General features: G+C 35.4%; 4 protein-coding genes across 18 annotated transcripts; 2 read left to right on the plus strand and 2 right to left on the minus strand.

The window, feature by feature from the left end:
- Nucleotides 1-1,328: 1,328 nt before the first annotated feature.
- Nucleotides 1,329-46,894, plus strand: LOC134854085 (uncharacterized). 15 transcript variants are annotated; one of them, XM_063870159.1, is made up of 22 exons: nt 1,329-1,666; nt 1,902-1,984; nt 2,697-2,727; nt 4,685-4,804; nt 7,689-7,808; nt 7,976-8,173; nt 9,679-9,765; nt 11,907-11,962; nt 12,061-12,087; nt 13,712-13,738; nt 19,807-19,833; nt 21,474-21,500; nt 27,252-27,284; nt 29,655-29,684; nt 29,771-29,800; nt 29,888-29,917; nt 32,996-33,028; nt 34,574-34,609; nt 36,701-36,739; nt 38,210-38,245; nt 38,538-38,670; nt 46,638-46,894. In XM_063870159.1, the coding sequence occupies exons 1-22, from the start codon at nt 1,612-1,614 to the stop codon at nt 46,703-46,705; spliced, it is 1,326 nt and encodes a 441-aa protein (XP_063726229.1). In that variant the 5' UTR covers nt 1,329-1,611; the 3' UTR covers nt 46,706-46,894. The 15 variants fall into 15 exon arrangements, with proteins under 15 accessions (XP_063726229.1, XP_063726230.1, XP_063726235.1 ...); XM_063870160.1 differs by lacking the exon at nt 13,712-13,738 and adding an exon at nt 16,703-16,729; XM_063870165.1 differs by lacking the exon at nt 34,574-34,609 and having other exon boundaries at nt 1,330-1,666.
- Nucleotides 46,895-63,853: 16,959 nt separating this feature from the next.
- Nucleotides 63,854-80,690, plus strand: LOC134854836 (outer dense fiber protein 2-like). Its single transcript, XM_063871194.1, has 5 exons — nt 63,854-64,444; nt 65,248-65,341; nt 70,123-70,286; nt 77,400-77,492; nt 80,295-80,690. Exons 1-5 carry the CDS (start codon nt 64,346-64,348, stop codon nt 80,688-80,690), a joined length of 846 nt encoding a protein of 281 aa, XP_063727264.1. The 5' UTR covers nt 63,854-64,345.
- Nucleotides 80,691-91,480: 10,790 nt separating this feature from the next.
- Nucleotides 91,481-93,966, minus strand: LOC134854837 (uncharacterized). The gene is made up of 3 exons (XM_063871195.1): nt 93,476-93,966; nt 92,315-93,095; nt 91,481-91,984 (listed from the first exon to the last, which is right to left on the minus strand). Exons 1-3 carry the CDS (start codon nt 93,964-93,966, stop codon nt 91,481-91,483), a joined length of 1,776 nt encoding a protein of 591 aa, XP_063727265.1.
- Nucleotides 93,967-99,150: 5,184 nt separating this feature from the next.
- On the minus strand, nt 99,151-134,943 carry LOC134854902 (low-density lipoprotein receptor-related protein 4-like). The gene is made up of 8 exons (XM_063871267.1): nt 134,089-134,943; nt 117,858-118,520; nt 112,845-113,312; nt 108,413-111,286; nt 106,668-107,855; nt 105,669-105,875; nt 101,075-101,469; nt 99,151-100,650 (listed from the first exon to the last, which is right to left on the minus strand). Exons 1-8 carry the CDS (start codon nt 134,537-134,539, stop codon nt 99,814-99,816), a joined length of 7,083 nt encoding a protein of 2,360 aa, XP_063727337.1. The 5' UTR covers nt 134,540-134,943; the 3' UTR covers nt 99,151-99,813.
- Between the last annotated feature and the right edge of the window lie 9,236 nt (nt 134,944-144,179).

Consider the following 144,179-nt stretch of genomic DNA (forward strand, 5'->3'; position numbering starts at 1 on the left):
AAATTTACTGCATTGAGAACTTGGAAGATAAATAATCGTTGCAGTTTGCGTCCTTTCATGATAAAGATGAAAGGATAAGTTGTTCTGGTTTTGACTTGGTGTTTGCCGTATCATTTGAAGTAATGGAGTAGACGTTTTGAGACGTGAGACATAATTATTAGGTTTTCTATACTATCTTACATTTAGCAGTATATTTTGAAACTTATTTTTATTTTGAATTTGCTAAGTCTATGTTTGTTAAAAGGTCTTGTTCGAGACTACTGGTCGCACCAGATGAGTTCATGTCCGGGGTGGCTCACTCATAGAGTAATTTCAGATAAGGTACACCGTCTGTTCGTCACGCTATCCTAATTTCGGCCGGATAGGTTCGTGCAAATTCTTAGTCTAATACCAAGCTTACTCTTATATCTCCTAGTCTCAATAGATCTAGTGTATGCTGGCATTTGCAAGTTAGATTGCTGGAACTATTTTGAAGGAGAATAACTGTATTCTAAATTATATTTGTTTTGTTCTGTTGCTGAAACTATGAATAGTTTCAGCGTTACAAATATTTGTAAGTGTTAGTTAGGGATCATGATTGGTTAGTTAGAAATACTTAGTTTTTATATTTATACTTTTATCTATAATATAATTGGATATAAATACTAGTTTTAAACTGGTTCCACTTTGAATGATCGTTCATCAAAAAACATGGAATATATTAGGAGTGAAAACTCAAACCTCATTGAAGACACAAACTTCGAAAGCCAGAGCAAAAGCTCAGGTATATTTAGCCTTCCAATAGCCTTAAATTTTTCTTTTTTACTAAATTTGGAGCTCCATAACTCTTCCACGCCCCAATGGTATCATAAAATGAAAATTTTCCTGACATTATTTTTCATAAAATCATCTTAGATTTATGTAGGAAGTGCTTAAAAAAACTCAACTTCTAAAAGTTAAAACAGCAGTATCGGAAAAACTTTTGTGGCGAGGTCTTCTGAAATAAAAGTAATGCTGAGTCAGTAACTAAGTTACTCATGAAATTTCATTGATGTTTTGCATTATGTTTTGAAAACGGGGAAAATGTCTAAGCTTATGATTTTTTATTCAATACTTTTCCCTGCGAAAGTGTTGTAAATAACAAATTTCAGTTTTTTCAACCTGTAAAAAATAAGCCACCAAATGGCTTAATATAATTGTAATTGGCGTTGAAATTATTAATAAATGACAGAGCGCTTGTTTTATTGCTTCGGGGAATTTTAACTGCACCGTGTCAATAAAAGTTAATAATCTAGTACTTTTTGCCCAATTTTCAAGTCTAATTCTTCCTCATGGGAGCTCTAACTAATAAAAAACAATAAACACCAATTGATATTAAGTGGCACTGTTTATAAAGTTCAACTGTGCGCAAATTTGGTTACTTTTAATATAACTGCAGATGGTATTTTTGAATCATAATTTCAAATTTCATCGTAAAACTACAAATTCAGCCATAAACACCCAGCAAATTGTTGATTGCTGTTGGCTTTTTTTCTGCAACATCAAAACTGTTTAAAAAGTTTTGCTCTTGCAAATTTTGGGCGGTCACCGCAATACTTGACATCCTTTCGGGAGCAAACTTTTGATTTAATAATGAACAAAAAACAAGTTTTACTTCTTTGCATTGCAAATTTACTACTAATATCACGTAAGTTTCTCTTCTGAAGGTTCAAATTAACTTTTTATCTTTTGAGTACAATAAATGGAAGGAGTTAAAACCATAATCACATTGACTTTTTTGATGACAAATTAGCTTTGATATTCGAGGAAATATGAGTTCAAGATAAAATTCAAAAGCAAGATCTTTTATAATTGATAGTTTTGAAATTTGATAGAAAAAAGTGTAATAGCAACCTTAGGAAGATATTTCTGTGTCAATTCAGGAGTCGGATGTTGGGAGACGGCCATGAATCCCCGACAGAAGATGAGTGGACATTATGGTTCAAACTACATGATCGGAAAGAGGGTGTGTCCGTCAATCATTTTATATTGTAAAGTTCTCGAAAGTGGCTAAGATATCAACTATTTTGCAATTATCAATACTTTTTTCATCGAGTTGCTGCAGAAAACTGCATTAAAAGTAATCAATTAAAACAATTTGACTTGAATAAGTTATGATCCTAAACTAAATTTGGTCGGTGAAAACTCATATAGTATAGCATCTTTTACGTATATATTTTGTAATGTGCGGTCTGTATTTAGACAGCCGCGTATTCCTACTCGCCAGTAAGCAGACAAATACTGAATTAACCAATCAGAATCGAGACAAAGAAGAAACTAAAAAATAATAATTACTTTTTTTCAGAAGTTTGCTTTCTCATCTTGATTCTGATTGGTTAAAACAATATTTGTCTGCTTCCTGACCATAGGAATACGCGGTTGTTAAAATACATCTACGTAGTCATATTTTAGGATGTACCATTATGTATAATTTGCGGTAAATAACCAACAAATATACACAAAAATAGTGTAAAGACAAAAATAGTGACCAGCAACACCTCGACCAGTTATTGCGAAAATTGAGCACTGATAGCCGCGCAAATGAGAGTTTGAACTGATTGAAAACTCAAAATTATTTGTATTAGTACATAACATAATTATGCGTAAAAGATGTTATGTGCAATTGAGTGTTTCAAATCTGGTAGTTTTTTTTAAATATAGTTGTTTTTGTGTTTTAGAGTACTACCAACTTGAAGAAAAGATGGGGACGTAAGTTATGTTTTATTTAAAATACCCTGCCTTGTAGAATTATGCTTGCGACTATTAAAAAAAGATGGAAAGTCATCACAAAACAAAACAACGGTAGCTGCTTACTGTGCAAGCAGCACAGAATGTTCCTTTCATAGTCTTAAAAAACACAAATAAGTTTTTTTCTAGGACTTAGGCAAATTCAACAGTCATAATAAAATAAGCAAATTTGGAAACAATTTTTGTAGAAAATGAATGCAAAAACGAAAAAAAAACGTTAAAACATTTTAAAAAAATCAAATTTTGTCAACAAATTTTTTGCTTTTGAAAAAAATATATAATTTTTTTTATTTCCAAAATGATGCTAACAAACTCAAAAAATAACTTCACTTGAGTAAAACTAAGTTTTCAAGGCTTCAATAAAGCATATATAGGCTATTTTAAGCCTGGTCGATCACCTTATTCTCTCGAAGTTAGACCAAAAACCAAAAATTTAAAACAGGTTTTTCTCGTCAGTGAGAATTTTTTTTCCAAAAGTTTTAATGTCGTTAGAATCACAACTGAAGGGGCTTGAATATGATATATCACTTTACACTTTCCGATGAATAATTGTGGTACCTGATTATTTGGGATACAAAAAAAACAAAAGAGAAAAAACTAAAACACACCTGAATACAAAGTTCTTCCCCACTTTCAATGATCGGAACAATCGATCGACCTCGATGGAGAAGATTCTTAGGTCACCAACCGCCTGCCGAAAGGTCGTCGTTGGGTCAAAGACTACTATGAATTGTACTTTTCGCTTGAGTGCAAGCCAATTGTTCACAAAAACGTGCGGATCTCTTTAACTATATTTCCTTCGGGTACCTAGTAACAAACATCCTCCTAATAATATATAAATCATCGGTTAAGCACAAGAGAATTTTAAACCTAGCAACGAATTTCTTCCTACTCCAAAAGTGGGAATATAGTAACAGAGATCCGAATGCGCTTATAAGTCTTTACCAGGGCGGTAAAAATGGTTTTCCGTAAGTTGTGAACTAACAACGCGTTTGTTTATAACGTACAAGTACTACTGCACAAAGTGAGAACCAAGTTAGTCAAGCATTAGCAGGAGTACAACCAACGTCTTGGAGTTCTCTTCTAAACTTTTTTTTTTGACATGCAGTATATTAACCAATAGCCAACAGCGCTGTGACCAAAAGTGGTACAGGAGCTTGGTGTACCAGTTTGGTGGTTGTTATACAGTATTAGTAGTGCTTGGATGAATAATTTCAAGTTGAAAATATAAAACAAATTTTTTGGTGTCTTTTCACGCATAGTCAGATAGCAGGAAAAAAACAGTTTTTTTTGCTCTTCTGGCTTTTTATGTTGACGCCATTCGTTTGTTAGATGAAAACATCAATTCAAACGAACTACGTGATTTTTGATTTTCCATTTTATGCGTTGACTATGCTAACTAGTTTTTGAAGCATAAATTTAGTTTTTTTTTCTCTTTTCCATCAAACAATTCGGGACTGCTTTTTTCCACAGTTTTTTCGGTTATGATTCTGATTTAAAAAAATAATTGTTAGAAAAATATTTTCGATACTTTTCTTCATCACTCTCCCGCAAACCAAAAAAAAACTACAACAAAAAAGTAGGCGGCGAGGCAAGGTTAAAGCTACCTGTTTTAAAATGTTTTTCGAATTAATGGCAAAGTTATGATGCAAAATTTTGAAATAATGGCAAAGAAATAATCGATAGCTAAGTTGATAAAAGATTATAGCAACACGCGCACTACATGGCTGTTTAAGCACTATAATTTTTTGATGCATATCGTTGGAGGTTTCATATATTATGTCACCCCCGGATTCCCTCGTCAAAATTCTAACTGATGATGAGACCGCATATTGCTCGAGGTTGCAGACATTTAAAGTGATATTTTGAGATAATATATCACAATACTACAAATATCATATTTTAATATTCTGTTCAGTTTCCGATCTGACGGATTCTGTTTCTGGAGCTGCGTCTAATGTCGTGGATACTGTATCTGACGTCTCGTCTGACACCCTGGATAAGGCCACCGACCTCAAGGACACAGTTGTCGAACAAGGTTAGAAAACTGTTTGAAATTACCACAAATAATTGAATTTTAAAAGAAAAGAAGCCGGCTATTTCTGCTGAAACTTTAGACAAACGGTGCGAATAAAAAACTGCATTTAAGGCAAAATCGCTACGTTTCATAACAAATTGTTAAGAACAAAGTCTTATTGTTCCGAATTTTGATACGAAAGTAACGGAATATTTGTGCTCGGCGTGTTTTTTTTCTTCAGAGAAAATTCGACTTTTAAATAGCCATTTTTGACGAAATTTCTACATGTCATTTAAAAATTATATTGTTGTCCTGAGCTTAAATTTGAAAAGATTTTTCACCTGTGATCATTTTTCGTAAAAATCTGGGGGTTTAAAGATTGCCATTTTGGCAAATTTGTGATATATTTTGCGATATTAACGCGTAAGCGGAGCTTTAATCCGTCTTAGAAATTAGTCCAAATTGGTTGAAAGAAACTTATTTGCCATAATTGATTTGTTACAAGGAGCGAAATCTATTCTTTTGTACTTTATATGACGTGTGGGGGTTTTCATTTCATTTTATTACATTTAATTTTTTTAACGTTATTACTGCTCCATAAACCTTAAAAGGCAGTCGAAACATTCAGGGCTTCGCCCTGATACGAGCAGTTTTGTTAGTAACTAGTAATCGTTTATCGTGTAGAACAATTAATAAATCTGAATCTTTTCAGCGCTTTCACCAATTTCAGCTCGAAAAAATTACAACTAACTTTCTTGTAGAAAAAAAAAGAATAAAACTTTAAGCTAATATACTGCTTATATAAAGGTAAGCCAAATCGAACGCGGCGTTGTAAAAAAATTGCTATCCCCGAATATTGCAAAACACAAAAGTCTTCAGGTGGATTTGAATGAGTCGTCAACAATTAAAGAAAATTTCCTACATGATTCTGTTTACGTTCTTCATTTTGAAGCGAAGAAACTACCCTACTATAATTTTGTAAAAATCTAATAAGAGTAAAAAAACTGGCCGAAGTATAAGCCATTTGAAAATGCACGGAAAATATAAGCCAGCCAAAACTTTATGTCTAATCAATTAAACTTGCATGACTTTTGTAACTGTTACATAATTGTTACATATCTATGTTATAACACTTAAGTATATTCTGCTGATTGATACTTCGGCTGGCTTATAATTTGGCTGATTTAAATACCAGCAAATTTTATATTGGCCCCATTTTCAAGACTATGACACAATCGTGCCCTGGCTATCATGTTTTTATTCGAGTTCTCAGTTATCTAGAAACTTAAAAAGACAGACAAAACCACGAGGCCATAAAAGCAATCCTTTGTTCAATGCACTTTATTATAAAAACTAATTAAGATTTATTGTTATATGATAATGATTTTTAAAACTAATGAAATTAAATATATAAGGGATGGGACTTATCAATAAAGACTATATTTTTCCTTCAACTAGCCTTTTTGAGTGAGAAAAACATGTAAATGCAATCCAAACATTTTCAAATACCTTGATCAATAACCATGATATTAATGTTATGATACCGAGTGCTAGAAATTTCTTGTTTAAAGAGACTGAACATCAATTTCGAAAGCAATCAATGAATTACATCAAGGTTAGCAAGGAATTTTTTGGCAAGCAATAAGAAAAATTTGCTGATGAAGGAACCAAATTAGTTTTCCTCAATCAAAAACTCCATGCTAACCATGATGAAACTTCAACACTATTTTCAAAATTGTTGTTCACACGCAGGTTCCGTGAATGATAATAGATTATAATCGATTTTCGTGGTCAAAAATGTTGGTAATTATAATCAAGTCTAAATATACTTTGGGACCACACAATCGATAATAATCCTTATTTTTTACAGAAACAAAATCGATTATAATCATTCCTTTTAAAATCCATTTTTCTGCATTATTCACAGCCATCTGGATTTCCAAACGTAATCACATTTAGTTAAATTTTGCAAAACCAAGTTTTTGCACCTACCCCCCCCCCCATATCCCTTCTACCAACCTCACCTACGCCACCCCATATACCCCCTCGCCCCCACCTAACCCCCCATTTCCCCCACGTCCCTAATTATATTCTACATTTTTTTATTCTATAATCGCCTATTATTCCATTATAATCGATTATTTTAGAATTTTATGGAGACGGACCATGAAAATCCATTATAATCGATTATAATCGATGAAAAATCATTGCGGGCAGTCTTTTTACACCAAACATCCCCCGTAATCTTCACCATGCAGTTATTAAAATGCAGGTATGGGCAAAAGTTTGTTACAATAATTGCATATTGATTAACTATCGTGCTTGTTTGAACAGACCGATAAATTATCAGAGATCACGCAATAATCATTTGATGCTCGCTCGCTATCGTTATAAGCTAAAACAGGGTGATTGATTGTATATCAGGGCGAAGCTAATTTTCGTAAATTGTAGTTGATAAACTGAAAAAAAATAAAAAAAAATAAAAACTCAAACCTGCTTTTATTTTTGCTAGACTAATTGTCCAATAAACGTTGTATATGAAAAGTTATGATAGATTTTACCTATTTTTTTAATGAGTTTGTAGCTTAAAAAAATCATAATATTAATGATATATGCGATTCTCAGAAGATCTATCCAGCTTGTATAAGTATAGTCCATTTCTCTTGTTTCTTCTGATTCCACACTGGAATTTATTTGTTGAGAGAAGACAGTTTCTTTTCGCAATTGAAGGCCGCTTTTGAGTCTAGAACTTTTATGGTACCACTGTTATACCTGAAATTGTTGACCTGAAGCTACAGCCTAAGTGAGAGCTCGGCGTGGCAGGGGATCGAACTCTCGGTCTGACAATCTGAAAGCGAAGGCTTTGACCGCTATAGTTGGTGTCTCCAATTTAATTTTTTTTCAGGTCAGGATGTGGGAGAGTCTATTCAGGACGCGGCCGGTGACCTGCCCCTCCCCTCTTCCCCCTCCGAGGTCAAGGACATCGCACAGGGTCTCGAACTCTCAGATGTAATGATACTCGCAGGTAGGAATAAACCCAATCCTCGTGAACTGATATTTCATTTTATACAGTTTCGTCGATGATGTTTTTTCATCATTCTTGACTTTAAGGTTTTTTCTGCTATGTGAAACCTCCGATTACTTGAATGCTTTAAGTTTCCGCCTAAATATCTAACGGTGACCTTATTTCAGATGACCTTGGCCTCCCTTCGGATCTAGACTCTGTCCTCTCTCTGGCTGAGAAACTAGGCGTGGAAGTGACAGATGATGACATCATGAATCTGATCGCGGAGGTTGAGATGTCTGACCTTGAGGAAGTGTTGAAGGAGATCCCGGTGGAAGATTTGGTCGCTTTAGCCGGAGGAGTGGCCTCTCAGGTGCCACAATCTGGTAAGAGCATACAGCGCTACGCCCATAGTCGGGTGAGCTCACGCAGTGCTAGATAAAAGAGCCGAAGGCCCAAAAAGTCGAAAATAAGATTACCAGTCCAGCAATCCGAAAATTATTAATGTAATGCAACGTAACAACAGCTTGTCACTGTTGCTATGCAATTATTGTTACGCAATTATGAATGTCTTTTTCAGGGCAAAAAAGAGCATATTCCGACTGTTTTTTAAATATCTTTGATGTTGTCCAATAAAAAAATAATTGAAACTACAATTTATGAGATATTGAATTTTTTGTTTTCCCGCCCCAACTCAGCAGCGAATACCAACAAAATAATAATAATTGAGTCCTGTAGGGAATTATTGGTCCCAAAAATTTGATTCAATTCAGTTTAGGTTAATTTTGAATGCAAAATAACTCACTGCGCTGAAACAATTTGCGCTTACACGCATTTGTTATATATAATTTCTTAAAAACTGAACAAATTTTTTAAAAAAAATCTGAACAAAAAAATTATGCACGCAGCTTCCAAACTTCTGAGCTATCAACCTATGATGGAATTGTAAAGAACTCTCTTGGTTGTGGCGTCTAATAGATAATCAGGGCTCCATTCTGGAGAGGGAGCCTCAAAGACGGCTACCACTTACTAGTGAGGAGCACAATGCCTTATATAAATCACTCGGTTTCAATTTTCGATATAATCGTTCATTTTTACGCCAAGATATCGCGCTGAATCTGAAGTTTTTTTTTCAATTATACAAAAAAACAAGACTGCTCGTATCAGGTCGAAGCCTTGAATGTTCCGACAACCTTTTAAGGTTTATGGAGCAGTAATAACATAAATGCATAGAATTAAATGTAATAAAATAATATGAAAATTTTTTTTTCTTAAACTTCGAAGATTTTTTCTCTTTTCTTTCACACACCATAAAAAGTACAATATAATAGTTTTCGTTCCTTGTAACAAATCAATTATGGCAAATAAGCTTCCTTCAACCAATTTGGAACGATTTCTAAGACAGATTAAATCTCCGCTTACGCGTTAATAGCGCGAATTATATCGCGCGTTAATTGTCCCAATTGGCCACAATGGCAATCTTTAGGCCCCATAATATTACGAAAATGATCACTGGTGAAATATATTTTCAAATTTAAGCTCAGGGCAACAATAGTTTTTGAGTGATAAAAAATTCCGTCAAAAATGGCATGTTAAGAAGTCGAAAGTTGTCTGAAGAAAAAAAAACCCAACCCAAGCAAAAATATTCCACTACTTTCGTTACGAAAGTCGGAACAAAAACTTGCTAACTAGACATCAACTGTTTCTATATAAATGTTAAGCTAGGGCACAACAGCGGATTTCTGTGAAGAGATGACCAGCTCTTTTGTTGATCCATTCCCTTGTCGTTAAATCGTCTCACGACCAAGAGTTGAACAGCTCGAGTATTGGTCCTTTGAAACAGTTCGAACCTTTAATGAGTTATTCATGACAAATTTGTTGTCTTTTCCAGGTGGTGGAGGCTCCTCTGAGTCTGCTGTCGTATCAATAGAGATCATGGACAAACTCACAGCGGCTCGCATGATGATCGACAACATCGGTTAGACTTTTTCACCTTTCTTAATGGTCCTATGCAGCGATATTTTCCGAGTCAAGATTTTTCACCTAATTTGAAGCAAGATTTGAGCAATTTGAGCGTTTTTTTAGACTATTGCGCTCAAAATGTTGCTTTATAATGAGCGTTTTGAGCGGTTTTGAGCGATTATCAAAAAAAACGCTCAAAAACCGCGCAAGATTTGAGCGGTTTATCTACAAAAACCGCTTTGGCGAACAAATTCAAGAAATGAGCGGTTTTTGAGCGGTTTTGAGCAGTGTATCTAAAAAAACCGCTCAAAAACCGCGCAAGATTTGAACGGTTTTTGAGCGTTTTTTCTAGATAAACTGCTCAAAAACCGTTGAAATCTTGCGCGGTTTTTGATCGGTTTATCTGATAAAAACAGCGCAAGAACCGTTCAAATCTTGCGCGATTTTCAAAAGGTGTTTTTAAACCGTTCCAATCTTTCGCGGTTTTTGAGAGGTGTTTTCAGATAAACCGCTCAAAACTGCTCAAACTGCTCAAATCTTGCTTCAAATAAGGCGAAAAACCTCATGAAACGAGCGGGTTTTGACTGGTTTTTGAAAGCAAGATTTGAACGGTTTGAGCGGTTTTCCAAAAAAACCGCTCAAACCGTTCAAATCTTGAGCGGTTTTAGAGCGAGATCTCGACCCGCGTCCACATTTGATGCTATGCAGAAAAGTTTCACATTTAGTGCTATGCAGAGAAATTTCATATTTAATGCCACCCGGGTTGATCTCCATAGACCAAAAATGCTAATCAAACAGTTCTATAATTTAAGTCTATGAAAAAACATTAGTCATACAAATTTCATATAATTTGTTAAAATGGTGTCCTCGAAATTTCAACAAACTTTCTTCTCGTTTTCACTTAAAAGTTGGTGTATCGTACAAAAAAAGGAAAGCTTTTTGTCAAATTTCTCTGAATATATTTTTTTCAAAAATGTGAAAATTGTCTATGTTTTTTGCATGGCATGTTTTTGCATGCTTTGATCAAAGTCTGATAATTTAAAAACTCCAAATTTTAAAAAAAAATCATCCCTGAAAGTTTTTGCTAAAGTTTAAAAATTTGATGCTCTCAGTATATGATTTGTGAAGAGCACGTTTGCACAATTCAGGTCCTTTCCAATACCTTGTAAGTGCCAGACGATCAACTCTTTGGTGACTCTAGTTTTGAGTAAACCATGGTTTTAGTCATTTGTGTTTGGTAAAAAGTACGTTCCAAAAATTTTCAGAAATCAATTTTAAAAAATCAATTTTTTTTGATTTGTAATAAATGCGAGTCATACAATCTCCATATATGAAAAACCATACTCATAGAATTTTCATGCAATTTTTGTTTTTTATGGATTTGCATCAAAAATGTATGATTAGGATTTTTCCATATATGAAAATTGTATGCTTAGCGTTTTTGGTCAACCCGTGTATGAAGAAAAATTTGATGCTATGCAAAGCTCTGCAGAGAAGTATCACATTTGGTCTGTCTAAAATGGGATGTTAAAATTAGAATTTTTGCAGACCGCTGCATTATCCAAATAGCTATTCATTATTGTACAATGTCACTTTTCAAGCAGAAATTCTGCTAAAAGCATTATGTATAATAGCTACCTTTCCTTCTTGTCACGTCTGGTTTCTCTCAAAGTTTTCTAAAAGGTCTTTCCTTGGTGCTATTTTTTGATCTATTTTTGGATCTTCCCGCTCTCAAAAAAGGCGAATTTTGTTACGTAGGTTAAGTTAGGCGAATTTCCGACCAATCAGAATGCAGCAAAAATCGAATTCTGGATAAAAGCTCTAGTGCTAAATTATTGTAATTATTAGAGTTATTAGAGGGGTGGAGATTCTTTAGTAGGTACTGCAGTGGGAGTTTTTTAAGTAGATCTTTGTTTTTTTCTCCCAGGCCAACTTTGGTAACTAGACTGGAGATGAAGGAGAGAGTTTGTTGAAACGTTTTGTACAAAATGTTTTTAGCTAAATTTTTTCTTGAAAGTCTCAAATTTTTGAATACTGAACAACTTTTAGAGCATAATTTTACCATTTTAGCTTATTCTGTACAGCTACTTATAGTTTTTTTTAAAATACAGCAAAATGATTCCTTACTTTTTGACTGAACTACCAAAAATGTTTCAGAATCGTGTAAGCTGCAAGATGAAGCACCCAAAGAGGAGGAGAATTCTGTTAAAAGGGTGAGTTAGTCATACTTCTTGAAAAAAATATATTATGTTGTGCTATCAAAATTCTAATCAAGTTGTTATTGCAATTTGTTCTAAATGCACAAATGCAGCTTCAACCTATAATGGCTGGAAAAAGAGTGAGCAATTTTAGTGTATATATTGTGAAATAGTTAGAAACTTTAGGGAAATTTAGAGATTTCCTTTTTGTATGCAACTTGCGCTTTTCCCTCTGTAGTTTTACTCGGAAATTGAAGATTGGTTGCTGAAGATATTCAAAAACTTCGACTAAAATTTTTTTCTGAATACAGTGAATCAACGTCAAAATTTCAGTGAGCTGGTTAATTTTTGTATCAAAAACTGAAAAAATTCAGACTCGTTTTTCTCGACACTGAGACTATTTTTTTGGGAATCCATTTTGCGGTCAATAGCTTTTCATTATGATAGAGAGTAATACACACTTGACTCCTATTTCGTTTACCTGAGTTACCTACAATTTTCAGCTAAAGTTAACAAAGACCTTTTCTTGGATGCATCATAGTGTATCCACAACATACCACAGATGGTATAAAAGTGAAGATTAGTTTGGTAAATCAAGTGGATACCTGCCTCCTAAATTTTTCATGCCGCTCAGAACTTGTTTTTGTTGATAAAATCGAAATTTACTGGATACACACACAATCAAAAACTTTAATTTTTTCGCTCTATCCTTACATAATCTTGAAATTTTTTTCTTTCTAAGAAATGGAGCGGACTGGTTGTTGAACCATTGTTTTATCATTTTACCAAACTATGGTTTCAGAATTTTCACTTAAATTTGTTTTTTAAGCAAACGGAACGCAGGGAACTCCAGTTTCAAGTCATGCAAATAAATGTCTCTTAATACCTGTTTTTAAGCACATTTGGCATTGGCCTACGGTGATTGTCTCATTATCAAAAAACGCGGGTTCAAATCATTGGGAACACTCCAATTTTTTCAACAATTTTTTCAAAAGAGCGATTTTGCGTTACAATTATTTTAAGTTAATGCTAATTTTTCGCGCATCTTACGAAAAGAAAAATCTTTATACAGATTTGTGTATGCGGGTCAGAACATCTTCAGACAAAGTGTGGTATCCAAAAATACTTTTCGTTTTCTCATTTCGGTTTTTCCTTTTGTTCTGAGCAGTCTCAAAAAGTGCGAAAAGTTTGGCCCAAGGTATTTTTTAACGTATTTTCATAGGTATATTGAAGCCACTTCCTAGATAAAATAGTGTAAAATCTTATTAAACTTTTTCCGCAGTGACTAGGGTTAGTACTAATCATAAATTGTTTCCAAGTGAAGTCATCACACGTACAGAATTAGAAATGAAGATTTTTAAAATGAAATATAACACAGAAGCGCTTCAGTGATAAAAAACGGGTCTGATTTTTTTTCCATTTCTTAGGTTAATTTATTAGGCTGAATGACAAGAAATAACTTTATTCAGTCATGGTTGAAGAAATAAACGCCCAGCCCAGTCTAACTCCATATTGATTTTTAGCTTTGAAATTGTCGTCTCATTGCACGTAATTACTTAATTCATCCCTCTGCTTATCCATCAAAACACTCAAAAATTGCTAAAAAAAACTTGATTTAACTTGTTTTTTCATTTGCTTTTTATATTTCTTTTGCATTTTTTGGAGTTTCCCTTTATCCGTTTTTATTTTTCACCCAACAAAAAGAAATCCAGAGGGTGATATTCTAAGAATTCAAAAGATGTTGATTTTAACCTTTTTTAATAGCCTAAACCTATCATGGCGGGAAAACGTGTGAGTTTAGATTAATGCATATGCTCCATTTGTTGCGGCCAAAATAAGTGAACCCCTTGTGTCCGATTGATGTTTAGAAGAAATATAATAGTTCAATGAAATGAATTATTTGATTTAAAATAAGTGTAATAGATTGAGTTATCATAAACTTTGAGTAATTCCTCAGAACATTGACGCAAATAGTCATGACACCCAAAAATTAAACAGATTTGAAAATAGATCTAATCATTTTGTAGCCCCTAATAGATCAAGGGATGGTATCTTGCAAGATCTTTTAAAGAGAAGACTAAGCATCTCTTTAAAACATCTTCCATTATTCTTGCAAAATCTTGTGGGATAACCTCCTTTAAAGCTAATCATTTTATAAGCAAGATCTTTTAACATATGATTTTTGTGAGAAAAAAAGTCTACACGCGAAGACCGATAGCGTTTGGGTTTGGCGTTTTTGTTGGAAGTAGTGGTAACATTTAAATAACATGTAGTGGCAACATAAAAATTAAACAAAAAGAAAAGAAAAAATTGCTAAATTATAACTGCATAAAAAATGAACATTATTGTTCATGGTTTTTATGAAAACATAACATAAAAAATATCTCAAGCTTATTGACTCAATTAATCAAAATTGAGACATAAAAAACGAAAAGTTGAAATTCAATCACAGGAGATGAAAATTAGATGAATTATTTGAAAAACAATCAAAAAATATGTTTTCGAATCGTTATCTCGAAATGCATAAATTACAACCAGATCCTGAAACTTCTGACATTGCAAAAGCGGAAAAATGAGCAGATAAATGAAAATTTTTCAAACATGGTCAACATATTGTTTTAATAACTTAAATGCAGAATTTTTTGCGACCGTATTGGAATAGCAATTCGACTGCAGTCACAAAAAGTGCTGAAATTAAGTTTGAATAAAAAAACTAGATTGACCAAGTTTTAAAAACGTTCAGGTCATCTTCAACATCTTGAAAGATAACTTACTTTAAAAAAATTCACAAAAAAAATATTTTGATCGTCAGAAATTCATCATGAAGATCCATGTATCTCCATGATGTTTTTCTGGCGCTCAAAATAAATATTTGTGAAAATTTTTCATACAGAATATTTTGCAAGATTTTGAGAGAATCTTGCAAGATAACCTCACTCTCGCAAGATCTTGCAAAATGACCTCCACCTTGCAAGATCTGGTACGATAGCCTTCATTTGCAAGAACTTTACAAGATCTTGTAAGGAAACCTACCTTGATTAACAAGGGCACTGTAATTTTTTTCGGCTCTACAAATTTGTACATGATTTATATATCCCGGGTTGACCAAAACTTCTTTCATACAATTTCCATATATGAGAAACTTCTTGTCATACAATTTCATACGTACAGAAAATTGTATGAAAACTCTATGACAAGCATTTTTCCATATATGAAAATTGTATGATAGGTGTTTTCCCATAAACCAAAAATTTTGATTTTTTCTTTCTAAATTTATTTTCTGAAAAGACCTTGGTTACTCAAAGCACCAAAGGTTGGACGGTCTTGCATTTACAATGCATAGAAAACGACCTGAATTTGGCTGTCTTTCACAATTGATATAACAAAAGTAACAAACTTTTATTTTTTGGCAAAATTTTTTAATAATGATTATATTAAATTTGTGAATTTTCAAATTATCATACAATGATCAGGGCGTACATTAACACCCCATACAAAAGAAAGAGGAATTTTCAGCGTTTTTGAAAAAAAAAATAAGTGAAAAGAAAATAAAAGCCAATTTTATCGTATCCAGGACTACGTTATGCACACAAAATATTAAATTTTGCATGCAAAATTTTTTTTTCGAAAAATGTTTGTTTGCGTACGAAAATCGATTTGCGGTTGAAAAAAAAAACAAAAAAATTTTTGGGCCAAATTTTCAAAATTACTTAAAAAAAATTTTTTGTGTCGCCATCAAAAAAATGCCAGTCATACAATTTCTATATATGGGAATTGTATGATAAGCATTTTTTTCAAAAAACGGAAACCTCAGTTTTTTATCACCAAGAAAGAGGAATTTTCAGCGTTTTTGAAAAAAAAAATTAAGTGAAAAGAAAATAAAAGCCAATTTTATCGTATCCAGGACTACGTTATGCACACAAAATATTAAATTTTGCATGCAAATTTTTTTTTTCGAAAAATGTTTGTTTGCGTACGAAAATCGATTTGCGGTTGAAAAAAAAAAAATTTTGGGCCAAATTTTCAAAATTACTTGAAAAATTTTTTGTGTCGCCATCAAAAAAATGCCAGTCATACAATTTCCATATATGGGAATTGTATGATAAGCATTTTTTTCAAAAAACGGAAACCTCAGTTGTTTATCACCAGATTGTTTTATTAGAATCAAACAGCCACAGAAATAAGTTTATACCAGTTTTCAACCAGTTTTAGAAATTGTATGAAAATTGTATGACAAGCATTTTCCCACACACTTGATGTATGGAATTGTATGATAAGCATTTTCGGTGTACGGAGGTCAACCCGGGATGATAATAAAAAATTAGTACACAATGAACGATTTTGTACAATGTTATCAAACTGATCATAATGAATAAATTTTTACAATGATATAATACTGATCAAATAGCTTTTTGTTCCTCTATTCTTGTCTGTTGTTTGATAGGGAAGCTATATGCAAGGCAAGCGTAATTTCTTGCTTAAATTTCCAATGTAGTTTTTTGGTATTATTAGGATAATTGGCCGCAAACTCCCCTTTCCTCTTGCAATAACAGCACATACAATTAGTACTAAATCAGCGTTCATTTATTTTAACAAGTTAGTATGTGTTTGAACAAGGTGGTTTTTTTCTTATCGATATCTTTTTGATTGAAAATTGCCAATGATCTCTGAAAATTCTGAAAACAATTGTTATTGAAATCCAGAGGGTGATATTCTAAGAATTCAAAAGATGTTGATTTTAACCTTTTTTAATAGCCTAAACCTATCATGGCGGGAAAACGTGTGAGTTTAGATTAATGCATATGCTCCATTTGTTGCGGCCAAAATAAGTGAACCCCTTGTGTCCGATTGATGTTTAGAAGAAATATAATAGTTCAATGAAATGAATTATTTGATTTAAAATAAGTGTAATAGATTGAGTTATCATAAACTTTGAGTAATTCCTCAGAACATTGACGCAAATAGTCATGACACCCAAAAATTAAACAGATTTGAAAATAGATCTAATCATTTTGTAGCCCCTAATAGATCAAGGGATGGTATCTTGCAAGATCTTTTAAAGAGAAGACTAAGCATCTCTTTAAAACATCTTCCATTATTCTTGCAAAATCTTGTGGGATAACCTCCTTTAAAGCTAATCATTTTATAAGCAAGATCTTTTAACATATGATTTTTGTGAGAAAAAAAGTCTACACGCGAAGACCGATAGCGTTTGGGTTTGGCGTTTTTGTTGGAAGTAGTGGTAACATTTAAATAACATGTAGTGGCAACATAAAAATTAAACAAAAAGAAAAGAAAAAATTGCTAAATTATAACTGCATAAAAAATGAACATTATTGTTCATGGTTTTTATGAAAACATAACATAAAAAATATCTCAAGCTTATTGACTCAATTAATCAAAATTGAGACATAAAAAACGAAAAGTTGAAATTCAATCACAGGAGATGAAAATTAGATGAATTATTTGAAAAACAATCAAAAAATATGTTTTCGAATCGTTATCTCGAAATGCATAAATTACAACCAGATCCTGAAACTTCTGACATTGCAAAAGCGGAAAAATGAGCAGATAAATGAAAATTTTTCAAACATGGTCAACATATTGTTTTAATAACTTAAATGCAGAATTTTTTGCGACCGTATTGGAATAGCAATTCGACTGCAGTCACAAAAAGTGCTGAAATTAAGTTTGAATAAAAAAACTAGATTGACCAAGTTTTAAAAACGTTCAGGTCATCTTCAACATCTTGAAAGATAACTTACTTTAAAAAAATTCACAAAAAAAATATTTTGATCGTCAGAAATTCATCATGAAGATCCATGTATCTCCATGATGTTTTTCTGGCGCTCAAAATAAATATTTGTGAAAATTTTTCATACAGAATATTTTGCAAGATTTTGAGAGAATCTTGCAAGATAACCTCACTCTCGCAAGATCTTGCAAAATGACCTCCACCTTGCAAGATCTGGTACGATAGCCTTCATTTGCAAGAACTTTACAAGATCTTGTAAGGAAACCTACCTTGATTAACAAGGGCACTGTAATTTTTTTCGGCTCTACAAATTTGTACATGATTTATATATCCCGGGTTGACCAAAACTTCTTTCATACAATTTCCATATATGAGAAACTTCTTGTCATACAATTTCATACGTACAGAAAATTGTATGAAAACTCTATGACAAGCATTTTTCCATATATGAAAATTGTATGATAGGTGTTTTCCCATAAACCAAAAATTTTGATTTTTTCTTTCTAAATTTATTTTCTGAAAAGACCTTGGTTACTCAAAGCACCAAAGGTTGGACGGTCTTGCATTTACAATGCATAGAAAACGACCTGAATTTGGCTGTCTTTCACAATTGATATAACAAAAGTAACAAACTTTTATTTTTTGGCAAAATTTTTTAATAATGATTATATTAAATTTGTGAATTTTCAAATTATCATACAATGATCAGGGCGTACATTAACACCCCATACAAAAGAAAGAGGAATTTTCAGCGTTTTTGAAAAAAAAAATAAGTGAAAAGAAAATAAAAGCCAATTTTATCGTATCCAGGACTACGTTATGCACACAAAATATTAAATTTTGCATGCAAAATTTTTTTTTCGAAAAATGTTTGTTTGCGTACGAAAATCGATTTGCGGTTGAAAAAAAAAACAAAAAAATTTTTGGGCCAAATTTTCAAAATTACTTAAAAAAAATTTTTTGTGTCGCCATCAAAAAAATGCCAGTCATACAATTTCTATATATGGGAATTGTATGATAAGCATTTTTTTCAAAAAACGGAAACCTCAGTTTTTTATCACCAAGAAAGAGGAATTTTCAGCGTTTTTGAAAAAAAAAATTAAGTGAAAAGAAAATAAAAGCCAATTTTATCGTATCCAGGACTACGTTATGCACACAAAATATTAAATTTTGCATGCAAATTTTTTTTTTCGAAAAATGTTTGTTTGCGTACGAAAATCGATTTGCGGTTGAAAAAAAAAAATTTTGGGCCAAATTTTCAAAATTACTTGAAAAATTTTTTGTGTCGCCATCAAAAAAATGCCAGTCATACAATTTCCATATATGGGAATTGTATGATAAGCATTTTTTTCAAAAAACGGAAACCTCAGTTGTTTATCACCAGATTGTTTTATTAGAATCAAACAGCCACAGAAATAAGTTTATACCAGTTTTCAACCAGTTTTAGAAATTGTATGAAAATTGTATGACAAGCATTTTCCCACACACTTGATGTATGGAATTGTATGATAAGCATTTTCGGTGTACGGAGGTCAACCCGGGATGATAATAAAAAATTAGTACACAATGAACGATTTTGTACAATGTTATCAAACTGATCATAATGAATAAATTTTTACAATGATATAATACTGATCAAATAGCTTTTTGTTCCTCTATTCTTGTCTGTTGTTTGATAGGGAAGCTATATGCAAGGCAAGCGTAATTTCTTGCTTAAATTTCCAATGTAGTTTTTTGGTATTATTAGGATAATTGGCCGCAAACTCCCCTTTCCTCTTGCAATAACAGCACATACAATTAGTACTAAATCAGCGTTCATTTATTTTAACAAGTTAGTATGTGTTTGAACAAGGTGGTTTTTTTCTTATCGATATCTTTTTGATTGAAAATTGCCAATGATCTCTGAAAATTCTGAAAACAATTGTTATTCAACTAAACACTTTCAACAAAGACTGCGCTCATTTACGTATTTGACTCGATTAGGGACAATAATTGGCTGCAACGGGAAGAAACAACAATAAAAAAATTACAGAAAATTGAAAAACTAAACCATGGGTTTTTCAAACATAAAAACAAAATTGAGCCCGAAATTTTTGAATCATAGATTAAACCTGTCATGGCTGGCAAACGCGTAAGTATATTTCTTGGAAATACAAACTTGATGTTGTTTTTCAATTTGATATAGTGTTGTAAAAAAAATGCGGCTCATTGATAGTTGAATGGTTTATTAATAGACTGCTAGTTACTTGTTTAGTTTATGTGGTTAGTTGTAAAAATCAGTCCAATATTTGATGATAATTTAAAAAAATTTTGACAAACAGAGTATAATTTTTTTTGTGCCAAAATTTTGATCGAAGTATTTTAGAAAATGTAATTTAAACTTATTTAACAACAATCACGGGATATAGAACTTGCAATTTTTAGTTAGAGATTTTTGATTGAAAGTTTGACATGTGATAGATGAAACGATTTATCAGAGAATAGCAGATAAAAAGCGTGAAAAATGTGGTCGCTTAGGTAGGTGCTCTCAGATTCGAAAAAACTTTAAACACTATTAGCAAATTGAAACTTTTGATTTAACAGTATTCATTAAAAAGCTAAAGATCATATAGGCCCTCATATAGGTTTCCCTTCATTTGAAAAACTCAAAAACTTGTTACGTTTCTAGACAGAAATTGGCTGAAAATTCAAAAATTTTCTGAAAAAACAGCAAAAAGCAGAAAAACGGAAATAGTTTTGAAGTTTTTTGAAACTTTTTCAAGTAAGAAGTAACATATCTGAAGGCCTAGCTTAGATCCTTAACTTTCCAATAATTATATTTATGTCCAAAGTGGTTTTGCTTTTAATGGAAATTTTTTGGCTCTGAGAATAACTCTCAGACACCTTGTACTTGAATGGCCAAGCGAAACCTTTAAAACAACTTTTTACGGTTTTGTATCTGGCTTTATCCTAAAAACAAAAAAAAGTTTCAATTATCACATATCAAAACTTCAACCATGAAGCTCTAATAGTTGTAGAAAATTGGTAGAAGCGTGAAAAACTTTTTGTTCATTTCATTGGTTGAAAACCAAAAGTTGCAGCCTTTATAACTCGTGACTGCTTATCAAACACCTGAGACCTTTGAGACTTTACTTGAATTAAACTTATAGGAAATTTATATTCTGAAATTTCATGGCTTAATTCTGAAACAACTAGACTCAATTTAATAAATTTTTCTAAGTTTTGATTACAGAAATTAAATGATAGCCATTTGATGAAATTGCAAACTAAACTCTTAGAAATTGCACTTTCTTTGTTAAGAAAAAACTGTTATATAAACAAAAAGAGTCATTTAAAAATTAATTTTGTCGTTTTGCCTCAGAAGAGCTTTACCAATCGAATAGTTTTGACAACTTTTTGTACAAAAAAAAACATCGAACGAAATGCCTTGAGCTCAAAATAGCTAAAAGCACAGAATTTCCTCCAAAAGTTAACTTCCAAAAAATACTTAATTCAGATAATTTTGTTATATCTGTTTGTAACACTGTAAACTCCAAAATGTTTTTTTTTTCGCATTAACTTCAATAGGCCTTAAAAATAGTCCAAATTTTCAAGATTATGCCCGATGTTAACATTATTCTTAATTATTTTGCCAATTTCTGTATATTTCATGTTAGGAGAACTGGAAGGAGAACATTTTCATAATATATATAATTTGACAAATTCCAAGATTTCCACATTATTATGTTGCTTTATAACTTTGGCACAATTTTAAAATGATTTTTCATGCAGCTCTATCCCATTATGGCGGGCAAGCGAGTAAGTGTTAATGTGACACTCAAATTTATTGGAATACATTTTTGTTCCGACTGTCGATTATTGTTCCGACTTTCAAAGAAAACGGAACATTTATGCTCGGTGTGGTTTTTTTTATTCAGTCATTTTTTGCCGATCGAAAGTAGTTTTCGGCAAAAGGTTTTTTTACGTTATTGAAGATATCGACTTCCTGAGTTCAAATCTAAAAAAAACATCTTACCTCCAATTATTTTTTGTAAAGTTCTGGGGGTTTGAAAATTGCCAAAGTGGCCATGTTCTGGACTAAATTATGCGCGTTTTGAAGAATTTTTTCGTATTGTTCAGAGTGTAACGCGATTTTTAATTATGCGCGGCCATTTATCCCGCACAACAAAATCGTTCTAAACTGAATTGAGGTTAGCTAATCAGATTGGTCGTATTTATTTCGTCCGACACAGCATTTGACAGATTGATTTTGTCCAAAATTTATAGGTTGTCACTATTTTCTTTTCTGTGAAATAGGGGACAGTCGGAACATTCAGGGCTCTGCCCTGATATACGAGCAGTCTTGTATGTGTTTCATATACAGCCCAGTTTCGACTTTCAATTTTTACACAAGTTTTTCAAGTCAAGGAAGTTAAAGGGGTTCAAACCACACAGGGACCACACAGGAAATCATCATGCGCATAAAATTTTCAATCTTCTATAAGCGGCGGAGTAATCCAGCTCAAAATTTATACAAAATTGAGTTGAATCCGACTATTTAATATAAAAAGATTGTTATTAGATGCGAATTTTAGATGAAGCAGGCTATTTTTCTCCTATATGTGTGTTACAGATTCAAAGTGTTTTGAACTTTACATTGATTATGATGGAATTTTGAAAAAAAAGTTACTTTTGAATTTTTTTTGAACCTCTTATAAAATATTCAACCAAAAATTACTTAAGACAGCATACCGGGCAACCGGAAAACTTAGACGCCTGAACTGAAACAAAAAATTTTGTTGTACCAATTTTCGAAAAAGTGCTGAATAATTCTTCGTGGAAGGGTTTTTTGTATGACTCAGTCAAATTATGAAAATCGAAAAAAAAATTTACCAAAAAATGCATGTTCAATGGAAAAATTGACTCCCTGATTCAAAAGTTCAAATTTCAGAAGATATTCTACTTTCAACAATTTTGCTTTAAATTTCTGGGAGCTTGAAAATTGCCAATTTTATCCTGTTTTGGACTAATTTATGCGCCCTATGAAGGATTTATTTATATGCTAAAAGCGTAAAGCGAATCATTTATTGGTAGCAATATTTTATCTGGCATTTGAAATGTTTCCAAAATGAGGCAATTTAATTGGTCACATCAATTTTGAAATGCTGAAATTTTTATTATCGGGGTTTCGTTTTGTCTAAATTTATGGTTTTTCAATGTTTTGTACGAACAACTACTCAATACAGATTAGGAGGCGGTCGGAACATTCAAGGTTTTGTCTTTATACAAGAGCAGTCTTGTTAATTTATGTGCTGATTTAATTACTCTGGAAAAAAGTAAAATTTCTTGATTTAATGCATGGTTTTATTGAATTTGGTTGACGTTTCATTGAATTTGGTTGATAAAAGTCGCAAAATAATTTTGAAAAAAAAAATCTATTTGAATAGTCAAAACTTGAGCATTTTGTTTTTCAAATAACCAACCAAAAACTTAATATGAAGGTAGGTTTTTTCCGGCTTTTTCCTATATTAAAAAATACATATAAGTATTAACTCACTGTTTTCTAGAATTAATTCTCAAAAACAGAATCCATCTACTCTTAGCAATGTGGCTCTCTGCAGTAGTATAATTTTATTTAGAGTTCGACATTTTTTCTGCAAAAATTAACTCCTTTATTCAAATATATTAATTTAAAAAAACTGTGGTTTTGGCGATTCGTGGAGAATCTATGAAAAGCTATGCAGCCTGTCTGCTGTCACATCATAGTCAGCTTCTATTATTTTCCCCACATTGAAATTTGAGTTTTTTATTGAGCGAAGCCGTTTTTTATAATTTAAGGTGGTTTGTTTTGTTTCGAGAACTTTCAGGTAGTACCATTATTGTCGCCGAAATCAGTCAGGTTGTTAAATGCATCAATTTCTTAACCTAAAAACGCCAACTAATATTTTGACCAATATCAGGTGGCGGGCAAAAATATTAGATGTGTTTCTGACTTGTACCTTGACATGTTTCCTCGTGATTGGGGAAGGGGGCTGAATTTTTTAAAAAAAGTTTACAGTATGTGGTTTAAAGACTCAACCTTATTATAATCGAAATAGCTATAGAAGCGAGCCCATAAATTTTTTAAAATATTTGTCTTTTTTGTCTCACTTGCAGCAAGAGTACTCAGAAGTTATGACATATTTAATGCATTTTAAATCTTGCAGAAGAATTGAAATAACTAAAAATCGCTATTTTTTGATATATTGCTGGTTTTTTGTCGAATGAAATTTTTGATTGTTTGTTTTTCAGATTTTTTGTAATTTTTTATTTGAAGTTTTTTGTAAGGAAAATAATTACTAATTTCAGTTGTATCGTTTTAGCTGCAACCAAACATTGTCACAGATATTCATTGCCACTGTAGCAATATAAGTTTCATCATTGTCACGTGTCAGTTCGTCCTACCCTGTTGGCCTTTCATTTGCCTTTCATCACTACCTTCCATTTCAAGTTCTATCCAAATTAAACGTTTTAGTACAAAATATTACTATTAAAAGCTCGACTGTGGTTGATGAATCTCATCTAGTTTGCTTCAATTCTCAAAGAAAGTGACAAAAATTAAATTTATAATAGTTTTTGGGTGATTCAGTCAACTCTTGCTTTTTAACTAAACTTTTTGTTGAGTACAACTTTGTGAGCATCTGAGAGATTGTAAAGAACTCAAACGTAAAAATTTTTACCAGTGATCCTTTTTTCGTAAGAATATGGGGTTTGGAAATTTGCTGTTTTGGCCTTTAGGGATATTAACCCCGCGGTATATTGCTTTCTTTAAACACGCCTAACCAGTGGGTTGAATCGTTCATAATTTACTTAAAATAAATATTCGAAGAATGTCTGAAAAAACATCTTTGGATTACATATTGTGTGGGATGCTGAAATGAAGAAACATGGAACAAAAATTTCATCTTTTTTTTCTAATCAATTTTTCGACCAAAGCTTTAAAATTGGACCTAAAATCCCGTCAAAGCATTCAGGGCTCCATCCGGATTCAGGAGCTGTATTCTTTGCTTTTCTGCTCAACGCGCAGGTTGATCTTAATTTTTTCTATTTGTTTCAGCAATTGATAAATGGCGAATTAGTCAAAAGCTGGTCTCAAGTAAGCTGATAATTGGCAATTTCAGTCCAATTAAAATAAATGCATTTCAGTTAGCTCACAGAAAAGAAAGCAGAAACTATTTTGAGAGGTTGACAAAACAGCATCTAGATTACAACTTCAAAAAATTACAACTTCCAGAGAGCATTAAAAAAACTTGATAATAATTTAATACATTTCGTCGTGTTACAATTCCAAAATGTTAGCTATCAATTGGCTGAAACGATCATAGCATAGTCAATGTTTTTGCGATTGAAAAACATTGACTATGCTATGATGAAACACGACCAAAATATCAATTTTGTGCAGCATTGCAAAGATGTGGATGCTTTGTACACATACCTCCGCTCCGCTTAAAATTGGCCTTGGAGGTATAGCTCCAGTTAATCAGTATTTGTCAAAATTTTCAGCCACTCCAACATGCAGTAATAGTTGGCTAAAACTCAATCAAACGTGTCTAAGTCGATTTTTACCATTTTATCTTTATCTTGTCTGACGTTTCCAGCTGTTTCAAAGTTCCGTGCCGTGAAATACTTTTGCAATGATTGGCTAGTGGTAGATACTGATTTGCATTCTGTAACCTTGCTTTTTTTTCTGCACAGAATCATGAGCGAATAAAAATGTATTACGCTTTTTGACAATTCTAATTGAATGAAAATAGTGCTCAATCTTTCAAAGAAAGGTGTAAATATTATCATTGGGGCAGTTTTTTATTCAGTAGAATTTCGGGGATCGAAGTGATATACAAGCAATTGTGTTTCATGTTGTATCCCCTCGATCATGAGAACAGCCCCATTCTCACTGATTCAATTAGCCACTTAAATGTAGACATGACTGCTCATATCAGCGCGAAGCCCTGAATGTTCCGACTGCCTTGTAAGGTTTATGGAGCAGTAATTACATAAATATCATTAACATATTAAATGTAATAAAAAAATGAATTTTTTTTTAATTTGAATTTTTTTCTATGAAAATCATCCTCCACTTGCCATATAAATTACAAAAGAATAGAATTCGCTCCTTGTAACAAATTAATTATGGCCAAATAAGCTTCTTTCAACCGATTTGGAATGATTTCTAAGACGGATTAAACCTCCACTTACGCATTAATAGCGCGAAATATATCGCGCGTTAATTGTCCCAAATTGGCCAAAATGGCAACCCTTAAACCCCCATAACTTTACAAAAAATGATCACAGGTGATATATCTTTTCAAATTGAAGCTCAGGACAACAATACCTAATATATTTTAACTATAATATATTTTAACTCCGTCAAAAATGGCTAGGTAAAAAGTCAAAATTTGTCTGAAGATAAAAAAACCCACCCCGAGCACAAAACTTATCGAAAGTCGGAACATTAAGTTATCTAGAGCCTTGGTCTACTAATTTACCAACAAATGTGATGATAGTGCAATAAACGACGTAGCAATTAACCAAGATTCAACCAACCAACCAAAATTTTGAGATTTTTTCAAACTTATAGGACCAAAATATGATACCTCTACGTTATTGAATTTGAAGAAGAGCAGGCTCTTTTTCCTCCTTCACCTACTAGATGCTCCATTTTTTTGTTTCTTACGTGTTTTAATGGTTATGAATTTAATTATGGAAGACAATTAACGTTCATAATTGTTACTTTGTTCACCACGCCAAGCCTCATTGCATAATGAAAGTTTTGAAACAAATTTTAAAAAACAAACTCAAAAATGGGGTGGGGGAGAGCAAAAAATTTTTCGAAGTGAATGACCTAACTAAAGAACTGTTCAAATCTTTGAAAGCAATCAATTGAAAACTTTAATGAACGAATAACTCAAATAAAGCTCCTTCTCCAGTGACATTTTTGTAGATAATTCCCAGTGATTGTTTTTTTTAAGCTCCATGATTACAGGCTTGTGCATAAACTAGAGTTATGGAATCCCCAGCATGAGAGACGTAGAGGCACTCCAGCATGCGGCAATTATTGTCAAAAAATCACACAATTGTGTCTATGTCATATTCTGCTATTTCATCTTTATGTTGTAATACGTTACCATTTATTTCGGTGAAATAATTAAGCATCGATTGGCTACTAGTAGAGATTTTTTATTTCGTAAGTTTGCTTTCTTTTTTTGTGCAAAGTCTTGAGCAAAGAGGTATTTATTATTTTTTTTGGCAATTCTGACTGATTGATTTTTTTGTTCCGTCTTTCGAGGAAATGCAGAACATTTATGGATGTGGCAATTTTTTTAATCGGTTGATTTTGAGGATTGATATGATAGTTTTCAATTTCAATATTTACAGTCCGTTTACTCCCGTGCTACTAAAAACAAATTTGGAAAAACTACAAAAGTTTGAAGTTGTGAAAAAAAAAATTGAAATATAAAACTTGAGCGTTAATATTTGCCTCGAGTTGACATGTCAAATGAAGTTTCTCAGATAGTTATTTGTATGTTTCAGATGGGCGGACTTCTAAATCGCATGAGCAAGAAGGTATGTAATCGAATTAGACTTGCAAAGATTATGACTTGTAAGCTTATTTTTTATTAAAATCACTGCCGACATTGTATCTGTGGCGCTAGCTGAAACTGTTGTGGGGCTTGCTAACATTGTGTTGGTGGGGCACTTGATGGTCTTTGGAACTTTTTCCACCTAGGAATAAGTCACGCAAGCTTACGTTTTATTTTGTCTGAAAAATTGTGGCGAAATTCTTAAAAAATGTTAATATTTATGCGCGAAATTTTTCTCTGCCATACGAGCAGTCTTTTTTCAATTTTTATCCCCTCAATCATGAGAACAGCCTTCGTTCTCACCTCTTCAATTATCCACTTGAATATGTACAAAACATCTAGAGCTGTCACCTACTAGTTCACCAAAAACTGTGACGCTAGTGCAATAAACTATGCTTCAACTGGGGACCGATCGTTTAGCAAACAAATCTTTTAGCATAAAAAGTGAAAATTGAGTTTTTTAGCAGAATAACCTGATAAAGTGATGGATGATTGATTGACAGACTCAAAAAAACGCTCAGCCTGGGGCCAAGTGTCCCCAATTAAAACAATTATTTCACGCCTTGTCATCAAACTATCAACTTCAAAAAGACAAGTCTAAAACGGGCAAAATAAAAATTTACAGTCTTAATAGCACTCGTTTTGAATTGAAGCGCAGCGGGGTAAGTGGTCGCACCGCTGCAACTAATTGAAAATGAACCAAAATGGGACAATCAACCGGAACTTGAGCAATTTTTCAATTTTTGGAAACAAATTAACCTCCACTAAAAAGATTTACAAGAATCTTCTCCATTTTACCCTGTTTTTCAAATCTTATATGTTTATAACTGTTTTACATGTTATTATGTCTAAACGCTTAATGTCACAAGGTAATTCAATAAAAAATCCTTTGAAAGAGTTTTTAGGTTGACTTGAAAGTAGAAGGAGGCGAGTGGAAAAGGGACAAAATACAACAAATTTTTCAAATTGAGTAAGCTTTCAAAAAAAATGTCAAAATGCTAGAAAGCGCTATCTATTAAAAACTGCTAAATTTTCCAGATAACTCCCAAAAAGTCTTGTTTAAGTTCCATAATTGCATTTATCTGCGATAACCAAAAATATGAAATTGCTATCATATAAAAAGTTCTTTCTAATGCTTCAAATTTTTGTGAAAATTATATAATTTTTGGCTTATAGCTACATCGGCTTTTTGTTACAGCGGCTTTTTTCACGCACACCCATAAATTGATTTTTTGTCAAAACTTTGCTGCCATAGAGACCCAGAAAACTTTTGAAGGCCGCTTACTTCAGCACTACCAATTACAAAAATTTACCAATATACCTGAACTTTCAGTTGTAATTGAAAGTTGCAAAGATGTGGACGCTTTGTACACATACCTCCGCTCCGCTTAAAATTGGCCTTGGAGGTATAGCTCGAGTTAATCAGTATTTGTCAAAATTTTCAGCCACTCCAACATGCAGTAATAATTGGCTAAAACTCAATCAAACGTGTCTAAGTCGATTTTTACCATTTTATCTTTATCTTGTCTGACGTTTCCAGCTATTTCAAAGTTCCGTGCCGTGAAATACTTTTGCAATGATTGGCTAGTGGTAGATACTGATTTGCATTCTGTAACCTTGCTTTTTTTTCTGCACAGAATCATGAGCGAATAAAAATGTATTACGCTTTTTGACAATTCTAACTGAATGAAAATAGTGTTCAATCTTTCAAAGAAAGGTGTAAAGTTTATCATTGGGGCAGTTTTTTATTCAGTAGAATTACGGGGGGGGGGGGATTGCTCAATTAATTGTTATTTTGAAAGATTATTTATTACCAATTTTATGCTCTGGATAGCTTTTTAAAGTAGTTCTGGGAATGGAAAAAATAGTTTCTGGCCAAAAAAAAAAAATTCATGAAAATGTCGTCGAGCTCAAATGTGAGAAAAAAAAATTCTGCAATCATTTTTGTGTTTTAAAAATTGCTAATTGGGTTTGGAAATTGGCATTTTGGTTGTTTTCTGGACTAACTTTAGCGTTCTTGGAAGATTTTATCTATGATGCTGAAACACGACTTTAGCAGAGTCTTTAATTCTGTAGTCTCTTCTTTCAACCATGAAAAAATTTCCGCTCGAAAGTTTATAAATGATTGATTAATTTGATTTCAGGGCGAGCTATAAGCAGTAGTCATATCATGTCACCTTGAAAAGAAAAGTTAAAACTTTTTTTGATCACTTTTTCACTTTGAGTCGGTAATTCTGTGCTATTTACACAGCAACTGACTTTTTCTCACAGATAAGAGTCGCATTTACAATTTTGGAACACTTTTTGGTAAATAAAATACAGTATAACAAATATCAAACCAATTTTGTTTCAGAGCGGCGGTCTATTGAAGTACTTCAAGCGGGTGAATATAATTTAAACGTTTTTACTTTGGGAAGTTTTATGTGGGAAGTTTTAAGATTAATGACAAAAAAACTGTTTTCATTTTAGACCGGCGGTTTATTGCATTTCATGAAGCGGGTAAATAATTATTCGAATGCTTATATTTTTGGAAGCCGTTTTGTAATCATTACAATTATGACTGAGAACCACTTGTTTTTGTTTCAGAGCGGCGGTCTGTTAAATTATTTCAAGAGGGTAAGTTTTACTTTTGTGTATTAATTTCATGGTGAGTCTTCCTGGAAATGTGAAAGATAATTAAGCTCCCAAATAACTTTTAATTGACCAAATTGTGTTGCTCCTCAACGCATTGATTGGTATCTCAACTGGAACCAAATCAAAAGAGTTTTCATTCACTCAAAACCCTTCATTTGGCATTTCTCATGACCTGGTTGTCTCGAGTTATTCTGAACTCCATTATTTTTGGCAGTTGAATTATTTTTGAATGTTGAAATTTGGCTGGATTTTGAAAATCAATTGAGCAAGCTACATCCCCCCCCCCCCCCCCGTTTCTCTTCCCAAGAAAAAACGGTAAAACGCTACAAAAGATATTTACGAATGCAGACAGATGGTTGATGTTTTCAGAGCACGCAATCATACTGAAGTTTGTTTTATCTGAGTGTCGAGAACACTTTTGAACGAGAAAATAAGAAGTCACAAAGAAACATTATTGAAGTAACAAATTGAAGTAACAAAAAGCAAATTTTTGTTTGTGCGGGTAAACAAGTTAACCGGGTTGGCACTCTAAATTTTGTTCTGACTTTCGTAACGAAACTAAGGGAATATTTGTGCTCGGGTGGGTTTTTTTCTTCGGACAAATTTCGACTTTTTAAAAAAACATTTTTGACTGAAGAATTTATATCATTCAAAAAGTATTGTTACCTTGAGCTGAAATTTGAAAAATTATTTCACCTCTGCTCGTTTTTTGTAAAGTCATGTTGGCCAATTTGGGACAATTAGCGCGCGTTATATTTCGAGCTATTAACGCGTAAGCGAAGATTTAATCCGACTTAGAAATCGTTCCAAATTCGTTGACGGAAGCTTATTTGTATAACTGATTTGTTACTAGGAGCGAAGTTTATCACTTTGTACTTTATATGGCGTGTGGAGGAATGATTTTCACAAATATTTTATTTTTATTATATTAAATTTTTTCATGTCATTACTGCTTCATTGACCTTCAAAGGCAGTCGGGACATTCAGGGCGTCGCCTTGGGCTGAAATTTGAAAAATTATTTCACCTCTGCTCGTTTTTTGTAAAGTCATGTTGGCCAATTTGGGACAATTAGCGCGCGTTATATTTCGAGCTATTAACGCGTAAGCGAAGATTTAATCCGACTTAGAAATCGTTCCAAATTCGTTGACGGAAGCTTATTTGTATAACTGATTTGTTACTAGGAGCGAAGTTTATCACTTTGTACTTTATATGGCGTGTGGAGGAATGATTTTCACAAATATTTTATTTTTATTATATTAAATTTTTTCATGTCATTACTGCTTCATTGACCTTCAAAGGCAGTCGGGACATTCAGGGCGTCGCCTTGGTACGAGCAGTATTGTTTAACTTTTCTCTACAGTAACTTAAAAGTGTACAAAATCAATAATGTTCATTTTTTGAATTTCTTTTAAGACAAAACGAAATTGGCCTTAAATGCATCAGTTTTGGTGATTATTTTTCACTCTGTAAGTAATTTTTGTGCTTTGGCATTGTGAATTGGCCAAAAATCTGGCTCATGATGCGATAACATTAAAACGATTTACCAGTGGTTATGAACATTCCTCAAGTACCTATTGAGCTATCTTCCCCCCCCCCCACTCGAGAATGGGGGTTGGGTGGAGATAGATAGCTCAATTGATTCAATTTTGGTCTTGCTTGTAGGTGGAATCCCTCATACGCGAAGGTCCAATTGCGCGAAAATAAAAATCAGCCAATCAGATTTCAGAAATCTAAAATTTGGAAAGAGAGTAAACATTTCCGGGGACTGAATATTGATGTTGGCCGAATATAAAAACGGCAGAAATATGCAACTTTTTCAAATTGTCACTGACTGTCGCCGAATTGGAAAAAAATTTATATTTCAAGGGTTTTGTTATAAAAGAAGCAAAAAATTGCTTCATTTAACTGAATGGCAATTGGTTCTTTTTAAAAATTGACTTTCGGTCGCGACGGTCAAAAAGTTAGCCGCGACGGTCGAAAAATTATTCGCGGTGGTCGAAAAAGTACTGTAGTACCCAAAAAATGTGCCGGCTATCTATCTCAATTTTTAAAGACCAGTAATTTGAATATAATTGAGCACAACAACCAATTTTTCCTACCTTTTATTCAGTTAATTTAAAAAACTATCACTATTGGTTTTAAAAAGTCATGCACCAGCCACTAAATGGCTAAGCCAAAAAGTTCTTCCAATTTTTCTTTTAGAGCCATGATATCAAACGTTCTTTCAGAACTTCGAGATGAGAAAAAAAAAGCAGGCAACGACGCATAGAAACGCTAGCAATATTTTATGCTATTATATTTATATGCTATTTTATTTATCTGCTATTTTATTTATCTGCTATTTTTACAGTCCCCACGTTTCAGTATATTGGATACATACGACAGAAATACGCTACAACAGGAGTAGCCAGCAGATAAAAATCCAACGAAAATCATATAAAATTCATATAATTTTTTTTCTTTGTTCCCTAATTTGTGCGTGGTGTGATGAGAGGAAAGACGAAAACTTTTAGATAACTTCAATAAACTTTCCAAGAAAGAGCCAACTGAAGCTTCAAAATATGGCGTTCTTCAAGTAAAACGAATTTTTCCACAATTTTTTTATTATAAAACCTACTTGCATGCTTGAATCGTTCGAAATTGAAGTAAAAAGTGAAATTTTCAAACCAGTTTTCATAGCACTGAGAAAAAAATTTGATATTCTTATTAACGACTGAAAGAACCTCCATATATTATATATCTTTTTTCTTAATTAATTGTGATATCTGAATTTGCTAGGAAAAAAGTATAAACGACTTGGCTAAAAGACACCTGAAGAAGTCAGTGGTCGAAACAACTCACTGTATTAGGATACAAAACGAATAGGTTTCAAATTTAAATTTTATGAATTTTAAAAAACTGTGTTGATTAAACATAAGCCATGTGAGTTATCATTGCTTGTTTTAGAGCGGAGGTCTATAATTGTTTTAAGCGGGCATTTAATAAATTGTTTATTTTTTTAAAAGTCGGTTTATGAAAAATTATTAACGATTGCAATCACCTAACTAATTTTGTTTTAGAGCGGTGGTCTATTAAACCATTTCAACAAAAGGGTAAATATCAATTTCGCGTATTATATTTGTTATTTCAATGATAATAAATGACTTGCAGAGCTGTGAAAGCAACTAAGTTCCCAAATTACACCAAGTTCATCAAATTTTGTACTGTGATATAATAAAGAATATTCATTGGAGTTGATAAATGCTGTCTGATGGTCAACAAATACAAGAAAAACAACTCTTTTTAATTTTTTGAGGGATGTTCGTTTTTACGCTACTTACTACGAATTTTCACATCACTTCATTGTCATTTTTTCAGGTTTACAAAAGTGTTAAGTTTTTTCTATTTCTATAAGCATTTTCCAAAAGGACTTAAAGTTGCATGATTTTCTACAACACTTCGTGGCACTTTTCGGGTGAAAAAAAAAGATTTTTGGTTCTGTTATACGACCCCAACTGATCTGTTAGATTTTTGAAAAATATATTCAAATGCTTGAATCTGGTTGGCCGATACTAAAATGGTGCGAATAAAAATCTTAAGTGTAATTTCAATTAAAATTTATTACTTATTCGAATCAGACTAAAAACAAAACATACAAAATTTGAAATTTGAATCGCGTTTTTCGCAACTTTTTTTTGCAAATTGGGTTAATTTTGGAGAAAAAGTGAAAAAAAAGTTTTATACAATTTTAACAAAATTAAAATAGTGCAATTTATTTTGCAAAACTCAGACTCAAAATTTTAACCTAAAATTGGTAGATTTAAGCCCTTTAGATCAATTAAAAATAATGCCACAAGTACCTGGTCAACAAATTAGACCAAATTTCAAGTAGTTTTAGAAAAATATACTTTCAAAATTTTTGCGCAAAACGGTTGAAAAATGTCTGCAAACTTAGAATGAATTAAAATGAAATTGAAAATAAAACTAGTTTGAAATAGTGTGGAAATTGGAGAGTAAATAAACCAGCCGAAGCTTGAACCAACCGAAAATGCGCGGAGTATATACACCAGCCAAGAATTTGAATCATATGAATGAATTTGCATAACTGTTGTAACTTTTACATGATTGCTACATAACTATTTCATAACACTTACGTATTCTCGGCTCGTTGATACTTCGGCTGGTCTGTATACTACCACAAATTCACTTTCATGAAAAAAGGATGAAAGATTTTTTCGGCCGTTTAACTTAAATCAGCAATGTAACTCGTTTAAAGCGTGTTGTTTGCTCAATAAACGTTTTGGTGAGTTTGCTTCGAACCGCCAAAAATATTTCGAAATTTTTTTGCGGCCTGTAACAAAAAATAGCCTGCAGACAACAAAAGATGAAAAACGCATATGCATATAATTTATCGTTCATTGAGAAAAAATCAGGCAGAAACGTATTTCAAAACTGAAGTCTGTTTCAAAGTGTTTGTATACAACAGGTAAGACAAGTAACAATTTTTCAATTTAAACCCAATATTTCCGATGTTCTAAAATGGTAGTTTTAAAATGGTAGCTATAACTATTATATTTTTCCAGATGCGATATTTGAAGGTGGCATGTTAATAAAGGAAACAAATAAAAATTGGGCCAAGTTTTTTACTTATCTTTTAGAGCGGTGGCCTGTTACACTTCATGTCACGCAAAAGGGTACGTCCAAAACTCCATTTGTTCAACTCATTAGGTTGAGTTAAAACTAAAAAAATTTTGAAGAGGGCGGCCGATTTTTAAATGCATTTAGACATTTTTGGAAGGTTTCGCTAACAACATTGAAAAATTACGTCTTTTCGGCGGTGCTCCTGAAAAACAGAGTCGACAGGCATAAGCGCCTTTAGGAAAAACGTAGTTGTAGTCAGCTAAAAATGGATTTTTTAACATAGGGTTGACCGTTTCTGGGGGAAAATGCCATTTGTGTTTTTTAGAATGTTTGGACCAAAAACTGGTTTGCGTAGTGTGTTAAAAAGGGCATTTTGGTTTTAAAAGGACTTTTGTAAAATAATATCAAGCGCAAAACATTAATTTCAGTGAAGAGCAAGGCAACTCTCCGACTTGACACACCTCTGACTCGGAACCTTAATTGAATACAAACACGCTTCATACAAATAACGCTTCTTGATTTCCCGTATTTTGAATAGCATGTATACTGAACTTTTCAGTTTTCTAGCCCTAAACAACTACAAGGAGTATTTCCAAAAAAAACGTTTCCACAAAAACTTATCCAAGCAAACGTTGGAGCTATTCTGCCCAACACCTGGCGTTATCTACAAAACATATACAAAGTTTTCCAAAAAAGCAGTCTCCAAGCTAAGTCAAATAAAAAGAAGCTTAAAACGTTTTTGGCAATTGGTTTTAAGCTTTCTCATTTATCAGTGTAATCTTTGATTAACATTTGAACTCTGTGAATTCTCTCTCCCAATGATAAAACTTTTGTTGGCTGCAGTCATCAAATTTTCGAAGATATAACATTGACAAAAAGCACTCACAGAGTGTTTTTTGAAGTGTCGGTTTTGACAGTGATTCTTGATCGAACTTAAATGATCAAATGCAATATGGTAGAAAACAAACAACCAAACAATTTTTTTTTCTGGATGAAATTGTTGAAATACAGCTTTTATGAAAAATTCCTTATATTTTGTATACAACTTCAAATTTTACAGCAGATACAGTCAATTGTATAAATGAAAAATAGCTGAAATTAAATATCCGAACCTGAAAATTGATCAAGCTGAAAAATTGTATATTGTAGCGCTACATACTCGTTTTGGTAAAAGACTTTTGTAAGCAGCAAAATTAAAATTAAATCCGTGAGATGAGAAGAAAAAGATATCAGACAGACCTTTAGAAACCTTGGAAGGTCTGGCAATAGCAGAATTTTTCCTTTATGTTTAAATAATTGCTCACCAGATATAAAAACTCTTTTTTATCCGCACCTAAGTAATTTTGAAGCCTTAAAAATTGTAAGAAATGTAGGATCAACATTACAATCTCCCCCCTAATTGACCTACCATGCAATTCTCTCCCCAAGCATGAAAGAAAGCATGTATGATTTCTGAAAATTAACTTTTTATTGAAATATGCCTTTCATATAAAAGCACGAATAAAAATGGTTTTTGCATTTTTAAAGCGGACTTGCATTTGTTTTAATTTTTTTAAAATGATACCGTCATTTTGAACGAATCTAGGCTAAACTCAAAGTTACTTTATGAAAAACTCATATTTCCCCCTAAATTGATTTTGGGGGATTGTACGGTTAATCCGAAATGTGTTTGCATCCCTTTTAGTTTTTAAAGGTTCAATACTACTCAGAAACTCTAAGAACGAGCTTCTAATTTGCCAAAGCCTATTCCAGGTTGTACATGGTTTCTATAGGTCTGTCTAACATCTTTGCCGTGTCAAGATCTTGAGTTTCATTTTTTTTTCCTGCCAAGTTCTTTCCACAAAGCGAATGTGAAAGACTAAAATATTCCATTTGTCAGCTTGCTCTATTTGTTTCAGATATTCGTTTTCAGCTACTCAATATTTTACATTGAGATTTAAATTAAACTAAAATTGAAATTTGAAGTTTTGTACAAAACGGAAGGAACGTTTTCCAAAAAATCTGTCTTCCAACTGAATTAACCAAAAATGAGGCTTAGAAAAGCTTTTAAAAAAATTATTTGAAACAATCGAAAAATCATACTGATCCGCCGTTTGAACGCTATCAGATTTCTATTCATTCCTTATAATTTGGTCACTTTTTAGGTAAGTGGAAATTTCTACGAAATCATGTCAAACAACCAGGTAAAACATTGTTTCTTTAAAGTTTAAGTTACAAACATTTGTGAAAGTGGAAAACAGCTATGGCTTAAGGTAGCTTTTATCGGTCGTTTTACATGCCTCAAATACTCTCACAGGAAATCATCAATTTTCGTTTCCAGAAAGACTGATTAAAATACTTTGGTTCTCCAAAATTTTTACGGCAGGGCATTTTCGGTAGTTTCACTAACTGACTCATTTTTAAATTGACAAATGCCTGACAAAACTTCAGCTTTTTATGGCCAATTTTTAAAGCTGTCTGATTTCTACAAGGTCTCAAAAAATCCTTAAAAAAACAAATTTAAATAAAATTATGATTTCTTAGAAGGTTTTTATCTATTTTTCCACTTTCTTTCATCGATTATTGTAGTCATAGCTTTTTGAGTTACAAAAACAGCAACCGCCCGGCGCACAGATAAGGCAACCACCGACAATTTATTCAGATTCAAATACATTCAGTTCAGCCAAAAAATCTCAGACAAATCAGTCAAAAATTAAAGGGCACAATGTTTTATTGTTATGCAACAATTAGTATGACATGTTTATATTAAAGGTACAAAATTGGTCATAAAGGTACCGGTAATTGGTCTTGCTGTAGTTCTTCGCATTTTCCACGAGTTTCTCGTTGACAATTAAATATTCGAGTATTACATGTCGAATAATGTAACTGACCATCAGTCTCTCTATTTTGATCTCGGGTATTTTTAGTCTGCATTAAAACGTGTTATGAGCTTGGATAGAGATGGTTACTGTGTCGACACGAACTTATTGAAGCTTTCATTCCATGCCTCCATTGCTCTATTTGTGCGAGATTCACTACTGAGCTCGTTCCAATTAATAACGTTCCAATCCGCAATGTCGATTTTCGCTTTGATGCGTCTGCTTCCTCGACAGGCACCAATACCAGACAATCTTTCAACACTTCAGCTAAAAAAAAAATTGACCTTAAAAAATTTTAATTTCGGCTCTATTTTTATGGTTTTGATCAATATTTGAAAATTGTATAAGTTTTTGTCGAGTTTGATTTTTTATTCTACGGCTACTATGAGTTACTGTTGGTTTTATTAAAATGAATTGTTTTATGTGCATTTGAAAAAAAAATCTCATAAGCCGTCTAATTTTTTGAAGCATCTAAAGGCTTTGATGTTTTGCCGCAATTTTTGCTCGCCCGTTTAAAAACGTTGAATTTGTCCAAAAAATCTGACCAAATTGTTTCACTGATTTTGGCTGATTTGTCTTAATTTGAAAATAGTTGAACTGTCTGTGACCGAATACGCAACCGCCCATGTTAACCACTCGACTAACTTTTTTAAATAAAAGTTAAACGCCGTTTTTGAGAAAAAAGGATAAACTGAATGTTACATACACAATTCAAAAACAGAGTAACATACATTTTATTCATTGTATTTTGATTATATTTCCAAATGGGAGCTTATTTCTAGTTCTGACTTTTAGGCAAACGTGAAACCTGGTAGCTTAGTTGGTAAACGCGTAAGTATAGAAGAACAAATATATCATCAAATGTATTTTTCAGATTAAGAGAAAACTGAAAAAGATTTGAAAACAGGGTTTTGGGAAATTTCTGATCAAATAATTGCATGTTAGGTTTGTTGAGGGTTTCTGTTTCGGAAATAATCTGTTAATTGAGTGCATATTAATTGTTTAGCGTGAATGAATCATCTTTCCTTGCTAGTTATAAAACATACGTAGAAAAAAAGAAAAAAATTAAATAACCGTTGACTTAATAAATAAAGTAGGAAATGAACAGGTATGTTGTTTGCAGGACGCTGAAGTTGTTCCGTCGTCTACCGGAATCAGCCAGGGAGAGCTAGCCAAAATAATCGAGTCAGGGGCTAAACTGGCAACTGACGCCGTGCCAGATCATCAGGCACTCATGCCGTCTACAGGATCCACTGGTACGTCCCACTCATTATGCTAATCAGATCAGGTGGGGTGGGGGGGGGGGTAGACTCAGAGAGGTTGAGGGGGGGGGGGGGGGGTAGACTCAGAGAGGTTGAGGGGGGGGGGACGCGTATTGCTTTGTTACTATTTCAAGATATCCATTTTTGACTGACCGGCCCAAAAATTTGTCCAAAAACACTTTAGGCACTGATGTATACTTATTTTGAGGGGGGAGCGCTCGCCTAAAAAAGCGCAATTTTTTGGTCAAATTTTTCCAAAAAGTGCTTAAAAACGCCTGTTTGGCCTGTTTTTTTTTCTTAATTCCGGCGCAGAAATATGGTCAAAATATTCTCTTTATACTGACTTGGGAATGTTCACTCACAAAATCAATTTAGTCGACCTTGTCATACCGCTACTGCAGTAGCAGTATTTATTATACGTATGTACAGCCAACCTCTGGTGTTAAATCATTATTTTATGGTACGCTCAAGGTCATACATAAGTGATGACACTGAGACTAAGTGAGAGATCAGAGTACTTAACAATGATCTATCTCTCAGTACATAAGAAAACAAAGAAAAGAGAAAATCTAAATTCAATATTCAGAATACAGTATTGAATTCCAACTTGTTTTCAATTCGATATCGCAACGCATATCACATGGCGCAGCCAGCAGGATTCGCAGCTCAAGACAACAGAACGGATATGGGAATCCCGGTATTTTGGGCATCAGCGAATCTAGACCCTCCGTAGCAATTTAAAATCTGGTTCGAACAATTTCTCATGGCGGTTACGGTCAAAGAAAATGTGAACCCAGAGATTATTTTGGAAGAACCAAAAGACATATTAGAGGAACCACCACCACGCCCGGAAACGCCCAGGGATGGGGAGAACGAAGATGCGAGGAACGCCAGAATTCTTAGAGATAAACTAGCTAGAGACAGAGTAGCATTGGAGAACGAAGAGAAAAGAACAAGAGGCCCACGAGTCGGACACAATGTCTTCTACAACGAAGTACAAAAGAAATTGGTGTCACGACTATTTCTATCTTTGGGCACTGAGGGAAAGAAAAGATTCCTACAAAAGAATCCGCACGCAGAAATATCGAAAATGACGTTCAGAGAAGTAACAGAGTTGGCAGAAGTCTCGTTTCAAAAAGTGAAATGTGTAACATACGAGAGATACAAGTTATTTACGAGAATGCAAGAACCTGGAGAATCTCTGGAATCATTCCACGCAGCGTTAACTGCTCAAGCAGCCCGATCAGAACTAGGAACATTGGAAAATGAAATAGTGCGAGACTTGTTCATCTCGAAGATGAAGAACATGACATTACAGGACACGTTGACATTCGAAACCCTGGATCCAGAGGAAGTTCTAAAAAGGGCTATAAAATTCGAACATAGCAAGTTAACCACAATGGCATTTCAAAAGACTAATGCTGCGGCGGCAGGAGGATCAAGTAGCAATTACACATCGGGTGTAAGAATAAAACAGGAACCTGTAATGGCAGTTCGAAATTTGGGGGGGAAAACCAAAACTCCAAATAGAAGAGAAAATAATAACAGACAGAATAATAACAAAAATCAAAACACGAAAACAAAACCATGTAATAGATGTGGAAGGACGTTTGAACAATGACACCTAAAAAATTGTCCAGCGATGGGAAAGGACTGTAAAAACTGTGGTAAACCAAATCATTTCGCTAAAATGTGCAGATCACAACAAGTAAGTGAAGTTGCGGAAGATTCGGAAGAATCGATAGTGGAATGCGACCAGATCAGTGAAGGTGTTGGGTCTTGTAGTGAATTTGAAGTCATGTTGATACAAACTCAACAACCGGAAAATGAACGAGTTTCAAAATATGTGAAAGATCGAATAAATGATATGAGAAAAGAAACAAACGGCAAAGTGGTTAGAGTTCAGAAAATAGACTCTATTCGAGATCCAACATTGAACCGCGTAAAGTCACTAAAGGCTATGGTACGAATAGATAACCAGATTATTCAGCTAACAGTGGATACTGGTAGCCCTGTTTCATTTCTTAACTGGGCAACGACGAAAGAAATCATGGAAAAATCAAATAAAGTGAGATTCATACCGTCTGACAAATTGAACTTACAAACAAAATTTGTGGACTACAACAAACAACCGATCAGTATCCTGGGAGCCCTAAAAACCAATCTGAGGTCAGCGGGCTGGGAAGTTAAGGGCGCAACCTTTCTGGTATCAGAGCGAAAAACTAGATGCATCATGGGATTAGACTTGCAAGGACAAGTGGGAATAGTGACTACACAAAGAACAGCGCCAAAAGAACTCACCAGGTTTGACGTGCTCATGTGCGAGCAGTCGGAAGGTTGGAAAGAAATATTTTTAAATAAATTTAAGAACTTATTCGAAAGGCAAGGCATTTCTAAAAACCACATCGTCAGTTCAAAATTCAAATACCCACTATGTCCGATACAAGAAAAGGGGAGAAGAATCCCAATTCATATACAAGATAAAGTCGAAAAAGAAATCGAGAAGTTATTGACAGAAGGTCATATAACAAAACTTGATAAGTGTACAAGTGATTGCTTTATCGCCCCGATTGTGATAACAGTAAAGAAGGACGACTCAATAAAATTGGCAATGGACGCGAAACCAATCAATAGACAATTGTTCAAAAACAAATACCAAATGCCAAATGTAGATGAACTTATTGATGGGGTAAGCCAGATTGTAACTGAAAACAAAAAGGGTACGCTATATTTTTCGGTGTTAGATTTGAAATATGCGTACAGTCAACTAAAATTAGCTGCGGATACAGCTAGGCAATGCAACTTTAACATTGTGGGCGGAAAAGCAACCGGAACTTACAGATTCTTGACAGGACTCTACGGACTAGCAGATATGCCAGCTGAATTTCAAAAGGCTATGGATAGAACCATCAATCACGCTAAAAACACGTTCTGTTTTCTGGATGACATACTTATTGTGTCAAAGGGAAGTGAAATCGAACATGCCAATCTAGTGGAAGCAGTATTAAAGAAATTGGATGCGGAAAACTTGGCACTGAAACTATCAAAATGTGAATTTTTCAAACAAGAAGTGAATTGGTTGGGTCATCATCTCTCAGAAGAAGGGGTTAGACCGAAGATCACTAAAACGGAAGCGGTAGTAAACTTGAACCCGCCCAAATGACAACTAAGGTCATTTCTAGGAAGTATAAATCATTTAGCTAAATTTATACCTAACGTAGCAAGTCTGACAGAAAAATTAAGACCACTTCTTAAAGAAGAAAATCAAAAGAAAAAGTTAAAAAACATGAAACTACCGGTGAAAAAATTCGAGTGGGGGGATGTTCACACAGAAGCATTTAATGCTATAAAAGGAGCTGTGGCGAATATTACGAAAGTGCATTATTACGATGCAAATCGTGAAACACGAGTTAAATGCGATGCTAGCCATGATGGACTAGGGTCCACTTTAGAACAACAAAATGATGAAGGGTTGTGGGTCTCAATTTCGTTCGCATCCCGATACCTAAATGCGCAAGAAAAAAAATATTCAACAAATGAGTTGGAATTATTGGCAGTTGTTTGGGCAGTAGATAGATATAAACACTACCTTCTGGGGAAACCATTTACCATCGCAACTGACCATAAAGCGCTTACAACAGCACTGGATGTTAATCAATCGAACAAGACCTACCAATCACGCCTAACCCGGTGGGTTGACCGGTTACTGCCGTATCAGTTCAACATAGTTCACATTCCGGGGAGGGACATGGGCATAGTTGATTATTTATCGCGTGATCCTTTCAATGATCCCTGGCCCGAATCAGAATTAGACGAAAAGTTTGTAGTAGCAACAATAAACTCTTTTCATGAAGCGTTCGACTGCTGGAACAGTAGGCTTAAAGATTCAAGGTCGCTCAACCGGAACGAAAACGTTCTAGAATGTTCTAGAAGGAATGTTAGGAAACAGTCATCAAGTAATGGTTGCTATAGCAACCAAAACGGTCAAAACCGAACAAAGCTCGACCGGAACGAGAGAAAACAGTTTCCACGACTCCAAAAACAGCTGAACACAACAGTTCAACAGAAACAAATCACTCTTTTGTCAAATCAACCCAGCAAACAGTCAGTCTTAAATAATTGCAAAACGAAAAAACGACCAGTACCGAAAAAAAATAGAAAAAACAGACTCAAGAATCGAGATGTCAGAAAATGCAAACAGAACATACGACTGGTGGTCCAGCCCACCACAAGATTGGCGGAACGAGGAGCGTGAAGAAAGCCTAATGGACCCAAATGGGAACCGATCATTTTCCACCAATAACGAACTCTCGGGAGAGGAGGAGATCACAGAGACAGTACAACGTACGAGAAAAATTATACGAGGAGGCAGAAAAAATAGGGACAGCTCAGACAGCGAAACACGTCAAGCACAACGAGTAAAATGGTCACTGGAACCGGAACAACAACGAATAGCGGACCAAAGACTGCTCTCATTCTGGCAGCTAATAGGCGGAGAAAACAATGTTCAGGAAAATCGAGAACTGGTGGCCGATACTCAAGAAGTCAGGGACAATTTGGAAGACGAATCAAGTCCAACATCGTCAAAACCGATCGCATCGACAGAACGAAAACTCAGTGAGGTGAATGTATTAGAAGTCGACCTTACAACCACAGAAGAGGCGGAGAGTGAGGAGGAAGTATGCTCAATTCAACCGCCAAAGGGTCTAGGAAAATCAAGACTGCAAAAGCAGCAACAAGTAGAGATTCTGGACAACCTCGCAAAACTGTTCGACAAAAACTTACTAGCAGAACTGACCACAGAAGACACGTGGATGGACCGCCTCAGGAGAGTGGTAGAGAGAAGGGACAAACAAGGATTCGAATTGATGGGACCCTATACAAATCCGTTGTGGTCGCAGATGGCAGTTCAGGACGACTGCATCTTAGTCAATAATCGGCTAGCGGTACCAGTTCAACTACGACAAGCTGTCCTCAAACGAATACATCGGGGACACCCAGGACAGGAAGCGATGTTGGGAGCAGCGCAATATCTGTGGTGGCCACACATGAATAAGGACATCGTGAATTTGGCAGAGGAGTGCCGTAGTTGTACCAGATATGGTAAGAATGTTAAATACCTTATTTCGAAAAATTCGTCAAAACCACTGCCACTGCTCACGCAGCCGGGACAGGAGGTACAACTAGACTACGCGGGGCCTATAGAAAATCAGAAAGGAAAAAAAATCTATCTTTTAGTAGCTATTGATCGATTCTCAAAATTTCCATCAGTGAAGGTTACAAAATCCACAAGTGGAAAGAGCACAGCAAAATTCTTGAGATCATATATCGACACACATGGAGTCCCTGAATCAATTCGCTCGGATCAATTTTCAGGCTTTAAGGGAAAAACTCTAAAAAAATTTTGTTCGGAACTTAATATCGAACAAAAATTCTGTCCGGTGGGGGATCACAGAGGTTGTGGGTTGGTTGAACGTACAATTCAAACAATAAAAAGAAGACTGGGAGTGATGATGCTCGATGAAAATAATAAATCAATCAAATTATGTCTCAGTATTATAATGCGAGATTTACGATGGAACAAGCAGAAAACAATTCAAGTATCCCCGTTCCAAGCACATTTCGGCAGACTACCAAAAACAGAATTTAAAATTGTGAGGGATAGGTTTTTAAATAATTCTGATTCTTTAGACAAACAACACTTGGAACGCTCAGCACTGACTGCGTCTCAAATGAAACGGAGGATTGATCAGTCGAGAGAGAATCTCAAGATAGTGCGCAAGGGACAACTGAGCAGGGATACAAGCCCACTGCACAAGCAGCAGATAACATCGGACAGAGACAAAGAAAGAGCCAAAGCCCTAAAGGAATTGTTGGAGGCAAATGCCCGATGGAACTACGAAAGAAGGGATGCAGCTAAAAATGACATCAGGAAATTAGTGGACGAGACAGGTCAACTCAATCCCGATCTTCGAAAAGAAATGATTTACTCTTGGGAAAAAGGATTCGTGGAAGATAAAGTAGAAAACCAATGCAAGTCACCACCCAAGACAATACTTAGAAAGGACCCTCTAAGGAAAAGCGGACAAGCCCTAACCAGACCATTAAAGGGGAAAATAGCTTCAGAAACGGAATCAACAATTAAGACATCGGCCGGTTCGATCTATAGAAAATCGGACATAGCTCAATCAAAAACCGTACTTACACAAGAAAAACAGAGAAGCACAAGTAAAAGTCCATCGTCGGAACCTACAAGAAAGTTCAAGCGAGTCAGTTCTCCAGAACTACTAGAGGAACTGGAATCGGAGGATGAACTCCAAGGAGAAATGGAAATTGCAAATGAAATGAACCCAACAGAGCGCTTTCAGAAGAGCCAAACAATAGTCACTTCTAAGGACACAGAAGCCGGGGGAGGACTGAATCTTGCAATAAAAAGAGCTAAACCAAACCTGGCGGGACCAAAATCAGCAGAGGAAACAAACACGAATAAGCCGGAAAAGAGCGGAAAAGAGAAGAAAAGCCGAAGCAAGCAACAACAGGGAACCAACGCAAACCAAACTGCGACTGCAGTCAACTCGGAACAAGAGCAAGCAATATCTAAGCCGGATTCGGTCACAGCAGATACCAAAATCCAGTCGAGCTCTACGCCGAAAATCAAACAGCGTCCGAAACTGAAGGGCATTGACGCGCACACCCCTTTGGAAGATATAGTGGAGACGTTTCACAATAGAAATTTGGCACCGTCTGACTGGGAGAAGTACGCGGACCAACTGTTAAAAAGAGGGGTGCAGCGAGTTGCGGATGAACTTAGAGAAAATCCTCAAAAAGGCTCAGAATTGGATACAAACTTCGAACCACCACAAGGATTCTCGGACGAATCAAGTGCGGAAGAGTCAGGTGTTCGACGAAGTTCTAGACAAACAAAGAACAAAGAACCCAAACGATTCGGAGATCCGATAAAACATTCAATAAAAGAAATATCCGAAAATCTTACAGGAAGAGGTCTTTTAAAGGAGGCACTTAAAGAATACAGAAACCAACTGAGAGATTTCAAAGATCGGGACGATAGACCCTTGGAGTCAAAAGTGCGACGACTCGAAAGACATTTATTTATGCGAAAATTCGGATATGCTACTTTAGATGAAGGAGTAGATTGGAACCCGAGTTGGGAAATTGAGCTGGAGGAAAACTGAAATTTACATAATCCATCTAAAAGACTTTCTTCAGAACTGAGTAAATTGAACTCTTTTAAATAAATTATCCTACTGATGTTGTATAATTTATTTCTTTCACCGAGGGGGGTGTGTCATACCGCTACTGCAGTAGCAGTATTTATTATACGTATGTACAGCCAACCTCTGGTGTTAAATCATTATTTTATGGTACGCTCAAGGTCATACATAAGTGATGACACTGAGACTAAGTGAGAGATCAGAGTACTTAACAATGATCTATCTCTCAGTACATAAGAAAACAAAGAAAAGAGAAAATCTAAATTCAATATTCAGAATACAGTATTGAATTCCAACTTGTTTTCAATTCGATATCGCAACGCATATCACAGACCTAAAAAAGGGTCGACAAAAGTTTCGAAAATTTTTTGAAAACCCCTTCCCCCCACAAGAAAAACTTTGATTCGCCCCCCGATGCTAATAGTTTCAATATATGACCTAAATCCGTTATGCCGAAAAAATTTAGTCTCTTATTCGTGTACGAAATCTAATAGTTTTTCTAAGAGAAATCTAATAGAAATCTAATCAGCGTAGTCATTAACTAATAGAATATTGTTCTTAAAAATATGGTTCATCTGAAATTGATGGCAACAGTTTGTCATCATAACTAAAAGTTAAATATTAGTTAATGACAAATTGTCGCAATCAGTTTGTCAGTAACTTTAGTTTTACGCAAAACTGTGAAACTAAAACGCAAAATGGCCGAAAAAATCTTGTTGCGGGTTTTAGCTAGCCTCTACACGATTCTGGAAGGGGTGAATGACTTGATTGCGAGATTGGATCAAATTTCAACTTGAAGATGCAACAAACACCTATTGTCTCACCAACTGCAATCGACTCAGTTGAAAAATAACATCAAAAAGCGGTGACTTGCTTCTTGATGTGTACATGAAGAATGAATAAATTGTATTATCAAATTAAGGGACTTATTTCAAATCTGGGATTATAATTAAATATCGCTTGATTTAATTAAAGGATTGCACATATTTTTTTATATTTTGAAGCAAAACATATACTCTATTGCTTTTCTCGCGCCACTAATTGCTTAAAAATTTTTGGTTCTCAGCTGTTTAAAAAAACGGTGAACTTATTGATCTGACGGATCTACTTAAAAATCTCCCCCTATTGTATCGGCTAAAGAATCTCGACCCCTGTAAAAAAAAACAGTAAATTCGCACTAGAGTGTTGTTTGTAATATCGAGTTTTGCTGCATTCTGATCGGTCGAAAATTCGCTGCAAGTAATCTACTTAACAATCTCCCCCCACCTTTCTTGAAAAGGGGGGGGGAGATTGTTAAGTAGATCCGATCTGACTTTCGAAGCTAGTAGTGAAGTTATTCTTGAATTATTATTTTTTGATTAATTAGATCAATTTAATTTGCCCTCAAAGTTGATTTATGAACAACCAGTATTTCACCCCCCTAAATAAATAAGGGGGGAGGGGTTTGTACATCCGAGTCACATTAATTTGGAATTTTTTATAGACCGAGTTTACCTTTTTAAATATATCATATAAAAGTCATTGATGCTCTTAGCTAAAATTTGAAAAGAAAATCAAATATAAATGAGGTATTGAAAATCGCCCAATCGGTCCATTTGGGAAAATAAATCCGCGTAGTTGTTCCGACCATTTAAAAATGGGGACAATTTTTGTATTTGAATGTTTTAGTTTTTTCTTTTTTTCTTTTTTCTCCACACAAAATCAGCTACCACAAATAATCATTGGAGAGAGTTGGTTGATATATCATATTAAAGCCCTTGCATTCGTGATTCAAACGACATTTAAAAAACTCAAAATAATCCAGTGTCGTGAAAAACCGCTTTGAATTTTTCGATTTTTCGTCTTAATTCAAGCGAATAAAGCGAGCGAGCAGGCATACAATAGCTTAATTCAATGCGTAATAACTTAGCTTTACTCGAGTAACGTTAGATTTTTTGAAGTAATTTAGCGCCTTTTTTGAAACAAAAACATCAGAAAGCAAAAACTACAAAAAAATTTGAAAACAATTAATTTTTTTTGATTTTTTTTTTCGTTTTTCTAGACATTTTTCTTGAAAAATAGTTTTTCAATTTGTTTATTTTACTTTGACTCTCAGATATGCCGAAAATTTTCAAGCTTATTTATTTAGCAACGACAAAAAAAAAACGCGAATTTGAAAAAAATATATAAGAATTTAGTCTGCTGAACGTTCAGTGCTACTTGCACAGTAGCCGGCTATCCCTACTTTTCTGAAATTTTGTTTAAACGCAGAAAAAAATACTGCTACCTAATCCGGCTCGAAAAAAAGTCCTTGTTCATTCAGGGTATGGCTTTTTCACAATAATGCGCTAATAGATCTGAAATATATCGTTTTGCAAATTTAACTTACCTGCGAGGAAAATTTTTGAAAATAGTAAACGATCTATATTTTTTGAAAACAATCAGTAATTTCGAAGCAAATTGTTCTTGAAGCACCTGAAAATACACTAGAGACTTCAAGAATTTGCCCTGGTATGACCATTTAAATTATCATAGGATATCAAGCGTGGCATCTTGTTAAAGCCCTAACAGCCATTATTTGCAGCCTAAAAATGTATCGAAATTAGTCTCCATGTTGAACAATGCGTAACTTCAAGACAGATTTTCGAAAGGTTTTAATTTTCCCAGTTATACAAAAATGGCTTCTACACAAAACCACAATTGAACCTATGATAATTTCGTCAGGTTTTTCAAAATTAGTTGATATCAACGAATCCTGCGCCATTTGTTTTTCAAATTCAAAGTGGTCCGAGCAATATCATCAAACAGTTCCTCAGCAAAAACTTTCGAAAATCAATTTTCTGCTGACATTTATTTAAATTTTTTTCAGGCTATTTTTTAATATCACAGAAAAACTGCATGAAGCTTCGAAAAGTGGTTTGTCCGGATCAATGAAATACATTCATTCAAACAAAAGATTTAATTGTAACCATCAGAATTACTTGTTCATTTCACTTGCTCAAAAAAGCACACTGCATATTAGCTATTCTTTGACACTGCAAACAACTTATGGAAGTTTTTGAGATCGAAGTATATATATCTCAATTGAAAATATTTTTTCATGATAAAGCAATTAACACACTCCGAGGATTATTTAAGGCACTTGGTTTTGCATGCAAAGAAGTATGAAAAACTAAAACTACTGGAAACAGTTAATAAACCCTTGCGGTTATCGGTGGATTCGTTATTTTAGATTGAGTTTTGGTAAACAATTTGATCAATTTTTTTCCAATAAAAACGTTGTTTAACATTTTGGGTTGCGCTATTTAATAATGTTGTTCCGACAAATTACAGAAATGGGAAAAACTATGGCACAGGATCTGTGGGTTTTATCTAATATTAAAAAACTTAAAAAATTATCATAAGCTATCAAGCGTAGTATCGTGTAAAAACCTGAACAGTCATAGTTTGCAGATTGAAAAACCTATCGAAAATTTTCTCAATGTTTAAAAAAGCTTAACTTGCTTTTTAACATTTTAAACATCATCACATTTAAATCTCTGGTCAAATCTTTCAATTTAGTCTGAAAACAAGCATGTCTCAACACTTAGAAAAATTGTTCAATTTTTTAGAAAGCAAATAACAGCTTCTGCCAACGTCGAGACACTTTTTTCAAAAACTTTTGAGTTCCAATTTTATGAATAATGGGCCTTCTACACAATTTGACTTATTAAAAATTTGTCACGTTTTCAAAATTAGCTAAAAACAGCGAATCCTTCGCCAATTTTTTTTTCATTTCGGGAAGTTGTGGCAACGATATGGCAACTTATTTTGTTTTTATTGGTTTTAGGGACCTTCTCTTGGTTGTGCTCACTTTTTCAAAAATTGACTGATCTATTGTGAAAATCTTAAAAAATTTTTGTTCAAAATAACTTATATCTCTTTTTTCAAGGTCAAAGTTTTTTTGCGAAGTATACGTTATAAAGTACCAAAAGTTTTTTAAACCGAAACAAAGGTTGAAGGATTTCTACAATTACTTTTTTTTCTGATCTATATATATATATATATATATATATATATATATATATATATATATATATATATTCTGCGTGATTGACTTCTGAAGGATCAATCATAATTTTTCCAAACTGGTTCGAAATATAAGTTCATTTTCTATTTAGAAACTGAATCGACAAATTTTCTAATTAAGCCAAATATTTAAAAATGATATACAAAAATAACTATTTCTAGTTTTTGTAGCTTAGAATTGGTTTCAATACAATGTTATACAGAATCAAAAAAGAGTATGTACAGATTTGTACACGTTTTAATTCGGAAAAATAAATGAGTTGAACAAAACTTAACTTCGTTTTGGCATGAAACACAGCATCAGCTAAATTTATCAATGTTTCAGCGCTGAGAACCACAAAATTTGTCAGACAAAAACCAGCTGCGTTTAATCAATGACAAGACTTGTTGGCACATTCTGTTCATTCTCATTTTTACAGTTTCTGTGAAATTGGTTTGTCTGATGAAACTAATTATTCTCTTTCATGCTGTGGGAGCCTACATAGGTCTCTAAGTTTTTTGGAGATTTCCTTTAAATCAAAGTATTATGGTACAAGTATCACTTCGAGTTAGTGTAGCTGAATGCATAATGCTGATGGAAGTGTTGTCTTCAGCAGAACCTTTTCGAAAAACCATTGAGAATTCAAATTTTTCATCACTAAAACTTGCTTTTCGGGTACAGAGTTTGGAAGTTTATTTCTCTACCTTTTATGCATCAGCAATGATTTTTGCTACTTGATTAAAAAATGCAGCTTTTAATCGTTGAGAGTGATCGCTGTTTTTTCAATTTTTTAATGCTAATTTTTAGTCTTGACTCAAAACAGGGTTGTAGTGAGGCAAAAAAATGGCGAATGGGCATTTCAGGACTCAACAATTGAGTCCCAAAAGGACTTCGTGATTTTTTACTGTGGGACACGAGAGAAGGCGCAAACCTATTCAAAATTAAACTTTGCCAGGAGAAGAGCACTAAACGTTTTTACTGAAACCATTGAAACAAAAGGAATTGCTATTGAAAAAATGATAGAGTTGCGAAAACGATCTCAAGGAACGGTCGGTAAATTCTTTCTCAATTGGAACGTTTCATGGTTTTTTTGCTTATCACTTGTTTAAATTCTCAATACTTTGAAGTTTTCGAATCGGCAATTAAAGACCAAAAACTTAAACTCCAAACCAACAGTATTGAAAACAAAAGTAGCTATCCTTTCCGTAAGGAAACCTTTCTTAAAACGTTATCCCTCCTGGAAGATAAATAATGAAACTATTTCTTTTATATTTTTCGGACTAATTGAAAGCTTATGAAAAAAAAATATTTTAAAGAGAGATTTCAGCATTTTTTTTTTGCTTAGCACTTGGGAAACCTTTGAAGACCTTATTTACATTTCCTCTGAGCGTCTCACACGGTTTCGTGCCAAAAGATCTCCAAAAAAGGAGATTTTTAGAGGGTTGTACGAAAAGTAAAATTGAAAATTTGATATTGTACAAAACGAAAAAATAAACGATAAAAAGCTCAAGAACGAGGTAGTTTGACTCACCTAAGAATCACTATGTGTTATTTGACACAATGTAGTTTTTCAAAGATTATCTAGCTTATAGTTTTTCAGCTTTTTGAAATAAAACATGCCCCTATAGTTGACCGGGGATGGGTACAAGTGTGTTATATCCAACATTCATAGTCAAATTTGCTTATGATGACAAAAAAGATATTGTTTCTATAAATATTAAGAACTTAAGAAACTTAAACACATTTCCAAGACTGAGTTTCTTCATTTTCAGCACAGAAAATAATCATGGATTTTTTGATGCTTTAAAATTATCATATGTGAAGTGACAAGTTTGCAATAATTTTAATCGTTAGAGAAAAAAACAAACTGAGAAAACGTACTATTGCGAAGTGGTTTTGAAAATTTGTTGTGTTTTATAAATTTTTCGAATTAAAAACTTTTTTGTGGACCCTTTGATATTTGTTGGTTGGTTCAAATTAGGTAAACGATGAGTACTACCTGCAATTTTGCCGAAAGACAAAAAAGTTTTTGAGAGAGAACTTGTGATCTCCACGCCGGAGAAACAAATACAAAAATTCAATTAAAAATTTTGTGGGCGCGGACACTGCAGAGGCTTACAGCAGATTCCATTAGTTGAGGATTTTCCAAACTGACTAAAAAAATTGATTTAAATTTTTAGAAAAATTCATATCATTTGACCTTTTTTCTGTTATTCAATTTGAAATAAAACCACACCCAAAAAATAGTGCGTTTTAATTAAAAATAATTGAACACTACGTGAAGTAAAACTACTATTTTGAAAAGAAGAACATTGAATAAATCGCGACTTTTGTGTTGTTTCCAAAAAAACGAATCGCTGTTTTCGAACCATACAATTAAAATAATTGTAATCTTCTCTTCATTGCCCGCTGATAAAATCAAATTTAAGAAAAGAAATCAATATCCCTTTTTATGAAAACTTTTTAATTTGAAAGTTAAATCTTTGTTAAACTACAAAAAAAACTAAAAACTTTTTTTCTCTTAAATAACGCAAGGAGACTAAACAATTCGAAAAGGGAAAAGGTGCTTCAACCTGATAAAAATCAGTTTTTTCTTAAATACATTAGGTTGATTAAATGGAAAATTGTCATGGTGCCTGTAATTACCGGAACAATTTGAGCCATTTTATCCAAACGTTTCATCACTAGAGAAAAAGAAAGACCAGCTACAGCTTCATATGAGATCATTAAAGTTAGAAGCAATGATTGTCGAAAACAAAATTCTGAATAAAAACAGCCTCCAACAAAACCTGCATCAGCCTGCTAAACTATAAAAATTGTAAATATGTTTAAATGAAATTGCAGCATATAAAAAGAAGCGAATATCACAGGTTGGTAGCAAAAACAAATTTGAATCAACAGTTGATTTAGAGAGCGATATGAGAGTAGTAAATTAATTTCTTAATATATGAAAGTTAACCGCGTGTTGAGATCTGATCTCGTGATATCACATCGAACGATTTTAAAAACATTATGCGGTATTCAATCAAGTTATTAGTTTGAGCTGAAAATTGAAAATTTTTTTCTCGTAAAAAAATAGAATAAATGATTTATAAAAACCTACATTAGTCGGGAGGATCCTCAATCTTCTGTCTGTTCTGTCTCACATAAAAAAATTAGTGAAACTGAGCCCTAAAGTTGTTTCTTTGTCTTCAAGTTTTATTTTTGTTTCATGTTCCATTCCTTTGTTCCTCAAGAAAAAATCTCACCCAAATAGAGAGTAAATGGTCCCATTTCCTTGTTGAATACAAGATTTGTTTCCAAAAAATTCTTTAGCTCAACCTCTAGTAAGTTTTGAGACTACTTCACCATTTACAATCTTTGTCACATGAAGATATTAAATTACAGCATGCACCTGCTATCCAAACTACAATATCGTCATTTTTTTCTAAAGTCAATAGCTTCTCTGAACTAGACATTTTTAACCTCAGCCGTCTTGGTCTGAAGAAAGACCCACTGTTCCACGTTCATTTCATGAAAACAATTCAATCTATTTGCTATCAGCAAGTATATAACGACCCATTAATGAAAAATAAGCCTGTGTGTTTTCATCTAAGTCTAATCGAGAACTCACAAGTCTTCTTACCAAAAAAAGATCACCGTCGTAGCAAAACTAAAATTGCTTCACAGACTTATGTTTTTTTTTATAAACAGAAATTTTGGAGCCTTTTTTGTGTGACGTCTGTTCTTTAAATAAAGTTCGAGTTTCAATTTTGCAGCGACGAAGATCGAGTTTAGCTCTTGCAGCTTTTTATGTTTATACAAGATCACATCAAACGATTTTTTCACTTTGAACTATCAAAAACATCTATCCATCTGTTTTTCTCACGTCATGTCTATCTCTTCTCGCTATCAGCTTTCCTTGTGACTCTAGGATGCTTTGTGATGACTGAATTATTTCAATGCACTGTCGCTCTTGCTTATTTTCTCCTCCTTTTGCTCTGCTGTCTATCTGTCATTTCATTTTTTTCTCTGCGACTTTTTTCCTCGATGGTCTGTCTTTTATGTGATTTTATCTCTGCGACTAATTCACAGAAAGCTCTCACAAATTTTTTTAGGCCTGTCATTTTTGATTTCTGACACTCAGTCAGGCAACTGTGCTTATAACCTGAAATTGTAAGTTACTCAATCATGTTCCTGATTTGAATCAGAAGTGGGATGTGACGTCTCCTTAAACTCAGAGGTTTTTTTCTGAAACTTAGCAACGAATAAGCTTTTTAAAATATAATTGTGCGTTTTTCTTACGCAGATTCAGGCAGATTTATGCAAAATAAGGAACGTTTTAGAAAACAAAAACCAGGAAAATTAACTTTATAACAATGTTCGCGGCAGCACAACAGAAAAAAAAACAAATCAACTATGAATATTTTCATTTTTTTAAAATGATTTATTGTAATCATAAGCCATTTTGCTCCAACCGAAACTAAAGCCAATCAAAAATAGAAAGAAAATTTCGATTACATAACAAACTAATTTTATGGTTGGAAGCAAAAAAACGAGTTGGTTATTTAAATTGAATCAAGAAACAAAATTCTTGAAACAGATTATCTAGAAACTGAAAAAGTTGTTTGGATTGATTTTTACAAATAAAAACCAATTAATCAAAGTAAGTCTAAAAGCGATGCAGAAACGGAACACTATTCAGTGAACTATTGGATAAATGCAGCAAATCAGCGAACCTAGTCAAGAAAATAAATAAAAGCTGAACAAACTCCTTGCATGCAAAGGGTATCAGTTTAACGACAAAGTTTGAAACGTATCAAAGTTTGAAACACATCAAAAACTTTTTCTCCAATTTTTTTTGTAAGCAACCAAAAAAAAATTGATTTCTTTTGGCAAGTTTCCCACAAAATAAATTTTTCAATTTCTTTCTAGCTTGAAATTAAAAGACTTATTCAAAAGAATAAAAAACGGAAAGAGACATCGTTATCGTCAGAAAAAATTGACAACAAATTCTTTTTAAAATGTTTTTTTGTCTTACCTCAACCTCATTAGACCCAATTCATAAGACTTGAAGTCACCAGATAACTGAACAAAAGATTGAGCCAAAAGCTAATTCAAACGCACATTATTTTGTTATTGGACAAAAAAGTTTGACTAAAAATTAGTTCAAGTTAACGCTGATTTGGTCAACATTCCTACTTTGGTTAATGGAAGATTTTTTAGAAGGCAAGGAAAAGAATCCGAGCAAAACATATATGAGATAATAAGCATCAGGAAAACGTTCATTCTTTGATCCTTGAAGCGCTTTTGCAATAAGCTGAAAACTGCGAACAACGAAATCCCAATCTACATTCTCAAATAACAATCAAAAACTGAAACTACTATCTGTGGAATTTCTCAGGGTTCAATCAATCAACCACCCCTGTGCAAACAAATCATCAATAATCTACATAATGTTACAAACTCGGTGAAAGCATATTCATTCCTTGGTGATTTAGTGGCAAATCAATAGCTTTCAAACTAGAAAAATACTATATCGTTTTAACAAAATATAAAATGCATTCATTAAAAAGGAATTTGATTTTAAAGAAAAACCTGAACAAAATTTTTGAAAAGAGGAACTGATGTTGATTAGGAAAATTGAACAATCACATGGACGCAAAATTGAATTTCAATACTGATTTTCAGTGGCCTTTTGTATAAAAAACGAAAACTTTGTGAAATACTTTGCGGAACATCTGAAGAAACCTGATTAACACTTTTTTAAAACCTGATCATAATCCGTTAATTTTTGAATGTGGGTTTAAGCTGGACGGAACAGCCAATAATAAGGTTCCGCTCCGAAAACAAGATTTGAAACCACATCAAGTTCAACAAATTGTCCTGAAAATACGGAATTTTCAGTCTGTAACCTCTTGTCTTGTCTTGAAAACTTCAGGGTATGTTCAGTGAAGTAATCGCAAATCTACGACCTTTTCAAAAGACTAGTTAGGCTTTCAATCAAAGATTTGAATTCCTTAATGATGCATTTTGGTTTCAAAGGTTGAAAGTTTGAAACAAGAAAGAGTTTGAAGAATTACAGAAATGAGTAATTTAGTAATTTCACAAGCAAAAAAAATTAAATAGAATAGAGTAAAAAATTGTTTAATTCATGCATTTTTTTGCAATTTTTCCGAATACAGTCAAGAATCCAAATGATAGGTCTTGTGATGAGGCGACATTTAGTACCTCATTTGTTATATTGCCTTTTGCAGCCATGCTGCAGATTTTTATACCAGTCCGCTCAAGGTCACTGGTTTGGCCTGTCTGAGTGACACACTGTGTGTGATTCACTCTTATGTTCTTTTCATCGCTTGTTACATGTAAACTTTATTCAACACTTTTGTTAAATTTATTTCTATTAGTCAGAGCCTGACAAACTAAATCTAAATAACCAAGAATCTAAACAACCAATCTAACAATTCACAATTACGAACAACCTAGTTTTGTCCTCTAAATCTCGGCAAATGTCATGGCGCAGCCAGCAGTTCCTGTGAACGAAGACAGGACTGACCTGTTGGGTATTCCTCCGTTTTGGGCAAAACCTTCGATTAACCCGCCTTTTCTTTGGGAATCTTGGATTGGACAATTCTTCCTGGCAGTGGGGTTGAAAGATAATCTGAACCCGCAGGATGTCTTAATAGAACCCGTGGAGGTTATAGACGAACCACCTCCAAAAGCTGAGACTGTAGGTGCAACGGAAACCGCTGCGGAGACCGATGCACGTCTCCTCAGAGATCAGGCAGCGATTCGTCGTGTTAATGACTTCAATACCGAGCGCAGAAGGAAAGGCCCTAGAATAGGCCTAAACTGGTTTTATCATGAAGCAGAAGCCCGTCTGAAGTCACGGCTGTTTTTCGCTCTAGGAAACGAAGGAAAAAGACGCTTCGCGGATTCTTACCCGCATACGGACATTAGTGTTACCTCGTTTCGGGATTTTCACCAGGCTTGCGAAGTACTATTCAAGATAGAACGCGATTTTACTGTCGAGCGCATTAAACTGTACAATAACACCTTTATGTTGGAAAATGATACTTTTTCTTCATTTTACGCTCGTCTCAAGGCTCAAATTGCCTTGTGTAATTGGCCACGTGCTCAAGAGAGGGATACTCTGAAAGATCTTTTCATAGGACGAATTCGTGATGTGGATGTTCAACAGCAATTGATTAAAGCAAAAGCAAACTTAGAGGATACATTTCAACTCGCCCTGGAGTGTGAAAAGGGAGCTAGCACGTCGGCCCAGTTCCAAAAACTACTCCCGCATAACCAGGTTACCGGCATCAAGGTAAAACAAGAGCCCACTTTCTCGATACAGTCATCTAGAGGAAAGCGGAATACTCCTCAGAACAACTATAATCGACAAAACACACAAAGTAACAAAAGCAACAAAGCATGCTATTTCTGTGGCAATCCTTTTAGCCTGGAACACAGAAAGTCGTGTCCCGCTCGAGAGGTTACATGCAATCTTTGCAAAAAACGAGGTCACTTTGCCAAATGTTGTAATTCATCAAGACGGCGTGTCAATTTGGTCGATGATAGTGAGGCAGTGACAGACCCCTCAATCGATTGCAACTTTATAGATGCAGATTATGATAGCGAACCTGAATACAGTGTATTACAGCTAGAAAGTGCTGTTCAGATAGATAGCATTGAGCTCCTCAGATCAAACAAGGGAAAACCAAGAAGTCTTAGTATCCAACTGCGTACGGGATTGAGTTTTTTCTATTCAACTATCGACACTGGAAGTCCGGTCTCATTTATTAATAAACGTACTTGCGATTTAATATTACAACGCAACCCGTCTTTCCAATTTCGAGATGTGGCACGGTACCCCGTAGACACTCTTTATGTCGATTACAATAAAAAACCGATTCGCCTCCTTGGCTCAGTTTGTCTCCCGATCTCGTCTAGTGGTTGGAAAGTGGAAGAGGCTTGTTTCCTTGTTTCTGAGAACCGAACAAGAAATCTGCTGGGTCTAGATCTGCAAGACCAACTGGGTGTAGTGACCACCCAACTGAGGGCCGAACACGTACAGCAACTTGAAGTTCAGAGCCAAGATCCTATCTCTGATTATTGGAGTTCGTTCTTCGCCAAAAAATACGCGCATGTGTTTAATCGATTAGGAAGATCAAAGAACCACAAAGTGTTTACAAATTTCAAGTATCCTTTGGTACCGCGTCAAGTGAAGGGACGTAAAGTCCCAATTCACATCCAGGATAGAGTCGCTCAAGAGATCAAACAACTGGTAAAACAAGGTCACATTGAGAAATTGGATAAATGTACAACCGATTATTTCATAGCACCCATCGTACTAACCGCCAAGAAGGATGGCTCGATAAAACTCGCCTTAAACGCTAAACCGATGAACGCGCAAATCTGGAAGAATAAATACCAGATGCCAAATATTCACGAACTTGTTGATTCGGTGGCCCAAATAATCACTAAAGACGTACCTGGCACCGTCTGGTTCACCTCGTTAGACTTGAAATATGCCTTCAGTCAGCTGCCGTTGTCATCATTTACCAGCAGTCACTGTAATTTCAATATTTTGTGTGGAGATGCTACGGGGACTTATCGACTTAAGACAGGGTTCTATGGGTTGACTGACATGCCGACTGAGTTTCAAAAGGCGATGGATTGTACCTTGCACGGATTAGAAGGTGTAATCTGTTACTTGGACGACATCCTAGTAGTCACGAAGGGAGATGTCCAAGATCACAATAAGTTGGTCGAGAGATTGATGCAGCGACTCGACGCAGAAGGCTGGGCATTGAAATTCAGTAAGTGCGAGTTCTCAGTAAACCAGCTAACTTGGTTAGGTTACGTTATAAATGAGCACGGGTACTCTCCGAAATTTTCAAAGATTGATGCGGTCCGATCACTGAAACCCCCCAAAACTTTAAAGCAGCTCCGCTCGTTTATGGGGACGTTAAATCATTTGCAACGATTCCTACCTGACCTACACACCTATACCGTTCATTTTCGAGAATCTTTAAAGGCATGCAATAAACAGTCTTTCCGTTGGGGGGAGGAACAAGATAATGCCTTCAAGAGTATTATAAACCTGTTGGCTAACATTCCCAACTTATTCCATTATGATTCTTCAAAAAAGTCTCGGGTAAAATGTGACGCTAGTCATAACGGGTTAGGAGCATGTTTGGAACAGGAGATCGAGCAAGGGGTTTGGGCTCCAACTGCGTTTGCCTCACGCTTCCTAAATAATGCTGAATCAAAATATAGTACGAATGAACTTGAATTGTTGGCGATCGTTTGGGCGTGCGAACATTTTCGTACTTATTTGTTGGGAAATCGTTTTCAAGTATTAACCGACCACAAAGCCATCATTTCGGCGCTAAGCGAAAATTATAATAACAAATCCTATCAGTCGCGCCTTTCACGTTGGGCGGACCGGTTACTACCCTTTGACTTCGAAGTTATTCACGTGCCTGGGGTTACGTTAGGCATTGTGGACTACCTTTCTCGACATCCAACCTTTTCAGCTCCAGCGCCATCAATTTATGATGAACTTTTTGTTGTAAAGTCTATTGAGGCTTTTAATTCGGCCTTATCATTTATTAATACACTCAATATACTTGATTCGGCTAGTAAAATATGTTCCCAGTCGCAAGAGGTCGTTGTGCCTCAAACTCTGAAATCAAACTGTTTTCTCGACCAATCAAATCACGTTATGCAAATTCGCGCGTACGGTCTCTCACCGAGTGAGGGCGTTAAGTCATGTTGTTACGAAATTGACCAATCAGAAACCTGTATGCTAATTAATAATCGTAAACCAAATTCGCTTGTCTGGAATCATTGTCTCCGACCTGAATTATTCAAAGATAGTTGCAAATATTCCTTCTCATCTTTTTCTAACTCAAATCAATCTCTTTTATCTCACTCATCTATCAACTACAACATGAATCCATCTGATCCTACTGGTTCCCATCCTACTGCATTACCCCACTCTGCTCTTGAACATACTAACGACAAACCAATAACTCAACCAACTAACCTTACTAAATCACATCCGTCACACAGTTCTATGGAGGATCAAGCAGAACTTCTCTCTTTTGTCGAAAACTTCACCTTGAGTTCCCCTAACTTTCGTCGGCCGAGCCCGCGCCCTTCAGTAAGATCTCGTCAAGTAGGACGAATCTCTTGCCTGGACCAGGTGCGCCAACGTAATCGGACACGAGAGCGTGCGGCGAAGACCCGATTTGTGGCTGCTAGAACTGCCTCTAGAAGGGAGGGACACAACCAGCTTTTGGAAGCTATGAAGAAGTGCCGATTATCAAGACCGGGGAGAATCCAACTTGCTGATAAAGTTGGTGTGTACGCAATCAATGGTGGAAAACCCATTGTATCAAAGTCAAGGAAAGAAATTATGGGTCTACCAGGCTTATTCGACGCGGACCTTCTAGCCGAGCTCAGGGAGGAAGACCGATTTTTGGGCCCGATGAAACGAGCTATTAACAGCAAAGACGTTTCCAGTTTTAACAAACTCGGATCTTACATGGCCCAATTTTGGCCCAAGGCAGCGGTCGTCAACAACTGTGTGATAATTGACAACAAACTGGCCTTCCCAGAGGTTTTGAGACCAGCCGTCCTTGCCCGCCTTCATCGGTCGCACCCTGGCCAAGAGGCCATGATGTCAGCCTCAGAGTATATTTGGTGGCCGTTCTTGAACCGGCAGATAGTCGACACCTGCGAGAAGTGCCGCGAGTGCACACTGTATGGTAGGAACCTAAAGCCCGTTAAAACTTTTCATTCCGCACAATCTTTGCCCCAGTTGACGGGGCCAAATCAGGAGCTGCAGTTAGATTTTGCTGGTCCTATTTTGGATGATAAAGGCGTGAAAATATTCCTCTTAGTAGCTATCGATCGCTTCTCGAAATTTCCTTCTGTACTTATTACTAAAACTACTGGGGCTAAAAAGGTTACGAAATTTCTTGAATCTTATATCTGAATTCATGGGTTACCTCATTCTATCAGGACTGATCACGGCTCTGGGTTTAAAAACGACATGGTACAACAATTTTGTTCTAGTAAAGGCATCAAACATATCCTTTCTCCAGTCGGAGACCATCGAGGCTCCGGTCTCGTTGAACGTATGATACAGACTATAAAACGCAAGTTAGGCACTGAACAACTGGACCCTAATTTCGGTAATTTTAAAGAAGTAATTCATCGAATAATAGAAGATATTCATAAAAACAATCATTCTACACTTAAGAAGTCACCATTTGAAATGCACTTCGGACGTAAGCCCAATACTGAATGGTCACAAGCTTTTCTTAATATAGTTAATTCTGATTCTTCAGCACAAGGACTCGAACGCAATCTCTTAACGCCGGACCAAATTGCCAGTCAGGACTATAGTCGGGATCGTGTCAAAGTGGTGCCGAGGGGCAGTCTCAGTCCTCAGATTACTCCGCGCTTCAACCCAATGTTCTCACTAGAGGGAAACATTGCTGAGAGTGAACCGTACAAAGCGCTAGCTGATCTCGCCCGGGCGGCTAAGAACTGGACACAACAGAAGAGGAATCTCCCGCCAGATGGGGGAAAGCGGGTTCTACAGGAGCTGTCGAGTCGCCATTCGGATTTGGCCCAGTCATTAAAAACAGGCCTCTCTCGCAAAACGCTATGCTTCGCGGAAGACCGATCAGCTAATACGCCTCCAGGGGCTCCAGATACTGTTCGTCGTTTACCGACACTTCAACCCCGTCGGCATTCCAAAACAAGTAAACTAGAAAAACTCCTTTTATCCGATCCTAACCGTGTGAGAGTGTTTAGATAAATTTTAGATCGTCAGTCTGGCAAACCTCTTTTTAAGCTTGCGAAATTCAAAATTACTCGCATCACCGATCACACCTATGTTACTGACAAGGGAAAAGTTTATCGAAAAAACCATGTCTGCCTTAAGCCTAACTTCAATAATACCTTTTCAGCAACACTAGGTGGCCGTCTTCAATCTTCTGGAACGTCATCAAAAAGTGGAGGGATGAAACCTGTTACTCGCGCATCTCATCCGACGTTGCTTGAAAAACGGCCAGCTAACACGTGCCTGTCGCTACCGGCGGTGGTGGACCTTACCGTTGATTCGTCCAATGAGAGTCCTCCCGACCATCACGCTTCGCACGAAACTCGGATATCTACTCCAATGGAGAAACGAATACGATTGCATAACGAATCACTGCCTGTCACGTTTGGCAACTCATTCCTAACACCGGGCCAGTCTTCAATAGATACTAGTGTGTCTCTTCCGACCATCACTCAGCCTGTTGTCCCTACAACTCTATTTCACAGTCCTACAACTTTGGCTCCGGGTCCAAATCAGCTACCACTTGACGTCGTCGACTCCGAAAGTCCAGTTCTCCCAGGGAAGAGTGCTCAAGCAGACCCATATTCGTCGCTCCCATCTCTCTCTATCCCAGCTCAAATGGCTACGGATGATTCAGAGGGAATTCGTACTTCATCTCGAAACAAAAGGGCCCCAAAATTCTTTGGCGACCCATTACGCCACTCTGTCAAATGGGTAGAAGAAGAAAAATCGCCGGAAAATGAGGCCAACATATTGCCTACCACAAGTGCCCAACCATCGTCACAGTCACCTAAACGGCGACCTCTCATTCGGGACCGTTCGCACTTAACTGCTCCGGAGGCGCCATTCTCATCCTCGCTGGATAAAGCTCAGGACGAAAATTGATCGTAGCTAAAACTCTCTTTCAAACTTTCAACAAAACTTCGTATTTAACTATATTTTGTCACCATGCATTTTTACGGGATAGGGGTGCTATCTAATATGAATGCTTAGGGGTGCAGTTTATTGATTTAATTATTGAACAATTTTTGGCTTCTCCAAAAAATTTTCCTTTCCGCGGGGAATGTGATGAGGCGACATTTAGTACCTCATTTGTTATATTGCCTTTTGCAGCCATGCTGCAGATTTATTGTACCAGTCCGCTCAAGGTCACTGGTTTGTCCTTTCTGAGTGACACACTGTGTGTGATTCACTCTTATGTTCTTTTCATCGCTTGTTAGATGTAAACTTTATTCAACACTTTTGTTAAACCTATTTCTATTAGTCAGAGCCTGACTAACTAAATCTAAATAACCAAGAATCTAAACAACCAATCTAACAATTCACTATTACGAACAACCTAGTTTTGTCCTCTAAATCTCGGCAAATGTCAGGTCTGTACAAACATTTAACCTTTTTTTTTCTTATACCTCATAAAAAAATTTTTTTTAAAATGGTAGATCAAACTTTTTCTAAAGACGGGATATAGGGTTTTCACATCCATTAACATCTAGTTAATTACAGCTTCTTGTTATATATCGGTTTTGTTTGAAAATGTACAGTGCTGATTTAAATTAACCGGAAAAAACGCGTTAAACTTGAAACTTAAAACGCATTTTCTCAAATTGGGTTGAGTTTAGGTGAAAACTTATGAGACAAAACTTGCTTAGAATTTTAGCAGAATTAATATGGTGTAATTTGTTTTGCGAAATTCGGGTCCGATATTTTACCCCAAAAATGGGTCATTTTGGCTTTTCTTAGTTAATCAAAAATTACGCCAAAAATACCCAGTCGATCACAGACATAATTATATCAAAGTGAGCCCCTTACGTAGCTCAACAAACTTTAATAAGGGTATAATCTCCAAAATATTGTATAAGTTAATTTAGTTTTGTTTGATAGACAAAAAGGTCAAATGTCGAGCTTACAAGCATCAACTGCAGAAAACAAAAGTTTCAAAAGCTAAATTCACGCATATTACCAGTCGTGTTTTCATCGAGAAAATGGGGTTAAAATTTTAGTACAATACGTCAATAAACATTGACAAGCAGGGTTGCTAGGTCAATTCAGCCGTTGATTTGGAGCTTAAGCGTCAATCGATATTCTTTTCAAGCTTCCCTTTTCCCCCACCGGCGGGTCTCGTGGCGGGATTTTAGGCCGACCCTCGCATCTTTCCAAGATCGGATTAGGTGGTAAAGCAAAGGCAGATTACACCATTAGATGTCCATTTTCAATCGCGCGGGCGATAATCGAATTTTGCGCTCTGATTATTTACAACTGGACTCAAAATCGGATCAATTTATAGGACTGTTTTTACTTGCTCTAAAAATTCTAAAAACTGAAATGGTAGTCCTTGCTTTTTTCCGTCTCAATAAGCAAACAAAAAATCATTGAAAAAGCAATCGCATTGAATAATCGCAGTTTGCTTAATCACTGTGCGTGGTTCGTTAGTATTATAGTTTGTGAGTCTTAAGCCTTGTACCGTCTTTATCGTAGTCTGTGTTATTTCATCCTGAGTTGTGAGTTCTCGTGAGCACTGTGAGTGTGGTTAGTCGTGAGAACCATTCGATAGTTGGACAGGAGATTGCCATGAGTGGTCTTGTCAGATGTTTCAGTCTTTCGAGGGAAGAATTCAGCAGTCTGCAAGAAGAGAACAACCACTATAAAGTCAAGTTGGACCGTCTCGAGGTTAATAAGGATCTCCTTTAGCTATTTATCCCCTTGTGCAAAGGGGGGGGGGGAGCGGTGGAGATTTGTTACTAGGTGTGCAAAATTCACATATCCTTACCCGTCTTAGTAGCTCAGCATAGGAGGGGGGGGGGGGGGGGAGGGGGGTTGTGGCAATTCTTTACTAGAAACCTAAGGGTGAAATAGTTAAAGTAATCCGTTAACAATTTCGTTAATTAGAAAACTTTCGGTACCAAAATTTAACATGCGTACGCTCTTAAAATATTTTTTTTTATTTTTATTATGATCTCTTAGTTCAATAACGTTGAAAAAACGGGTGCGAATCGATTGACCAAAAACAGCCATAGTACAATTCCACACATGGAAGCTATGGAAAAATATTTTTCATACTTTTTTTATCTTAGGAAATTGGATGACTAACATTTCTCGAGAAAATCCCTAGTTAAACAAAATGGTCATGCATTTGGGCCTAAAAAACGGGCCAAAAAGCGTTTTTAGGCACTTTTTGGAAAACTTCGACCAAAAAATCGCGTTTTTTTGGACGCGCGCCTCTCCCTCAAAATTAGTATATATTGGCGCCGAAGGCACCGTTAGAAAAATTTTAAGGTCCGTCACCAAAAATGGATATCTCAAATTAGTACAAAGAGAAAACGGCAGAGGGGTCGAATCCACGATGAAAAAAGCGTCCGCACCCCCTCCCCTAAATTCGCTCCTGAAACCAAGTGAAATATCTCCTCCCTATGTTTGTTTAGGGGGGATAGTTCATTTGGTCCCAATTCTTTTCTGGAGTTTTGTTTGTTCAGGTCTGCAACAGTCATCTGCAGGCGGAATTGGGAGCTCTGAGGGGACTGGTGGACTCTGAGGACGATGCCACCAAACTCATCATCCAACAGTCAGGTAGTTACTTCGGATCAATTAACATCCTCCCCCCAAATAGACAAAGTTAAGATCTTCCACACCAGCGTTCATTTTAATTAACATCAACTTAGCGCTGCATGTAAAATGCTCTAATCTGATTGGCTGATAATTCGAACTCAGAACCAAGTTAGCATCCTCCAATCTAAAAGGATTTGGGGGGAGGATGTTAACTTGGTCCGTTACTTCTTTCCCATAAAAAAATAACTTTTCTTTTGCTAGTTCAAATGAGAAATTTTCATTCAAATAGCAAATACAGAAATCTTCTCTGCTATTTCAAATAGTGAAATCTTTTTTCCACTTTTTGCCTTCATTTCGATACATATTTTCCAATTTCGTTTAAATCAAGCAATGTTTAAACTATTGACATTATTTTTGATTTATAGAATTGGTTATACTAGATACCCGGGTTGACCAAAATGCTTATCATACAATTCTAATGCATGGGAAATTTCTTGTCATACAATTCCATACAATTCCATACGTACAGAAAATTGCATGAAATCTCTATAATAAACTATTTGACATAAATGGAAATTGTATGACTAACATTTTTGCCATAAATGAAAATTGTATGACTAAAAATTTGTCATTTATGAAAATTGTATGACAAACAGTTCTCGGAATTTTTTTTTCAAATGCGGCACAAATTACATTAAAGCCCATTTAATAAGCCGTGCAATCTCTGAACAGAGAAGAAAACCTGAAAAAAAATCTAAGATGGCAATACTGGAGGGAGAGGGGGTTTACCTCAAAAAAAATATAAAAAAACCTTTATTTTTTTTAAAGAAAAACTTTATATATGTGCGAACTATCTCCGGCAAACCTCCTGCAGTTCGGTAATCACATCGTGAATCCACTAGTTCTGACATCCACAAATGCATTTCCTCTGAAAAAGAACATTATAAGGACTACAACAAAGAGGCGAAGCTGCAGATTCGCAAACACGAGCGACAAAACAGCAAACATTCAGGAGCTTCAAAATGCACAAAAAAATCAAGCATCTAATCATTTGCATTTAATCATTTGGAATGTAAAAACATAAAGGCAACCACACTAACTTTGCATATAGTTAATTAGAACATATCTAACTTTTGCTAGTATACGAATAAAACAGCCTAACTTTTTAAAAATGCCACCAGAGTAGCACTTTCATTCGCGACTTAGGTTTGAAAAAGAATGTTCGTAGTAATTCACTCCACTTATGCTCGTTTGATTACTGTTCCTACTATAGCTATAAACAGATTACAAAGAAATTTAAGTTAAATCAAAAATTTTAGCCAATCTTTGGAGCGAGCCAGAAAGACAAAAGAAGGTTGTTTCTTAAAAAAATATATATCGTCAATCTCACTTCGAACTAAGGAACGTTTTCTCTATCAAAATTAAACTCTGCTCTTCCGAAAGCTATAAACAGATAGCAAAAAAATTATGTTAAAACAAAAAATTAAGCAATCTTAGGAGCGAGCCTGAACCCCGAAATTTTTTTTACTTAAAAAAAAAATTATATCGTCACATTTACTTTGATTTTAGAAACGTTCTATATATCAAAACTCTGCTCTGTTAATGTTACTCCGATAGCTATCAACAGTTGAAAAAATATTAAGGTAAAATTTAAAATTTGAAGCCAATCTTTGGAGCGAGCCGGAAGACCGAAAAAAGGTTGTTTTTTTTTACTTAAAAATATTGTGACTAGAAACGTTTACTTATAAACATTAAACTCTGTTGTTATTCTTCCGATAACTATAAGCAGATTGCAAAAAACAAAGAGGTAAAATAAAAAACTCAGCCAACATTTAGAGCGAGCCCGAATCCTCAAAAAATTTTAATTTTTTTAAGTAAAAAAATCATATCGTCACATTCATATTGCAGTTAGGAGCGTATTGTATATCAAATTTAAGCTCTGTTATGTTTTTGTCGATGGCAAAAAAAAACAGATTGGAAAATTAATAAGTTTTAAAAACTGGAAAAAAAAAGTTTTTTGGTTTCACTTTGTTAGTTTTTGCCACGACACCCAACAAACAAATATTGCTCAAATAAAAAATCGATGGTTTAGACGGCATTATTATTGCTAATCAATGTGATTTTTGTGAAATTTGAAAAGCATTTTGACAGATTTAAAAATTGGTAGAAATTGAAAAAAGATTGAAAAAATTGAAATGATACCCTCTCTCGGTTTCTCTCACTGCATATCAACCATATATATATTTTAAAAACATTGCAAAAACACAGATATCACGTTTGGGTATGGAATTAGAAAATGTAAAATTTGTGAGCTCAAAAGAAAAAACAATTCCAAAATTTTTATATATTTTTTTCGTTTTTCATTTTTTTTCTATGGAAAACGATTAAATTACATATTTATAGGGCTTTATCACCTATCTGCAATGCCTAATAGCGCTAAAGGGTGACAAATTCTAGAAAATGTTGCTTGCATCAAAGCATTTTTGAGAGAAAAAAATAAACGAAGTTTGTTTTTTTTGTTCTTGATTGCTTCTCCTTTACTTGGATTTGAACGGAATTGTTTTCGCATTTTGATCTCATCATTTGAAAAAAGTACTACCAATTCATTTGAAGTTTCCAAAAAGTGATTCGCAAAAAATTTCGAAAAAATTATCCCTTATGGCGAAAATGCTTGTCATACAAATTTCATAAATGGAAATTGTATGGTAAGCATTAAAAAAATTTTGAAGTCAGTTTTTTTTTCGTTACCATCCTGTTCAACTGTTCTCAAGAAGCCACTGAAAATGTTTAGTTTTTATTTTCTATTGTTTTTTGAAAATGTATGAAAATTGTATGACAAGCATTTTTTCCATACACTTGATGTATGGAATTGTATGATAATAATTGTTGTTGTATGTAATTGTATGATATGCATTTTCGGTATATGGAGGTCAACCCGGATAATGTAAATACTCCTATCTACTTACTTTCTGAAATAAAACATAATTTAGATCCTTTTGTTTGCTTTACTCACATGATTTTATTAAGAGAACGTTAAAGCCGAATATTATGAAAAAATCATTCTTATTAACGAATTCGACCTAACATTTAATCTAAGACTGCTCATTTTGACGTCGGAAATTAATTTTTAATTCAAGCTGAAAATTTTCCAGGCATTTTTTCTTTTACCTCTTCTCCGCACTTTAAAAATTATAAATACTTATAATTATATCCACTAGCATAAAGCTCGACTAGCATAAAAGTTTCAAAATTGGAAATTGTATCGATTAGCATTAAAATCGAAATACTAAGTTCAATTCGTCAAAACTAAAATCATTACTCACAATATATGGCCCCCTATAAAGTAATAATTAAACATATGCGAAGTTTTGGATCGTCTTAAAAATCCCCCTATGGTACTTACTAAAGAATCTCCACCTCATTCTGATTGGTCGGAAATTCGACCAACTGGATCTCTTCAAGTATTTTCCTCCGTAGGATGACTAGTAACGAATTACCACCCCTGTAAATATAATTCAATTGTTAAGCATATATAAAATTTGTACCCACTAACAAATCTCCCCTTTTGAAAAGTAACGGGGGATAGTTAAAAAGATCTGGCCAACTTAATTTACTTAACAATCTCCTCCCCCTTCTTGAAAGGGAGGAGGTTGTTAGATCCGATAAATTTTGTTCCTTGTAACGATCCCATCCTCCCCCCTGATGCAATAGGAGGGGATTAACTAAATCTTATCAATTTTTTCAGACTTTCACAATTTGCGCGACGATGAGTCTTCGGCTCAAGTCATTACAGATCGTGTTGTCACTGATCACGACAATAGGAAATTAATTTGATTTTTGATTGCTTAGTTTATCAAATGCTCAAACTTCAATTTCTCAGAAATGCATCTTTCAATTTAAAGGCATTGTTATTGTTTTGTATTTCTGAGAAATACTGCTATAAAATTTTGCTAGTCAATACAATTTCATGTTTTCAAACTTTTATGCTAGTCGAGCGGTCACCGATTTACATATCTCAAAATAAGAAAAAAATCCCAGCTTGGAAGAACATCAAAAAGGCCAGTTAGCTGCCTATCGAGTGGTTTCGTCATGAGCAAACAACAAAAAATACAGTTGAAATTAAATTTCCAAGTGCCAGTAAACTTTCGTTAAAAACTTGTTATCACGAATGCATAGATCTTGTGAGCGATGCAGAATTGAATTTAATTGACTGTTTTGTTTTTAGTTTTGTCTTTAGTCGTGTTTTTGTCTCCCTGGCGTAACAGAACTTAAATTTGTCTTTTAGTTTTCGGAGACTGCCTGTTTTTCGCAAAAGGAAGCAATTTCGAAGTTTCGGCTTTTATTTTTTTTAAACTTTCAATATTTCGGTTTTAGCAGCCGTTCCAAGTAACAGTACAGCATATTGACATAATGCTTGCGTGTAAATTTTGTAAATTCTTAGAACAAATGTGAACAAACTTTTTACTTAACCCGCAGGTGGGAAAAAGGAAAAGAGGCAATTACTATTTTTTGTCCGATTAAGGCGCTGAAATTCTCCAGTATGTCCCACAATTTTCATTACGAGGCCAAACTGTGCACTGGATAGGCGCACAATATTGTGTCTGTATGTTCCTGGACTCCAGAGATAAGTCTTTAAACATGCTCAAATTCTGTCGGAACGATCAAAGTAAATGAAAAAACAAGAGAAGAAGAAAGGGAGCGTCCTTTTTGCGGAATCCGCTTACAAATCACAAAATGCACAGTTTGGCTTCGTAATGTTTTTTAAAAAATTAAGTTTGCTTTATATTTTCACTCGTGTGTAGAGTTGGTGTTTGGCAAGTACCACCGGTGCATCCAGGACTTGGAGCTGATGGTGAGCAGCAGCAACGACCTCACCCGCAGTCTCTCTCAGAAGTGTCTCAAGACTCAGAGACCCAAACTGGAACTGCTCAAGCAGGAACTGTCCTCACTTCAGAATGTGGTACAGGTGGGAGAAAAACTAAGCGACTCTTTCAAATTTCCTCGTTTCCTTAAAGATGAAAACCTCTCAACATCGCTTAAAAAACAGAAATGTAAAGAATTAAAGTGGAAATTTTGGACCATTATTATTATCACGTGCAGAATAATGTTATAATGCATAGGCCAAAAGTAACCTGAAGCTTGCAGACATGGGAACAATATGGGAACAATGTAACCTCAGCTAGCCTGAAAAATGTTCTTTTATCTGGCTTATTTTAGGTTTCTTCTCCGCAAAACATTGTATTAAAATATCAAATGCTCAAATATGAATTAAAAAATCGATCAATTTTTTTTTGGAATTTTTTGGTTGGTTAAAAAAGTGAAATTTGATTTTTTGTAAGGGTAAGTATACGAAAATGACTTAGTTAAACAAATTTAGATTCATTTAAGTTCTTTTTTGCACAAAAATTTTTTCCACTCGGTTCGAATAGTTCCGCGTTATCAATTAAATACATATCATATATATTTTTTTCAAATTTGTTGATTTTTTTTTGTTTAAGTAAATCTTTGCAAAAGCACAACTTTTAATTGAAGTTAGATTTTTTAAACATAAATGCTCGTAGTTCATCCTTAGAACTAATGTTTAACACAGAGGCGAAGTTGAGTTTCGCAAAAATTGCGATGCGAAAAAACACATTGCGCTACAAATTAGTGAATGAAAAGCAAACAGAAGTCAAAAAAAAATCTGGAAAGTTTTGTTGGAAAAAAATTACTTGAAAAATAACTTGACAAAAGTTGAAAATTTACAGCTACAAAAATTTCATATTTGTATCAGATGATTTTCACAAACAGCCCTTTAAAAAGGAAATCATTTACCGAGTGGCAACAAAGGCAACAAATTTTGTGTCGAATTCTTTTGAGCCGAACACAAAACTGTTGTCATAAAAAGTTTCAATAAACTTGAAAGCTTGTACGACCCATCCAAACTGGAACAATTAATCCGAAATTAATATATGTTGCCCTCAAAATTACGCAAAATAAACAGACTAATTCGATATAGCAAAAACTGAAACAGTTTGAATATTTAAACACAAAACAAAAAAAAACGAAAAAATTATTCAATAATCTAGTTTCAGTTCTGCTAAAAACTATTTAAATTGGAACAAAACCCATGCTTTGAAATTATATAAATAAAGTCTCTACCAGATAAAAATTGGCGTTTAAAAAATGGAAAATGAAGCGATAGAAACTAGGACGAAAAATTTTTTGAAAAGATAATTACAACTTGAAACAGGCTTCAATTATTTACTAGCTAGTACTTTTATTTGAATTTTCAAGAATCTCAAAATCTCAAGAAGTGAAGACTATCTAGAATTTGTCCACAGGATCTTCACTCCTCACGTGAAGATCCTGAGGACAAAGTTGTTTACGGGAAACAAGTATAGTACCCGATTGCAATACCTTTGCATATCGAAAGGGTAAAAATTGTCAGTCGCATAAATAAAAATTTTGAATTAAATTTTCAGTAGATACTTGACGGAATAACATCATCTACTGAACGTAAGATAAGTGATATCATTTTCGTATTTAGGCCCAAACAAAAATGTTTTCACAACTTTTTCAGCATTTGATAGTTGACCAAGCCTTGATTGAACAGTGTTTTCAAAAGCCAGAAGCCCAAAACCAATTAATTGTTTTGCACGCGCTTTATTAAATCTTCGAAACACATGTTCGGAAACATTCATTCCTCTTAATATGATGCTATTAATTTTACTGACTTTGTTTTATGAAGCCTGATGTGATTATCAAATTAAAATTATTAACCATTATGCACATTCAAAATCTTGGAAGTTTTCTCAGATCCCAATTTTACTTGCAAAAACAGCAAAAAGTTACCGCTTTTACGCCCAAGTTTTTTTTGCACTTCGGCGAGCAATTAGTTAGCTTTTTTTTCTTACATAAATCATCCACAAGCGCCAAATGATTAATAAATTTTTCTGCGGTTGATTTTAGAGCAGTTTTGATTATTGTTGAACCAAGGCTTTACTATAAATTGTGGAAAACGAAAAGTAAAAAATGTGCCTGGAAAAGAATTTACACCAGAATGTGCCGTGGGCCAACAGTGTTGTGTTTTTTTTTATCGGAGGACTCAACACCTCCCAAAACTACAAAATAGCTTCATTATTTCAATACTGGTAAATTTTTACAGAAACAAATTGTGTCAGTTTTCATAGTAAGAAAAGTTAGTCACTTGTAACAAAGACTTTTCCGTACCAATAACAAGCAAACCACCATGTTTTTCGTGCAACACATGATTTTAAATTGAGCTGATATTTCAAAGGTGATTATGTTTTCTAGTAAACTGAATCATCCGAGCTTACGTTTTTTTTCATTAACTGCTGATAGCTGACAGTATACTTAAGGTTTCTTGTTCCGGTTTTCGAAGAAAGCTACAGAAAATTTGTTTTCGTTTTTTTTTCTCCAGGCAAATTTCGATTTTATGACTAGCCATTTTTTGGCAGTTTGGTCTCTATCATCTGAAAACTATTGTTGGTTAGCTCAATTTTAAATTTTTGTTTTACTTTTAACTTTTTTCATAAAGTTTCGTGGGTTTAAAGGTGGTGCCAATCGACGAGTAAACGGAAATTTGATCCCTCTTGGAAAGCTATTTGTCATATTTGCTCCTTTTTTTAAAAGCAAAAATTACATTTTTTACTCTGTATGGCGCGTGGAGGATTGATTTGAAAAAAAATCATACTTAAAAAAATATTTTTTTTTGTAATGAAAACTTCATTCATTTTTAAGCGAACAATGCTTCAAAGATCTTGAAAAGCAGTCGGCACTTTCAGGAAACTAACCATGATACGAGCAACCTTGTTTCATTTTATCATCAGCTGTATGTGTTTGAATCAAATTCGCAAAATCACAATTATTGGGAAATGTTCTTCTGTTCAATTTTTAAAAATAGAAGAAACAATTGCCAAAGCGACTTTTTGCGGCAATTTTAAACATAGAATTGACCAACTTAATATGGTTTTCAATGTATTCGTTTCCAATACTCTAATTTTTCTTAAATTTTATGTTCCTTGTCGCAAATAATATAAATGTCTCACTCAGTCATGTTTTATTGGTTGAACGTGAGAAATTGCTACAAAAACTTAAGAAAATTTTTTTTTAAATGTGTTTAAAAAATTCATCGAAATCTTATTCTTTGTTTTTATCAAAAAATCGATATTTTTTAACTTGATACATAGCAAAACTCATTAAACTTTTTGACACTAGAACCTAAAAGTAAAGATATAATAATTCATAAAAGCTCACGGGAAAAATTCTATCAATTCTACATGCAATACAAAAACACTGATTGGTCAAATTTCATTTTTAAAGCAATTTCTTCCAATATGATTTTTTCAAACTTCTCGTCTCAAATTTGAGTCATTTACGGGATTCAATTCGTTTTATTTGTTTTCAGATCAATAATTTGATGCTTTTTAAATAATGGTATTAATTTTTATGATTGGCTTGTTTTATCAAGTTGTTTTAATTGATAAGATGAATGATAAACAAATTGCACATCTGTCATCTTTTTTAATAAAAATTTTTTTGATCAATTCATAATTTTTGCCCACGCAACCTCTAAATGTTGCGCCAGAATTAGCCATTGAAAGAAACTGGGATCATTTTAAATTTTTTGCCTAAGAAATTTAAAAACCAATTCATTGCTGAGGTATCGATTTAAGTTTCAGTCAGTCAAGTTCAAAAATTCAAAAATTTTTATAGCTGTATTTTTAATACCAATTTTGAAGTTTTGGGTCGAATTAATGATAATACCATTTTTCAAGGAGCTATGACGTATGTGTTTTGAGTTCAACTCTAGTCCTGTTTTAAAACACTAACTACATGAGAAACTTGACACTCTTTTGAAATTGGGACAAAATTTTCCGCATAATTACCAAAAAATAGAAGTAAAGGCAATAAAATGAAAAAAAATTCCACCAACTGGTTAATGAAAAACAGAGCAAGAAGCAAAGCTGTAGAGCAAAGTATTATTTCATGTTTGAAATAGCCTAGCAGAATAAAACCGCTCGGGCTCGCTTTGTGAGATAATTTTAGTCATTTTTTATTGCAAATTGTTCATTGTTCCGACCTTCGAAAAAATTTCTTTTACTTGTTCAATTTTCAACTTTTTCACTAAGCATTTTTGACAAAATTTCAATTCACCAGAAAGATAATGTTTGTAAAATTATGGGTGTTTGAAAATAACTAGTTCGTCCAATTTGAGATAATTAGCACACCAAACACGCGTAAGCGGTGAATTAATGCGTTGCAAACTAAAATGGGCAAATAATTTGGTTTTATCAATAAGATACAACCTCCAAAACATCCTTTTTTAGTTAACATAAGCTTGAGAGGGTATAAATTCAACAAATAAAAGAAAAGAAACTATTAATTTTCCTATTTTCTTCCGTTGCACAAACAAAAACGTTTTATTTGTTTATAAAGAAGAATCGCAACATTCAGGAAGTTGAATTGATATAAATACGAGCAGTGTTGTTGTTTAAAGAAATGAATAAAAAACATTTGAAATAATTAATGTGATATTTCCATTTGGAGTTTCAAAGAGAGTGACCGAATATTTATGCTTAGGGCGGTTGTTTCTCATCTGACGAATTTCGACTCTACATCTTGACAAAAAATGGGTTTCATTAAAAACCATTTGAAGTATTGAGCACAAAAGTAGAAAAATATTTTATGCTAGCAGCAATATTTGCAAAAACACGCGTGTTTAAAAATGGTCAGCTTGGTCCATTTGGGATCATAATGAAAGATTTAATTCCTGAGTAACAAGTAAGCGGCAAATTAAATCCTTCCCATGTGAATCGAGGCACAAAAAAGAATTTCTAAATCCCTTATTAGACACTGAACTTTCTAGTTTGTGTTAATTCCACAACCTGTGGCTATAAAATTGAGAGAAAAGCTGAAATTGTAATGATTTCTTGCTGCAAATTTTTAAGAAAAAGACAAAATTTAATCTTTGGGGTTTGCTTTGCTCATACCTATTTCATAACTTTTTACGAATTTATTTTTACCGTCTAAAAAGTTTTGTCTTGAATTCGACTGAAACCAAAAAAACTAATTAAGATCTATTTTGTAGTTTTTGGAAGTTTAAAATTTGCTAATTTTGCCAGTTTGATTTGAACAGTGAACAATAGATTGCGTTTGTTTGAACTGAAGTACCTACAAAAAATTACACCCTCGTACCAAATGAATTATTATTTTTGGTCAAAATGGCAGTTTTTCTAAGCTGGGAATTCATTTCTGTTTAATAAATGTAACAGCTTAACAACTAGCAGTTTAGAGTTTTCCAGTATCAAAAGATTTAATTTTTCTGCACTCTGATGGAAAAAAAAATCTATTTTTTCAAATGAATCAATTTATCAATTTTCACCCTGAGTCTTTTAATTAGCAAGTAGAAAACAAAACAATGATCGCCCTTGCTTGGTTAACACTATTGCATTCACTGATATAATAAGCCCATTTCTAACAAAACCAAACTAGTGTACCTATTCGAGCAAAATTGAGAATGGCCAATTGTTTTGTCCTAGAGCTATTTGATGAATTTTTTTGATCCGCGCAGAGCTCAACAGTAGATTTGAAAAAATTTCAAAAATTTGGCGGAAATTTTTGTTTTTATAGTCGATTTGGCTGATTTGTTTACTTATTTTAAAAATGAGCCCAATATTTTCAGTTTGTGCCTGAATTTGATTGGCTAAATTTTAACTCAAAATATTCAACTTTTGATTTTGGGCGAAAAAAATTAAGACGACACAAAAAAAATTTACGTTATGAGATGCACCCCCGGTTAACCTCCATAGACCGAAAATGCTGCTCATACAATTCTATAAATTAAGTCTATTAAAAAACACTAATCATGCAAACTTTATATATTTTGCTAAAATGGTGTCATCTTTTTTCTTGCTTTGAAATAAAAGTCAGTGTATTGTCCAAAAAAAAGAAAACCTTTTTGTCAAAAAAATGCTAATGATACAATTTCTGCGCTTCTGTGTTTCAACCGCAAAACAAACTTTGTACTCGAACAAACATTTTCCAAAAAATTCCTATTTGTTTTGTATAGCATGTTTATTTATGCCTGGATCAATGTCTGATTAGTTAAAAAAATAAATTCTCAAATTGATCTTCTTGAAAAGTTTTGCCAAAATTTAAAAGTTTGACTCTTTCAGTATGTGATTTCAGTAAGACAACTAATAAACCACTCAGGTAGTTTCCAATGCCTTGCAAAGGCAAGGCGGCCAAAAGTTTGGTGACCCAGTTTTGAGTAAACCATGGTTGTGTCATTTGTGTTCGGTTACGACGACATCCCAAAATTATTAAGAAATTAATCTTTTAATAAATTAAATTTTTTGGTTTACGGAAAAATTCTAGTCATACATTTTCTATATATGAGAAATTACTAATCATGGAACTTTCATGCATTTTTCTGTACTTATGGAATTGCATGAAAAGTGTGCGATTAACCTTTTTCTATTTGTGAAAGTTGTATGACTATAATTTTTGGTGAACTCCAGCCAGCGGATTTGGGGGGGGGGGGGCAAATCCGCTGGCTGGAGTTCACCAAAAATTATAGTCATACAACTTTCACAAATAGAAAAAGGTTAGTCAAAAAAGGTCCCCCCTTTGTATTAATTTGAGATATCCATTTTTGGCTGACGGACACTAAAATTTTACTAAAGGCGCCTTTGGTGCCAATATATACTTATTTTGAGGGGGAAGCGCGCGCCGAAAAAACGCAATTTTTTGGTCAAAGTTTTCCAGAAAAAGCCTAAAAATGTCATTTTTGGCCTGTTTTTTCTAAATTTTGCCTGCCTCGCAGAGAATCTGACCAAAACAGGGTCTTTTTTTTTTGCTTTGGCAGAGCTAAAAAAAATTCAGTTTAGTCAACCTAAAAAAAATATCAACAACATTTTCGAAAATTAATTGAATATCCGCCCCTCCCTCGAGAAAATCCTAGATGGATCGCTGATGAGATGTATGAATAATAATACGCCAGCCAAATGCATATACAAATGTATGAAATAGATTTCAAAAAATTACTCAACGGGAAAAAGACTTTATGTTGTAGGAAATAACGCAATGCGTGGATACGGATGAAAGAGAGCGAGTGCTGTGTCACGAAAGAATAGATCATCTCGAGATGCAGCTACACACCAGTCAGGTAAAACACAATTATAGACTTTTTTGTCCCGACAATCTTGAGAGGTCGCAGGAAAAACGATGAGAGGGAACAATAAATTTAAGAGTGTTTTCTTCGCAAATTTAATTACAACACGAAGAGCTGGATCAACATCGAAAAATTCAGATCATATTTAAGTCCCCTCTATAATTATTCAGATTGGAATATATCATTTGAAAAAATGTGTAAAAAAAAACTTCGTTTGAACAATTCCAACTTTCAGACTAATTCTTAGTGGAGATGGGTAAAATAATCTATCAATTCGCTCACTCCCGGTCTGATATTACAACTGCTTCATTATACTTCTAAATTTTTCTATAATTAGTCGTTTGTTTTCGGGAAGCATAAAGATAAAATTTAAAATTTTTTGAAAAATGTTCAATTACATATTAGCGAAACAGATTCAAGGATACTAATACTACGTACATCATTTTGGCTATCAATCTCATTGTTTTAAGTTTTAAAAATTTAGTTGTAAATGAGCACAACAAAAGAATTGATTTTTTTTTATTCAGTTTTTTCTTTTAAAAAACATAACGAAAATGAATGAATAGTCATGCATCTGCCGCTAAATGGCCATGCCAATATGATCATCTTATTTTCTCAGATCGGCTATATGTATTGTTCGTCCGGAAGTGCAAATTTAGTAACAAAAAACGATAACACATAAGCAATGCTAGCAAAGCTTATGCTATTTGATACACCGTTTTTTAGTGCCTCACTGTCTTTATTGTACCAACTTTCGAAGAAACGGGAATATTCATGCTTGGGGTGTTTTTTTAAATCAATTTTTGGGTGATCGAAATAATAGTTTGAACAAACCAATTTTTTTTGTAAAATTCTGGGGAGTTGAAAATTGCAATTTGGCCATGTTCTGGACTAAATTATGTGCGCTTTGAAAAATTTATTCGTAATGGTGAGAGCGTAACGCGAATTATTTATGAGTGGCAAATTAACCCGCAGAACGAAATCGGTCCAAAAAAAATTGAGGCTAGCTAATCGGTCGTATTAATTTCGTACGACTGAAATTTGCGCACTTGATTTTTGATGATGTTCAAAATTTATAATCTTTCAATATTTTCTTTTCCCAAAAACTATTCGAAGTCGATTAAGGTGCAGTCGGAACATTCTCGTTTTTGCCCTCATGTTCGAGCAGTCTTGTTTTGCATTGAAAACCGGGCGAGAAAATATAATGCTGGATTTGATTAATCGACTACTGTTCACACAATTTCGATCTTTATATTTTGCACAACTATACAGGTTTATCAATTGTCTTCTTTTGAACAGCTTTACGGGTTTATCAATTGTTGCAGAAGCATTTCTGGCGGTTTTATAAACAAAAAACCTTAAGAAAACGGAAAAAATCTAAGTCATAAACAGATGAAACATATACTTTCATTGTGACAAAACTTATCTTGAGCCCAAATTGATTTACAATCTTGCTATTTTAATGAGTATACTGAATGTTTTAGCAAGTAAAAAAGCAAACTAATTTTTTGGGGTCGGATCTATGATTTTTTAAAGGGTATTTTCTCAAAATTTCCCGATCGTATTTGAAATTAGCAACTTTTTTGGAAACTTTTTGGCACTTTTTGTTAAATGTTGACCACAAAATGCGTTTTTTTTTGGCGCGCGCTCCACCTTCAAAATTAGTATATTTTAGAAAGTTGTAGGGTCAGTCAGCCAAGAATGGATATCTCAAATTAATACAAAGGGGGACCCTTTGGGCCGGCAGGGGGTCGAATCCCCGAAAAAATTCTAAAAAAAGCGTTCAAAGCAAAAAAAGCTATTTGAAAAAACGTCCATCCAGTTTCAGTATTCCAAACTAAAGTGAAATGAATATTAAACAAAAAAAAGAAATAGTTTGACGAAAACAAAACTTTTCATCGGCAAATGATCAAAGCTATGATTTTGCTTCAAACATTACGCGGCAAAACTGTGCACTGGATAGGCGAACATCTTTGTGTCCATATGTTTCTTGATTCTAGCCACAAATCTTTTAATATGTTAAAATTTTGTCGGAACAATCAAAGGAATTGAAAGAACAAAAGAAGGACAAAGGGAGCGTCATTGTTGCAGAATCCGCTTACAATTCACAAAATACACAGTTTGGCCTCGTAATGAAAAGGGTTTCATTGGAAGCAAAATCAGCAGTTAAATTTAGCTTAAAAGCAAGGTTCGGATTAATATTTGAAAGATTTTAATTGGAATCAATTTGTCTCCGAATTTCTAAGCCTTCTGGGATGACAGTATCTGGGATGTTTTTTTTCTGACTGGTTCTGACTTTTTTTTGACGCGTCGACACAATTTTTATCAGTCCGATTTTTATCAGGCTCAACTCAAACATCGAATCTGAACGCGTCAAATGACTTCCACTGAGACCTCGTCATTTTTTCTTCCTAGTAATTTTTTGTTTCTGTTTGCTGAGGAAAATTTGGAAACATCTTTTTGAAATTCATTCAAGCAGTTTTTTCAGAAGTTGACATAAAATATGTCTGGTAAATTTTCAATTTTAATGATCCAATAAAAATTTCACAGCACGGCCTTAACTCAGACACAGATTTTAAGTGATGGGAAAACTGGGAAAAATTGAGAGCTGGAAAAATTAAAAGCGCAAGTGGGCTGATTCGAGTTGCGAGCTTGCCAGTTCCGATTTTTATGAAATCAACTCGCGCGGAAGAAAGTTCACAACTGTCGCTTGTTTGCAATTTTGTTCAGTAACACAAAATTATCGCCTCTTCCTAGCATAATTGAAAAATCGTATTTTATCTGTAATTTGTTAAGGAGAAGCTGGAAGATACGAAACGAGATCTGGAACAAAAATTGAGTGAAAACGAAGCTCTGAGTTCGGAGATCGAAGAGGCTCAGAAACATCAACGAGATCTGAAAGACGAAATACGAGCCATGGAGCTCAAGTTAGAGTTACGTAATCAAGCTAAAGAACACGCGTTCAAAGTACTTAATAAGTTTCTCAAAGACGCGTTTAATTTGGTTGTCTCGGAAAAAGATGACCTTGAAAAGATTGCGAGTCGTCTGTCGGAAATCATGAACAGATTGCACAAGAGAATTCGTTCACTGCAGAATGAAGTTCGCGATGCGAGAAATGAGTCGAATTACCGAATGAACACAGTTTATGCTCAGCTTGAAAGGGATCTCATTGTCATTTATCTCTCCATTTGAAATAGAAGAAATATCGATGGTTTAAAAAAAAAACTTTCTTTTTTGCCTTCCCCTTTATATCCGCGACTGACGCTGATGATCACTTATATCATAGATGATAATAAAGTAATTTTGTTAAGGTAGTGAAGATTCTTGTTTTCTGGTAGATTTTATTTGCATCTGTCATATTTATTTATAATGCAGGAAAAACCTCCTTATCAACTAAGATTCATTTTGTTACACCATATTTAATACTAGATTTACTATTTGGTAGTCCCTGAAAAAAGCGAAAAGTGGGTCCCGAAATTTTTGATAAATTTCTAAGGACAAAATTTAACGAAAGCTCACATTGTTTTGGACGGTTTTAAGCACTAAAAAAGGTCTTCGGGGACCCCCCCAGCTAGTTTTAAGGAATCCAATTGTCATACTACGGCAGGATAATTTAAAAATAAGATCCCTTAAACAGTGTCTCATGTTCGCTGTTCACGATGCAAAAAGAACTGAACACTTCAGTTGATTACGAAGACGTCGAGCTATCTCTCAAACTAGAAGACGTGATCAACCAAGTCAAGAACATAATGCGCAATCTAGTTCCCATGACCGAGGAACGAGAGGTCACTTATGAAGAGAACGCTTTGGTTAATGCACTGCCAGGACTCATTCTGCTGATGGGACTATTGTGCGCGCTCTTCAAAAACTTCGCATTTTAAACCGATTTGTACGATTGTCGGATGTTTACAATTTTTTCCGTATTTTTTTATCCTTTTTGCAGTAATTTCAATGGTGCACTAAGATTGATCAATTCTTAAATTACTGGTCTCAAAACTACTGTTCTTTGATTTTTCTTTATACTCTTACCTTACCACAAAATTACAGCTAGGCAGACTAGACTTTACAAGAAAAACATTTCACCAAATTTTTTTAACCGAAAGCAGGGGCGGATCTAGGATTTTCTCGAGGGGGGGGGGGCGGATTTTCAAAAAAAAATTCGAAAATTTTGACGACCTTTTTTTTTTTAGGTCGACCAAATTGATTTTTCGAGCTCTCCCAAAGCAGTGTTTTCCCCTTATTTTGGCAAAATTTTCTGCGCCGCACGCAAATTTTTGAAAAAACAGTCAAAAAAGCCGTTTTTGGGCACTTTTTGATAAATTTTGACAAAAAAATCGCGTTTTTTTTGGCGCGCGCTCCCCCTCAAAGTTAGTATATATTGGCGCCAAAGGCGCCTTTAGAAAAATTTTAGGGTCGGTCGGGCAAAAATGGATTTCTGAAAAAGTATCAAAGGGGGGACCCTTTGGGTCGGTAGGGGGTCGAATCCCTGAGGGGGGGCGTTCGCCCCCCCCGCCCTTCCCCTAAATCCGCCCCTGACCGAAAGGTGACGTTTAATGACAAACAGAAGCACCTCTTTGCGTGATAACCAAACTAGCTCTACTATTTATAGACTAAAGCATAGATCTAGCATACAATTTTTATTCTGAGTTTTGCTTCTTCAGTGATGGCAGCCATTTGTTTCTTCACTACTGTTCGATAAAAGTTACTGTTCGATGAAATTTACTGTTCGATGAAATGGGAAGTTGTGGCTTTTATCCAAAATTTCCATTAGATTTGAATAACTTTTGGTCTAAATATTTTTCATAATTTCTTGAATTGCATATCGGATATTATAAACTTCGAATACATAACAGGACTGCTCGTATCAGGTCAAAACTATGCCCAACAGAACAATACCCATTCTTAGAACATTTTCTCATCTCACAACCAGAGCGCTTTTTAGACGAGTACTAAAAACTATCATTGACAATAAATTGAGCTACAACATATCGGACAAAGAAGCAGAGTTGGAAAAATCCAGAAAATTTGAAGATGCCTCCCACTATCTTGTGGACCAACCAACTGAACACGTCAATCCAGCTCCAGATCGACTCATCAACCGCTTCAAGGGTGAACATGACGACATTGTTAATGATTTCAACAAGATGATATGTGACAACAGAAGAAGAACAGTTCCTTAGCAACAGACCACGATTGTCAACCACGGTCAGCGTCGGATCACTCGACTGCAGAAACGGTACCCCAGTGCAAACATCAATAGTAAACTTAGGGGAGCGGCGATGAAGTGGTTACGTCTCCGCCTCTCAATCGAAAGGTCGGATGTACGAGGCCCACCATGATCCGTGCACGTTACTTGAGGGTGAAGCAACATTAACCAGCCCAGAAAAACAACCAAAAAATTTGCATGTAGTTCTTAAACAGGGGCACAACGGCGGTTCGCGGTGATGAGCTGTACAGCTCTTCTGTTGGTCCTTTCCCCCGTGGATAAATGGTCTTAATCTGAACTAGGACGACAAAGCAGATCAACGGAAATCATTATCAACGACTTTGTTAGACAACTCCATCCAGTTTCAAGTGGCCATCAACTCGCGAAATTGACTGTACATATAAGTTTTAACGTTCATCAGCAGTATGCTTGAAATATTTTGAACCCTTGAACCCAGAGACAACTTGAACTTAACTATCTACGTTCAAATTGATGTCAGCATACTAAAACAACGGCAGCTTCAAGGGACACAAAACATCACCAGCCAAGGCAATTGCCAGCACAATCTCATTGATTTCAACGAATGAATCATACAATTTGAATCATAGAAAGTCATGGACTACTACCCATGCAGCAGCATCTTATGACGCAGGATTCTTGTGATCACCAGCAAGACCACTCAAGACATCGATCTTCGAACGTAATCATCAAACACAATAATCAAACAATGAACAGTCTAGTACATGAAGGACCCATCGATCACAACATTTATCAGGAAATTGAATGCCAGTACCCGACCCCCGTGCCCCTTAGATGAGCATTTTGTCTGCGCCTACCAACGACAGATGCTCTACAGCAGATATCAATATCATCTAACGAAAAATACTTGACAGAGTAGCCATTCGCGAGCATAAAAGAAAACAGAAGAATAAAAAAACATAAGAAGCCGAAAAAATGGAAACTGTTGAAAAAAAACTAGTTCTACCAAAAATTGATATTTTGTATGCTTTGATAGAAGTTAATTCCAGGATAACATGCCAGGAGTTTGAAAAATAAATAAATAAGCAACGGAAACAAACTTACGAAGAGGAAATAAAGCCGGAAACTTTTGAGCAGACACAAGTTGAGCAGAACGAAACATGATTTTTAAAAAATTCTTACCAGTTTTAGATCTCAAAAATTAGTGATGTGGCAACTAAGCCGACAATCTTTGAGCAGACACCTGTTAAGCCGAAAAACAAATTGATTTTAAATTTTTTTTAAAAGATTGAAGTCCACCTCCTTGAAGCTACAAAGAACAGCACTTGCACTTGCATTGAAATTTGTTTACGAGACAAAAAAGATTTGCGATAGGGCAACTAAGCCGACGAAAATTTAGCAGAATAATGGAAATCCAAAAATTAAAAAAAAAAGTTTAAGTTTTGAGTCTCAAAAATTAGTAATGTGGTAACTAAGCCGACAATCTTTGAGCAGGCGCCTGTTAAGCCGAAAACAAATTTTTAAAAAAAATTTAAAAAGATTGAAGTACACTTCCTTGAAGCTACAAAGAACAGCACTTGCACTTGCATTGAAAATTGCTTAATGGATAAAAAATGTGTGATGTGGCAACTAAGCCGACAAAAACTTAGCAGAATAACGGAAGTCCAACAATTCAGTTTTAACCGATTTTTTTTTCAATTGCAGAAAAATTTTAAAAAAAACAAGGTCCCGCCGAGAGTCGAACCCAGACCTTAGCGTACAAAAGCAACAACTTTAACCCTAAGCCAAGTGGTTATGAACTTGAAGGTTATGAAGGTTCAAATAAAAAGCAAATGGAAGAAAATTTAAAACGTGTAAAAAAGTTGTTTACTGGAAAAAGTCGAGTTCCCGATTTCGATACAGTTGCTTTCGCAAAAGTAATAATACCAAATCTTGTCGATCAGGATATCTGCCCTCGAAACAACGCAATATATGTTCATTGTGTCATAAAAATAGGTTGAAACCGTTTAATCGAAAAATGAACTATAATAAAAACTTAGAAAAATCAGGCTTGGTAAAACGACAAGTTAAAAGCTTTCAAAAAAGTAAAAAGTTTCAACATCAAAATAAGCTTAAAGTTTGACAAAAAACCGAAAAAACAACACCAAATAATTAGAATTTCACTTGAAAGAACAAGAAGTGAAACACGGAAACTAAGTTGAAAACCACAAACCCGAAAAAAGTCAAACTTTTTTTCAAGAAAAATTTTTTGAAACAAACTTACACCGGTAAAGGACTACGAATATTTACTACCCAAATGAAAGTAGATTTATTCGAATTTTCAAGAAATTGAGTATGTTTGAAAGTGAGCATGTCTGAAATTTACTATTCCTACACTTTTGACCATTCTGTGCCTAAAGCTATTTATGGGAAAAAATGTCTTGTACCCGATTGCAATACCCTTGTTTATAGCAAGAGTAATCATCAACGGATTCTTAAGGCGACAACACTACCGATACAGGTAAAAACATTACACAGAGGCGAAGCTGCGCTTCGCAAACACTTGCGAGAACACGGCCAAAAAGCAGCTCTATCAAGTGAAATAAGAAAAAGTAGAAATAAGCCTCGAAATAGCAAAAAACTCGGCGACGTGTAAATTTCGCGTCTGTTACATACTGCAATCAAGAAAATTTGAATCTCCCGCTCTATCCACTCAGCCACGCAAGCTTAACAACCGACAAACAATAGTTACGCATAAATTAGCTACATATGCTTATAAATTGCCAAAACCATTTAGCAAAAGTGGCACCAAAAACAAATAGACTCAATTTTGCATCTAATAGTTTGGACTAAAACAAACTAAAGGCATCCACACTAAGTTTGCAAGTAGTAAATCGCAAAGCATGAAGCCACATTATGAATAAATAATGCATTTAAAAAAATAACAAGATATTTTGAGTTGGAAAGTTTCTGAATTCGAGTTTTCATGATTTTTATTTTGTTCGAAACAAATCATATTTTTTTATTAGTTGATTTGATAAAAAAATGCATCAACCGTATTAAAATTTTACTATTCGAATATAATAGTATGTTATAGAATGTTATTTAAATGCTGTAAGGTGCCCTAAAAGTGGAACCAATATTTCCGACTTAGGTTCGAAAAAAAAGAATGTTCGTACTAAAACACTAGCTTTGAAAGTGTATAAACCAGAGATCCTGGATCTCAAAACCACCATTTTTCAATGACCCTCTAAGAAATCCAACATACCGGAAATCTCAGCAAAAACGGGCCTCAAAATCACCTTTAAAACTGATACGAGGAGAAAAAAAATTGGCATAACAGCTACAACAACTGAACTAGGTCCAATCAATAGAAAAACGTCAATTGACGGAGAAAATATCGAAGTAATGGGACAAATCCAAGAGCTCCAAGACTCTTAGTTTCTTTCAACATCAATGATAAGAGCACCAACATCCGCAACGAGAAGCAACACTAGATTTGATTCAACAAAATCTTTGCTACAAATTGAGTCGTTTGGTGCAACCGCCACACAAGCGACATTAATAGCATCGCCAGTCAAAAACCCGAGTTAGGCTTTGGACAACTTATCAGTAAAAACATCAACAGGTTTTGTCAACAAACGCCTCACCTGGCTGTACAGTTGGATAGGGACATCATCAATTTTTATGCCAGGGTTAATCAAAATTTAATTTGGACCCAACAGAAGAACAAAAAACAACTGCAACCTGCAACCCAAGAAAAATATCCCCAGCAGCAAAATTGTGAACAATAATCAGCTTGGAGCCACAAACACTTTTTAGTCAATAACAATTACAATTTTTGGACACCACAGAAACTCAGAATTACAGATAAATAAACAACCACTCATAGTGAAACGCCACATGAAGCGAAAAAATGACCAACCACGAAGCATACAACACACTAAAACAAAACAAAAGCCATCAATTGAACGTCGGGACAATCTAACGCACGAAGATCTAACGCACCACACACACCAATTGCGCATCCAAACTACACCGTTTTTAAAAAAAGGCACAAAATTTTCCCAAATTCAAACTGAAAACTTCGGATTGATTCTAAAATCTGAGTTTTCTGAGAAAAATACTGATTGTCGTCAGCGATATTCTTGAACAAGAACAAGATTTCCTCTTAAAATCGAATTTTTAGTTCTACTGAACAAACTTTAATAACATTTTTTTAATAGGTCAAATTTCAAAGAAGCAAAACGATTTTTGCCCAGATTTTTCAAAAATCCACAAAAACAAGCTATGAACATTTTAAAGTGATATAATTAGCTGGTAACAGTGTAATTGCAAGTCTAAAAAACTTGCTTCATACAACTTGAGAACAGTTTCAAAAATTCTGGAGAAAAATTTTGTCTGAGCCTTTAATGTTCTGCAGCAAAAGTTGGGAAACGAAAAATCACCAATCCGACTGAATAAAACTAGTGATTCGCAAAGAGTGTAAATTATTTCATGAGTTATAGATAGAAGTCAATTGATTTTTGTTAAATGCGGTTTTAAATAAGTAAATCAGTTCAATCGTAGATTTAGTTCAAGTAGAAAGCTGAGATGTCTTTTTTAGGCTTCAAAATTCCGCCTCCCTTGAAGTGTCTTCAATTTTCAGATCGTTATTATGTCTGGATATGACTACCCATTTACAGTGTATGAGACGAAGGAGAGGAAGAGTAGGGCGGAGTCGGGTAGAGCACCACGTCTGCCTCCACATGGCGAGGTGCGAAGGTCCAGTAGGCGGGACGCTGTCGACCGGGAGGACCTGCAGGGTTTCTTCGATGCAGTTACCAGCGGAGATCTGGGTTTCACTCCGATTCCTGTAAAGTCGTTGGATGAGATCCAGTCTTCAAGGAAGGAAGCTGCAATCGTGGATAGGGCAGTTCTGCGGTTTCCGAAAGCGGAGACTGTGAGTAGCATTTATTCCATTGTATCATAGTAGTAGAGTATAGCGAGTTTGCATCAATTGTTTGTTTTGTTTTAGAAGCAACTTAGAAGTCTTAAGCGTATTAGTGACCTCAGCGTAGAAGGGTCATTGTGCACTGGCTGGGAGGTTGGAGTTAACTGTCGAGAGACTCCTATTGTGACAGCTAAGGGTGTTATTGGCGTCATGTCTGGAGGTCAGACCAGATGGCCGAAGCAGGTCTTTTCTTCTCTTCTCCAAGGTATTTTTGTAGAGTCCTCGTCCTTCCGGACTTTCCATCAAGACTTGGATGAGGAAGATGATGCTGTTTTGTGTGTTCTGGGGGGGCCGAAAGTTGTGGCTGATGACATCTGAAGTTAATCTCTCTGGTGAACTTGAGCGCCTGGCCGGTAGCAATGATTCGGAGATGGGGTTCACTGATGCTGCTAAGTATCTGAGGAACCTTGGTTCACAGCAGAAGAAACTGGTCCGATATGGTGTTCTTGAGAAGGGGAAAAGTTTGTATCTTCCATATGCGTGGTGCCATGCAGTTCTGACTCTCTGCGACAAAGAGAGGGTCTGCTGCATGTACTATGCGGAGATGCAAACTCGACTTTCCTTGGTAGCATCTGCGTGGAAGCGCTGCCAGCAACACTGCAGGGTCAACAAGCGAAGAGGACCAGATGACAGCGAATCGCATGACAGCGAATGACTGTTCAACGGTAAATATGTAAGCAATTATTCAATAAATGAACTAAATGTGACTGCACCATAAGTGAGGAGTATACAAGTGAAGTATTAACGGTACGAGTCATGAGCGAAAGTTTGTCCTAGCTGTTTTCAGACAATAATTACATTTTGGGTCATGAGGGTACAACCTCATACGAATTTTAATGCTGGGAATTTACAACATTGGGAATTTACATGAAAGTGGTCAATATGAACGATTCAGGCCATAATGCATTGCATAGGGGGTAATTTAGGTTCCTACTTTCAAAAGAGTCTTGGGGGTACTACCACTTAAAATTTGAAAACTGCACATTTTTGATATTTTTCGATTTTTAGCACTATAAAGTTCTTGTTTTAAATGAACTGCACAATGGATATGACTTGGTTGCTATACTGGTAGCTTCCGCAGCTTCGCGACTGGGCGTATGTTTTCACCAGTTGTGGTCTTCACTTTTACCACTCGAACAATCGGGTCATTTCCAGGATAAATTTCTATGATTCGTCCAGTTTTCCATTCTAGCGGTCGTTCATTGTCTTCAGCAAGTAGGACTAGGTTGCCAACTTTAAATTATGGGCCATCCGTGAACCATTTTTTCCGTATTTGTAGCGTTATGAGGTAATCCTTTTTCCAAACTTTCCAGAAATCCTTGATCATATTCTATAGTAGTCGATATCGTACATTGGTTGAAACTTGGATGTCAGCAGAGGGAAGAGTTAGCAATGATTCCCCTATCAGAAAATGAGCGGGTGTCAGCGGAGTTGGGTCGTTAGGATCACTTGACATTGGATACACTGGTCGTGAGTTTAAGACAGCTTCAATTTGATTAAGAATTGTAAGAAATTCTTCAAAACTGAGACGTTGCAGTCCAATAAGTTTTCGCATATGTCTCTTCATACTTTTTACAGCCGCTTCCCAGAGTCCTCCGAAGTGAGGAGCACGAGTAGGAATGGTGACCCATTCAGTTCCTTGGCTATTGACGAAACTAACAACTGATTTGTCCGTTCCATTTTTGTCGAGCAGTTCCTTGATTTTGATCAGATCATGTCGAGCCCCGATAAAATTCCCTTAAGATCTTCTCAGGTTTGCCACGGCGTGCAGTAAATCGTTTCAATGAAAGGACGCATGCTTCTTTGGTTAGACGAGTAACCATTTCCAAATGAATAGCTTTTGTCGCGGGACAAACAAAGACGGCAACATACATTTTTGAGACCCCTGCTTCCTTAATTTCAAAGGGACCAGCAAAGTCTATTCCACATTGAGAAAATGGTTTTGCGGGTGTTATTCTTTCTGTAGGAAGATCAACCATGAATTGAGAAGTAGGTTGCTGACTAAATCGGACACATCTCATGCATCTTCTAATGAACTGTCGAACTAGATCACGGCCTCCGATTATCCAAATTTCCTCTCTCATTGTGTTCAGTACTAATTGCCCCCCGCCATGAAAAGTATCTTCATGATATTTGCGTATAAGTAGGGATACTAAATCAGATTTTTTTGAAACGAGTATTGGAAACTTCTTGTCTGTTGGGTAGTTCGATTGTGAAAGTCTGCCTCCAACTCTTAGTAGATCGTAATCCTTGTCAAAAAACGGACTAAGATTGAGTAGTTTCGATGTTTTACTCAGCTCCCTTTTCACCTTCAGACAATTTAGCTCTGATTTGAAGTGTATTTCTTGGTCTAAACGAAGAATTAGCATTTTTGCCATGATTCTATTTTTAGGACTAAGACTATCTTCTTCAAGTTGTACATCAGATGTCCGCTTAGATCTGAGCCGCTTCCGATAGTTTGTCGATATTCTATGCTTAAGATGTTGAACAAATGATAGTACATAGCATGCGATGCGTACTGTCTTGATCCAAGTGCTGTAGTCCTTTAAACGAAAAATTCCATCCGTCATTTCTTCGTTTTGAGCATGATTTGCGAGAATAGTTCGAATTTGTTCACTTTCTGCATTAGTTTTGGCTTTGACGGTTCGTTTTTCAGGTGCTTCAACTAGAGATGGTAGTAGGTTGGGCCAGTGCCTTTCATCCTTGGTCAGCCAATCTGGTCCATTCCACCAGAGTGAGGAAGATATTAATGTGTCAGCTAATACACCACGAGAGGCTAAATCAGCTGGATTTACTGCTGTTGGCACGTGTTTCCAATCACTTCTGGGTAGGGTCTCTTGTATTTGTGAAACTCTGTTTGCAACAAAAGTGTTCCACGTTCTTGGAAGTTGAGCAAGCCATTGCAAGACAATTGTTGAATCAGTTCAGGCGTGTGAAGTTATCTTGAGATTTGTTTTCCTCAAAATTGAATGAACTGATTTAAGAAGTTTGGTAGCTAAACTTGCACCGCAGAGCTCTAATTTGGGAACAGAGATTGCTTTGACCGGAGCAACCTTTGTTTTGGAGGTCAGTAGATACGCAAAAGTTTTGCCATCATCATTGGTAATTCTTGCATAGATTGCGGCTGCATATGCTTTTTCGGAAGCATCACAGAATACGTGAAGTTGAACCTCCTTTATTGGATGTGAGCTCATAGATCTTGGTATCTGTAGTTCCAGTAGTTGAGGCAAAGTTCCGGTGAGCTCATACCATTTTTCCTTGGATTTCTGATCGACTTCAGAATCCCAATCAAAACCTTGGACCCATAGCTGTTGCATGAGACATTTGAAATTGATGATGAATGGAGCTAGCCATCCCATCGGATCAAACAATTTTGAAATTGTGGACAGAAGAGTCCTCTTTGTAAGCAGTTTCAGCTCTGGTAAGGCAGTTGAAAAATAAAAGATGTCCTTATTGGGCTTTCAACTGACTCCTAGCGCCTTGATTTTGTATTCGTCAGAGAAAAGTTCCAGCACATCCGATTTTTCGCGGAGATGTTCTGGCAATACTTCAATTATTTTAGCATTGCTTGAAGTCCATTTTCGTAGAGGGAATTCATGAGAGTTCAGCTCTTCGCATAAATCAGAGATGAGTCTTTCTGCTGCATGCTTATCATTAGCGCCACCGAGAAAGTAGTCTACATAGAAACAATTTTTAAGACTTTCTTTGATCATTGGGTTCTTAGATTGATCTGCTACTTCATTGAGGCATCTTGTTGAGTGAAAAGCTGACAAAGCTATTCCATATGTAACACGTGTCATCCTGAGATGCTTGATTTCATTCGATTTATTTGATCTCCAAAATGCGATGAAAATCCTTCGATTTGTCCTCTAGAGCAACTTGTCGGTACATTTTTGCGATATCTGCTGATAAAGCATTTGGATAGAACCTGAAGCGCATGATTATCGAGTAGAGGTCGTCTTGTACCGTGGGACTAACCATCAAAGTGTCGTTGAGTGATTGTCCGGTTGATGTTGTTGCAGATCTGTCGAAAACTACACGTAGCTTTGTGGTAGTAGAATCTTCCTTGAAAACGCAGTGATGTGGCAGATAATATACGCTATCAACTGGCTTTTCGATTTCTCCAGGCGGTATGTACTCCATATGCCCCATATCGAGAAGTTCGTCTATGAATGCGGTATAGCGATCTTTTAGTTCTGGATTCTGTTCCAGTCGTCGCTCGAGATAATTGAATCTGCGTTTTGCTTGTGCTAAATTGTCGCCAAGTTGACTATTGGGCTTGAAAGGCAGCTGCATGGTGAATCGTCCATTTTGTAGTATGGCTGTTTCCTTAAAGTGAGATTCACATCGATCTTCTTCTGTTGTTGTCTTTTTGAAATCAGGAATTTCTTCTAATTCCCAAAACTTCCTTAGACTATCGTCAATAGACACATGAAATGACTTGAAGAAGGTTGTTGGAGAACCGGGTGTTCTGCCGCTAATCATCCAACCAAATAGAGTGTCACGTGTATAACGCTTGTCTGTAAGCTTAATCTTGTCGCAGCCAGCAATGTCGTTGTAGACTTCTCAGCCTAGGATTATATCGATTTCCTTTGGTTTATCAAAGTCTGGGTCCGAGAGCTTAAGACGTGTGATATCCAAACTGTTCGGTATATTTACCCGTTCTCTGGGCAGGTAGCCAGAAAGTTTTTGAAGAGTGAAAGCTTCAATATGTAGAGATTGATTCTGAGAATCCTTTGTTTCCAGATTGACAGAACCAGCTTTCACAGTTTTTGCTCCTCCGCCAACTCGAGTTAGTTGAAGGGTCAATTTCTTGATTGGTAGCTTGAGTCGGTTAGCACAGCTGGTTGTAACGAAACTGCATTCAGATCCGCTGTCCAGTAAGGCTCGACAATTGTGATAACCGCCATTTGCAGTTTTCACCTCAATTAGTACAGTTCCCAGTATGGTAGTGGCACCGGTAGTACCCCCGTGACCCGCAAACTTATTTTCAGGTCCCGGTTGCTTGTTTGGGTCTGTATGGATGTGAAGTAACGAGTGATGACCCTTTCGACAGGTTTGGCACGTTGACTTCGACTTGCACTCATGATTTTGGTGTCCAAGGGACAGGCAATTGAAGCATAATCGCTTTGATTTGGCTTCTTGTCTTCTATTGGAAATAGACATTTCCTGAAATTTTGTGCATTGATACACGCGGTGATCACCACTGCAGCATGGGCAGATGATCGTCTTAGCAGAGTTCGTGTGGTATGTCTGTACCTTGTCATCTTTCTTAGAGTTTCCAGATTGGTCTGAATTTCCTTGACGATTTTTTCTATGAATTGAAGGTAACTGGAGGTCCTTCGTAGCTTCTAGGGCGCGAGATCGTTCCTCCAAGAACTTCTTCATCTGTTTGATTTTTGGCACGTCACTTCCCACGCAGGAAAGTTCCCATTGTCTTCTAGTTTCAGGATCTAATTTCTTGGCCAAAACGTGAACCCAGATCAAATCGCATTGATCAATTTTTAGTCCAAGTCCTGTCAATACCATAGTGTTTTCCCTGTAGGTATTGCAGCGGATGACTCATGCTTCATTGGAGTGAATTCAAAAATTGCTTCCAAGTGAGCGTGTGAGATCATCTTGTCATCAGCATATCGATACTTTAGAAGTTGCCTTGCGACTGAGTAGTTCGCGTTTGTAGTAGGCAAGTGGGATAGCAAACGAAACGGTTCATCCTTGAGGGCACCCTTTAGGTATTGCAGTTTCTGAACATCAGACAGCGATGCATTTGAGTGAACTGCTCCATCAAAGGAATCTAAGAAAGGTAGCCATTGATCATACCTTCCGCTAAATGTTGGCGAATTCAGTTTCGGCAACTTCAGGCAAGTATCTTGGTTTCGGCCAGCACCACGTTGGGAAGTGGATTTGTAGGATCCTGTTCCGCTTGCGCTGTCGTCATCTTTGACCGATTCAGTTGAATATTTTCCTCGGTCATCTAACATAGTTGTGATCATTTCCATCAAACAATCTACTTGAAGGTAGATTTTCTCAGCTTCTTCCAATTCAACTTCAAGTGCATCTTCATCATCGTTTAGAACATTTGAAATTTGCTGATTAAGCTCTTCCAGTTCCTTTTTCTTTCGTTCGCACATCGTGAGATTGGCCTTGAGAGTTCCAATTTCCTTGTAGGTTAGAGCAGATGCCTCTTTGTTGAAGATTGCTGAGACGGCATTTTCCGATCGGGTAATGACACCGATGTTAGCACTTCTTGATCGCTTCAAAGCAGGAAGAGTGAGCGTCACGTTGCTCATGTCACTAGCAGGTGATGACATTTTTAACTTTCCTCTTTGTTTCTAATCTTTGGTTCGTTCGTGAGTCGCGTTGCACCAAAAATGTTGTGCAGCAAAAGTTGGGAAACGAAAAATCACCAATCCAACTGAATAAAACTAGTGATTCGCAAAGAGTGTAAATTATTTCATGAGTTATAGATAGAAGTCAATTGATTTTTGTTAAATGCGGTTTTAAATAAGTAAATCAGTTCAATCGTAGATTTAGTTCAAGTAGAAAGCTGAGATGTCTTTTTTAGGCTTCAACATTTAAATCTCACCTCTCAAGGATTTAAAGGAAACTTACTACAGAAAAATATGCAGCAATTTGTAGAGTAATGGTCGATTGGTAAAGCGGATTTGTCAGTTCGGAATTTTGTGTTTTGTCAACAAGCGATCAATGGATAAAGAAGAATTAACAACTATGGATACATGGGAAGCACGGAACACATGCCAAAAACAAGCGCATTTTTGTATGGTCGTGAATTGATCCACAGTTCAATTAATTTTCCAAATTTCCTTTCTAACCATATCGATAATTTTTGGCAAAAGCAACCTGGATAGAAACAGCAAAAAAAATTCAAAGAGGTTTAGCCTATTCCATGAAATTTATTTCTTTTACATGTTCGCAATTAAACATATGCAGTTTTGCAGACAATTTAAAAGATTATTTAATTTTGTAGTAGTAGAGACCAGGGGCGGATCTAGGATTTTCTCGATGGGGGTGGATTTTCAAAAAAAATTCGAAAATTTTGTCGAACTTTTTTCTAGGTCGACTAAATTGACTTTCCGAGCCCTGCCAAAGCACGAAAAAGACCCTGTTTTGGTCAGATTCTCTGCACCGTAGGCAAAATTTTGAAAAAACAGGCCAAAAAAGACTTTTTTTGGAAAATGTTGACCAAAAAATTGGGTTGTTTTTTGGCGCCCCCCCCCTCAAACTTAGTATATATTGGCGCCAAAGGCAGCTTAGAAAAATTTTTGGGTACGTCACCAAAAATGGATATCTCAAAATAGTACAAAGGGTACAAACGATAGTCGAATTGCTGAGAGTAGGCGTCCGTGTGAGGTTGATATTGAGCATTCGTAATGATGGAGCCAGATTCTTATCGATCTTTAAAACAAAAGTGGAATTTTGTAGGAAACAAAACTTTTAGTAGAAAAGCCGTCAAAATTACAGCCGACAGCCGTTAACCTAAAAACCAAACAAAATTTACTGCTTTTATAGGTTTAGCGAGTGTTTTATATATTGTGAATGCAAGACCCAATTCAAGAACAAAACCGACAGAGCTTAAGTCGACAACCATTAAGCAGAAAATTTGGAATACAACACTAAGAAAACACAAAAAACAAGCAGATAGATATTAGGATGGAATCCGCTAAGTTAAAAATTTTTTCCTAATTTGAAAACCGTGATACTATCGAAAAAAAATTTAAACTACCAAATATTTCATATATTTGTGTCATTTGGTCTGAAATAAAGTTTTTTTAAACAAAAACAACATGCCAATTGAAATAACTGAACCGTAAATTTGCATCAAAACAAAAATTACCACAGGAATTTTTATTCCGTGCTCATTGACCGACTTAAAAAAAATTTGAAAAGCTTTAGAAAAAAGTTTGTTTGTAAAAGTTTTATTAAAATTTTTTGAAAAAGCAACAAAAGATTCGCAATAAAGTAATAGCTCAATTACTTTCACTGATGGCCTTCAGAAAAATAGAAGAAAGCTGAATCTTCAAAAATCAAGATTGATTGATTGAATCAAAAAATGACTGAACGGAAAAAAAACGTAAAAAAACGGACGATTGCCCAAAAAAGCAGAGAATTTTTAGTTTGAAAAAAAAAAAAAATTCCTGCTCAATTTGAACTACAAACCTTTGTGTTACTTCTACGCTAATTGCGCTAGATATTTGATTGATTTTGAAATTGTTATAACAAAATCAATTTTTTTTTTCCAAAAAATGGCAATCTTTTTCTCACTTTCAATTTTTTCAATTGTACAACGGAGGAGAGTTCAAAAGGTGATAATCTTTTATGAACTTCCTATTAAAGATCAATCTTAATAAAACCGGTAGCACAAATAGATATTAGGAAATTAGGCCGACAGAAATAACGCCGAACGACTTCAGTGTGTAAAGCTACCAAAAGTTATCGAATCTGATAAAATATTAATAGACAGCTCTTGGCGTAAACACGGGGCCAACACACTAAGCATGCTATCAATTACTTATGCGTATATCACCATTGGTTAGAAAATATACTGAAAATCATTCGAACAATCTGTGAACAAAGTCTAGTAACCGCTTGCAATACGTATGCTTATCGCAAAAATTAAGAAACATTTAACAATATGAAGTTTGACAACGTTTTGGAAAATTTTTCAAGCGTCGATACATAAGTTTGTTTTAGTTAGAATTTGATATGATTACAATTCTCAAACAAATCAAAACCTCTATAGATTGTTTCGAATTTCTAAAGCCCTGTTTTTAGATAATTTGACTCTTCAAATGCTTCTGTGAGATATTTTTTTTTGATACCCCAGCTTCGATAACTTTCGTATCTTCACTGGTGTAGAGAACAAACAGCCTTCTTTTCAACCTTAAATTTCTTTGTTTTCATCCTCTTGTCGCTCAAAGTTTTTTTAAATCGTCAGTTTGAGCAAAAGGGATGCGCAGTTGTGCGATACTTGCGATATCTCCGTTTTTGCGATAAAGCTGACCTCAATACAAAATTGAAAAATTTCGAATCGGTCAAAAAAACAGCAAGTGCTTTACTCCAACTATCGAAAAAAACTAAAATGCAAAAAATTGTCTTTCATTTTTGTCATTTCTTAAAATTAGTTTTTCAGAACAACGTAAAATTAGTTTTTCAAATCAGAAATTCAAATGTTAGGGGAAACAGGAAGAGAGCCGGAAATGAATCAAATGCACTGAACCTGGGATAGTGTAACCCTAAAGCTGGTAGTGCTTGCTCGATGAACATTGAAACGTTATGTATGCCTCAGTGTAAAATCCTACTGGTCCTTTAAAAAGACTGACTAGCATTTTACATCAAAACTACTTCTTCTGTTTTTAAGCAATTTCTCGGACTTTTTGAAGTTCGCTTAAATTAGATTTTGATATGATTACAATTCACAAGCAAATCAAAACCTGTATAGGTTGTTACGAATGTCCAAAGCCGTATTTTTAGATAAATGATTCTTCAAATGCTTCTGTGAGATAGTTGTTTTTGAAACGTAAGCTTCTTCAACTTTCGTATTTTCACTGGTGTAGAGAACAACACTCCATTATTTCAAAAATCTAAAGCCAACTTTATAGATTATTTGAAGTTCTCAAGTCTTTTCGAAGATACCCAACTAAATTTATAGAGCATGGACTTACTAAATACACTACTGCTTTAGAAAAAAAGCCAAAAAAGTTAGAAAAAGCTCGTTGAACTGACTTGTTTTTTGAAAAAAACTTCAACTTTTGAGTTTCTAAATAAAAATTATATGACCATAAAGCTTTTAATTTCAAGAACAGTTTATGATTGAACTGATATAAAATTAACTCAATTAGAGACAACTGGATCAATAGGTAAAGTTTTTAGTTCGCAAGGCGAACTGAAAAACAATTCAATTTCGAAATTAGTAGTCGATCACTCTTTGCCTGACCATTTAACTTTTGCTCGTTAGTGGAGTTTGCTCCGATAGTGGAATTTGCATTCCTTTTACAGAGAGGCGAAGCTGCACTTCGCAAACACAAGCAGAAAATTGACCAAAAACAGCTTCATAAAGTGAATTAGGAAAAATTGAAAACAGCCTCGAATTAGTATGATTTTGCTACGTATTGGCTTCGAACCTGTGACCTAAATAATAGGAATTTCACGCCCTCGAACGCTTAACAATCGACAAACATCAATCACAAATAACAGCAGCTACATATGCTAAAAAAAACTGACAATTCGATGCAACAAAAGTGGCATCAAATACAAACAGACACAGTTTTGTAAGTAATAATTTGGAATATAACAAACTGAAGGCATGCACACTAATTTTTCACTAAAATGTAAAGCATCAAGCCATATTATGTATAAATTACGCATTTCAAGAAATTGCCAGATATAATGAAATGAAAAAATTTTTAAATCGAGTTTTTATACAGAGGCGAAGCGGAGCTTCACGCCACTAGCGATACAACACGAACATAAAAAATAAGAAGTTGAAAGAATTAGGTGTACAAAAATGTTCGTAAATCTTGATAAAAAATAATTAGGGGCCCAGCTTAAGCTAGTAGTAACTTTATGCTATTTTTGGAGCTTTTTATGCTGCTGCGGTCAAAATGGGTTTCAAAAATTGGACTTTGCCTAAAAGCTTAGTTGTTTCTCTTATAACATAATTGAGACGACTGAAAATTTTTGAGAAATAGGAATCTTCCCTGAGATATCAATTTTTTAAACAAAATTTTTGAGTCACCGCCTCTGAAGGAAAAGTATCTCAAGCGGTTTTATCGATTGAACCCTTTATCTCAGATTTCAAGAGGTAGTTTCTAAGGAAAGTCAAAAATATTAAAAAACGGTCAAATGTTCACAAACTTGACTTTTCGAAATCCATAACAATTTTCTGCAAAAAAGGGATGTGACGGCGTAAGCAGAGATTATTTCCAATATCGTATTTCTCGATTGAACACTTTACCTCCGATTTAGCTGGGTAGTTTTTCGGGAAAACTAAGAATAAACGTTTCAAAAACCAAGTATTAACTTTTTGAGGACCATAAAGTTTGTGTTTAGAAAGTTGGGAAGAGTCGATTATTCAGGGCAGCTTCCCACAACTAATTGATTCGATTCAACCCAAAATATCGTATTTGGGAGAAGAGTTACTGAGAAAACAAGAAAAAAAATATTCCCCGCAAAATTTTTTTCGAAAGTTGGAGACTGTAGGGCAGGGTAAACGCAAAACTACACGAGTAAATTGACTAAGGCGATACAGCCTAGGCCAAAAATATTTATTTGAAAAAAAAATTAATAAAAAAGTCATCACGACCAATACTATAAGAGTCATCGCTACGTTCATCGAATTTTAAAAATCAGGCTTCTTTCAAACCTTACGTTTCTTCTTTTCCTCCCCTTGTCGCTTGAAACTTTAAGCTAATTCGCTTCTAATAAACAAAACATCTAACTTAACAAGATATCCTGTAGACTGCAGGTGGAAAAACTTCGGACGAAGTATTCAATTAGATTTCAAAGTGAATAGATAGATTTTTATAAAATCAAGTTTAATACAGCAAAAACACGAACATTTGGATCAAAAACTGACCAAAGGAAAGGCATAACAGCTTAGCTTTTTCAATGGGGCAAATTTATACGCTATTGAGCATACAATTGCTGCAACATCGACACAAATCAAACTCTCACGATTAGTAAAAAAGAAAAATAAAGGCGTTTTAAACAGAGTCTGATTTTTCGATACTGCGTAGAAACACATTTGAGGTATGAAACGAACTATTAATTAATTAAACTAACCTTCAATTTGAATTTTTATTTTTATTTCGAATTGCAATTTGACAATTTACTAGTTGGCCGAGGAAAGAAATACAGATAGAACTACGATTGCAAATTTTGAACGGCATGCCCTACTTACAAATGACATCAAATTACATCATTAGCTAAATTTTTCTTCTCCGCGCAAAGCACTTGAGAAACTCACTTGCAGCCCCATTTTGTAAGTTGAGTGTTCACAAAAAAATAAAAATTTTCGTTTCCAAATTGACATTAATTCTAGGGCCTTAACAGGTTTAGCAGCCTGGGCGTGTCAGATATTTAGTTTAGTGAAAATATAAGTTTTTTTAAAAAAGTTTGGACTTTTCAGTTTGAGGCAACTACGTCAGCGACGACTCTTCAGATTTCTGCTGCACCATTTTGTTTGCTGTCGTTGTATTAGTTTTGTTATTCGTGGTTTTCGACACCGATTGTTGCGAGGGACTCATGCTATTGGAAAGTTGAGACAACTGGGAATAGTGGTTAGTTGTTGTGTTAGCACCCCTTCCCACCACACCGCCTTCTTCTTTCCAATCGCATTCCATGTTGTCAGTTTTAACTGATGAAACCGAGGAGCGTGTTTTCGGCGTCGACATCATTCCCGAGTTCGAACTGGACCCCAACACATTGCCTCCCCTATGCAGCATTTCCATTCCCCCCAACGCCCCACTTCCCCGGCGGAGCGTAGCGGCGGGTGTGAGGCCTGCAGCAGCGTACGAGGGTAAAGCTTGGAATGGAATGACTTGTGCCATCATCACTAGGGGCTGCTGAGCGCTAGAGGCTAATATTGTCGGAGTTCCACTGTTGACAGTGTTGCGGCTACCCTGGCTGCTGTAACTGGCGGTGGGGGAGTGGGACACATTATGTTGCTGCTGGATCTGCTGCTGGTAGTGATTCAGCGTCGCTTTATTGAGGTTCTTGTTGGAAAGAGTCTTAGTCATATGACTTGGTGTCCAGACATACGTAGCAGTGGAACCACCAATGCTGTTACTCGCAGACTGATTTGAGTTGGAATTTTGGCCTGCGGGTCCGGTTGGAATGGAGAATTGATGAGATTGAAGTTCAATGTAGTTGTGAGGAAGCGACTGCTGCTGCTGGTGAAGAGCAAACCTTGAATTGCGTTGCAGCGAATGCGTGCTGTACCTGCGCGAGTTCTGCGGCATTACGTAATTATCCGGCTGAAAAAAAGTTAATTGACAGTTAGTTCTATAGACGACAAATCGTCAACCGAAGAACCTGACAGTCTGTAGCCCACATTGATAACAAAAAGATCGACCGACATTTACCTTTTTCATCGCCCATTTTCAGTCAGAGGTGAGAGGGGAAGGCAAAAAAAATCCACCATCCACCCCCCTTCACCACGTTACTGAGTAAAGCGTATTTTCACCCTGTCAAAAGAAGCTGTATATTTCAAAATCAAAGCGACTTAAAGGTTTATTCTGTGTATACTTTTATACTTCCCATACCTTCAACACTAACAAACGAGTTTTAAGAAGTAGCAGTAAGATTATTCATTCTCTAATTTAAAGCTCTTTTTGGGCAGGGAAAAGGATCAATCCCATTCCGTATATTTTATAATGAATGTGATCTATCTAGACTGACCGCCAGCGAGCAGTGACTTCTGCGAGGCAACGAGTGGTAGACAGTTCCGTTGAATGCGTTATGATGCACGACAGCAGTTGCCCCTGGCATGCGAGGAGTGGTTCCGGGTGGGGGCACCATGGCGATGTAGGGAGTCGAAGCTCTCAGGGTCCCCATGAGTGGAATGCGGGGGTTCACAATCGCTCCTCCGGGTGAAAAATGAGCCCCAGTCGACACTTTATGTGTGTGATGTATGTAATTGTTCTGAGCGCTAGGGTGGGGATGGTAGTGGTCTGGGGGGAGGGTTTGAGGGTAGTATTTGCGGATGCATACTATAACGGAGACTATCAACAAAATAACAATCGCAGCAGCACATACGACTATGATCAGCACCATCTGAATCTGTTCCTGGAAATCTAAACAAAAAACGGTCATATTTAAGGAATGGTTTTGTGGAAGCTCAAAAACCATCCCTTTTTTCGCCGCGCCAATCCTCCCAAAAATTAATTTTAAAAAAGCTATTTATTATCTTCTTGTCTTTTTTCATCCAATTTATTTATTGGGCATAATCCGCTATCAAATCTTTTGAAGCCAAAACATAGCCAACAGATTTTGGTAAAGAGTCAATGAACGCAAGCAGGGGCGGATCTAGGATTTTCTCGAGGGGGGTCGGATTTTCGAAAAAAAATTCGAAAATGTTGTCGACTTTTTTTAGGTTGACCAAATTGGTGTTCTGAGCTCTCCCAAAGCACTAAAAAACCCTGCTTTGGCTGAAATTTCTGCGCCGCAGGCAAAACTTTGAAAAGACGTTTTTAGGCACTTTTTGGAAAATCATTACGAGGCCACACTGTGCACTGGATAGGAGCACAATTTTGTGTCTGTATGTTCCTGGATTCCAGAGACAAGTCTTCAAATATGTTCCAAAATGTAGGTGGATTCCACAAACAAAATTTCAGTGGATTCCGCATACATATACCTGTAATGTAAATATTGTCGGCACATTTGTTTTGTTGCGGATTCCGCAACAAGCAAATATAGCTAGTTGTTCTGGATTCCGTAACTGTAAGTGGATTCCGCAAAATGTAAGTGGAATCCGCAAAATGTAAGTGGAATCCGCAAATGTAAGTGGAATCCGCAAACTGTAAGTGGATTCAGAATTTTGTTTATTACTGAACTAAAATGAATAATTAAAAGCTAGAGTATTGCAAAAAGAACATATTTAGTATATATTGACGCCCCCTCAAATTTAGTATATATTGACGCCTTCAGAAAAATTTTAGGGTTCGTCACCAAAAATGGATATCTGAAAATATAACAAAAGGGGAACATATACTTGGAAAAGTCATTGCATTTATGAATGACACTTTTTTGATAAAAATTAACCCAATTTGAGAAACTGGATTAATAGATGAAATTTTCATTTCGCTGGAAAATCTGAAAAATAAATTCCACTTTCGAAACTAGACGCGGATCAAGTTTTTTGTGACCTTTATACTTTTGCTGTTCAATAATGGAGTTAGTCCTCCTTTTAACATACGAAATGAACTGACCTTTAAAAGATATCAAAAGCAAGCCAAATCGCGAAAAATTAAATTGAGCGAGATTAAAATTTAACATTTTTCCTATACAAAAAAAATCATCTCGACCTACATAAAAATCTGAACTACATTCATCGCCTCTTAAAACCAACAAATCACCAAGACCTCTATAAGAGTATTCACTACGCTAATAAGAAACTAAGAGTCACAAAAAGCTAAAGAATATATCACATATATGACGAAGTCTATGACAAACATGTATAATTTCTTGAAAACCAATGTATGTGTTTTACAAATTTTTAAGAAGCTGAAACAAAACCCAACAGAGATAGCTGATTGCGCGCGAGGAGCACAAAATATTCTAGCAATGCTCATTTTGGCGATAAAATTTAGTAATTAAAAAAACATAAACCGAGGCGAAGCGGAGCTTCGCATCACTTGCTATAGAAAAACATATGACTACGATTACCAGCTAATGAAAAGACAGCAAGTTTAAAGAAAAAAAATCAAGCAAATCGTTTTTTTTTTGTCAAAAAAACTTATAAAAATTGCATAAAGAACAAAAAATTCCTGATACAAAAAAACCTGCACCAATAGAAAGAGCTTTCAAAATGCTAAAAAGACCCTGAACCTTTCTGCGGGACCTAAGCCGACAGAAAATTAGCAGACACGAAAATCTAGAATATTAAAAAAATTTCAGTTTCGAGAGAACCATAGGTCCCGACTGAAATCAAACTTCTGTTATCTCAAGCATGGGTTTCGTCTAAAACATGGGTGTAACCACTGCACTAAAAGCAGAGAACACTCCTTGAATTTATATTAAAAAAAAACATTCAAAATTTTTCAACACAGAGGCGAAGCTGAGCTTTGCACACTTGCGATACAAAATATGAACTTTATGAAAATCAAATGGAAAAAGATCATAAAATCGTTTTTGTCAATAAAAATTGCAACAAACGCCCAAAATATCCGGAACAAAGTTGCATGCAACATTAGAAACTCTACAAAAAGCTTTAGGAATGCTATACAGAAGCCAATTTTTTTTTAAAAAAGTCCTTTCTGCAGAACTGAGCAGACAAAAAAAGCAGACATACAATAATCTATCTGCAAAACTGAGCAGACAAAAAAAGCAGACATACAATAATCTAAATTAGCCAACCAAAATTTTCTTTTTGCAAGGAAAACAAGTTCCAATTGGAAAAGAACTCCCCGGCTTTGTCGCCTCAAGTATGGGGGGTTACAGCAACTTGTAATACAGCTGAACCATCGAGCTACGGGAATAAAGGCGACAAAAATAAATAGACGGACGATAATCCGAAAAAAAGCACAACTCTAGTTTACAAAAAAGTGCCCGGCCGAATTCGAACCGCAAATCTTTGCCATCTCAAGAAATTAATTTATCTCTGCGCCAGATGGTTGATTGCATTTGAATTTATAAATACCAAGCGTTAACAAAGCCGAAAAAACCTGAGCAGAAACCCTTCATGCCCTGAGCAGAAACCCTTGATAAAAAAGACAAAAAAAAATGAAAAAAAGAAATTTTAACAAATCGAGCTGGTTAAATTACAACCAATGTAAAAAGCAAAGTTCGATTCGGCTGGATTTCTAAAATGCTAAAAACAACTGCAGCTAAAATTTTTTACAGCTTAAATAAACGATTCTTTGATGCGGCAACTAAGCCGACAAAACCAGCAGACATAATGGGCCGAAATTTTTTTGAACTGAAACAATTCCGTTTGAAAAAAAAACTGGTCCTGATCAGATTCGAACCCAGAACCTTCGAACTTCCCAGGCGTATTTGTTACCACTACGCTAGCGTGCAAGAGATGACAATTTTCGAATTCATTATGAACTAAGGTACCACCAGTTCAATGAGTCCTGTGGACAAAGTTGTTTACGGGAGAAAAAAAGTGTAGTACCCAATTACAATACCCTTGCTATCGCAATGGTAATGAAAAATGAGAAAATAATAGCAAAAAATAGGCAAAACGTCTTGGAACTCAATAAATTGCCCAAAAACGGAATACACGGAAATGTTTTTTTAAATTCGAGTAAAAAAAAATGCCCAAAACTTTAGGCAAATTTGGTGCTGCGGTAACAAGCGGGAAAAAAAGCAGACAAACAAAAATCCGACAAAGAATTTTTTGACGCGTGGGTAATTTTCCGCTTCCAAAAAAACAGCTCCTGGCGGATTCGACCAAATGACCTTGAGTCTTTATAGACAAGCGCATTAACTCTTCTCCACATGCGCTAATTCACGTCTAAACTTTAATTTCATGTGAAGCAAAGGTAAAATGATTCAAGTGATTCTGTTGAACTAGTTGTTAACCCAAAAAAAGTATTTAATTGGGTTTGATAACACTTGCTAATCGTAAGCGTAACTAATAATTAGAAAAAATGGTTGATAATAGCACAAATAATACAAAAGTCGCAGAATAATTAGATTGGAAATAAAATTCTGAAATTTACTTGACGGCGCGCGAAGAAAACCGCAAAAGTTTTGGTCGAAAATTTTACAAAAACGGAATTTTGACCTGTTTTTTTTCTTGCCTGCAGCGCAACAATTTTCGTCAAAATATAGTCTTTTAGTGACTTGGGAGAGCTCGGAAAATCAATTTGGTCAACCTAAAAAATTTTTATTTTACTTTTGAAAAATTTTGTGAAATCCCCCATCCCTCGAGAAAATCCTAGATCCACCCCTGGATAACTTAATGTTATAAATCAAGCATATGTAATTTTCGACTAAAGCAGTAGAGCTTAACTACTGCCAGGAGCAGTTAATTTGTGCACAATTTTATCGACATTTTAGATCTATGCCGACATTGGATCTATTCCGATACCTTAGGTTGACATATTTGCAAAAACTTCTGCGCTACCGGGAATTTTCTCGAAGAAAATAGTGTTTTAGGAGGAACAGAGAACTCTTTGTAAGGTTCAGACCAAAAATCGTAATTGACTAAAAATCGCGTTTACTGATCGATCAAAATTGCATGACGTACATAAGAACTTTCTGAAAAAAAAATACTATCAACTAAAATTGAGATAGGCTATCCACTAGGGTACGCTTTTGTGCCCACCTGGTGCGTGCATGGCTGGTCCCAAAGTAGCCGGAGGTACTCTGGGCAAATCTTCAGAGGGTTCGAGGACATTGGGAGGCAGGTATGTTTCTCCAGAATGACAAAAAACCGTCAGGTTGGGACACTTGCACTTGCGTCCAGATTGCGTAGCAAGACAAACGAAACCGCAGCCTCCGTTATTCACAGCACATGGGTGTACACGTGAATCTAAACAGAGACAGATTTACGAACCACTAAGAACCTTAAAATGACCCTAAATTGTCCTGAGTAATCAGCAGTTGAATTTGTTTCCAAACCAGCAACTTCCATATGAGCTTCATGAAAGAAGACCTTAAACAGCTAGAAATAGGAACTGTATAAAAAAGTATTTGAAAAACTAATTAGCATATTTAGAGATTTCTTACAGGCTGGGTGTCATTTCGGTAGCTATAAACAGACGTTTTTGTTCCGACCATTGAAAATGAGAGGAACTTTGTATTCGGGTGTTTTAGTTTTTTTGTTTTCCACGCAAAATCAGGCAACACAAATAATCATCAAAATGGGTCAAGTTACATGTCATTTAAAAGCACTTTCAGTCCTGATTCGAACATTTTTTAAAAAAAGTTATCCCAGTGTCGAGAAAAACCGGTTTGAAGTTTCGAGTTGTAGTTTATTTTCGAGCGAGTAACGCGATCGAGTTAAGTAACGTTCGTTATATCAGAATTAGTCATTTAGATAAAAAGATTGATTTTATAAAAAAAAGTTTTGGAAGCCTCATTTAGCGCTTCCTTGGCAGTAAAATTTCTCAGAGAAAAATTTAGAAATTATTGCTCAAAAAAAGAGAAACAATTTAAGATAAGTTTTTAAGAAAAATTTTGAAAGTTTACTTTTTTTGAAGACAACTGTTGTCGATTATGCCAAAATCACTAATTTTCTACGCGTTTGTAAAATTTTCTCATCGCACCATGCTCTAAAAACCGACACTAAAATTCTGTTTTGATACGAAGTCACTTTTTGTACCTTTCATGAGGCCTGTCTGTTGGAGAGGTGATACAAATGTCAAAGCAGTAAAAGATGCAGACTGGAAATTCATCTTGCATGCATCCACAGAGGAACAGGTGGGATCGAGCGTCTCTGCAAATCCAGTTCCTCCAACAGAGCCATAGAACGAATCATTCAAAGATAACCGAGACAGCGAGGACATATTCAAGTTGGGACCTAACAACTCTTCGTAGAAATCCGAACTGCGATTATCACTCGAACTCAGTCGGTCTAACAGCGAATTCTGCGTAGGTTGAAGCATCGGGTTAAACAGCGAATTCAGATTGCATTGTTTAAGAGTGACATGGGGAGCCGAGTTTGCAGTCGAAGGCCTCAAGTCCATACAATAAGTGATGTTGCCCAAAACTGCCAAAGCCAGTGGCTTCTGGAACAGCTGGTCTAGGGTCTGGATATTATGACCCTCTAGATCGGAGAAAAACAGCTTAGATGCATCCCGCATGAGCCAGTATATATGATTGTTCTCATAGTCTATAGTCATATGATCTGGGTTTGACTTGTCGTTCCAAAAGTGGGACACCATATCGACATCCATATATGATTTGTAGATTCCGTCCGAAAGCGCTGGATGGCTCCAAAACACGAAGGACCGCCGCGGATGCACAGCAAGAGCGCCTATTCCGTTTGAAGCCTTGAAGTCTTTGAGCTTGATTGGGGGTGAATCTTTCTCCAGGCGCGATACAAACATTCCATCTATGGTCAACCAGTAAAGATTGTCCGCAATCCAGTCTACTGCCAAACCCAGTATATAACTCGGTCGATCTGGGAATTCTTGAATCACTGTCGGATTGTTTAGGTTGAAGTCAAAACGGTAGATCTTATCATTTGTGGCGACGAAGACAAACTTTTGCTTGTAGTGAAAATCAATGGCAACTGGACTGCCTATTTTGTCAGCATAATTCGCACTCTGGCATGTAAACTGTGTTACCCCTTTAGTGGGAGACTTAGTCGAGTGGTAGGGGTTCGAATTTGTCACTTCAGGAAGGAGGAGGGAGTTGGGAGTAATGATGAACTGACGTGGCTCCCCCTCGCATGTAACTCCATCCGCAGATAGCCACACTCCTGGGGGGCACAAACATCTCGGCTCTCCCGTGTATGTGGGTACACATATGTAACTGCACTGTATGTCCGCACACTGGTCGGTGATTTCTACGCAAAAAAACATCCTCGTATATTCCAAACGACAATGATTTTGCGTATTTGCGACTCATTGTTTGATGTTCGATGGAACCACCACGCATGCCAAACTAGGGGTGCGTATCAGTAAACCGATTTACGTAATAATTACATCAATTGCGGAATTAAAGATTTATAGAACAAATGTTTCCTGAGCTAGAACAGTAATTTTACAAAAGTAATAACCACGGGGTGCATTGGAAGAGATATTTTATTCCATTTTTTTTATTCAATTTTTGTTCTGAGGGAAAAACTTGTCATTTTGTAAAAAACTCAGTTTTTAGCTAATGTGATTGCGTAATTGAATCATGATTTTTCGGTTTACTGATACATCGATTTACTGACCTACACCAAACTTACAGAGCAAAAAAAAGGTTTCATTGAAAAGTGTTTTTACTGGAAAAAAAAATGTGTTTACAACACACTTGCGCAATTAGCGTAGTGCCTATATTTCATAAAAAGGTAAAAGACCAAATATCTGTAAACCAGCCATAAAGATCTAGCTTAGTTAGTCAAACAAGTCTACTTACTTTTTACATGGGAGTAAGCTGCCAGTCTAGATACTGGCTCCTCCATCTTTTCGTACATGGGACTATTTCCAAAACCAGTGATGAGTCCGTGTTTGACTATTTGGATGTTGCGATCGGTGGCTGACTCAATAAAGTATATCAGTCCGTCGAGACAAGCCATTCCCGTTTCCGATACTCTGTTTCCAATATCTTTAAAAGAGACTGTCTGATCAACTTTGGGCCACGCTCTAACTTCCGATGAGAAATACTTCACCGTATTAAGCACTTCGCCTTCATTCGTGAAAACAATCGTTTGTTTCTGCAAATCTATCGTCAAAAGTGGGCGGAAAATATTTCTCAAATCTTTGAACTCATTTGCATCAATATCGCATGTAACACAGACATCCAACAAGACACGTCTTGAATTGGGATCTCCAGACATGTCAATTTGAGTAATAACTTCATGAACATCAAAACTTTTGTTGTGAATAAATTTCGAGCTTGCAGCAACCGGGACCTGCTTTATGTCGTCCCAGAAAAGAAGTCCAAGGTTCGGATCCACGAGTAGCGATCTCGGCTCAGTAAGATTCGCGGACACCAGAGTTCTAACATATCTCGGCTCGTCACAAAATTGAACTTGGCATAGCTGAATATATCCCCAATTTGCCACAAAAAAAATCAGCTGGTGTACATGATCTAATGCAAAGGCTTTCGTACTATAAGACTTCAAAAACTTTCTCACTACTTTGCCTGTTGCAATTTCTGCCTGAATCAAGCATACATTATCAGAGTCAAAGTAGACGACGCTCCTCGATAAGGGGTCGTAGTGCCAGAGAGAAAAAGGAGCGGCCGGTTTTACTGGCGCTATTTGCGGGTATTGAACAACGCCTTCTGAATTGAAGTAAACCACTTCCATCTTCTTTCCACTCGATATCAGCAACACATCGCTCCGTCTAATAATACAACGGGTTCTGTTCTCTGGATTTGGTTCATAGCCAAATGCACAAGTGCACAGGGGTGATCTGGACCATGCAGGGTCTGAGATATTTGCAGGAGGGAGGGAACAGCTGTGTTCACATATAGGGTTCCCTTCTTCGTCAGAGCAGAAGTGGCCGCTCCTCCGAGGCCTTCCTTGGTGGAAGACAGATAGAGCTTTAATATTGCTAATGGACCGAGTCTTGCCTTCTGAGTTTGATTGGTCTTGCGCATTGGAAATTTTAATGTGGGGTTTAAAAGTTTGGCATGTTTGCTTGTCTAAGGTAGCCGAGGAGTTTGGCTGTCGTAATTTGTCAGAAGTAGAAATGTGAAAAGAGGAGAGGTTAATTGCACATTGTGTTATTGTCGACATATTTGTGGTTATTATTGAGTGATTGAAATAGTCAAATATTGCGCTAGCATCTATTCTGCCATTACAGCAAACCTTTTCTAATGAAACGCCTTGGTCCGAGCCGCTGACTAAGTCTACTATTTTTTCTCCTGTCGTAAAGAGAAAATGCTCGGGAAGCAAAGATAGGACAATTTTGGACGGTTGGTAGTCATCGCCAACCATACTTTTTGTAATTACTGTGCCCCTTCCAGATCCGTCCATTCTCGACCGCTCCAATCTAAAAGGACGTGACGAACAAGCCCAATACAGATAACCCTGTTGGAAATCTATGGCCACATAACTGGGCAGAAAGATATCGGCCCATAGTACCGTTTCAATTCGTCGGCGATTCTTAGGATCCAAATCTATCGTTGATATAGAGTGAAGTTTGACATCTGTGAAATATATCTTTTCAGTTATGTAATCAACAGCAAGGCCATACGGTTCCTCGAGGCCGTCTACTAGAACAGAATGTTCACTTCCATCGTAATTGATACTTTGAATGGATCTGGTTGAAGGGTCCGTCCAGTAGATTCTGTTTGTAACAGGGTGCCAGTCAATATCTGCCGGTCCTTCTGGGATTCTCGAATAGGCACTCGGAAAATTGGAACTCCTTTCATTGAAACTCGAAGCAGTCACTAATTTTGTAGCACTTGGCGAGTTCGCTAACGGCAGAGCAATTTTAAATATACCTTCCGAGTTCGCCGCTATCAAAAATGGGTCTATTATCAGTTCACACTCCGTATCCATCACTAACCTGTACCCTTTCGGGCAAATACACTTGTAACTTTTGTAGGTTGGGAGACATAAGTAACTACATAGCTTTTCACAATGGTTGAACTCCTCTCGAATCGGTTGCCTGGACTTGTGGAACACTTTCAGGTCCATTGAATGCGAGTTTGGAAGCGACAGGTTGATGCTGGATCCCGTCATTATCGGAGCCGGATAGCTCGGGTTCATTCTGGCACTCAACGGGTACATTTCGTATACTATTTTACTTCTAGTTTCACTTATGTAAAGTCTGTTGTTGAAAATCTCGATGCCGAACAGCTTTTGATTTGCGAACTGCAGTTCCGTTGTGAGTAGGAACATGTCAAAAAACGAGGTGTCAGCTCTTTGCGATTCAATGTCTAGCACCGCTACTATTGAAAAATGGTTGTCACAAAAATACAAGAGATCTTTAACGTAGTCATAGGCCAAAGATGTCGGCGAGAACTTCTCAAATAGATTATTTCCGGCAGCTGTCTCCGGAAGTAAGTCGGCCCATCTTGAATCAGAGCCAGAAATAAGTTCCCGTAAAGACCCTTTATCTCCATTCATTGCCAGTTGAATAATACGGCCTTTTATGAATGGTCTTTCACATACCATAAGGGCTCCTTTATTAGGTACTGCTACTATACATGTGGGATAGTTTAAGTCGGTGTAAAGAGTTTGATTTTTGATGCCATCAAGAGAAGACACTACGATTGCACCTTGAGTTGATTCAGTCCAGAAGAGTAAATTGTGGATCCAGTCTACAGCAATGCCACCTAGAATGACAAAAAAAACATAGCCAACAGAAGAAATCTACTTAAAAATCAACAAAGTCAAACCGCGAAAAACCAAATTTGAGCGTGAAAAAAAAAACGACCTATACATGAGTCTTCACTAATTCATTGACTTTTAAGTAGATAAATATATTTGAAAAAATGCATTATCAACCTTTGCATGGCAAACTATTTGTTTAGACATCATAATCAACACACATGCGAAGTGGTGCTTCACATCAATTAAAATAAGACACAGAGGCGAAGCTGAGCTTCGGAACACTTGCGACACAACACAAAAAAATCGGAAAATCAAAAATGTCGAAAAAACCAAACCTATCATAACGAATAAGGCTAGTTTTAAAAGTAAAACATGCCGAGACAATAGAATGTGCAAATAGCATCGGAAGATATTTTACCCAGCGGTAACAAAGCCGAATTACCTTGGCAGAAACCATTTAAACCGGAAAAAAATCAAAACTTCAGACTTATGAAAAGTTAATAAGTCCCATTCAACCTCAAAAAACTTAATTTGCTGATCAAATGGGGCAATATGAGACAACTAAGCCGATTTAAAATAGACCGAAACCTAGTAAACCCGAAAGAGGAACATGAAAAAAGCCAAAAAAATAATTCAAAAAATTTAAAACTAATAATTAATCCTCCCTCAACCTCAGAACACAGACAAGCACACACACACACGCACATACACACTTTTCCCGCTCGTGAGGCCGAAATAACATAGGCCGAAACCTATCAAGACGAAAAAAAAAAGAAAAACGAAAAATGAAATGTTGTCATGAAAAACTTGAACTATAATTTAAGACTTTTAGCATTTTGTGCAATCCAGAAGGGAGCATAAAAATCGTGCTTCCATTGAAACGACTCGAAATTATGTCACTAAGCCGACGAAAAAGAGGCTGAAATCATTTGAGCGGAAGAAAGTTTTAAGCGAAAAAAAACAAAAAAGAAATATATACGATCTCAGGGTTAAAAAAAATTACAAACAAACAGATGTTAAATGTTAAAAAAACTAAAACTCAAATAGGCGATTTAGTTTGCTGGTAAAAACAAAGCGGAAACTAAGCCGACAAAAATTAAACCGAAAGCCACAAGTCGAAACATCAGAAAATGCCAAAGAAACATCATTACAAAAATTTGAACTGCGAATTTATTGAAAAACACTGCTGAGGATGCACAGTGGGAGAAATAGGCCAATGAGCGCAAATAGACGCACATACTGCAGGCATGTTGTGTACTGCATGCATGCTGAAATCTGTTAACAAAGTTATCACAAGGGTAAAAAAGAATTAAGAAAATCAACATTAACAAAAATAGTGTTTAGGAACAGTAGTAATGATATGCTTCTGAATCAAAAACCGAATGAATTATGCCATTAATTATAATGAACTGTGAAACTTTCGGTGATATTAGTCTAATTCATTCAAGCGCGTATTACCAGCTTTTTACTCGTATTATATCATTTAAGAAATTCTGGCAACAATAAGGCAGTTTCGTTGAAGTTATGAACTGAAAAGTAATTAAAACCCAGGTCGCTTACCGATTATTTTGCCAATATTAATCGTCAATTCAGTCTTCATGCTGACTACATTGTATCTCACAATATTCTCTCGTGTTTCGTCTACAAAATACAGCAGTGATTTCTCAACGTGCATTGCTAAAGGAGATGAACTGCTCAAACCCTCCAAGTATGTTCTGGAATGTTCCGGATCGGGATTGGGTTTGAACAAATGATTGCCCCCAGCGAGATTCGAACCGCCGACGTTCAACTCTGTTTTCTCTGATGGTAACTTAAGTGCGGCTAGACTTCCTCCTATTGCAAATAGACGCGCTTGGTCGTATCTTGAATTGTCTTTTGCGATGCATGAGAATTTGTCAACTGTGGAAAGCGAGAACCCTGTCAAGCACGAGCACTCCTTCTCCTCCGAAACTTCCGACTCTTTTTGAGCACAAATGTGATCACAAGCTCCAACACAACTGTCTTCTTTTGCATAGTCTGTTTCGTAGCCTAGGAACAATAAACACATTAAGCTTAACTTGCCTCTATTTACTTTGATTCCTCGGCTCAAGGTAACACTCCACCTACCTAAATATACCAAATTGAGATCATGCACCGAGCTACATAATTAAGATAACATTTGCTTAATGGCGGGTGTCAAAAGCTCTACTCTGGTAAACGTAGCCAACAAACATTTGTAACAGTGTAATTGAACTCGAGGAAACAGAACAAAATTATTGAGCGGTGGTGCAGTGGTTATGTCTTCGCCTCTCAACCAAAAGGTCGGATGTACGAGGCCCATAATGATCCGCGCTCTTTGCTTGAGGATGAGGCAACTTTACCCAGTTCAAAAAAATTAATGTAATTCTTAAGCAAAGGCGCAACAGCAGTTCTCTGAAGAGCCGAACAGCTCGTATTTGGTTTTCCCTTTTCGAAGAACTGTCGTAAATGTATCGTCTGAAATTTATTACAAATCGTCTTAAATTTCACTATTTGAACCCTTCAAGTCATTTTAAACGGTTGGGATACAACATCAACATTTCTTTATATAAAAAAAATGAATTCAGGCAAATGGGTTAAAGCCATAGAAGTTCCGCATCCTACGTCTTTACATGACTCATAATCACAAAATATCTTTTGTTTTTTGTCCTTAATTAGGATGACGCGTTGAATAGATATAAGGCTAAAAAGGAGGTCACTACCGAACCATCTATGTCATAAAATAATCAAAGACTGCTCCAATTTCGCACCTGATTTCGGCTTTACAATCGCTTTACGACCGAACCAACAAACACACCTCGTTTCATCCCCCCTTTTTCGACATTATGCGTCGAAATGCAATGAGGCCTACATAACACTACCATCTGATTTTATAATGAGTAAACAACATCCGTGCTACCTGTAAATTTGTTCACACAAGGTAATTGTACTGAATCTCAGAAGAGCTAATTAGTAGGTGTACTGGTACTCAAAACGTACACGCGGCGGTATCTACGTCATTGGGTACCATATACCTGATTTAACGCTTAATGCGTCAGCGCAGTTAAGAACCTCTCACAAGCTCAAGGTTGAGATCAAGATGTGTACCAGTTATGTCTGATTGGCCGTCTAATTTAACTTTTTCACGTCTAATTCACGTTTTTTTTTTACCATTTCCAGTTTCTTAGTTCGAGAGCGTAAATTGCCTTCATTTTAGCAAATGATTTTACATCATTTCAAAAAGATATGAAAAGCCAAACCACAAAACAAATCCGATATCAAAACTGTTGTGCACAGTTAAGATTAATAACTCAGTCGTCGTCATCTAAATAGGGATTCGATTAAATTCTCTGAGATGACGAACAGCAACATTACAGCCAATAGGAAGAAAGAACACAATATTAATCACAACGGCACTCCAATGCTTTGAAATCAGCCCAAATTTTCCTACCGCAACTCTGTTTTTTTTATCAAAGAGTCAATGAACGCAAGGAAACAGAAAAACAACTGACTGGTTTTGAAAAACTTCAACTTTTGATTTTCGAAGTAGAAAAAAACTTATGAACATAAAGCTCTTTGGATTTCAAGAACAATTTATAACTGAAACTTTATCGATTAAAATAACTCAATTTGAGAAAAATGGATCGAGTGGTATAAAACTTGTATTAGCGATGGGATATTAGAAGTCGATCATGTTTTTCCAGTTCATGTCTATCATGTTTTTACTGTGACCTTAACAGTTTTGCTGTTCTATAGAGGAATTTGGCTTCATTTCTGAAAAAGGAAATGAAATGAACCTAAAAACAAATCAAATGTCAAAAATCAAACTTGAGCGTGAACAATTTTTTTCCTGAAAAAAGAAATATCATCACAACCTAATTAAGCCTTGACTACTTTCACCAATTCTTAAAAAAAAAATCAAAAAGTGGCTGAAAAAAGCAAAACTGGACAACACCCTTACAGGGCATTAGTTTTTTTTAAATAAATTTGATAATCGCACGCAGGTATTGTCCACAATGACCACCAAAATATTCGCCTTTGGTTGCATTTTCCGACATCCACCTAAAAATGACAAACTCTCAGATTGTTCCATGCGCTTTTGGCGCTAAAAAATAATACTGGATAAGAGCTGGCAAAAAACGCACTTTTTTTAAATTCGATATCTTCTAAACACTGTACTAACACCTCACTTTTGGCCGGTTTGTTTCTCGAGAAAATCACTTAGGGTCGTTAATATTTGACAAAGAGGTGAAGAGGAGCAACACTAACAACACAACACAAACATGGCATTGAAAGATAGCCGATAGTTAAAAAAACGGAAACAATTAAGTAAAAAAAAACTCGAAAATGCTACATCTCAAAAAATTCGATGCATTTGTCTCGAATGATGTTCATTTTGAGTAAAAACCAGCAATACTTGGTCACCCACCCACTGAGCCAGAACCTGAATTGTCATAAAAATTTTGAGCGATAAATTTTCCGAGCTCTAAAATTTTACACATTTAACAATTATAGAACTACAATGAATTATAGTAAATTTCGCAAAAATCAGAAAATTCAATTTTACACAGGCGACTGTTTTACACGCACCACTTAAGATACAAGAAAAACATAAAACATAGGTCGAAAAAAAATGAAAAAGGTTGAAAAACTAGCTGGACCAAAACTTTCGATTGTCTCGATTAAAGAACGCTAGGGGCCAAGCTACAACTGGAAGTACCTTTTAATAATTTTTTGTTTGAATTTGTTATACTGCTGCGGGACAAAATGATTTATTTCAAAAATTGAGCTTTGCTCTCTACTAAAATAGGTTGTTTCTCTAAAATAAGTGAGACGAGTGAAAATTTTTAGGATATTGGAAATTCCGAAGGAGGTAACATTTCTCTTAAAAACAAATAAGAAATCGCCACTTCCGCAAGAAAAGTTATCGCAACTCGTTCTTTCAATTGAACTTTTCATCTCAGATTTGATAGGGTAGTTTTTAGAAAGTTCTGAAAACTTGACCTGAAAAATGTCACGATAGTTTTCGAGTAAAGCCAAACTGTCAAACTTTCAAAACTTTATCTTATTTGAAGGCCATAACTTTTTGCTGAAAAAAATCGGGCGTAGCCATTTATAAAGGCAGGAATTCAACAACCTATTATTTCGAGAAAGCCTACAAAATTAGATTTGGCTAGTTCTCGAGAAAAGTCAAAAAATTTGAAAAAACGGCCAAACAAACAACTTTGACTCTTCTGAGGGCCATAACATTTTGTGTCAAGAAAACTTAAGCGTAGCCACGTATACAAAGGACCTTCACCTTTACAAAAGAGCCTTCGGAACAACAGGTTTATAAATGGCTACGCCTATTCCCGTTCTTTGGACCCAAAATCTCAGAAATGGGAGGGCAGTTTTCGAGAACCTGAAGTTATCTTCTTCGGAAATTTTTTTGACCGTGTTTTTTGAATTTTTGAGAAGGCGATAACTTTGAGAGGGCTTCTCAATGAAACCAAAATCTCAGCTTTAGGAGGGTAGTTTTCGAGAGCATAGCAAACAAACAGTTGGAAAATAGTCATGAACGCATGAAAAAACTTACTTGTTTTTTGATGAAACTTAAATTCCGAAATTCAAAGAAAAAAAATATGGCCTTATAGCTTTTAAATTTCAAGAACAATTTATGACTGAAACCTCTTTTTGATAGAAATTAATCTAATTTGAAAAAAAAACTGGATCAATACTTAAATTATTCATTCCGCTGTGAAATCTGTAAATTAAATTCCAAATTCGAAACTAAAAGTCGACCACGTTTTTCGTGACCTTTTAACTTTTGCAGTTCGATTGAGAAGTTAAGAAAAGAAAGGAATTGAACTGGAAAAGAAATCAAAAGTTAAACGGCGAAAAATCAAATTTGAGCGTGAACAAATCATAAAATTTTTTCATGAAAAAAATAAATATAAAAAAAATTGCCACGACGAAATCTCTTAAAAACAAAAAAAAAATCAGTGAAACTATGGGAGTATGCAGGCACAGACGGAGTAAGCGGTCTTTCGATTGATATCTTTTTTTTAAACTTTGCAAAAAGTGAAAAAACATTTCTCAAAGCGTCAAAAAATAAAATAAAAAACCCAACCGAATAACTTTCATAATACCAGTTTTTATCAAACAGGAATTCTAGGCATACATGCCGAGCAAGAAAGTTGAATTTCAATTAACAACGGAACAAAACGAATGAAGCAGAAAGAAAGCCAAAAAAATTGACATTATCGAGTGCGGAGTTAAAAAAAGAAATGAATTGAACTGAGAAAGAAATCAAAATTTAAACGGCAAAAAAGTTCCAATCACCGAAAAAATTACAAGGAAGAACACTTGCAACTACCATGATATTTGCTAACAGTACAAAAAAATCCGTTGATGTGGCAACGAAGTCTAGTTCTCGATAAATGCACACTTGCTTCGCAAGTGATACAATCCGCACCACTCCTCGAGAAAATTCTTGAATTACTCGTGATTGCAATTATCATGAAAATGTTTCTTCTCCAGTTAAAATTATGGTCCGAAAAATATTATCGATTTTCTTCTGAAACCTAATTATCTCACCTTCAGGTAAGGTGTTCAGTCTGTTAACCCCTGGACAATCATTCTCATCAGCTGCGTCCATACACTGAGGGATTCCATCACAAAGCAGGTGTCTTTCTATACACCTCATCAAACCCTTGTCATCGAAGCACTTCGAATATCCCTTTTGCTCCATACACGCCGAGGCATACAGTTCTGATGTACTGTCGCAGAACGATTTACTTTCGTGAGAAGGTAGGAACGGAAAACAGGGGTGTATACTATTACATGTCTGGAATGTACCACAGCCAAGGAAGTCTGGACTGTTTTTGACAATCGAGGAGCACAGATTCTTGACCCCTTTGCAGAGACACTGCTCCTCATCTGATCCCCCGTCGCCGCAGTCGTCCACCCCGTTGCAGCGTAGCTCCTCTGGAATGCATTTGTTTGATTGCAGACAGTGGAACCAGCCATCTGGGCACGAACAAATTGCGTCATCCTCTTCCTCTCCGTTCGGACAGTTGAAAGCACCATCACAAATGAAGAATTCTCGGATACATCCTGAGCCTTTCACGAGATGAGATAGTTTTTTCAACCCCTCTTTGCTATTTTCACCTTCATTCAAAATTCGTCTAATGTGAGACGTATCGTGGCATGGAAATTGAAACTCCGACGCTCCACACGTTGCGTTGTAGATTTCAACCGCTGAAACAGCACAACATTTCAACCCATTTCCATATTCGATTGCAATACATAGAAATTCCATTTCCATATTCGACCCATATTCAAATTCAATTCATGCGATTGAAACAAGGTCAATTTTCTAATTAGCATCTCTACTTTCCTGTTTTTTTTTTTAAACCGTCAACATGATTCAATGTTCAGAATATAAACTTAGTCACTTTAGTCCAATTTCACTGCTGAAGGGAAAGGTAATTGAAACCTAAATTCGCCTTTGCCACGCACTTTGTTTTTCACCTCACTAAAAACAGTATCAATACATATAAATTTGGGACTGTGAAACGACGAAATTGATTTGAGTTTGCATAAAAATGATTATTTGATCTCTATTTTCCGAATCAGTTCCAGGTAAAATATATATGCAATGCGCAGTAATTGGAGTCGTGATTCAAGCTCCATTTAAAAATTTCCGCGAACATTTCCACATTCGAAAAAAAACAGACTTATCAGTTTTACTACTATGAATCTACTACCTTCAGACGGCAATAGTTCAACCAACAATTGTAATTGGCATCCTAATCGCTTGAAGAAAATAGAAAAAGAAAAAAACGAGAAAAAAAAATTTTAAATCGAATTTTTTATTCCGACCGCTTCACTACTTCAACCAAAAACTTGTTGGGCAAAACTGTGGCATTATATCAAAATTTTTTTGAGCCGTGACTTGGATTGCAAAAAAATCCGAATCTCCACTGCCGAGAAAATTGGTCTGAATTTTGCCGATTTTTACACCAAATTTCACCAAATTTTGTTGAAACTCACAATTCAATTTTGATGTTATTCAATTTAATTCTAGTGCAACTTGGACGTTATTTCAACTAAAATTATCTCTCATTTTGTAGTTTTTGTACCCAATTTAACAGCACTTTACAAAAAAAAGTTTCAATTTCTGTTTAATATTTTTCTCCATTTTTGAACTTCTTTACTTAAATCATGGTGGTCGAAGCATTCTGTGCTATTTGCACAGAAACATTCTTGTTATTTTTGCAATAACAGGTGTGGTTGAAACATCCGATGCTACTTGTACAGCACGCGGCTTTTCTTTCAATTTAAATCGATCATCTAGGAATGATTTTATAAATCTCAATATTTCTGAAAAAAAAAACTGGCTATGAACCCATTAACGCGTTTCTAAAAACATCGTATAAATAAATATTAAATCATTTTCTCGGTAATGTACACAACCTAAAAGGAAGTACATCATAATTGTCTGCAGTTAGAACATGGAATTTAGTTGGGTAAAAATACCCATTTTACAAGTCCTTCTTGATTTTATCGCCGCATTGCAGTCATTTCACCCCGGGCGGAGATAGTGTTGGATTTAAACAATAAACTCAACTCAGGGAAACTGGGGAGCAGTTTCGAAAAACGAATACGATTCGGGCTATAAATAGAAAAAGTACTAAGACGAAAAACTCCTCAACCTCTTTAGCAAGACATTTTGAGTCTAACCTGCAAAATAGCTATTCAAGCCAAAAAAAAATTTTCTAGTTCCTTTTTCTCAAAAATGAGTATCTAGTTTTTTCTACTAACTGTGTGTTATGTTGAAAGCACTGCGCTAGCAGCTTACATCAACAACAAGAGCAACGATTGTAATCTTAACGGAGACAATAGTTGCGATTAAACCGGTGAAAAGGAAGCAAAGCCCTTCTTTTGCAGCAATGTTGGCTTCCATTAGTTCAATCGATAGCCCACAAAAAACCTGCCACTGCAACACAGACACAACGTCAATTCACATACTCAGATATGTCAGCATATGCATCATCACGATGACTATTAGCTGCGTCAAAAGGCTTTTCACCCCACACAAGTACCAGACATATACATATCAAAAAGCCAATTGTAGCCACAAAACTCGATAAAACAGATGCCAATTATTGTAATGACCGTTTTGGACAACCAGCTAGTAAAAAAAAGCTACACCCCGTAATAAATTTCAAAATACAACACAGAAAGAGTAAGCGCCAAAACTGCAGCTAATTCGTTGCAAGCATCAATTTTCAATTCGTTTCTCGTTTTTATCGGAGCACGAACAGCGGGTAGGAAATGAAAATTTAGAAAGAAAAGAGTTTAACCCTAACTTCATACGTCAGTTAGTTTAGAGATAACTCCGAATTAAATGGACGTCTTGGTGGGTGGTCGTCTTTTTTAATTTAAGATGAAGAGAGGCGAAATAATTGGAACGAATGTTTGAAGATCTAATCTTGGTGGTTGACACTTATCGACGCATCAGGAAAAGATGAATCGCTACCATGGGAATTGAAGATTTACTTATATTGAGAGTAGATATATACGCATATCTGCAGAGCACGCCTTAAGTACAAGCCATCTGCGCTTCTATTACCAACTTAAATCCCCAATCATTGATTGATATTGAGAGTTAATCAACTTCTGAAAAAAAACCGCAAATGAAATTTGCAGCATCAAAAAACAGCCTCGCACATTAAGGGTGAACGCCAAACTGAATGTCACTTTAAGAACCAACAGCCGGAAAAAACTGTGAGCAAAGCCCAATTAAGTACCAGTCTAATTCATTTTTCCTATGATTTCAATAATTGGTACGGTCGTAGGCTATTTAACCATTGGTAAATGAAAGAAATTGAGCTGTCTGCTAGTTTCTAAGGTGCGATCTCGACCCACGCTTTGTATCATTATTGGTGGTAAGCTTACCCTCGCGGTCAATTTATAACTTAATGCTAACAATATCCCCTCTAAGTCAGCTTACTATTACATAAGTACTAGTATAACTAACTGACATACATGCATAGGGTTACATGGTCGTTTCTTCCCTATAATTTCTAACTTTCGATCTGCAAGTGGGCTTGTCGCTTTCTAGGTACTATAACTTGGGGGGTCTTTGGATTTTGATGTCTATGTGCTAGGTTGTAATGTCTTGTCTTGTGTTGCTAATTTTGGTTTGCCTGTTTTGGCTTGCAGTCTTAAGTTAACAGATTTGATCTGCTTTGCTCGGCTTTCTTCTTTTCTGAAGTGTTTCAGCCACATTTGTCAATTTCTTAGCAGTTATTAGCAGTTGGCCTTGTATCTAATTATTAACAACAGGCTAACTGCATAATATGCCACCCACAGAACGCTAGAACAACACAGATCTGCCATGTTTTCAATCACCAACACCAAATCACCCTGAGCCTCTTCAACTATCCTAACACTCAGAAAACTTCATCAAGTTTTAAACCTAATTCATCGCATCCTGCGAAACCTATGAGAAAACATTTTTAACACGAGACAAAATGTTCAATTAACAAAAAAAAAAAAAAAAAATGCTTAGACGATCCAACCCAATAGGTGATCGCGCTACCACAGATTCAAAAAGTTTCGAACTTAAAAAGAAACCGGAAGTAAATTCGCGAAATACTTTTTTTTGAGCCTGAACAATTTTCAAGACTTTTCCTGAAAAAAAGAACGAAAAAAAAAAAGCATCGCGACCTATATAAGAGTCTGAACTGCGCTCATCGACTCTCAATAAATTTTAAATCATATTAAATTAAAAGCCATAAGAGCCTTGTGTCAATAATAGTCATAATTACGGTGAAACTCATCCATTAGGTATTTGGTGACATTTGGCTGGTCAAAACTAATAACTTCCGCCGACAACTCAATCAGAGGTCATTTCATTTCTGAAGGTCCCGACAACCAAACAGCTCAACTTGATAGCATAATTTCTGGAACTTATTAATTCCATCCATTAAAAAACCATAGCCAAAAGAGTTGGAAAAGAGTCAAGGAACTCAAGTAACAAAAAAAACGACATTCTTTTTTGTAATTTTTTGAAACTTTCGCGAATTTCGGGAACAATTTATGATTGACACCTTTTTTGATAAAATTAACCCAATTTGAAAAAAACTGGATCAACTTTCGAAACTAGAATTCGATAACGTTTTTCGTGACCTTTACACTTTTGCTGTTGAATACTGGAGTTCGCCTTCCCTTTAAGAAAAGAAAAAAAAGTCAAACCGCGAAAAATTAGTTTTGAGCATGAAAAAGATTTAAGACTTTTTTTAGAAAAAAAAGAAAAAAAACATCATCGCGACATATATAATAGTCTGAACTATGATCATCGACATATAAAAAAATCAAATCATATTAACCTTAAAGCCTGAAATTTTTCAAAATATTATCACAACACATCATTTAACATAGCCAACAGATTGGTGGAAAAGAGTCAACGAACGCAAGGACAGAAAAAAACTGACTTTTTGAAGAAAAAAAAACACTTAATTTTTCTAATTGTAAAAAATATATGGCCTTAATGCTCTTCGTATTTCACGACGAATTAACAATTGAAACTTTTTTGATACAATTAACTCAATTTGAGAAATCTGGATCAAAGGTAAATTTTTAATTCCGCTGGAAAATCTGAAAATCAAAATCCACTTTCTAACTAGAAGTCGTTCACGTTTTTCTGCCCCATTTCCACGTTTATATTTGGCAAACTTACTTTAGCCAACTTTTAGCAGATGAATTTGAACTGAACTAAAAAAAAATATATATAATTAAGAGCATTCATATGCACATTAATATGTATAAATATGTGTCTTCTTACGTTCAGTGACTTTTTGAAGTCATTTCAACAAATAAACGAAGACCGAAGAGTAGTTGGATCAACTAAACAACAACAAAATCCTTAACAAGTATAGCCGGTGTTCCGACCATATTCATAAGAACTACAAATAAAAATTCTTCAAATTAGTACATTCTTCAAATAAATGTCTTTTTTTTCTACGCTGTGATGATAAAAACATACAAACGCGTGAAAAATTAGTAAATTAAGCATAGTCAGCAACATCTGTCTTCAAAAACAAAATAAAAAAAGTTTTTTATTCTATTTTTCTAACAGTATCTTTAATTTTAAAAAAATTTCTTGCCAGGAAAACCCATAATGTAGCTTTAGCAACTAATTTCCGTCTGGAAAAACTAGCCTAAAAACCTATTTAACAGGTTATCATCACTTCATTTGGTCAAAATTAGACGAAAAACCAAATATTTTAAACCGGTTTTTCTCGGCAATGGGATTTTCTGGAAAGTTTTGAATGTCGTTAATAACGACTGAAAATGCTTTACAATGATATATCTTTCAACCTAGTCCGATGATTAATTGTCGTACCTGATTTTGCGTGGTGAAAAATTAAAACACACCCGAATACAAAGTTCCTCCCCATTTTCAATGGTCGGAACAAAAACAGATTGTAAGACACTTATTTCTAGTGATTACAAAAATATTATCTTCTGGAGCGTCAATTGCCGTGTTAAGTTAACAGAAGCGAAGAGGACCTTATAACACTTGCGATACAATTAAGACATTTCATAACAATAATTTGATAGAAAAAAAAAGAAATTGATTTTTTTTTTTGAAAAACTGAGCTGAAACAATTACTTGAAATAAGAAAAAAATATATCTAGAAAACCGTTCTACCCTTGACTCGGATAATGTTCTAAAACAGCCTTATTAAACATTGAGAATCAAAAACTGAACGGCATCAGGGCGATAAAAGTTGGGTCGACCCTCATTAAGCCGAAAAAATTGAAGTAGTCATACAAAAAAATTCAAACTATAGAAATTTAGAACTTCTTATTTTTATGACCCATCTATCTTGAAACTGGCAAAACCATAAAAACTCGACCTTTAAACTTCGCAATACAAGTTGAATAAACCGATACAACATTAGACGAACCCGTTCACCAGAAAAAAAAACTATTCAAAATCAAAATTGGTAAATTTACGAAAAAGTACAGAACAACTTTCAATTCTATTAAAATAGTAATAAAAAACCTCAAGCTTTTGAAAAAGTTCCAGATAAAAAAAATTTCATTTGAAAAAAAAAACAGAAAATCAGCCGACAGAAATAAGGACGAAAACGACATATATATTTGAAAAAGCTGACTAGTAGCTAGCTGAATGAACGTAAATTTAGTTTCAGGTACATTTTCAAGAAAATTAGCATGTCAGCTGCACGTAAAAGTCACTGCAGTAACTAATCGTATTTCTTGCAGATTTTGTATGAAAAATTGTCTACGGGGAAAAAGTCTAGTTCCCGATTAGTAGCCACACGAAAGTGAAAAAAAATCCAAAAACCTCAAAGCTTTTCACACAGCTTCGCATTATTTGCCATGCAAAATCATAATCTGTGTGAAAACATAGCCAACAGAGAATTGGAAAAAGTCAATGAACGCAAGTTCACAGAAAAAAAATACTGAACTTTCGAATTTCAAAGAATTTCACCTTTCAAACTTCAACTTTCGAATTTATGAAAAAAAATAGATGGCTTTAAAGCTATTTGAATTTTTAAAAGAGTTTACGATTGACATTTTTTTCATAAAAGTAGCCCAATTTGAGAAAACTGGATCAATAAGAAAACGTTTTATTTCGCTGGGATATCTGAAAATTAAACTCCACTTTCGAAACTAGAAGTCTATCACAATTTTTGTGACCTTCGCAATTTTGCTGCTCGATAGTGGAGTTTGCCCCTATACCTATTCAACTCAAAACTTACCATCTTCATGCATCTATGACAAAAAAATCCCAACATTTATTCACTTAATTTAACTAATTCTAAACGTCCTAAACATTTCGTTTTTCAATCTTGCAAGCCTCACAGTTTCAGGAACTTACAAAAGTATTCAACTCAAAAGCTATCTCTCCAACCAAAACAGCTTATTAGGTAATGTTTATGTCTTCCAGATAGGTATTGAGCTTCTCTTGGAATTATTTGAAACTAAGCTGTTCCTTCCAAGTCCAGCACAAAAAAAAAGATTTTTCATTCACTTCTGTTAACTGCTAATATTTTGCTAACCACCTAAATGATTAATTGAGCGAAAAATTTAAGGATATAATTAGGTTTTGGCTGCTAATTTATGTCTATGTGAGCATAGTCTGGAAATGAAATAAGATTAACATGTATCATAACATATTTGGAACAGGTAAGTCCATTTCCATGGCTCCCCCAGGGATGAGAAAGACGCAGGGGGTTGCATTAAAGTATATAAAAAAATGTTCGTGTCACAAATATCCATTCCCTCCTGATGTCCTGATGCAGTATAATATGCTTTGTTTTAATATCCCCAATACGCCTTGTATGACTACTAGAACTATTACTTTTTTTTTACCACTGTGCGAAAACAAAGACAGACCCAAGCGCCGCGCCATGATTTGTTCAGTTCAGGGCAACTCTGCATATCCTATACTCATATATCCTCCATGCAGCAGTACGTGACGGTGGTCTGAGCTATTAAAAAAAGACTGAGGATGCCTATGGTTAAGGTCTTTGCTCTTTCTGTCTTTCTATTTCACATGGTCTTTGAGAAAGAGTCTAATTTTGAGCACATAAAGAGGCATGAAAGGAAATAGTTACACTCTTTAAACAGGCAAGCACAATAAAAACACAACAGAAAATATTAATTTAGGCACACATTGCTACGAAGAACGAAAAAGAATGAAGAAAAGGCGAAAGGGAGCGAGCACATTTTAAGTAATTATGGCTGCAGACAAAGAAAAAAACATCAGTGGAGAAAATCTTGGAGTTCTATAGCTATTTACCCTCATACTTTCCAAGCCCCATCCCTAATTCCATTGCTATTCTCGCCGCCATATGGCCTGTTTTTTTTTCAGAGACGCCTCCCGCCCATTTCATTTCGAAGCACAAAGAAGATCAACTATTCTGCAGACAGTGCAAATCTCGGTAGCATCATAAAAAGGGGCCCGAACACACACAAAACCCACATGAGTGAAATGATTTCAAAAATCAAAGCTTGCTTAGAATAGGTTAATCAGTGGCATACAATGCTATCAGTAGCTGTGATGCTAAGGTAAGCGAATCGCTAGCGAAGCGTATCTTGCGGCTATTTGTTATTCACTCTCTAGACATCCAAGTCTATCCTGTCACTATCTTTGACTGTAATACCATTCAATGTTAACTGTATCGACATCTGCATAAAAAGACATCGTCATGGTCCACTACGTTAACAGCTTAACAAGGGTTAATGAGCGTATTGTGCATATAAAAGATGAAAGCATTCACATCATGGCCAGCCGTTCCATTCCTACATTGTTCTTTTAAACGGTGTTTTGCTGTCTATATTCTAGTTAGTATTGTCTCGGCTTCACGTCTCACAATAGAAGACAGCCGACATTCTTTGATCAATGAACCAATTCAGTAATTCAGTTTTATAACCAAATAGACCTTACATTCCTCCTCCTCCTCTTTCAACCTTCAACTCCCCTCGAGCCCCCCCCCCCCTCCCCTCGTCTGACAATCTTTTCACTATAATGACTGACCATTTCCTCAGTAAGACCAACAAGAGATCACGCACAATACCGCTCCTCGATTGATTGTGATCTTTATGCAAATTGAGATCATAACAAAGAGTACAACGAAAAAAAAATGGTAACTAACTTTGATCCATTTAATAATCTTGAGTTTGGCTCGCTGATACACTATTTTAAATTATTACTAGCGTGTAACGCACCTGCGGTGCTTCAAACAGATTAATATACGTGAAAACTGATATAGATATAATATGAAGAAATGAAAGGAATGCAACCGTGACAATTTGCAACCCCTGAAAGTACCCTGACAGCCTCCCACCACAGGGTTGCTAATTTCAGATTTTTACTTTCACTCAATATTCTGCTAAATATTTTCAATAAATTATAAGAAACGTCATATATCTAAAACTACAAGGATTTGAGCAGTTATACTTTGGAGCAGGGGCGGATTTACCCTCCTCAGGGATTCGATCCTCTGCCGAACCAAAGGGTCCCCCTTTGTGCTATTTTGAAATATCTATTTTTGATGGCGGATCCTAAAAACTTTCAAATCGACTTCGGCGCCAATATACACTAATTTTGAAGGGGGGAGCGTGCGCGTTCTTGGTCAAAATTTTCCAAAAATTGCCTAAAAACACCCTTTATAGCCTGTTTTTAAGTTTGCCTGCGGAGCAAAAAATTTGGCTAACACAGGGACTTTTTAGTGCTTCGGGAGAGCTCGAAAAATTAATTCGGTCGACCTAAAAAAGGGTCGACAAAAATTTCGAAAAATTTTCGAAAATCCGCCCCTCAAGAAAATCTTAGTTCCGCCCCTGCTTTGGAGGGAAGTTTCGCGCCCCTTGAGATTAACCTCACAATATCCAACTACAGGGTTGGGAAATTCAAATTTTTTAAATATAAGTTTTCTGGAAGTTTTTGAAAAAATCTCAAAAATCGTCGTATCTTTTAAACTAAAAGGATCTGTTTATTCATAATTGGAGGCTAAAATCGCAACAGCTGAGGGAACTCTGACAGCATCCCACTATTGGGTTTCTAATTTAAAAATTGACAAAAAAAACTCTGATAGCCAACAGAAAAGTCGAAAAAAAATTCATTTCCATCGCAAATTACAATTAAACTTAAACTTGCAAAAAATTCAATCGTTAAACATGCAAAAACAATACATTGAAAAAGCTCAAACATGGCGAGATAGTGAAGCTCGCATTTAAATATAAATAGATAGATAGATACACCAAAATATCAAATTAAACAAAAGATAAGGGTAGATCCGCATCGCAACTTAAATGCGGGCTTCACCTTCTAGCCATGTTTGAGCTTTTTCAATGTATTGTTTTTGCGTGTTTAACGATTGAATTTTTTGCAAGATAAATTGTATTTTCTGATGGAAATGATTTTTTTTCGACTATGTTATTTTTTTTCTATCATGTTAAAATAATTACTAAACTTCATATATTTTCTTTTTGAATTTTATTCAGGTGTCTGTTGAAAACAAAATTGCAGGTCAAAATCCTTCACTTAGTTCAAAAATCGAAATTGAGGATCGAAACTAAGGAAGTTCATATCATTAATTTCGATAAGCGATATGCTTCATCCGCTAAAGTTATTATGCAAAATACGATCTGGAAAAGGAAGTGACATATACCCTTGCACAATAGCATCCCATTCATCCTACTTCTCAATTTCACGGTTTATTAAACATTTTTTATTTCATTTTTTCTCCCTAAAATGATTTCAATTTAGCAGCCAACAGACAGTTGGAAAAGAGTCAAAGAAAGCAAGGAAACAGAAAAAATACTTACTTGTTTTATGAAAAAACTTCAACTTTCGCATTTGAAAGAAAACAAATGGATGGCCTTATAGCTATAGCTCTTTGAATTTCTGAACAGTTTGTTTGGCGTTTTTTTGATAAAATTAACCCAATTTGAGAAAAACTGGATCAATAGGTAATTTATTTATTGCGCTGGAAATCAGAAAAATAAAGCCCGTTTTTGAAACTAAAAGCCATTCACGTTTTTTGTGACCTCCTTTTCACTTTTGCCGTTCGATGAGAAGTTTGTCACCAGGACCTATAAAAAGTCTACACTACGTACATTGACTCTTTATAAACGCATTAATTTTAAAAAGAACCATGAGATCTTTACATCTATATTGCATAACATTACAGGTCGTAAAAAAAATGGTGTTAAAAATAACACGCCGATGGAATAAAATATCAAAGCTGACAGATTTTAGCCGCAGGCATTCTCCTGTTATTTCAATTCTTCCTCGGTCTTAGCTGGACATGAATATTTGATGTGTACATTCCCAGCCTAATACAACACTACACATTTACCATCACACTTTAAACAGCGGAAATCTGTGACTCCAGATAAAACGCGACAAAAAAGTAGAAACAGCGACAAAAATATAAAAAAAAGTAGAAACATATAATAAAAAAGCAGTTAAAAAATAACACGAATCCTTAGCAAACAAATCAATTTTTGAATATTTACTCAAAAATCAAACACAATCAGAAAATATTGTTGTTTGCAGGTTTGACTTCACCACATCTATCAAGAGGTCATTGCTCTAAACTGAAAACCATAATTATGTTTTTTGAAGCAGTTGCCTCCAGATTTGAACCACTTGCTTTGAAGTTACTTCGCGGCATTACTTTTAGTCAGACGCATAATCAATGTTTCATTATCATAAACAAAAATAAACATTAATTGCAAACTAAGATAGAAAAAACCTCACTCAGATACATCAGCGGGCATTCGAAAGAACCAGGGGTTCGCTTTGATACAAACAGACAATCATTATTCAAAATCAGACACCGAAATGCTCTGCATGCAGTAGCGGATTTTTTTTTGGGGGGGGGGGGGGCGGATGCCTCCGCCTTCTCAGGGATTCCACCACCTGTCGACCCAAAGGGTCTCCCCTTTGTGCTATTTTGAGATATTCATTTTTGGCGGACTGACCTTAAAATTGTATTATACTAATTTTGAGGGGGGAGCACGCGCCGAAAAAACGCGATTTTTTGGTCGAAATTTTCCAAAAGTGCCAAAAACGCCTTTTTTCAAAAATTTGCCTGGGGCGCTGAAAATTTGGTCTAATTAGGGTCTCTGTAATGGTTTGGGAGAGCTCAGAAAATCAATTTGGTCGACCTAAAAAAAAGTCCGCCCCCCTTGAGAAATTCTTAGATCCGCGCCTGTCTGCATGTGAAAGGCCTAACTCTGTATCTGTATACACCCTCGACAAAATTATTGAAAAATCATCCATCATTTCCCTCCATTTTTCCTAGCGTTGATTAGCGTCTAAAAGAGTAGTTAATTGTTGAACAGGAAATAACTGTCTGTACCAAATTTGCTTTTCCTATTTCCCTTCCTACTCCAAATTGAACTCAGAGACTATTTAATCAGTTGAACTAATTGAATAGGATGTTCACGCTCAGCAAAGTATCATCAACAAGAGTACTTTTAAAACGTTTTCACGTTCCGAAAGCGGAGAAACAAAAAACCCACTGAATATCGTGCCTAAATTCGATTCATTATATTAGAAATATTTGGCGAAAAAAGCACCATTAGACCGAAAAACAAAACAAGCAATTTCCATTGCTTGTAACTGTAAGCAATTAGTTAATTGCTTAAAAACAACAGTCTCTCAGTTGAAATTACTCGAAAAAGGTTTTCTGTACCTCGATATGTATTCAAAACTTCCTTTAAGTCAGTTTTTTTTCCAAAAAACGTAGAAGAAAGACAAATAGACAAGCGTAACCAAAATTTGTGGACGACAAACTTCGGATAACTTGATTAAGAAAATCGAATAGTTAACAGCTCTTTCAATTTCGAAAACTTTTCATGATTGACACTATTCTGAAATAAATTTTTAAGATTCATTTTTTTTTGTGCCATTTGCCCATTTTGCTATTGAAGTCGATAAGGAGTCACTCAAAAAAATGAAACACAGGCGAAGCTGGACTTTGCAAACAAGCGAAAAAAACGCAAATTGTCTTTAAAAAGGTAAAGAGAAAACATGGATGAATTTTAAAATTAAGTCTTCTACAGGTACCGAGCCTGAAGCCTGATTTTCGACTACGCGTGCCCTACACAAGGGTGCCACTGAAAGAACCGAAACACTATCCACCAATAAAGCGGAGAACACATCAAACTGCCAACACAGTGCAGCAAAACTACCACCAAAATTAGCACGGTTAAATGCAAAGTAGCTGGGAAGAAAAAGCTGATTGCAAAAAATGTTGTTTTTTTGTCTCATGATGTTCAATTTGAGAACACTTCCTGCAATACAATCGCTTATGTAAAGTATAAAATCAGAAACGTTTAGCGACAGGCCACAAAGCCAACAAAACTTGCGTTAATCCCGTTCGGCCCAAAAAATTTGTTGATATGAAAACAATGTTCCAATTCAAAGGATGCAAAAATAAAGCCACAAAGCCGATAGAACATAAAGCGAAACCATTTGGGCCGACTAAAATTTTGAAGGGAAAAACAAAAAAGAACATATACAAAATCAGGGCTAGTATTTTTTGAAAATTACAGAGTTGACCATAAACACTTGCCACAACAAAAAAATTTGTTTACAGCTGAAAAAAGTCTGTTATGTGTCAAACACGATGTGTCAAATCCGTGATGTGTCAAATGATAGGCAAAAAATTTATTAGAACAATGTTTCAAGTTGGCAGTCCCATGCGTAGTCGTTACCTCCTGGCCTAGTGTGCCGGAAAAGCCGAGAAATTTGATTTTTTTAAATTAACCAAGCTATCAAACGGGTCAGGAGATTTCATTTTGTTATTTTGACAAAGAAACTGTATTCTGTTATGATGACGCTAAATTAATTTGATAACGCTTGCTAATTACAACCGTAATTGAGAAGTACAAATTATAAAAATTGAAAAAATCCAAAAATGTCCGTTAATTTCTTGTTTATTTTTAAGTAAAAGACAAATAGAATACATCAGGTAAAAACTGCAGAAAGAAAAGTAAAAACTGTTAAAATCAGGTGAAATATATTGTGGAAGTAAATGACTGTAGTTAATTCATCTAAAAAACAGAAAAATTTAGGCCATTTGTTTCGACACTGAGAAACCTTTGGAATCCAAATCACGACTGAAAGGTATTCACTACCCTTGATCCCTATGATACTACCCTTGATCACTAAAAAAAACTTCCCTTGAATTATTCAAAATCCAAAAAAAAACACCCTATGCCATAGTTCCTAGACGACAAATCATTTTCCGAAACAACACAAAAATCGAACGCAGAGAAAGACAATTTTACCCAGCACTTGTGGAGTACTAGTTGACTGAATCAACTTTATGAACTAAAAAAAAAAACGTTTCTTTTTCATTATATATACTTTTCATTGACTTTGCATACTAACTAATTGTGGTAAAGTCAGGAGCTAGTGTTTCATTTTTTTTTGATGATCCGATAATACGAGTTTTGGGGAAAAAATTAACAATTGAGAGTGGCGTGGGTGAGATGGAGCCTTAAATACAAATTTGCGCCCTAAAGCGGTTTTTTAACTTAAAAACTGCAATATCAGCTGTCACTTTACCAAAAATAAGTTAAAATGTTCCCTTTTCTTTTATTTGAATTTCTAATGTAAATTTATTAATGAGGAGCAGTAGTGTGCGGAAAATTTTTTAGAGGGGCGGTTTTTAAAAAAACGTTTTTTTAGGTCGACCGAATTGACTTTCCGAGTTCCCCTGAAACCCTATTTGGCCCAAATTGCAGTGTTGAACGCAAATAATCAACAACGGCAGAAAAAATCAATTCCAAAATTTGAATAACAAACAAAAAAATTAAAGTTTCCGACAACGAAATGATGCCTACCAGAAAGCCAATTTTTTATTTAAAATTCGAGAAAAACTATTCTTTTCTTTACCATTACCGAAAATCGGATGCTGAAAAGTTCCTTTCGAGTTAAATATCAGCACTGTAACAGAAAGGAAACTTTTCTTTTTAGATGCATACTGATATACAAATACGAAGTTTCGCTCAACTTGCGATACAAAAAAAAAGCAGCATTGTAAGCTAGCTGAATGACATAACTACAGCTGTAAAAAAATTCATACCTTTGCCTCAATTCGAGGAAAACCGTGTCTGTACAAAACAGTCCCATACAAAAGAGTCCAATACAAAACAGTCCGGAAAAGTATGAAAATGAACTAAAAACAGTCCGATACAAAACAGCCCGAAAAACAGTCCCAAGTAATAATTGTTTTAACAAGCCGGCAAGCCGAGAATTGTCCTTTGTTCAACAAACATAATGAACAAAATAGTGACCGCCGCGTCGCGCCAACGTTTTGAGCTTGCCAACAGAGGGTAGGATTTAATACGAAATTTAGAGCCGGTTATCGCCGCGAAGCGGCGACGCGTGCACCGGCGACCTTAAACCGGACTGTTTTTTTCTCCATTACATGAACCGAGGAAAACATTTCACTAAACTTAATCACTATTGTTAATCAAGCATTCAGAAAATTTAATCGAGGAACAACTAGGTGACAGTTTTGTTTTAGATAATTTTTTTTGCAAAAAAAACAGGCCATGGCTGGATTCAAACTCAAGACCTTTGTTTTCCAAGGTATTGACATTACCGCTAGGCCAAATGCTTCAAAGAAGCCGTGAGGACATTTAATTCAAAATAAAGAAAACATCGAAATAATTCAATGTTCCGAATTGATAAAGCTTTTCAATAGCAAGCTTAAAAAATAGTATTTTTAAGATGTATTTTTAGAGGGTTTTGACCAAAAATGGCATTTAATGGCGCGCAATCCGTCTTGAATTTAGTGTATTGAAAAATTTCACAGTTGGTAAACCAAAAATGAATGTCGTAAATTGGTACCAAAGGGAGGAAAGACCCTTTGAAAAAAAATTTGTCAAACAAGAATTGAGCCAAACACCCGGCACGCTTTTTGCGTATTATTCTTCGCCGCTCTAAAATGGCAAGAAACGCTAAGTAATCAGACCATTATTTTTCGTCAGCCGGAAGCTCTTTTGAGAATGATTTGCAGGTCAAATCAAAAAACTTAAAAGCTTTCATATGATATATCTTCCGATTCAACCTGACTTATCTCAGTGGTACCTCGATCTCCGTAAAAAAACACCCGAATCCAAACAAAGTTCCTCCAGAACTTAGGTTGTCGTAACATTTACCTACTACATTGGAAAACTGTCAATAGGCCCCCTCGCGGTTACAAATCAAGGAAGCAATATTCGGTATAGAAGATTAAGTATTAGAAAGGGAACTTACGACATCCTTTTTCGTCCGACCAGTCATGAGGTCTGCAGTCTACAACTCCGTCACACACTTTCTCAGTGGGTACACACAAACAGTTCTCACACAGAAACCAGTCGGGGTCCGAACAGGGAAGACACTCCGAAGACGACGCAGCTCTAACCCCACCCCCCTTCTGGTTATAACCCACAAGTATAAATAACACTGTCAGTTGGAGTAATAATAACGATAACCAGTTCCAACAGGACTGCTTATGATGCACACGAATATTGTTCCGGATATTACTTTTAGAAGAATTAATAGCGGATCCAAAGTACCTCTGGCCCGAGAACAAACGGAGATGATTCGATGGAGGTCTAATTTTTAATTTAGTTAAAAATTTTCGTTTAGTTAAGCTGGTAAACGTGCCAAAATCGAGGTGAAAACGTTGTATGATTGCATCTATATGCTCCGAAAGCGCAGTCATGCTTTTTTTGCGTCATCTGAGCGTAAATAAATGATGAAGCATGACGTATCTTTTGCGTATTCTTTTGAGGCTCATTTTGAAGCAAGGCCTGCTATTCAAACAGATAATTTGATTCAAAGAGGGTAATTTTGAACGTGGAAAAGGGAAAATGCATATATATCTTACACATTAATATGTTACTTTTCAGTGTAGTGTTGTTCGCAAACGGACTTTAAAGGTCGAATATTGAGACTACTCTATTTTGACCTGAAACAAGCTTGTTCCGCTCAAAAGTGGCTTGTCAATTGTCGCTGCGTTGTCGGCCATCGGTGTCAAAAATCAGTTGCAACATTTCTTGACCGTAGTTTGACCGACTTTTTGCTCATATTTAATATCTGAAATTGAAAATGGTCTTTACTTCAGGTCAGGTGTATTAAACAAAAACTGAATAAACAACATGGCAAGGAAAGATTGAATGAAAGTAAGTGTGTTTGAAATGAAAACAAGCTGCTTGAATCGCTATACTGGTAGCACTTGGTTCGAGTTGGAACTGAAATTACATTTTCACTAACAGACAGACAGAAAAGAGCTGAAAGCCTGAATAGCTTTACAACCGACCAGTGGACATGATTTGAAAAATCAGGGACTGTCATTGACAAACCGACTGCCTATGGTTGAAGCATGATCTATTAACAGCTTTCAGGGGAGGCATAAATGCTTCGAAACGGTTAATTGGTTTTTATAACAAATTCAGTTTGCTGACACAAATAAATGAACAAAGCTAGGCAAGCAAATAGAGCGCAATTAAACATACACACCAGCGTGTTGTGAAGTGAACCTTTCTTTCGCAATTAACCCGAAAACGACGTCCAAAGCACCCCCACCCGAATAACAAACCACATTTTGCACCAACATCACACACGAGCGACCATTATGTTTGAGTTTGTCATGTATTGCGATTGAATGCGCAATCGAAGCCTTTGTTTAGTCTAATTAACAACATTCTTTGACGCCATTTGAGCTGCTTAGTCAAATAACCATTGCTTTTCAACTCGGCCCAGTTCACTTATCATCACTAAATTCAAAAATACGAATCCGAAAATACAAAACCTGTTGGGTTTTTACTATCACAATCAAATACACTAAACATTCAACAAAGGACAAAACACGATGTTTGTTAGAAAGCTACAAAGCATCGCTGCAGCACATTCGGTGCATTCTTTGAGCCTGAACCGAGATTTTTTCTTTTTTGAAACAAAAATTATTTCTCTGACCAAAAATTTTCCATTTGAGTATGTCCCTGCAAATGGATGGCTCAAAACTATGATAATGAACACTGAGGCAAAAAAAATGCCATAAAATGAAGAACAATCAGAACTAGTTCAACTTCATCAAGGAAAAACTGTTTTTCACGTCAAAGGAGGTTGAAATCAGCAAAATCCAAGCTGCGTAATCTATAGACATATTCCATCTCTTGAATTGATACACAATCGGTATTTAAAAAATTGCACTTTATGCAAATTAATAGCTGGTTTAAAAAATAGCCGGTGCCGCTATCTGTGCAAGTATCACAGAAGTGGCTATCACAGTTAAACGGCAAAACTTTGAAAAAAGAAACTGCTTCGTATTTAGTTTATTTTTATGAAGGCGCATAGGAAGGAAAGGATGAATTGAAGCTTCACGGTCTAATTATCAATATCTTAATTGACCTATAATGGTGATATTTTTTCTTTAATTTCAGTCATTTTAGATTTTTTTTAAATGTCGCCGGCGGCGTAGGAATTCTCGATTAGTGTACTTGAGCGGGATCTTGTTAAATATCCCCCCCCCCCCCCAAGGTACCTTGTAACGAATCTCTCCCGCACAACCCTCATAAAGAAAAAATTGAACAGTTAAGCGTATACGAATTTTGTACCTTGTTAACTATTTCCCTCCCTATTGCAATAGGAGGGGGGGGGGGGAGGGGAATGTTAACAAGATCCCTTGATTGTTACAGCAGAGCTAAGAAAATCACTTTGTCTAATTTAAAAAAATCGATACATTCACTTATCCAGGTGAACGAGTTTAAATGTTTTACCTGTTTTTTACCCAAAAATAGCCTAATCAAGATTTTTTAAATTCTCACTTAGCATACCAAGAAGAATTTTTCTGTCTATTTCTTCACATGATGCAGGCAATGATGATAAAAATAATAATACCGCATTTTGTGTAGAAAAAGTGATGAGTACAAACTTCTTTTCAAAATACCATCACGAAAAGGACGTAATCAAATGGGAATCTGAAGGTGTATGCACAGCACAAACTTCTACACACTTCAGGAAATAAACAATGGGAATTCATGTAATTTCGAACCAATAATTTTCTGATCAAAAGAGATAATGAAGTAAAAAAAAAAGATAACAGAGGTAAAATTCATAACATATATTTAAAATCAGATGAATAGTTGAATAAATAAATGATTGAAACAGATCATTTTAGAAAGAGCTTTAAAAGGAAGTTCAACAATAACTATTCAGTATGACTAAAGAAACAAAGCAGACACTTTGGCCCAATTTAACAGTCGATTCATTTCAATCATAAAGCACTAGTACCCCAATAGAAGGAATGCAAAAAGAAAACTACGATTTAGCTCATCTCTTTTAAAATTTACGCTAAAATATTTTGTAGTGAACAAAATATATACTCCAAGTCATTAGATCAATAAATTAAGGAATAGCACTAATTTGTTCATCTTCCGATAAAATGGACAGAGGCGAAGCGGCGCTTCGCACCACTTGCGATACAAAACCAAAAAGCCGCTACAAAACCAGATCTATCAAAACTAATCAGGTTAGTTTTGAAACTCAAACATGTCAAGACATGAAAATCGCATCGAAAAAAATCCCCAAGCGGTAACAAAGCCGAAAAAACCTAAGTAGAAACCCTTCAAGCCGAAAAAAATCAACGAGACTTTAGACTTAAAAAAAAGTTAACAATTCCCCCTCACCCTCAAAACACACACAAACGTATTTGAACGCGCCAAATGAAACAATATGAGGCCATCAAGCCGATATAATATAGTTCAAAACCTATTCACCCGAAGAAAACGGAAACAAAAAAAACCACAAGAGCCGAAAAAATATAAAAAATATAAATCAAGTCATTCTCACTCAAATCACACACACAAACTCAAATGTTTCTCACTCGTCAAAAGACGCAATATGAGGCCATTAAGCCGATATAATAAAGGCCGAAACCTATCAAGCCGAAAAAAAACAACACTTCTATTAAAATTTTTACTAATTTATGCGATCCAGAAAGTGCAATTTTTTCGCTTGTTGAAAGACGCAATTTAAGGCCATTAAACCGATACAAAATAGGCCAACCTATCATGCAAATAAAAGAAAAAAAGCCGGTAAAAATTGTCATGAAAAACTTGAACGAAAAATTAGGCCACTAAGCCGATAAAGTATGAGCCGAAATCATTTGAGCACAATAGTTTTTAAGCAAAAAAAACGAAAGGAAATATACGAAATTACAAACAGCAGAATGAAATCAAAGCTCTACAAGCAATTACACGGTAAACTGCGTCCAGCGAAAAAAAAACAATAAAACGATGTGGCAACTAAGCCGATAAAATATAAGCCAAATAATAAGCCTTAAATTAAAGATTTCTAACTTTGACCCTTTTGTTAACAAAGTTATTTATGGAAAAATGTCTAGTAGTCGATTGCAATGCCTTTGCTTATCGCAAGGGTGAAGATACATTTATAATATCCGACTAATCTATGGAGATGTCGCTCCTCCTTAAAAACTTCCCAAAAATTAATTGATCTTAAATTAATTACGTTTTAGCGTTTAAATGTTTTGAAGTCGCTTTAATGGTTTTAAAACAATCAAACGTTAGAAAGAAATAGTTTTTAGAACAAATAATTTTGGGAGGCTTTAGGGGAAACGACATCTCCATAGATCAATCGCGATATCATTAAAATATCTTAAATTTTATTCGAAGATGAGCTGCAAGTTAGCGTTGTTTTATAAATTACTGATCTAGGATAAAACACTTACCTTGCCTCTTTACTTTACTGATAATCTAAAAAAAAACGATTTCCTGGGAGACAAATGATGGTTTAACGAATCATTAATTTGTGAAATAACCAGAAGCGAAATGAAGAAGATTTGGATGATCCAAATCCATCTTTGTTGAAAGAAAAAGAACAAAGAAGGGACGACATTGCTATCTGGTTTCGATAGAAAAGAGCACTTTACTTTTTCGGCGTGAGCGTAGCATAACTGCTACAAAGACCGTTTGTTAGAGAGAGAGCCTTGATAGCTAATTCCCATCCTTTTAAGTGTCTCCTGTGCTGCTTTTATTTTCCCACTGTTCTTCTGGTCGACTTGCTGTGCACTTCCACAGAGGTTTTTAGCCAGGCGGAAAAATTTGAAGCGATTCAGGTCTCCCATTTCAGTCATAACCCGTACCATATAACATCACAAAATGGCACGCTCAAAAATGGGTGGCAATATCCATATAGTGGTAATAACACAGAACGTAACTGTCACGGATTATAAAAAATAGAAATAAAACGGGATAGGGATAGACTTACGTGAGCCACTAGATTGGATCTCTAGTCGCTTGTGATACGGGTGGTAATGCGGTGGTTCAGACGGCAGAATAATTGAGCAAAGAATCCAGTCTGCAAATTGGGGTAATACAATCACAAATAATCAAGGAACCAAAACGCCTTAAAGTCAGGCGACCAATCAGGTATCGGTAAGGAAATAAACGGAAGTCATTGGGCTGCGTAGTTGTTGGGACTTATAAGGAGTTAAACGCAGGTATGACGCTTAAATGGTGCTTAAAAGATTAAGATCAAGCAAATGGTCTTAAAGAGCCGAAGGCAGACTTGATCAACGGGTGTGGGCGAAGATATTTAATTGAATTTCAGAGAAGAGATAATATCCACCAACACAGAAGCCTTAAGCAATAAAATCAGATTTGCTGAAACGCCTAATGCACTAAAATCAGAAGATATGGTTAGGAAAATTTGCAATTGTCAAAATAAAAGAGCTATTCCTAATCAAATAATCACCACAGTTCCCATGATCAAACAAGCAACTTAGCTCATTTAAGTTCCGCCGAAGACAACCGACTATTTTAGGATTTATGAAAGGTAAAGCAGTTTAATATTTAGTGATAATAATTCAGCAGCGAAATATATCAGTTCTAGCTGTGAACAAAATAAGGAAGCTTGCTGAAGGTCAATGTCAACAGAGCACCAGTTTAACAAGGATAACCGGTTGCTTGGCAAATCGCACAGAAATATGCGACCATATAAATGAAAAAAAAACATTTTTCATTTGAAAAAATGAAATTTTGTTCGCTCGGCTATTTTATAATTTGTTTCAATTTTTTCCCTGTCTTTTAAGGTTTTTTTGATGGTACAAAGGCTCAAAACCTTTTGATGGTACAATTTTTTTATGGTACAAATCGCTTTGGTACCATTTTTTGATTGTACAAATCGCTTTATTTGCTAGAAATTAGACCAATAATCAGAAAAATTGATTTTGCTGATTATTGGTGGTTTTCCGAATAATCAGAAAGCTCGTTTTTCTCTGCACTGCGGTATATCTTTTTTGGAAATTATTTAATAGGGTTCGAATCACGACGTTAAGGGCTTCAATTTTTCACTCGATCCCTACCGACGATTTTTTCTGGTACCTGATTTTGCTAGGAAAACAAAAAAAGAAAAATATTTTGAGTGCTCGGAACATCTAGTTTTTCACTTGAGTTGTGGACACATTTCAAACTTACACAGAGGTGAAGCAGAGCTTAGCAACACTTGAAATGCAACAAAAATATTGAGTTACAAGAAAGCGAATAGAAAATGAAATGGATGCGAAATTTTCGACTACCGTGCGGTAATGAAGCAAAAAAAATCTGGCTGATCACCTGTAGAGCCGAAAAAAGCTGCTTTCATTACAAACTTTTCATCAATAAAGTTTCACGCGGCATGAACAACTTTATTACTCGGTTTATTCTTGAAAGAATTGACTTCGATGCAAAACTTAGTGCAGTTGAGGAAAAGTGGCAATTTTAGACCCGGATTGCATTGGTAAGTCATTGAAACCAAATATTGATAGTTTCAAAGAGGGTTGCTCTGATCATTTGCTTTTGGTCTATGAAAACGTTCTATTGAAATTTGAAGGAAATGTTATCCAAAATAGACAGTGAAAATAGACATTTTAGAGAGTAATCCTGAATTTGAGATCAATTTCGTCCACTAGTGTAGCAAGGAATTTTTCAAGAATTTGAAAAAAAAACTGATAAAAAGATTTCAGTTAATAGATTTTTTGTGAACCATTCCTGCTTCTCTCCAAAAAATCAGGTTGTAACCACTTGTGTGGGGATGATGATTTGAGGTGAAAGATTTGAGAAAAGAAACAATCCAAAAAAATGATCAAATTCTAAAAAATTTGACGTTTTCTAAGTCATTAAAGTTTTTCAACTAATAAGGTGTAGCCGCTTCTACAATGAAGATTCCAGTACGCTGTTTTTTCGACAAACTCTTTATATCCAGATTTTAGAGGGTAGCTTTCGAGCGAAGTCAAAAACCTTCACAAAAGCCGTCAAAATGTCAGAAAACTGTTTCTTTTTGATGCCATAATTAGTTAAAATGATAAATGAGGGTATAGCCAAATGAGCGAATTCCATCAGTTTTATCCATTTAACTCTTAATACCAGATATGAAAGAGTAGTTTGAGAAAAAACCGGAAAAATTCCAATAAGACCAAATGTCAAAAAATGAAGTTTTTGTCGCAACCATCTTGTCTGTCAACAATATTGCTTAGCGGCTTATGCAAACGAGACTGTTACTACCTGTTCTTTTCAAAAAAATCTTAACCCCTGGTCTCGGGGAAAAAATCAAAAATAAAAGAAAATGAAACAAGCAACCCCCAGTTGAACGTTTCGAAAGCCGTTGAAGATAGATTAAGGTGAAAACAGAGTTTTCAAACAAACACACACAAGGTAGTAGTTGATTTTTTCATTGGCATCAATTTTTTGAAAATCAATGAGTAGTTCTGGAAAAATTAACAATTTAGCGAAATGTGAAAAGGGGTTCCAAAGAGTCTCAAAAAATGAAACTTCAAACAACATCATAATATCTTGTCTCACACAATTTTTTTGTGTGCTCGAAACAACGCAATATAAGTAGACAAAGCCGATAAAACATGTCGCAAAAAATTAATAAAAACGAGAAAATTTTCCTAAATCAGACTTGGTGAAATGACAAGTTACTGAATAGTGAAGAATTTTTTTTTTAATAATAACCTAGAAAGTAAGGCGATAGAATACAGCACGAGATAAAATGAAACCATTTAAAGAAACGGAGACTGAACCGATGGAAACTAGGCAGAAAATAACAAATCAGAAAAATTATTCAACTTTTTTTTCAAGAAATTTATTTGAAAAAAAAAGACTACTCGAAATTGACTCACACCACTGACTACCTAAATGAAAGCAATTTTATTTGAATTTTCTAGAAATCTATGATTAATAGAAAAAACACCGTTCAATGAACAATATCATTAACAAGAAAAAGTATTTTATGCGACAGCACTACCCTTGCATGTCGAAAGGGTAAAAAGAATTATAAAAAGTAATTTTGAAAGTATTTCACCATTTTGTGCATTCTGACAAGGTTAATAAGTTGATCAGAGACCATTGAAAAATTGGAAACTTTCCATGGCAGCAATTGTCACAAAATTATAAACTTTAACAGAAGTGAGCAAGTGGCACAGAACATTCTGATAACAAAATTATAAAAAGCTTTGAAAAAATCTTTATATTTTCAAATAGTACCATTTTGTCCATGGTTAGATGAATGCATGTGAGCAGAACCCTATACTTAAGCATATTGGAAAAAAATAGTAATTTAGACAAACTCTACAACAACTTTTGTCGGAAATTTTGCTTATTCTTGCAATTTTCTTTTCGAACGCCACCATCAAAATACAAAAAAATATATATAAATACTGAAGTTTTTAAATGCGAGTTCTTTACTTTTGCAAGCCAAAGTCTTGCAGGACTTTTACACGGGCGAAACTGAGCTTTGAATGACTTGCGATAGAAAGAAATACATAGGAAATTGAACACATCGAAACGATATTTTTTATGTCAAAAAAAATCTTGGAGAAAAATTACTAGTTTATTGGATTCTTTTAAAGAGGCATTCTTGAGAATAAGAAAACAGACCTTTGAAAAAATTGTTCTGCAGAAATTAAGTCGAGGAAAATTAGTGGACAGCAGATAGTCTGAAATAACCGAAAAGCTTCAGTGTTTGCAAAACACACAGATCCCGACAGTAATCGATCTCCCGGGCTCCGTTGTCTGAATCAGGAGGGTTAGTTCTTCATCGCGTTGTAATCTCCAAATATCGTCCAGACTTTCCATAGAGACCTAAAAATAATAATAAATTACAAAAGGGGCCCTTCCGTTTAGTTACGGTAAGTGCACAAGCTGGATGGTGCCATACCAGCGATATAAAAATGCATATATATCAGCAATGAAGTCAAAAATCAGCATTAGATGCATCGTCGTAATGTTAATTTATCTTAGCCGTCCTTCCTCTACAATAGCGCTTATGGAGTTGTCGATAAATTGAACTTTGCGTAGCGATCTGAACCCCCTTATACAAAGTATAGAACTCCTCAGGAGCGCGAAGCTTATTTTAGTTCTTATGTAGTTTATAGATTCTGGATAGCTTTCTTGTCTTTTGTCACTTAGTTTTTCGGCCAATCGCTGCATCGTCCGCGTGGCTGTTGGAGCAGCGCCACCGGTGCATCCAAAAATTAGCGGGCAGAAACTACTCTGCTCTACGTTTAAAATTCTTTGCTGATATTTGGAGTTCCTCAGCGTTTCGTGGTATTTGCATGCATCCTTATATAGTTTTCGCGATGTTTTAGCATGGGGGTTGAAAATTTCCACATCAAAGAAAGCGCGGCTGAATCGTGAACCCCAGAGTCCGTTTGCTTTAATGTCAAGTCGTGCCTCATCTTCAGTTGTAGTTGAATTGTTGACAAAGCTTTCGCCTTGCAACGGCTGAAGTTTCGGCTCAATCTCGACGTCATGGCAAACCTCGTTCATGAGGTTTGCGAATGTGTCTCTAATTTCATATGTAACCACCAAGTGTCTTATGTGTGTGTAACCACCCTTTGCAGAGTGAAGCGCATGTATCAAGTTAAAATCAGCACCACATGCACATGGTTGGTTCCCATCCGTATCTTAGGTAAATATCATCTCTGAACTCTGATTTATTCAGGTTGAAGTTGTATCTGCTCAGAGGTAGAGCATTGAGCCAGTTAGAGGCTCCCTTTTCAGAGGCTAGGTCGATTGCGTATTTATCTGTTTCATTTAAAGAGTTAATGAGGTTTTTTTTTTCGATTCGTTCTATCAATTTTCAATTTTTTGATTCTCGTACATATTTTTTCTTGCTGTGTTACTGCTGTAAAAATATCTTGAGATTCCAGTACTAATGGTCTTTCCTTAGAACATTTTAGGTAGCTTTCATGATCGGATGTTAAGTCCGCCCATTTTAAGGGGTAGGGAAGATATCTCACGGAACTGGGGGTTTAAAGTGTCTTTACCGACTAGGCTAGGTAGTAATTGTTCTTTGATAAT

The sequence above is a fragment of the Symsagittifera roscoffensis genome, chromosome 9 (assembly GCF_963678635.1).
Source record: "Symsagittifera roscoffensis chromosome 9, txSymRosc1.1, whole genome shotgun sequence".
Taxonomy (NCBI): domain Eukaryota; kingdom Metazoa; phylum Xenacoelomorpha; order Acoela; family Convolutidae; genus Symsagittifera; species Symsagittifera roscoffensis.

Coding starts and splice junctions, on each gene's coding strand:
- LOC134854085 (XM_063870159.1), top strand. CDS start 1,612: ATGAACAAAAAACAAGTTTTACTTCTTTGCATTGCAAATTTACTACTA. Junction 7,809..7,975: donor AGATGTAATGATACTCGCAG/GTAGGAATAAAC, acceptor ACCTTATTTCAG/ATGACCTTGGCCTCCCTTCG. Junction 9,766..11,906: donor CATGATGATCGACAACATCG/GTTAGACTTTTT, acceptor AAAATGTTTCAG/AATCGTGTAAGCTGCAAGAT.
- LOC134854837 (XM_063871195.1), bottom strand. CDS start 93,966: ATGTCATCACCTGCTAGTGACATGAGCAACGTGACGCTCACTCTTCCT. Junction 93,096..93,475: donor TCGCCAACATTTAGCGGAAG/GTATGATCAATG, acceptor TCCTGAAACTAG/AAGACAATGGGAACTTTCCT. Junction 91,985..92,314: donor GCTACCTGCCCAGAGAACGG/GTAAATATACCG, acceptor TCTCACTTTAAG/GAAACAGCCATACTACAAAA.
- LOC134854902 (XM_063871267.1), bottom strand. CDS start 134,539: ATGACTGCGCTTTCGGAGCATATAGATGCAATCATACAACGTTTTCAC. Junction 101,470..105,668: donor ACCAGCCATGCACGCACCAG/GTGGGCACAAAA, acceptor TTTTTTGTTTAG/ATTTCCAGGAACAGATTCAG. Junction 100,651..101,074: donor GAAGTCACTGCTCGCTGGCG/GTCAGTCTAGAT, acceptor ACTTTTTTTCAG/CCGGATAATTACGTAATGCC.
- LOC134854836 (XM_063871194.1), top strand. CDS start 64,346: ATGAGTGGTCTTGTCAGATGTTTCAGTCTTTCGAGGGAAGAATTCAGC. Junction 70,287..77,399: donor CACTTCAGAATGTGGTACAG/GTGGGAGAAAAA, acceptor TTTATGTTGTAG/GAAATAACGCAATGCGTGGA. Junction 77,493..80,294: donor TGCAGCTACACACCAGTCAG/GTAAAACACAAT, acceptor TAATTTGTTAAG/GAGAAGCTGGAAGATACGAA.